This window comes from Peromyscus leucopus, chromosome 8b (genome assembly GCF_004664715.2).
Source record: "Peromyscus leucopus breed LL Stock chromosome 8b, UCI_PerLeu_2.1, whole genome shotgun sequence".
NCBI classification, from domain to species: Eukaryota; Metazoa; Chordata; class Mammalia; order Rodentia; family Cricetidae; genus Peromyscus; species Peromyscus leucopus.
This window is the reverse complement of record NC_051086.1, coordinates 97,493,188-97,636,495: the sequence shown is the minus strand read 5'-3', so window position 1 is coordinate 97,636,495 and position 143,308 is coordinate 97,493,188. Positions and strand designations below refer to the sequence as shown.

At 49.4% G+C, this 143,308-nt stretch overlaps 2 protein-coding genes across 3 annotated transcripts; one reads left to right on the top strand and one right to left on the bottom strand.

The window, feature by feature from the left end:
• Positions 1–73,070: 73,070 nt before the first annotated feature.
• On the top strand, positions 73,071–82,332 carry Tac4 (tachykinin precursor 4). The gene is made up of 4 exons (XM_028868989.2): positions 73,071–74,203; positions 77,594–77,687; positions 80,528–80,587; positions 81,565–82,332. The coding sequence occupies exons 1-4, from the start codon at positions 74,084–74,086 to the stop codon at positions 81,720–81,722; spliced, it is 432 nt and encodes a 143-aa protein (XP_028724822.1). The 5' UTR covers positions 73,071–74,083; the 3' UTR covers positions 81,723–82,332.
• A 5,831-nt stretch (positions 82,333–88,163) lies between these two features.
• Positions 88,164–125,700, bottom strand: Kat7 (lysine acetyltransferase 7). Of its 2 annotated transcripts, XM_028868990.2 has the most exons (15): positions 125,547–125,700; positions 121,181–121,328; positions 118,411–118,587; positions 115,182–115,421; positions 109,983–110,065; positions 106,260–106,349; positions 104,391–104,489; positions 101,017–101,127; positions 98,869–99,060; positions 96,759–96,848; positions 96,426–96,566; positions 93,949–94,042; positions 91,353–91,499; positions 90,401–90,507; positions 88,164–89,810 (listed from the first exon to the last, which is right to left on the bottom strand). In XM_028868990.2, the coding sequence occupies exons 1-15, from the start codon at positions 125,559–125,561 to the stop codon at positions 89,709–89,711; spliced, it is 1,836 nt and encodes a 611-aa protein (XP_028724823.1). In that variant the 5' UTR covers positions 125,562–125,700; the 3' UTR covers positions 88,164–89,708. The 2 variants fall into 2 exon arrangements, with proteins under 2 accessions (XP_028724823.1, XP_028724824.1); XM_028868991.2 differs by lacking the exon at positions 106,260–106,349.
• Between the last annotated feature and the right edge of the window lie 17,608 nt (positions 125,701–143,308).

The following is a 143,308-nucleotide window of genomic DNA, read 5'->3' as shown; positions in this document are numbered from 1 at the left end:
AGAGCTGGGCACCCAGAAACTAGAACACTTTCAGAATGGGGCTGGAGAAGGAGGAGGAGGAGGGTCCTTATATTGGTAAGTTAAGGGGTCCGGGTCTAGGTCAAGCCCTGTCAAGTTTTAAATGCCCAACCTACTGGGGACTTGGGATCATCCCTTTATGAGTGCTATCATCCATCCCATTCAGTGTCCACTCTTCATGTCCTTGTATTCCTGGATAGTTGTCAATGTTTTGTCTCTTCCTTTATATGAATCCCTATGATTCTCAGGGGCAAATCCTGTAAAAAGACCATATTAGGGGCTGTGAGAGGACTGAGTAGGTAAAGGCGCTTGCCATCCTGCAGTGCGAACTTTACAACTTCCCTGAGCTCAGTCCTGGAAATCAACTCCAAAGTGGTCCTCTAGTGTCTATGCATGTGACATGCAAACATCACACATCTCTCTCTCCCTCCCTCTCTCTCTCCTTCCCTCTTTCTCTCCCTCCTTCTCTGTCTCTTGTCTCTCTGTCATCTCTCTGTCTCTCTCTGTCTCTCTCTCTGTCTCTCTCTCACACACACACACACATACACACACACACACACACACACACACACACACACACAAAATAAAAAATCAAAATGTTAAAGCCCATAGGCCAGACGTAGTAGCACACGTCTGTAAAAGACAGAGAGTTCCAGGCCAGCCAGGGCTACATAGTGAGACCTTATCTAAAAAGAAACCAACCTGAGGCTGGAGACATGGCCCAGAGACGGTTAAGAGCACTTACTGCTCTTGCAGAGGACCAGAGTTTGGTTCCCAGCACCTATGTCAAGGGGCTTGCAAGTGCTGTAACTCCAGCTCTAGGAGAGCTGTGCCTCTGGCCTCCAAGGGCGCCTGTGCTCATGTACACATACCTACCTGCAGACATACACTCTCCATACATAAGTAAAGGAAGAGTAATCAGTCTTCAAAAACAAAACAAACAAACAAAAGACCATATTAGGCTAAGTAGCAAAACTAGGATATGGTTGTGAATAGCAGATTTGTCAAATGAAATACTGTTATTAAAGCAAAATGATGAAACGGATAGCTACACTTTGGCTACGGAAGAGAATAGCCCTGTTCCTGAGAAATACACACAGAAATGTTGAGAGTGCCCTTGAATTGTTCAGGAGAGGGTGAATGGCTGGGGATAGAGCAAAGTACCTGCTCTATCACCAGTGACACACACACAGTCACACACAGTCTCACACACACACACAGTCACACACACACAGTCACATACACACACAGTCACACACACACACACAGTCACACACACACACAGTCATACACACACACAGTCACACACAGTCACACACAGTCACACACAGTCACACACACACATAGTCACACACACACACAGAGTCACACATACACACACACAGTCACACATACACACACTCATGCACACACACACACTAATATTAAAATAAGAGTGAGGGAAAGAGAGAGAAAAAGCCAGGGGTGGTGATGGGCACCTGTCATCTCAGCACTTGGGAGGTGGAGGCCGGAGAATCAGAAGTTCAAGGCCAACCTGAGCTTAATGAGACCCTATCTCCAAACAACAACAAAAAGTAAATGGGAGTAGATACGGATTTTTTTTTTTTTTTCTGAGATAGGGTTTTTCTGTGTAGCCCCAGGTGTCCTGGAACTTTGTAGACCAGGCGGGCCTAGAACTCACAGAGATCCACCTGCCTCTGCCTCCTGAGTGTTGGGATTAAAGGTGTGCGCCCACCCAGTATAAATATGGATATTAAATCATGGATCATCTGGGCAGGGAAACAAGGCCGTTCTTTACTGTTTCACATCGGCAGCTTTTCAAATCATATCCTGGAGATAAAGGAACAGTGGATGGACTCTTGGTGGCTGCAGCTGACCACGGCCGCCACCGCCACCACCTTCATCATCACGATCACCATCATCATCACCATCATCACCATCACCATCCTGCATCTCAGCCTAGTACATACCTAGCTGTCATTCCCTGTGTCATTTCTTCATTCATTCATTCATCCATCTGGCGATGTGATATTTTCACACCATCTTCCTGTCTTTAATTTATGTCAACATCTCCATTCACTTGCTCGCTCATTCACTTACTCACTCACTCAATCATCCCCCCACACATGGGCAAGCACCCCTCATCACCCGTGGGCATCCATCTGAGAGACAAGAGGGTCCACTGGCAGAACCCTGGTGATATGAGAGACTCTCCCCCAGTGCCCCTGACTCCCTAACATTGACCTCAGGGGGGGCTTGCATTACTCTCTTCGGGTCCCTGTCTGGGCCTCTCTGTAGGGCAGAGGCTGGTCCTTTGTCACAAGCCTTGGACGACTTCTGCCTTTGCCCCGGGAGCATGTACATGTTCCTAAAACCACGGCTGCAGCCCTAACAGGGGCAGCTGGGCTGTGAGCCAAGCAGCCCCCCCTCCCTCCGCCCCGAGAACTGCCCCTCTCCTTTCTCACTTTCTGACCCCTTCTATTACCCCTGGGCCTGGCCAGGAGCCTATCATCCTTGGTCTGTAGAGGTGACATCACTAGGACTCCCCAACAAGTACACACACCCCAGAGAAGCAGGGGCTCCTCAGCATCTCACCATCTATCCTCTCCAACATCAAAGGCCCAGGCGGCAGCAGCGTGTCCCTCCTCCCGGCCCCCAGGGGTAATCAGAGCCTGGAATGTGTAAGCTGGACCCACAAATAAATAAATACCGAAGCACGCGGAGCCTCCCTCCCCTCACTGCCACCCAGCACCCTGGGCTGGGACCTAGGCACAGGGCCAGCTCCTGACAAGGTGGAGGGGACCGCCTGGAGCTGGAGGTGTGTGTGTGAAGAGTTTCGCGTGGGCTGAGGCCCGGCTTATCCTCTGCAACATCAAAAAGTCTGGGATGGGGATGTGTACAGGAGCCTTGTGTGTGTGTGTGTGTGTGTGTGTGTGTGTGTGTGTGTGTGTGTGTGTGTCGTCCTTCATCAGGTGTCCCATGCTAGGTACACGTTCTGTACCTGTCAGCCCAATGCCAGCCGGCCGGTTTCAGCAGGTGCGTGTTGCAAGACCCCCATGTTAGAGAAGATATCGGGGCAGCGTCTGGGGCTCCTGGGATGAACCTGGATGACTCCCTTAAAGGATGGCAATAAGTGAGGTCGGGGAAAAGGAGGAGAGGAGGGATAGAGAAGAGGGGGAGGAGGGAGATGAGTGGGAAGAAGAAGGAGAAAAGGGAGAAGAGGCAGAGGAGGGGAAGAAGAGGAGGAGGAAGAGCTAGTCTCACAAGAAGCAAGACAGCCCCAGGGAAGTGGCTTTCGTTTCTAGTCCCAGATTATCTGCTGTGGGACTTTGGGATAATCACTAGCATTTCTGGTCCTCAAGCTTACTGAAGCACCTCTTCTGAATTGTCTCTCCCAGGGGGGTAGAAAGGAGCAGAGAAGACAAGAGGAGGAGGTGCCCTTTGACCTGTGGAGGGCCACATTCCCACAGGCTTGCCCTCACCGAGTGGCAGGGAACAGCTTTTTTGTTCTGACAATTCTGGGTGTGGAACCTCAGGGCCCCACACATGCTAAGCAAACACTCTGCCAGGGAGCTACCCCCAGTCAAGGGGCACATCTTGTGGGCGTCCCCATGTGTCTTTGACTCCCTCGAAGGGCCTGACACAGAGAAAATACTAAGAGCATGCTAAACATGGAGAATCAGTTTTGAAATGTGAACCAATCAATGGAAAATTCTGGATCTCTTAGCCCTTTCTGTCTCACATCGTTCTGTGTTTCCACCCTCATCTTTTTGGAGAATCTGGAGGAACTCCAGATTCTCACTCCATACAAAAGTACACCTACACTTGATACTGTTTCTGAGGACTCTGCTCGCCTGCATCCCTGGGTCTGGAGCAGAGCACACACCTCAAAGAGGCAGCCTGCACCCCATCGCATCTCCTCACTGGCTGCCACAGCCTGAAAAGCACACTCCCGAGGGAGGGAGGTACCCCAAGAGGATGCCTAGCCCTCCATGTGCTTTCACCCTCTTTCACAGCTCAGAAGCTGAGGCCCAGGCACAGGAAGTGACTTAACAATCTACATCGAGGCCAGGCTAGAGCTAGGGCTTGCTCAATGTACCTCACTCTCCGGAGTCCTCAGGGCTTCAAAGCCTGGGATTTCTCCAGGTTTCGCCCCCTGGAAGTTTTCTCTGGGCTTTTGTCTCCTCAGTTCTCACAGCTCCAAATGGATGCCTGCCATTCTGCAGAGGGCACCGAGTGGGCAGCCCTAGCTGCCACACAGAGGCAAGATGACAAGTACGCAGAAGCCCAGAGAGAAAGTTCTACAGGGTGCTAACACCATAGTCTGAACTCAGAGCAAGTCTGGAGCAGCCTGGCAAAAAGTGGGGAAAGGCACCGGCAAGCTCTGACATCACAGTGCAGGGACACCCTTCTGGGAGGGCTCCCCAGAGAAATGAGCACAGGTCAGACGTCCTGCCTTGTGTGGAAGGGCCGAAATGGGGAGCACAGAAGCATGAGTCCACCAACATCTATGGAGCAGCTCTCTGCACTGTGTGCCCAGCACTGAAAAGGGACGCAAGGGCTGGACCTTGCTTAACCTTCACAAGTGTCCAAAGGAAGCAACAAAGGTAACTGGCCCCACTTGACAGATAAGGAGGACAAGTCACCTGCCCGAAGCCATCCCGCTAGTGAGTAGCCACCACCCTGAGCAGAGTGGGGCAAGGTATTTGTCAGGTGGATGGGTGGATGGATGGATGGATGGATGGATGGATGGATGGACGGACAGACAGACAGGCAGATGGATGGATCAGTTTATCTGATCCCCAAACTTAACTCTTGCTATATTTCTAGGCCTGGGAGGCAGTAAGGAAGAACAGATAGGTAGGCCTTCCGATTTCCCAAAGGATAGCACCAGTCTGTTTTCCTTACCTATCATTCATAATAAAATGAAAGTCATAACCACAGTCCACAAGGCCCTGTAAGATCTGAGTTCAGGCTCATCTCCTACATCCTCCCCTCCTCTCATTCCACTCATCCCCGGTGGACTCCTTGCCATCCTTAACACAGCAAACCCTCCCCAGGGCCACCTCCGGGCCACCCCAGGGCCTTTGCACTTTCCACTGCCTGAGAAGTCTTCCCCCAGCTCTCCACCTGGCTCTCTGCTCCTATCGCCTTCCAGGAGGAGGTCGGCTGAGTTCCTTATCACATGTATCTCTCAGCCACTTCCTGTCCCTTTACCCATCTTAATTTTGTGCCTCCGTTGTCATAACCGACCCCTATCCTTCTGTTGTTTTTGACCTGCCTCCTCCACTCGAGGGCACAGACGCTGCAAAGGCTGTGTCTTCCATACCTACAGCAGATCCCCTCCCCTAAAGAGTGTCCCTGTCAGTACATACTCCATGAATGAATGGATAAATGAGTAGATAGATGAATGGATGGATGGATGAATGAATAATAGATCTGATCAGTCCTGAAAGGAACAGCAAGGCCTGCTCACACACCCTCCATTGAGTTTATTTTTAAGAGAAGATTTGTCATATTTTTAACAGTGTGTATGTGGGGGGGTGAGTATTTGCACATGAATATGGGTGCCCACAGAGGCCAGAAGAGTGGAGTTCCAGACAGTTGTGAGCTGTCCCACATGGGTCCTGGGAACTCAGGGTTCTTAACTATCTATCCCTCTCTCAGCACCCTTTGTCAGCAAAAAACCCAGACCCCCCAGAACTGACCAACTGCCCTACGGAGTAGGAACCACAGTGTCTCCCTCCTGTGTCCCCATCTCCCTTTACTATGATCTTTCCAGATGAGAGGAAGCGACAGCAGAGCCCCCGGTGCCGCCTGGCCAGCCTGCGGCCGTCATCACAGGAGCACCCAGCCAGGAGGCGGGAGGCGGTGCCCGGCTTAAGGCATGAATGGAGCCCGAGAAGGATGAAAGCCATCCAGAGCTCCCAGCCTAACGAACAAAGGGGACCCAGCAGGTGTGAGGGGCCCGGGGGCCACGAGGGCAGAAACTGGATCTGGATCTGGAGATCAGTGTCACCTGCAGCGGGGCAGCTTCCATTAGCTCCCTTCGGTTGTCAGGAGGTAGGAGCAGGGTGGAGGGCTCTTTTTCTTTTTCTTTTTTTTTCTTTCTTTCTTTCCCTTTTTTTTTTTTTTTTTTTTTTTTTTTTTTTTATCTCCAGCCGGGTTTCCCCTTCCAGGCAGCAGCCACACAGACTCAGTGCTCACCAAGGTCAGAGCCCAGAAAGAACATAGAGAGGATGTCTGATGGGCACTTTTACACGGGAGACCAATGAGACCTCCTCCAGGGTACAGTAGCTTACCTGGGTCACATGACTAACCGCTGGCTGAGCCCACACCTGGCCCTAGGAGTTTCTGCTCTTGGGTCTGCTCATAGGAAGTGATCTTTTTGTTACTTTTGTGACGAGCCCAAGGTCTGGATAAATTACCCAGGCAGGCCTTAAACTCATAGGCTCAGGGGCTCCTCCTGCTTCAGTCTCCCCAGTACTGGGGAGGTCCAGGTACTTCACATGGTGGGAACTGATCTTTCTTTCTTTCTTTCTTTCTTTCTTTCTTTCTTTCTTTCTTTCTTTCTTTCTTTCTTTCTTTCTTTCTTTTTTGGTTTTTTGAGACAGGGTTTCTCTATGTAGCTTTGCTTGTGCCTTTCCTGGAACTCACTTGGTAGCCCAGGCTGGCCTCCAGCTCACAGAGATCCACCTGCCTCTGCCTCCCAAGTGCTGGGATTAAAGGCATGCGCCACCACCGCCCGGCTTGGGAACTGATCTTTCTCTTTAATCTGTCCCACCTCCTGACAGGCTATCCATGTGATGGTAACAGTGATGGTAACTGAGAAATCTCCATGAGGCAGCAGCCGGGATGGGACCAAGTCTGCACAGGGAATAAAGAGGATTGTGTAGGGCGGTCTCAGGGCAGAATACTTCTTTAGGCAGGGTCTCTTCAGACAGAGTGCTCCCCAGGGAGGATGCTGCCTAGCCATGATCTCCCCAGACATAGTGCTCTCCAGGCAAGGTCCTCCTCCCAGCCAAGGTGCCCCCTAAGTAAGGTGATCCCCAGCAGAGTGCTTCCTGAGGCAAGGTCTCCCAGGACATAGGGCTCCTGGGTCATTGGTGTCACGCAGGTAAGTTGGGCAGACGGGTATGGACGTAGCCAAGGAAAGGCTCAGCTCCCGAAGAGTATTGTGATGTGGTGGGAACACCTTGCTCCCACACAACTGCCCAGGGCCACCCTGAGCCCCACCCATGCAGCAGCTGAATAGCCCCAAGGTGTGAAGGAACCACTGGAGGAAGCCTGGGGTGGTGGGTGAAAGGGAGGGGGCTGGTCAGGTAGGAGGGCAGGGAGAGAGGGGGAGGAGGAGGACAAAGCAGGCCTGTGTGGTACCTGGGACATTCCCAGTCTCTGCCTTGTCCCTCCCTGATCCTACTCTGGAAGGGGAGGGAACAATGCCCCCATTGAGGCCCGTTTCCCCAGGGATAACATCTCTGTGTCCACCGGGACAGAAGCCAAGCAGGTGAACCCGGTGGGGCCTGAAAGCCTGATCTACTGCAGCAGGGACAAGACCTCAGGGACGAGGCCAGGGGTCCCCCGGGGAGACCTGGGGAAGACAGCCAAACTCCGCTCCTTGTTCTGGGGCCAGAGCAGGGGGCAAGGAGGAGGAGAGCTTCAGGGGTGGGAGTCAAGCTCTCCGGGACAGCAGGGGCCACTTCTCGGTTTTGATGGAGCCCTTCTCTGTTCTGGAAGGAATACAAGTATGCCAAAGGATGAATGACCTACCAATGTCAGGAGGTGGGTCCGCCCTCTCCCTGTACGACAGACGCGCAGAAGGAGCAGGTGCAAGACATCTGTGGCTGGCTTGCGTTCAAGTTGTTCAAGTGTCTGGGGATGCAGCTCAGTTGGGAGGATGCTTATCAAGCATACAAGAAGCCCGGAGTTGGGTCTCCAGCACCCTATTAAAAGGGTTACGGTTGTGAATGTCTACAATACAACTACTCAGGAAGCGGAGACTGGACGATCAGGACTTGAAGGTCGTCCTTGGTTGTGTAGGGAGTTCAAGACCAGCCTGGCCTAGAAGCCGTCTCAAAATAAAAGAAATAAAATGCTGTTTGTATCAGGGACAGCAACAGCTCAGGGCTTCTTCAAGCCTCATCTGAAGACTCCAACAAGGTGGGAAGCTTCACTGGCTGCGACGTCAGTTGCTTGTGGGCCGTTCTGTTTGAAACAGGATCTCACTGGCCTCGAACTCACAGAGGTCCGCCTGCCTCTGCCTCCCAAGTGCTGGGATTACAAGCACTTGAGAAGCTGAAACTGTGAATCTGTCCCTGAGCTGTGCCGGACACCCATCTAATCGGGTGATCCTGGACGAGCGTCAGTTTGGTATATAATGCAGGCTGGCCTTGTACTCAAAATTCTCCTGCCTCAGCCTCCTGAGGTCCAGAATTACAGGAATTCACCACCACTCCTGCCAATTTTAAAGCCTTGAGGTCACACCAACACTGAAAATAGCCCAGTAATGTAAAGGGAAACTCACTGAACTTTGGCCTCAAAAAGCCCGTGGGGCAATGGGAAGGTCACTGGGCCCAAGGGCGATGGGGATATTCCGTCACAGTGGCTTAACCTCACAGATGGGGCCTCAGGAAAGGGGTTAGGGTTGGGGTCGAGAGACACCAAGACTCCAGAGGACAGGTGAGACTTTAGCAAACAGTGACAAGAAGACAGTGTAGTCCTCCGAGCTAAAGGGCGGGGTCTGCTCACCACTGACTCATTCAACGGCTAGCTTCTGTTTATTGAGCAACTACTATGTACCAGCTACTGGGTGCTGGAGACACAAAAAACGTGGTACCCCAGTCATCCAAGAAGCTACCCATCACTCCGTCAGCGGGAGCAGCGGCCACTGCCTCCATCAATAAGGCAGTTGTTTCTAAGCCTACAACGGACGTCATAGTAGGGCTTAAGTCAGACGGTTGAGAGGGGGCGGAAAGGGAATTCAGGTTATCATGTATTAGCACGGGTAAGAGTTGGGGGCCCACTAGTAGAGATCATTGAGAGACAGATGAAGGGATATAGGTGTTTTCCTGTAGGCAGCAGGGAGCAAGAGACATCCATGTCTACAGCCAGGTGCTTGCGTGGACGGCAACCAGAGGTTCACTGCTCGTCTTTCAGGCCCATTTTGTGATGGAGCCAACTGGGGAAGGACTTCTGAAGCCCTCTTCAAAGAAACAGATATAAAACGGGCGAGTGGGTGGAAGGGGGGTGGGGAGGTGCAGAGAAATACACCGAGGCGGGAAGGATCAGGTGTCCCTAGTCCTTCCCTCCAGGCCATCTGTCTTTCCTCCCCCAAGAAGCCTGCGTTTCCCCTTCACTTCCAGCTTCTCTCCATTAGGCCAGAGGGCCATTGTCTCAGTAAGGCTTGCCTCTCTGGACAGACCATAGCTGCAGGGGCAGGGACAGGCTGGGGTTCAGGAGGTCTCCAGGAAGCCCGCCTCTGGGGCCTCAGGATGGGGACGGAGATATCAGCGAGCAAAACGATACGACTGTCTTCCCGGCGCCGAGTCAGGACATCTCAGGGGCTGGTAGTCCAGACAGACAGCTGCCACAAGCCGACCCCCACCCAGGCTTCTGCCCCTCAGCCTCACAGCCACTCCACTGAGCCACCTGTTTCTCACAGGTCCCAGTGGGACCTCAGAAACAGCCCCCTGAGGGGCTTCACGGGGTTCACAGGAATACATGGGCGCCCTTGGTCCCTCCAGCAGCCCTGACTCATAGGAGAGGTAGAAGCCTGTCCGGCTCCCAGGTGGGCTGGGCTCTCGTGCAGGCCAGGCTCCCAGGCATCTGGAAGTGCAGGGAGACCTGAGAGGAATGTTCTCCTCCCTGAGGTTGGGGGTGGGGATAGAGGACTGGCGTCTTAGCAGCCCATCCACCCATCCATCCTTCCTTCAAAATCTAGACACTTCCCCTGTCAATCATGTCCTTTTTAGAGACTTGCCCACATTTCCAGGCCTCTCTCTTTTCTAGATTCTCCAGCAAATAATAACAATAAGGCGCTGTTCCAGTGTCCTGACCATCCTTTCCGGCTCGGTCCTGTTCTTAGTCCAAAGCCTGATAGGCCTTACTTTATAGATCCCAACAATGAGGCTCAGAGAGGGGAGGTGATTTGCCCCAGGCCCTATAGTGAGCAAGTGACAGAATATAAACCTGTACTTGGTTCGCTTTCCAAACACCAGCTATCACAGAAGACACTTCCTTCTGACCGCGGAGGCAATGGAACCCCGGTGTGTGACAGGGTTTAGCACAGAGGACTCTGCATTCACTGCTTGACCTTTGATCTTTCCTTGGGCAGCCCCAACACCTGGCCTGGGCAAGCTGGGCTGGCCTAGGGGAGCAGTGCCCTGGGCTGATCCTTCTGGGATGAGACAAGAGGAGGTCAGGGGGCAGGCAGGTGAGGGTTTGCTCTTCCAGCCCAGCTGGACCCCGGCAGGGGTGATGGAGAACCACAGGAAAGCAATTGTTTCCACCAAAGGACGGATAGAGAGCTCCTTTTTTGATAGAAAGTTCTGGGTATCAACAGCACCTCTGTGTCTAGCTACGTAATGAGCAAGCCACATGACCTTCCTGAGCCCCAGTTTCCCCACCGTAAAACAGAGGGAGTCACAGGGCCTATCTCCCAGGCTGTTCCATGCCTCCTGGTGCCCATGTGATCACTACCTGGCTAGACGTCAGAAGCTAGGCAGGACCGCCCTGGGGTGGCTGCCAGACGCTAGGAGCCATGCTGTCTTACCCCTGCCTCCTGAGAGTGACCCCATGCCAGCTCCTACACGGACTCCCAATAGCTCCTGAAAGGCAGAAAAGAGCATTCAACCCTGTGACCTCCGTGGGGCCGTGGGGGCCTGCACCTGCAGGTGTCCCAGCTTCCCCCTCGGCAATCCGGCAAACCGTGCCTGGAGGCTGGGGCTTCACTGGTGTTTGCTCTCTGTGCAGACTCTGAGGAGGCCTGTGAAGGCCGGGCTGGCTCCTCAGCAGGGACAGGTCTCTGCTGACTTGTGGAACAAGGCCTGGCTTCCTCTAGGGGAAGAGCAGATGTTTGCTTCCAGCTGTTTGCTGTTAATCAGTCCTGAGAGAGGACTGCTGGGCCTCCCCAGGGTTCCGCCTGACCCGTAGCTGAAAGTGCCTTCCAGCCTGAGGCGGAGGGCTAAGGCCTAGAGAAGTGCGGCCCAGGAGGCAGTTTCTCTCTGAAAGCTACGCAAGAGCCCTATTTGGCCTTTGGGGTCTGAGCCAGGCTGGTGGAGGAGGGGAATGCAGCCACACCAGACTTCTTCCTCATTCTTTGTCTCCCGAGTCCCTCCAACCATCACCAACAATGCCATGTCCCTACCAGGGCACCCTAATGTCCTGGAATGGCCTGCCCCCACTAGCCAACTAACCAAGCCTTTTCCCACAGCTTCCTGCCCACCTTCCTCTCTCCTGCAGGCTTTTCAGGCCCAGATGGAGGCAGGGAGGGGGACTGTGGTCTCTTGCTCCTCTGTGAGGATCCAGCCTTCACCGGAGTCCAGTGCTGTGCTTGGCTTCCCACATCTTACCACCTTCAAGACAGGGCAGGCCGTGAGCTGGGTGGGTAGCCCAGCAGCCGAAGCTGTTACCATGCCAGTCACTGTCATCTTGGCACCCAGGGACCACATCCTATTTAGGATCTTAGATTCCGGGACTACACAGTTGTCAGGTTTGGGGTGAGGCAGTTGGTTCAAGAGGACACCGAGATGAATTGCTGGGGATTAAAGAGGTTATTAGAAGAATTACTGGGCGGTGGTGGCACATGCCTTTAATCCCAGCACTGGGGAGGCAGAGCCAGGCGGATCTCTGTGAGTTCGAGGCCAGCCTGGTCTACAGAGCAAGATCCAGGCCAGGCATCAAAGTTACACAGAGAAACCCTGTCTTGAAAAAAAAAGTATTAAAGCCATGGACAGACAGAGGGACAACATCATGGCAGAGGCTCCAAGAGGAGTTCAGGTCCCAGTGCAGAGACAAACCTGGCAGAAGTCTCTGAAGAGAAGCAGGGCTCTGACTCCAGGCAGGAATCCACGGGAAGCAGGACGCAAGGGGTGTCAATGACGCCACTCTGGCCACTGTCACCAATACCCCCTTTTGTGCAGAGGCTGGATGGTAACATTACATTCTTGCAGCCTAAAGCAGCCCTGAGTGGCCACCTGGAGCACCTGGCTTTCTCATCTGCAGGGGCCCTCCTCCTCCAGCCCGGCCTTTCCAGACAAATCAGGCTCGAGTTCCTGACAACAAGGACTCTCTGTGACTGTCGCTGCTCAAGGCACCTGCTCTGGGACATTTTGATAATGGGGATGGCCCCGGAGGGTGAATAGGCCTCACTCCAGTCCAATCCAGCTGTATTCCCTTCCCAGAATTCTATGGGATCCATGCAGGTGCTGAATCCAGAGAGTCATCCAGGGTCCAGCACCTGCAGAGGACTCAGCTTCAGGACTGTGCCCTCAGGAGGCAGGCTGGCAGGGTAGGCCATGACAGGACAGGTCACTAAAGTCCCAAATTGCGTGGTCTACACACTCCCTTCCCAGCTCAATCTGGTGTAGATGGAGAGGGGCAAGGAAACTATGTAAGAAGCCCGTGTGGAGTTCAGGAGACGGTTAGCCCAGTAGGTAAGGCTGCTTGTCAACTAGCGTCAACTTGAGCTCGACCCACATAAAGAGAAAAGGAGAGAAGTCAGCCCGCACATCTGTCTCCTGGCATCATCCACACAAGTGCCCCTGCACACACACAGTAAAAAAAAAATAAATGAGTAAATAAATAGTGAAAAGAAGCCTGCCTGGTCTTTGATGTTGTGAAGTATGAGATGGGTGTCAGGGGATGCAGGGAAGAAGGGAGGAAAAAAAAAGTATCTTACAGGATTTCTGGAGAGCCCTTGGCCTGAGTGTGGAGAGTCCCCAGAGCTACTGGCTCTGAATGTGGTATCTAGGGCATGTCCAGGCACTAAGAGCCTCAGTTTACCACTCCAACTCTTCTCTGCCCTACAGCAAAGGAATTATCCAGGCTTCGAGGGAGAATGCCCAGGAGGGGTGGGGGGCAGATACCCTGAGCCCTTCCCAAGAGAAAGATGGGGTATACGGGAATGATACCCTGGGGCTACTCAGCTGTGGGGATGGGGGATTTCCTATCCCTCCTGCCATTCCTATCCAACAGGAAGCTGGGCCCTAGCCCCCCCTGAGAAAAATGGCCTGGCCAGTGACCTGAACGGGGTGCCCCTGTGGTTACTATCTCTAGCCTGGATCCCTATTTCTTTTTCCATGGCCCCTCTTTCCTCAGCCCAACAAGGATGCCCATCAGCTGTCCAAGCCTCTTCCTCTGGACTCAGGCCAGGAGGAGGGATGAAAAAGGTCAGGCCACGTCCAGAACCCAGTCTCCAGTCTGGTCTTTAAAAACATGATCGGAGATCTTGCCTCATCTGCCAGATCCAAGACTTCTTGGAGGAAAGGATGTGGTCTCAGGGAGGGAGGGGTGTTCAGAGGTCAGGAGGGACAAAGAAAGAACTATGACAACCCCACACCTCTGAGGAGACCCTTGACCTGGTCTCTCTGTTTCCCTCATCAGTCTCCCCCTCCCAGGCTGTGTCTTAGTCTTCCTTGGAGCCCCCTCTTCCAAGCGGCAGGCCCCCCATCTCCTTGCAACCACATGTGAGTCTCGGGCTCCTTGTAACAGGGAACTGGTGCCACCATCTTTGATCCCATACCTGGTTACCCACTGGGGACCTCCAGAAGGCAGAGCAGAAACATGTGGGCTCTGCTAGATGGTCCCCGGGCACCAAGCCTGGCAAACAACTTCTGTGGCTGCCAGTCCAGGAAACAACAAACCCAGCTCCCCACACCTGGTGCCAGGAGCCCGGGGACAGCCTCTAGGTGCCCAATGCCCTATGAAAAAGAACTAGGAAGCCACACAAGGGAGCATTCTACAAACCCAGGAGACTGTACCGGGACCTGGCACCGCCTACCTTCGTTCTTCCAAATCGTGTTACTCCAGCAGGACCTGTTCATTTTACAGTGGCCTCGCTTCCTGGGCTCCACCTCACTTCCTGACCCTCTCTCCTTTGAACATTGTTCAGCCTCCAGGCTTCCCAGCTGGGCTCCACATTTCCCTCTTCCAGGAAGTTTACCAGGACTACCCAGCCTCTGCTCTGTTGGCCCACATTAGCACACCAGTATACCTCCTACATACCTACTGACAAGTAGAAGTGAGATCCCTTCTCCTCCTCCTCCTTCTTTTCCTCTTATTTTTTCTTTTTTCTTCCTTCCTTCCTTCCTCCCTCCCTCCCTTCCTTCCTTTCTTCCTTCCTTCCTTCTCTCTCTCTCTCTTTCTTTTTCTTTTTTTGAGTTTTGGGTTTCATGTAGCCCAGGTTGGCCTCGAACTTGCTGCCAAGGATGACCTTGACCTCCTGATCTTCCTGCCTCCACTCCCTAGGACTGTGATTACAAGCGTGTACCACCACATAGCAGGGCTGTTGCAGCTGGGCATTACCCTCAGATGCTGGCCGTGCCCTCCTGCTGGAATCCCATTCCATACATGTGTTCAAACTATCTTCAAATTGCCCAGAGAGGGGGGACATTTAGGGTGAGGTATTCTCCCTTTTATGGAAGACCTTGTGACCCAAAGAGTAGAGATAAATCCCAAGAAGGTGACCGAGCCTTGCAACGGATTCAGCCTAGGCCTCCTGACCCAAGGACACCTGATCAGATCGAAGCCTCTTCTGCCTCCTTGGAGGGGGAACCGAACCAGAGAGCGGAGTGGAGTGTAGGGCTGGTGCCAGGTGGGGGCCAGGTGGAGACTGAGTCACGGTCACAGCCCGCCAGGCCCTGGGCAGCGTGGGAACCGGCTGGGAGTGGCTCTGAGCCGCGCGCGGGGAGGGGGCGCCGCCTCGCTCACCGCAGGATTCCGCCCCTCCGAGGGCGCAGACAATGGGGTCGCTGTGCCCGGCGCCCCCTCCCCTGGCTCGCCGGCCCGCGCCCGCCCCCTCTTCCCAAAGCTGCTTTCAATTTAAACGCCTCCAACCAGCGGGTGCTGCCCCGGGGGGCGCGACCGCAGTGCCGAGCGCCCCTGTAATTTCCGCAGGGAGCTGACCGGCTCAAACGCGGCCCCGCTGTGCCCCGACCGCAGGCCCCGAGACCGGAGACGGCGCCCAGACGGCCTTGCCCGGGTCGTGGGAGCGCCGCCCGGACGGCATCCTCCGTGCCCAGCCCCAGTGCTTCCTCCTCCAGGCAGCCCTCTGCCACCAGAGAGCTATCACCTGGCCCGTGACGCCCTGCTCTGTTACCTATGAGGAGGCTGCCAGAGGTCAGGGTTGAGTAGATGCTCCACAAAAAGGCGTCCACTGGACTGCCACAGGGGCCCAAATGCGGCATGTATATTAAACATATAAGCCCATGCTCAGAGGTAGAAGCTCCCTATGTCGTTCAGACTAGCCTTGACTTTGTCATCCTTTCCCCTTGGCCTCGTGTGTTTGTGTGTGTGTGTGTGTGTGTGTGTGTGTGTGTGTGTGTGTACACGCGCGTGTGTGCGCACTCACGCACACACACTCATGAGCAAGCCATTGCACCTGGATACATAAGGTTTTTTTTGTTTTTGTTTTTGTTTTGAGATAGGATTTTATGTATCCCACACGGGGATCAACCTTTTTGTAGTAGAGAATGACCTTGATGGATCTTCTTGCTTCCACCTCTCAAGTACAGAGATTACAGGCATGCACCACCACACTTGGTTTACACTGTGCTGGGGATCGAACTCAGGGACTTGTGCATGCTACGTAAACATATAGTTGATCAATATCACCAGCCCTTTTTTTTTTTTTTTTAAAGACAAGGTCTCTCTGTGTATCCCTGGCTGTCCTGGAACTCACTATGTAAACCAGGCTGGCCTCGACTGCCTCTCCCTCTGGAGTGTTGTGATTAAAGGTGTGCACCACCGCACCCAGCAACATTTTGTTTTTCAGTGGCCAGCTAAACTGAGCATGGTGGCACACATTTGTAATCTCACTGAGATTACAGTGCTCAGGAGGCTGAGGCAGGAAGATTACAAGTTTGAGACAACCCGGAAGTATCTAGGGAGACTCTGACAGGACAAGGGTTTACCATGGAGCATGTGCCTAGCATGCTCAAGACCCTGGTTCGATCCCCAGCACCATGTACACCCAAAATATTTTTTAAAAAAAACAATAAAATGGCTAACCGATACGATTGATTGTATAGCAAGTTTCCCCCAAAAAAGGGTCTTGGCAGAAAGCAGACCTAGTCCTCCAACCTACTTCTAGTTCTAATGCTCAGCTCTCTCTCCCAACAGTCAGAAAATGAGTCTGGGAGACTGGAGTAGCCTGAGCTGGAGGCCTGCCGAGGAATGGGGAGGGAGATCCGACCATGAGTTAGGGGCCGAGAGACCCCAGCCTCTTGGCTTGCAGAGATGTCTGGCTCTACATGGAGTGCTCTGAGAAGAGCAGGTGGAAGACAGGGACTCTGTAGACTGAGGCACATCTGTCTGAAGGTCCTTCCACTCAGGAAGGCCCAAGCAGAAATGATAGCTAGACAGCAGGAAGAACTTTCTGAGTTGCTCGGGGGGAGTACATGCCAACCCCAGATCCCTTCTGGTCTGAAACAGTCATCATGTCCCCTCGCCCTCTGTCGGAAGTTCTGCCCTCTACCCTGCCTCCTTGGTGCTATGAAGGGGCATTTTAGGTTAATGCCATGGTTGAGTTGTCTAAAGGATCCGATCCCTTGGTTTACTGTAGTCCCCCAGCCTGTGTAGATGAGGCTCCTTCAGAATTTTCCAGTGTGCTCCCATCTATCCTCCCCCTCACTCTGAGTGTGTGTGTGTGTGTGTGTGTGTGTGTGTGTGTGTGCACTCAGCTGCTCCAGGGAGGGAGCTCAGCTGGGGGCCGGGGCTTGTCCTGAGTGTTCTGCTCAACCTTGTCCCCTCCCCCTCCCCCATGTCCCAAACAGCCCTCTCTTTTGCAGTCTGGCTGTTGCGGTAAAGCTAATCAGAAGTAATTATGGGGGAAGAAGGGATCCTGAGAGGGACCCCACAGAGACCACCTCATCCGCCTTGGACCAGCCCTGGTGGCCCCAGCCTCAAGGCCTCAGCCTGGCTCAGGCCCGCCTGGGTACGGGTGAACCCACGGGCACCAACTCCACTCTCCTACGCCTCCCTCGCAGCTCAGCCTCAGCCCAGGCTCTGCTCTCCTATCCATGCTTGCCTCAGTTTCTCCACAGTCATTCCAGGTGCATTCGACACTTCCTAAGCACCCTCTGAGCCAGGCCTGCGCTGGGCAATGCGTGGAGACTGGTCCCTGCCCTCTCTGAGCAGGGCCTTGGTCAGGGTAGCCGCTGCAGAGGGAGTTGTCTGAAGCCTTCCAAAAGGTGGTGGCACACGCCTTTAATCCCAGCACTCGGGAGGCAGAGACAGGAGGATCTCTGTGAGTTTGAGGTCAGCCTGGGCTACCAAGTGAGATCCAGGAAAGGCTCCAAAGTTACAGAGAAACCCTGTCTGGAAAAAAGAAACAAAAAACAAAACAAACAAACAAACCAAAAAACCAAACCAAACCAAAAAAAGGTGTCTTCTCTCCCACTATCTCGGATCCCAAGGAAGCAGAGCCCTGGGGGGCTTTTGACTTCTGCCACCCCATACACACATACATTCAACCCATCTCCCACCCCCATAGGGGAATATAAGGCCCGCCCTGCGCTGTCCACTGTCTCTGGCCCTTTGCCTTCTGTAGCCTCCACCTGGTCTACCCTGTTCTTTGCAAGGCGGCCCCTTACTATCAGTTGGCCTCTCTCAGGTACCCCTTTGGGCTTTAGGGCCCCCAGCTGGTAGAGTGCTTAGAGACCATGGGGGCCGGCTTTATCCCTTCCCACTTGGGGAGCTGGGCCCTAAAGGAACAGCACAAGTCAAAGTCTACCAGAGCAGTGCTTTTTAGTGTGTGCACCTGAGTGTGTGCACACGAGTGTGTGTGCCACACCTACAGGGCAGAACCAGAGTCTGGGCTTTCCTCTGTCCCCTCACCATGCCCAGAAGGCTGGACCAGCCAACACGAAGCCTCCTCCAGCATCATGCTTTCCTGATCAGCCCCGCCTCAGCAGCCTGGAACCAGGAACCAGGTGGTGGCATGTGGTCGGTTGGGACGAACCAACCGGAGAGGGTCCAGTTGAGGGTCTCTCTCTAATTTGCTTCTGTCCCTTGATGTCCAGAGGAAAACAAGCCTCCTCTGCCCTAGAGAATGCCAAGCATAAACAGAGGTCAGTGCCCCCCCTGCCCCTGCCCTGGAGGTGCCAAGGCAGTAATTAGGCGTGGGGGTACAGGCTGAGTGGGTGGGGGCAGGGAGGTCCTTATCCTGGGGAGCTGAGCTGGGCAGAGGAGCTGTGTGGTCTGGGCAAATGGGTGGTTTGTAGGTGGTCTGAGGGCTGAATGAGCGTTTGGGAGGAAAGCTAGCAGAAGCCGTGGGGTGGGGGCAGCAGGGAGCAGAAGTCTTAGGCTGCATCTTTCTGGATTTCTTAAGCTGGGCTGCTGCCCATGCATTAGAAGCATCCAACTCCAAGGAGGAGCCTGGGCCACCGGGCAGTCTCAAGACAGCGAGGCCTCTGAGCTGCCGTGGCTGGGCGCAGGCCCTCTGCCTAGGCTGAGGGATTCCAGGGAACCTCCATTTCCCACCTGCTTCCTCAGCTTGGGGAAGGGAGAGAAGAGGGGGTGCCTGGCTGGAAGGAGGCGCTGGGGAAAGCATGCCCAAGTTCACTGAGCCTGCGCCCCATCCCCTTGTTGTGCCCACTCTCAGCCCGGTCCCATCCCCCTCACTGCAGGGACAAATTCCTTCTTGAGCTGAAAGCGAACCCCTCTTGGAGCTGCGGGTCTGCTGTTGGCTCCTCCCCCAGCCCCCAGGAGCCCCATCCACAGCTTCCTCAGGACAGGCTGCCAAGGTTGTATCCCTACCCTAACTCCATCTCCCCAACTGTCCTCAGTGTCTCCACCTGTGAAATGAGGGTCATCCAGTATTTAACTGCCAGGATTAAATAAGACAGTACAAGGTCAGGGTTAATGAAGTGGCGGTTACAGCAGTGACTAACGCCCCACAAGATGCCCCTTGTGTCTAGAGGCCAGGGCTCCTCCTGGGAACGGCCACACACGGAAGCTGGGACCTAGTTATGACCCTTAGCCAAGGGACTGTGCTGGTGGCTGGCAGGAGGTAGGGTGAGCAGGTCATGGGGAGGAGGTGGAATGGCTGGGAAGGTCCAGTGGCATCCTGCCCAGGCCCCGGGCACATTCTTCCTCCTTGGATCTCACCACCTGCTGGCCACCTGGTACCTCCAGTCCTACCCCTGGCCTGGACTCTGCAGCAAGACAGTGTGGGGTGGTGACCAGACGTGGCACCCAGAGGAAAGGAAGAATCTCGGGGATGTGGCCACTCTGCTGGGCACCCCACTGGACTGATACAGTGGTGCTCAGGGTCTATGTCCTGGTTTGTCCTGTGTCTCATAGCCTGGAAGGTCCCCAAAACCAGAGCTGCCCCACAACCTCAGACTTAGAAGCTTCCTGAAGCCGGCATCCACGTCCCCTGGAGGCAGAGGTTGGGCACCCATTGTCAGACCAAAGGATCCCTGAAGGGGGAGCTTACATCAAGAACCTGGCCCAAAGGGGCTAGGCTGGCATCAGCTGGGGCAGCCTCCCATCTCCACGGCTTCAACAGTTTCTCCATCTTGGAAAACCTGGGAAATTGCCTGGTGGGGCAGGGGAGGCATGGGGCAAGAGACAGTCTCTAGTTCAGGGTCCTTCCCAGACAAACTTCCCCTCCTGTCTCTCTCCCAGCCCCCTCCTCTGTTCCTATGTGACATGTTTTGGAGGGTGCAGAACTTGAGGTACTTCACCGTGGAAAAGAGTCAAGGGGGAAGGGTCGCTTTCCTCTCTGGATCTGTAGTCAGCTGGCAGAGCAGCCTGTAGGGGGTACCCTGGTGGCTGGGGCATCAGATTACCAACCTGAGGACACCATGGTTCCCCAGAGTCCCTCTCCATCCCCACCCATAAGGATGACCTATGTGAAGGGAGAGCCATTGGATCCGTGTTCAGAAAGTCCTCCAAGGTACCTGGGAAGGAACAGGCTTGGCGGAGGGCACATTTGGATGGAGAAAGAACAGGCCTTCACCAAAAGGAATATCCAAGAGATTAACTCCTCATCCATCCTGTGCTTCTGTGCCAAGCCTTGTGGAACACCTCCTGGAAGACTACTTCCTGTCTAAAGGTCGTTCCGATGCGTATTCAACACAGGAGTCGGCGTACTTGCACTTCAGAAGTAAGAGATGGCTGTTAAAGGCCTACTGTGTGCCAAGGTGGCACTCTAATCAGTAAGTGACATTTCTCTCCTCAGATGTTCAGTCTTGGAGTCATGCTCCGAAAAGACTCAAGGATGAAAACCGGGCTAGGTAGGACATGTCAAGAGAACAGTGTGCAAATGGAGACATTCATTCTGAAGGGAAGACAAAAACTTACATCCCCACCGCTCAAGGGGTAACTTGAATCCCCTACCACCAGTGCCTCCCACACTTCAAAGCCTTCTCTGAGACCCCATCTGAAGCTGCCCTGTCCCTATTCTAGCCTCTCCATGAGCGAGTGCCTAAGGACGGCCTGAGCTTAGGAGAGTATGTAAAGACTTATTTATTTACGGGATTACGGGATGAACCCTCCTCCCCCACAACACCCTAAGAGCCAGGAACGAGCCCATCTGTGTGGTGTGCCAAGGTGGTCGGCCATGAAAACACACAGCAGGTCTGAGGTAAGGCGAGCCATAGGATGTGGCTAGGGTTGAAGGGAGTCAAGTACAAGATGGGGACCCAGGCTGGCAAGGTAAATTGGCACCAGATCAGGGCAGGCTGTAAATGCCAAGCAATGCTGGGACTTTATCCTGCCGGCAGTGGGGAGCCATCAAAGGTTTCTGGGTGTAAGAGTGCATGCTCCAACCTGTGTTCTAGGATGTCTCTTAGTGCAGTGCGGAGGAGGAGAGGGAGGATGGGGGGGGGTGCTCCCTGGAGCGAGGGGAAGTAGTCACTGTTGCAATAGTCTGGGGGAACTGGTGAGAACAGGCTGAAGTGGGCCAGGAGAGAGCCGGGGTGAGAGAGGAACGCTTCTCACCAGCAGCTAATGCGGCAGCTGCAGAGAAGATCCGACTTGACAGACAGAGATGGATCGGGGAACGGGGCACCGAGGAAACCTTGCAAGCCTGGCTTGGTCCCCCGTGCCCATAATCCCAGCACTCTAGAGGCAGGAGGATTGTGGATTTGGAACCAACCTAGGCCACATACTGAGTTTGAGGCCAGCCTGAACCTAACATATCTAATAAGTAAATAAATCCCTTACAAATTTCCGGGCCCCCGTCTTGGAGGTGGTAACCCCTTCAGGCTGACTAAGCTTATTGGAGGTGTCACAGTTGAACACACAGATCAGGAAGTTCTTTCTGGTGTCTGTCCTCCAGCTCTACTGTGGCCCAAACCCATGCCACCAGGCCTCATGGAAACCCCTCTTAGGGTGCCATAGCTCCCCCAGAGTGTGAGGTTCTTAGAGGCCCTGGCGAAGGAGCAGAGGCAGTGAGGACTGTGGACAGTCAGCCTCCCCCTTTGACAACCCATTTCCCGCCCCTCAGGTAGAGAGGCAAGAGGCCATGGAGCTCTCAGGCCGGGGCCCATTTCAGTGCTGGTTAACGAGGAGGAGGAGGAGGACGATTTGATCTGTGAAAGATTCACTGGTGGGTAGAGGGTGGAGCTTAGGGGGGACTGAACTTGAGGTTCAGCAGGTTTAGCCCCCAGAGTTTTGCTCTCCTCACCTGCCCACCACATACTCCAGTACAAGTTAGAACAAAAGGGTTCCCCTTGCCCCTGGATCCTTAGAACTCTTAACCGAACAGTAAGGAAGGAGGGTTCGGATGGGGTGTCCACCTGCCCATGTGCTGGCTCTAACAACAGGTGAAGTATGAGCATGACCTCCCCCCCCCCCCGGGCTTCAGGACATGGGCTAGGAATGAGGACCCCAAGATCAAAGGTATAGCCCTCCTCATAGAGCCTATCACCCAGACCCAGGAAGGGGGAGACAGCCCCAGGGCCCCAGAATACCCTCACCACCACCCCCACCACCCCCCCACACACACAGCCCACAACTCAGTAAATGCCCCAGTTTCTAAAGTTCTGACATTGTTGGCAAAGACAAGACACAGAAAGCCAGCAGTGCCTAAACCTATCTTACACCATTCCTAGCTCCCAAAACTGTCCTGGGTCCTGGGGGTGGGAGTGGGGTGTCTCTCAGGAGAGTGGCAGAGCGAGAATGCCAGGACCACCACCACCAACACAACACAAACCCGCCTCCGACCAGAATCTCTCCCTTTTAGTGTATATAATAGCCTAGGTATCTGCCCGAAGAGATTCCACTTGGGGTCAGAATGGAGGTTGCTAGAGCTGGCAGGCCCCGGTCCCCACCCTGGGGGGAAATTAAAAGCCCACTGTCCGTTCATCACAGCTGAGCTGAGTCCGCTCCTAAAATGAAGAGGGATGCATGGCTTTCTGGACTCTGCCCTGCGCTCCACAGCTGTGTCTGGTGGAGAGCCCTGCTTTAACTGGTAGGCCTGTTTCCAGAGAAGTGTGCACATGGGTGTGGAGGGTCTGCGGCCGCTGGGATCCCCCACCGGCAGCGCGCTGAAGCCTCTCCCTGCTTCCCGGCCTGCCCATTCAGGCCCCATGCCTAGTCTAGTGCACCTCCAGGTCAGCGACCACCCAGCAGCTGGCGGCAGTGAGGGGGTGCGGGCAAGAAAGGGTTAATCTGGCAGCGCCTTTCATCAGCAGCTTGGCGGTCTCCCAAGGCCCACAGGCTGGGTACCTGGGCGCCTACCTCGCCTGTGGGGCGGAGACGTGACCACAGGGCAGCCCTGCCGTCTGCATTCCTCCCAGTGAGTGACAGCCGTGCGGCCACGCCCGCCACGGAGGAGGGGCAGGGGGCTGGTCCACCTTGGAGTGGGGGGGGGTCGGGGCCGGGGCCGGGGGCGGTGGGGGTGCCCTGTTGCTGAGGCCTTGGGCCTGGATGGGCTCTGTGAAAAGAGAGGACATCGGAAAGCGCCAGGACACCGCGCCAGAGATCAAATAGGTGGTAGTGCTCTCTCCCAGATGGGGTAGAGACTAGGCATGGCCGGATGTTCAGGGCTTCCCAGAGATGTCGCCACAAGATCAGCCGAGCCAGGCCTAGGCCCAGGGCCCTGGGATGGGCTCTGTTCCCGATGTCCTTCCTTTGCTAACCACCCTCCCATGACACAGTGGCTGGATGGCCATCCTCAATTCCTGGCCCCTGAACTCACCAGCCCTGGCCTTTGATCTCTTCTGGACCTGCTGGTGCAAACAGGAAGTTGCCTTAGGCTTGAAGCAAACTTCAACAGGGTGTAAACAGGCAGGCACCCCACCTGAGGCTTCTCCTCCAGGAGAAGCTGGGTGAGACCGAATTCCAAGATGGAAGCCAAGGTGTCCTGCTGGAGGACTGTTCTTTAAGAGGATATACCCTATTTCAGCCTTGGGGCCAGGAAGCTTATCAAGATTGCAGAGGGGCCTTTGCAGAAGGGGACAGTTCCGAAGATGATCCTCTCCAGGATACAAGCTCAGCCCCAGGCCCAGCACCACCTCCTGAAGGAGAAGATTCCAGGCCCCTCCTTCGAGCCCCACCCCCACCCCACCCCACCCCCAGGTCCACTCAAGCACTCTAGAAAAGGGCAGCCTAGAAAAGGGGGCCCCAGTGACCCTGACCTAAATGCACAGCTTCTGGTCTCAGGGTAGAGAACTTGCTGAGCAGGCTTGAGGCTCTGGGTTCACATCTGAGTCCTCAGACCCACAGGGAACTAGAAGAAATGGATTCTCTGAAAACCCTGCTTCCAAACCCAGCTCCACTGAAAGGGCAAGCTCAGGCCAGCTTTCTCTGTGTAGGGTCTAAGGGCCCTATGTCCGTGTTCAGAGAAGCTGGGTCAGGGACATGTGGAGAGAGGCAGATGAGGCTGCAGAAACGGGGTTCTCTTTTCAAAACATTTTAAAGCCGTTCCCGGAGGCCACCATGAACAAAGGCTGGAGTCTAGTGTCTACATTTTTCTGAAGATCTCTCTGCCTTTGCTATTCTGCCGGGGTGACCTCCTCCCCCATTTTTCATTATGTCTGTGATGGCTGGGAAGTGGAGCCCAGAATACTTTTTCTGGAGGGACTAGCAGGTTGCCTGATTCTGAGGGCTGCACCTTACTCCTAGTCTCAAGAAAAGAGCCGTCCACCAGGCCTATGCGGCACATGCGTGTAATCTCAGCATTTGGGAGATGGAGGCAGGAGGATTGGGAACTTAAGGTCACTCACAGAGTGAGTTTGAAGCCAACTTGGGTTATATGGGACCCTGCCTCAAAAAATAGAAAGAAGAAAAGAAAGCAGTCTGTTTTTCCAGAGCAGAGGATTCGAAGGAAGGGGTCGGCAGTCAGGAGACCTTGCTTCTCTCTCCCCCAACTCAGCCCTGGGGCCTCTGACTCCACCTCCCTCCGTTATCCCATCTCTAAAATGGGATAATAACTCCAGCAGCCAAACAGTGGGTGTTCTGAAGGTGCATCTGCTAATTAGAAATGGGTGTTGGGTGGTCGGCGCCCTGGGAGGGCAGGGCAATCTGGTCACTAGGATCCACCCCAAGCTGTGGTTCTCAGCTTGAATGAGATAAACCACCAGCCCCAAGTAAGAACCTCCTCTCACCATCCCAGGCATTACCCTGAAAAAACAAAAACAGCCGTGGACTTAGGAATGATAACAGAGAATCAAGCTACATCCAAGTAAGGATTGAATAAGATCCAGGATGACACCCAGCGGGTAAAAATGCCTGCCACCAAGCCTAACAACCTGAGTTTGATTCCCCAGGCCCCACGGGGTAGAAGGAGAGAACTGAGTCCAGTAAGTTGTCCTCTGACTTCCACATGTGAGTGTGTGTGCGCGCGCGCGCGCGCGCGCGCGCACACACACACACACGAATGAATAAATAAATAAATAAATAAATAAATAAATGTAATTAAAAAATTTTTTGAAGCAGGCAGCAAGGTAGAAACTGGTTTCCCTTCCATTCCTCTGCCTGGCCTCTGAGGCTTGGGCTTAGGGCACAGCGGCCCAGCTTAGAGACTTGGAGATCGCTTAGGACTGTCCTAGATTTCATACTGAAATGCCCACATCCTAGGCAACTTTTCATTCTGGAGCAAACTGGCATGGATGGCTGCTGACTTCCTCTCGCCGGATTTGAAGACTGGAGATGGAAGAGGCTGCTGATGTCTCTCCACTTTGCCCTGTCTTCTGTAACACCACCCATGATCACTGCAAAATGTCGGAGGCCCAAAATGCTCGCACTGCCCACCCCCCCAAAGATGTGCCGTCACAACAAAGCTGCTCACCCACCACTGCACAGAAGTCTAGGACCTCTTCCTCAAATTATCCAGTGACATTTCTCATCCAGGGACCGACGTCCTAGGGCAATACACATGGGTACAAGCACATACATACACATGCGTGCACATATACATGAACACACATACATGAATGTATACATACCTTGCCACGGACACACTACACATACAGGCACACATATCTACATGGCACACATGTGCACGCGCACATACACACACACCCCAGAGCCTGGAGACACCTAGCCAACCAGGCAGTCAGTACCTTGGAGGAGACAAGCCCCAGGTTGCCATCTGGTGGTAATTCCTCAAGGAGGAGACTTGCCCAGGTGACCCCTAGGTCGGACTCCTTTAAACAGCCCCAAATTGCCTTTGACACAGGCAACCTGGGGTCACTGCTGGGGGAGGAAGACCCAAGACTTTGAAGGCCACACCCCCACTCTACCTTGAAGCCATTTCTGGGGTGAGCCCTCCAGCTGTGGAGCAGCCTTCCACAGGCATTCCCGAGGAGTGGCCGCATCAGAGGCGTTAGGGGAGGGGTGAGGTGCAGAAGGGGTTGAGGAAGTGGGGAGCGGGCAGGCCCTCCCTCTGCACCCCCGCCCAGCTGCTTTCTTTTAGAAAACACCAGACCCTTGCCTCTTTCACACACAAGTCTCTGTGGGGTGCAAAGAGAGAAACCAACTGTGGCCCAAGGGAGACCTGGGTGAGAAAGCTCAGTGACAGGACACCACAGGTTTGCTGGGGGGGGGGGGGGGCGGTGTGCTAACACACGGCAGAGGTGAGACAGACAGGTGTCTGGACCTGTAGGAAGTGTGGCATTGTACGGCATCAGGTCTCATGGTGGACCAGCAGCCTGGCCTTGGGCCTCTCACTCAGAGCCAGGCCCCCCAGGCTGGCCAGGGAGCTGTCAAATCCCCCACTCCAGAGACAAATGGAGCCGTCAGAGAAAATAGCTTGTAATGGGGAGCAGGAGCCAGGCTGGGCCGGGCTGGGGGAGGCCTCTGCTGGCCAGATGTGAATTCTTCGCTAATCACACCAAATTGGCCCAATTTGTTCACTGACACGTGGGGGACCAGCTTCGTCTTTCTCCCACTGAGCAGGGGGTGGGGGGCTCCCTCCTGCATGGAAGCCCTGTTGCTCCAGAGCTGGGGCTGGCCTTCCTCTCTGGAGACACAGGCGCTGGCTTGGGCTTTGCCTCTCCTCCGTCACTGCCGGGCCCCTAGCCCTGGGCGCTGAGTGTCCAACTGTTTAGGGATCCTAAGGAAAAGGAAGAGAGAGGGCGGAAGTATCTGCTTCCTGGAAGCAGGCAGCAGAGGTGGGGACTAGAGAAGAAGAACACTTTGGGGATGAGCAGAGAGGATTTTCCGGGGAGACAAGGGATACTTGAGGGCAAGATCATGTCACCTCTTAGGAGCGGGCAGTTTTTTTCAGGTCCCTTTAAGACACAAGCTCGCAGACTGGGGGAGCGAGCTCAAGGGCACCAGCCAACATTCACTGTACCCCTAGACTTCCTTCCTCACCCCTGGCCCCCCACCCCTTCATCCCCCAGCCTCCCGCCTCCCCATCCCCGCTAAGGGCTCACCCCAGACCTGCCTTGAACTCACAGCCCTTGTGCCTCAGCCTAGGGGTTATAAGAGAGTGCCACCATGCCTAGCTTACCCCTTGAATTCTTGCACCAGAAAGGCAAGCTGTGGCTGACAGCTTAGCACCCCGTTAGAGCACTTGTCTAGCATGTGTGAGGCCCTGGACCTGATCCCCATCACTGGGGGGGGGGGGGATACAAAGGACAAAATACACACTAATGGCTTAGACTGTGGTAGGAGGGCTGCTCTGGGCACAGAACACCCCCTTCATGGGGTTTCAGAAGACAGACTAAGAACACAGAGATCAGGGTCAGATAGACAGGGCATGAAGAGCCTTGACCCTTACAGCGTCTTCCTGTTTTACACCAGGAAGGGGTGCCCGGCTGGCCGAGGAGCTTAGTGCTGTGGTCCACCCTCTGGTTCCCTAACCTCCCCTTGTAGAAAGAGCCTGAGGCTTGGGCATGTGGGGGGGGAAGCTGGAGTACACAGAAAGCCAGCAGACCCAGCCAGTGTCACAAAAGTTTAAACAGGAATTCTGGGGTCCAGGGTCTAGAAAGGGGTACCGTGTGGGGCTGGAGAGATGGCTCAGGGGTTAAGAGCACCGACTGCTCTTCCAGAGGTCCTGAGTTCAGTTCCCAGCACCCACATGGTGGCTCACAGCCATCTGTAATGAGATCTGGCGCCCTCTTCTGTATACATAATAAATAAATAAATCTTATTACATAATAAATAAATAAATAAATAAATAAATAAATAAAAAAGAAAGGGGTACCGTGAGCCTCCTCTGGATGGATCAAGCCCTCTCCTGGTAGGGGGAGGGTCTTTCTGGGAAGTGGCCAGACTGGGGCTATTATTGACCCTTGAGGACAAAGTCAGGGACCCAGAGGCATTAAGGCCCAGGCTAAGGAGTGAGGCTGAGGGGCCCCAGTACCCGTCCGAGGACTAGGGGGAAGGTAAAGGCCTCGGGGCTCCAGGCAGGCTAGCTCTTGGGAAGAAAACATCTTTCATTTTTCTGGTCCCCTCCTGCATTCCTGCCCTCCCCTACCTCGGGGTGACGCCGTTCCTCCCTTCAGGAAGGCTCTTAAGGACTTTCCCAGCTCACCTTTCACCCCGGCCCAAACCTGCAGCAGGCTGACCCTGTCACCCTCTGCCCTCCTCTAGAGCATGCCATCCAGGTGGGCTGCTGGGAGTGGAGCAGAGGCTTCTGGGAAAGCGGGGCAGCACCTGATGTGGTGAGACCTTCTGACCAGGTGAGACTCACTGTTCCTGAGGGAAGAAAGAGCTGGAAGCTCAGCCCCCGGGGAAGAAGGAAGGGTCATGGGGGAGAAAAGGCACAAACCAGGAAGGCGTGCCTGACCATGCTCCCTCCTGCCCCGCCACTGCCTTGACTCCTCTAAAAGAGAAAAATCTCAGGCAGATGTTGTGGCACATTTGGGAGGTTGAGGCAAGACTACTGTCCGTTCAAGGTCATCCTCAGCTACGTCGTGAGCGCTAGGCTACAGAAGACTGTGTCTCAAACTAAAAAAATAAAAAAAAGAAACAAACAAATAAATAAATAAGAAGGAAAGAAAGAAGAAAAACAAATAAAAGCATTCTATGACAAACCCTATCCCATGCCCGCTGACCATGTCCCTGCTACCCTGAATCCAGGCACTTGTCCCCTGGGTAACAGAGCGCCCCCTCTGGGCAGGGCCGTGAACTGGATTTCAGAGGAATGCCTTGGAAGACTGGGCTTCTCTCTCTTCCCCCCTTCTTCCCTTCCTTCCTTCCTATTTTTATTTATTTATTTATATGTTTTGGGGTTTTGGAGACAGGGTCTCACTCTGTAGCCCAGGCTGGCCTCACGGCAATCCTCCTGCTTCAGTTTCATCTGGGTTTCTTTTATTGCCTGATTTTTTTTTTTTTTTTTTTTTTTTTCCTTAAGACCGGGTCTTACTATGTAGCTCTGGCTGGCCTAGAACTCACTCTGTAGCTCAGACTGGCCTTGAACTCACAGAGATCCACCTGCCTCCAGAGGGCTGGGATTACAGCTCCTCTGCATTTCTATTAGCAACACCTTCTCCCTAGGAGCTGCGTGCCAGGTTCCCAGCTGGTCTGTGGACCCACCTGCACTGACAGGTCTCTCTCGGGCTCAGAGTCACCTTGACCTGGGTCTGGAGCTAGCTCTGTCACTGCCTTGCTCTGTGACCACCACCTAGTCTCCTGTCACCGTGAGGTGTATAATCCATCTGGACAGCGGCTTCCTCGTGTGTGAAGTAGGAGATGATGTCCTTTGTATGACTATGAGAACTGCGGTCACTCATGTGGGCCAACCACAGAGGGGTCTACACACACACAGGAGCTCTGTTCAGTAGTAACAGGCCTGGTGCGTCCGCCTGGAGTCCCAGAGCTCGGGAGGCTTAAGGCAGAAGGGTGGCAAGTTCAAGACCAGCCTGGCTACTGTCAGAAGAAGAAAGCAGAGGAGGAGGAAGAAGAGGAGGAGGGAGAAGAGAAGGAGGGAGAAGAGAAGGGGGGGAGGGGGAGTGAAATAGCTGGCGTGGGGTGAAAGCCCATAATCCCAGCACTTGGGAGGTAGAGGCAGGAGGGTCGTGAGTTCAAGATCAGTCTTGAATCTTGGCTACCTAACAAGTTTAAGGCCTGTATGAGATCCTGTTTCAAACACACACACACACACACACACACACACACACACACACACACACACACGTGTCCGCAGACTTGAAGGAATTTCTATTCATGTTTTGTCTGCCTTTGTTACGGAGTCTCAGACACCACCACAAACAGGGAACCACCACAAACTTCCAGCAGTGCAGGGAACCTGAAGTTGTGTGTAGATGTTTGTACAAATGTGGAGGCCAGAGATAATGTTGGGAGTCTTCCCCTGTCAGTTTATACATTTTTTAAATTTATTTATTTCTATTGTTGTGTATGTGTGTGTTGGGGGGGGGAGCTGTAGGCCCCAATGTGCTTGCAGAGGTCAGGTGACAACTGTGTGGAGTAGTTTTCTCTTGCCACCTTTGTGTGGGCTCCAGGGACTGAACTCAGGGTGCCAGGATTGTGTGGCAAGTGCCTTTGCCTGCTGAATCAACGTGCCAGGCCTACCTACCACTTTGTTTTTTGTGACAGGGCCTCTCTCTCTCTCTCTTTCTCCCTCTCCCTCCTGAGTACTGAGGTTAAAGGTCTATACCACCACTTTTGTTTAGCACACTTATTTATTTGTTATTTTGGGGTATGCGCACATATGTATGCATCCCACGGCTCTACTGTCTATGGGAGTTGGTTTTCTTCTCACAGTGTGTAGGCTCTGGGGATGGAAATCGGGTTGTCAGGCTTGGTGACCGGTGACTTTTACTCCCTGAGACATCTTGTCTGAGACAGGGTCTCTCTCTGAACACTGAGCTGGCCATTTAGTCCAGGCTGGCCGGCTAGTAAGCACCCAGGATCCACTCACCTCCGCCTTTCAGTGCTGGGGTTACAGACAGGCACACCTAGCTTTTAAGTTCTGGAGACCAAGCTCAGGCTTTCCTGCTTGTGCAGCGCACACTATTCCCTGAGCCATCTCCCCAGCGCAAGAGGAACAATGGAACCTTCCCGTGCCTCTGTGCTTGCCTACAAGGTGAACGACAGTCAGAATCCCTGCCTCCTTGGTTATGGTGAGGCTGAAATGGGTCGGCCCCGTGAAGATCACGGAGCAGGGTCTTGTGCTTCCTAAGAGTTCCATGAGCACGTACTGTTCTGCTCAGCTTGCACAGCAGGACCCTCCCTTAGATACACCAGTTCATGGTCCCCAGGCTGGAACACTGTCCCACTGCCCCGGGTCCCTCCTCTCTCTCCAATCTGATTGCCCCACAGCCCCCAAGAGCCATCAGAAAAGCCATGTCTTCGGTAAGTTTCCCAGAACCATTCTCACCGAGACCCAGGATGGCAGACAGTCTGTCTGGTTCCACCCAGCAATGCTGGTGACAGCAACCGACTGTCTCCAGGACTGACCCTCCTGGTGTCCCTGCCCTGCTTGCAACCTGTGACCTCCTCCTCCTCCCTGTCTCTGTGTCTTCTTGCCACCCCTCTGGCACCCAGCCACCTCTCCCTAGGGTGGTACAGTGGTAGCGTGCAGACCGAGCCTGCACCGGGCCTTGGGCGGAGCATTGGGTGCCGGGGCCAACTGGTGCCAGCAGCTCAGGCCTCCTCTTGCAGAAACCTGCCGCCTCCCAAGCCTGTGGACACACACTCATCCTCTTCCGCTGCCTCTGGGGAAGTGCTGAGCTCCAAACAGCTTTCCCTAGAAACCAGCACTCCTTCTTGTTGTTCCTGTCCAAGGAGGGCGCTGCCAGCTTGATACCAGGGGTGGCGCCCAGAGCCTGCCTCCGCTCTGGCTCTGCCTCTGAGGCCAACATCCTCATTCTGGAGTGACCACTGTCTCAAGAAAATGAAACACAGTCGGTTGCTGGCAAACGAGAGTTCTCAGAGTTCAGCTGGGGGCACCTCCATGAACCGGCTTCGTTTATACATTTATTTATTTTTGCGACATGGTCTCGGGTATCCAGTCTGCCTCAGAGTCACTGGGAATGACCTTGAACAATTTCTGATTTCTTCTTTTTCTGCTTCTCCTCTTCCTCCTTTTGGTTTTTGAGACAGGGTCTCTCTACATAGCTCTGGCTGTCCTGGAACTCTATGTAGACTAGGATAGCCTCCAACTCACAAAGATCCTCCTGCCTCCTGAGTGCTAGGGTCAAAGGCATGTGCCACCACACCCAGTGACCTTGAACATCTAATCTTCCTGCCTCTATCTCCCTAATGCTGAGACTATGGGCATCTACCGCACTGTGCCCTATTTATTCATTACCAGAAATTGAATGCAGTGCTTCATGCCTAAGAGACCAGCACTCTACCAAGTGAGGTATATCCCCAGTCCTTACATCTTATCTTTATGACAAAAGTATATTTATGTAATACACCTTTTACTTTTATGCTGTTTCCAAATGTGCTTTAACAAAAAGAGAGTCTCTCTCTCTCTCTTTTTTTCCCCCAATCCAGATTTTTCAAGAAAGGGTCTCTCCATGTAGCCCTAGCTGTCCTGGAACTCCTTCTGTAGATCAGGTTGGCCTCAAACTCAGAGATCTACCTGCCTCTGTTTCCTGAGTGCTGGGATCAAAGGCGTGCACCACCACCACCACCACCACCACCACCACCTGGCAGAGTGTTCTAAAACATTTCTAGCTGACTTTGTTTTTCTTGAAAACTCTTTAGGTGCATCAGTATGTCAGAAAGATACGGCATGGCTTGCGAATCTCCTAGGAGATTAGTTATAAACGCCGTGTGTTTATAACTGAGACGCTTGGACTTAGAAATCAGGGAGAGTAAGGTCTGGATGGACAGACTGGACAGATGGGTAGGAGATACTGGGGGAAATTCTAGTATCTCTCCTTGGGACTGATCTGACCACCATTTCTTCCATCAATAATTGGACCTTTATCTAAGACCAAGTTTCCCACCTGATTCCCCAACTGGCCCCATTTATCTCAGGTTTTTCCACGGTGTAGATAAGATGGCTTCGCACACACCCCGGTGTTCCCATTTCCAGCTGATCCGAGCCTTGGTTCCTGCCCAGAGAAGAGCCCTTGGCAGTTCCAATCCTGAGAGTACTGAAAGAGAGGCTGGCACGCCTTATTTCCTCCCCCACAGCATCTGTCTTCATCCGCCATCACTCCGCACCTCAGTTTCCTCCTCTGTAGTTATGGGGTTCAGCTCAGGTCTGCAAAGATTCCTCCCACAGTGAGCAACCTAATCTCCTTCTGGAAACTGTGGGCTTTGGTAGAAAATCAGTCTCTCCACCTAGCTAACATCCTGCCGTTTGTTCTGCCAACATTTACTATGAAATTACTATATGCCCTGCCCCATGCCAGATGTCAGGGCTACCGGTAAGAAAGCACCCAAGACTCAAAGGGAAGACCTACCTCTCTTCCTATTTGATGGGCCGAAGGCCAAGATTAGGTTAGGGACTGGTTGCTGAAGCTCAGGATGTCATTCAGTGTGTAGAGCTTGCCCAGCAAGCACAAGGCACTGGGTTTGAGCTCCACACTATTTAAACTGAGTGTGGTGATACAAACCTGTAATCCTAGAGCTCAGAAGATAGGGGCAAGAGCATCAGAAGTTCAAGGTCATCTTTGACTACATATTGAGTTTGAGGGCAGGCTGGGATATACCTGAGACATGTCTAAAATAAAAAATACTAATAGCCAGGCAGTAGTGGCACACACCTTTAATTCCAGCACTCAGGAGACAGAGGCAGATCTCTGTGAGTGCAAAGCCAGCTTGGTCTACAGAGGAAGTTCCAGGACAGCCAAGACTACACAGAGAGACCTTGTATGAATAATAATAATAATAATAATAATAATAATAGCCTCATTTTGTAGTCTAAGAGGGCCTTGAACTTAGAATCTTCCTGCTTCGGCTATCCAAATGCTGAGATTATACATGTGTGCCTGGTTTAATGCTAGCACTAGGTAAAGTGAAGTGGATCTCTGTGAGCTCAAGGCCAGGCTGGTCTAAATAGTGAGTTCCAAGATAGCCAGAGTGACACAGTGAAACTCCCTCCCTCCCTCTTGTTTTTCTCTTTTTCTCACCAGAATATCTATTCAAGAGGACAGAGATCTTGATTGGTTTTGATGTTGGTACTGGATCCATAGCCCTAGCATCTAGAATAATGCCTGGCACATGGTAGATACTTGATAAACATCCCCTAAACGAACCTCTCTTCTTTTTCCAATGCTCTAGATGAATTCAGGATATTTTATGCCTAGACAGGGGCTCTGTCATTGGGCCACATCCCTCGCCCCTGGCTTTTTGAGGTGAGGGTCTTTCTCTGTAGCCCAGGGCCTCAAGATCTTCCTGCCCTCGGTGTATATTCCCATGCATGGTGGCCCTGAACTAATCCTGAAGAAACATATAGGTGAAGTATGGAAAGGAAGCTAGCTCGTGCCTGTCCAGTGCTTTTACATAGTCTTGGGCACAGGTTAGTGACAGCAATGAAAACTGTTATTATTATTAAACACACACCAATGGGCTTGACTGATAAAGACTGGAATTTCACAAGGAGAAAAGCAAGATTCAGCTAAATTACACACATTGCTTCATGCAATAGATATTTCTCTCGTGTCTGTCATCCATTCTGATTAGAAGATGATTTACTTGGCTATATTTGCTCCAAAAATTCAGCCTGCTCAGCAATTGTCAAGACTTAATCTTCTCCAAGCAGATCTCATCCAACCTGAGAAGGAGATGCTGGGATCATTAATGAGGTGTCCCTTTCCTGGTCATATGGGCTTGGAGGCCCCTCCCCACAGCTGCAGATTATCTGTAACTGCCAAGAGAAGAGGATGATGAGGGAGGCCCTACCCTTCTGAGGAGTCCTCCCCATTGATCCTCAAGCCTGAGTCCTCCCAACTGGGAGCTCTGGGAGCACCCCCCCTCACTCCCCAAGTCCCGTGGCCCGCTCTGGGAGTTTTACTTTTCCCTGGCAGGAGCAGATACCTTTGTCTCCTGTCCTCTGGAATCTTCGAGGCAGGGAGGTTACTGGTGGCTGTCTCTCCCTCCCCAGATTATGTGGACAAAGGTCACGGATGGTCCGAACTATTCCGACGGGAGATCTAGGTCTCTGACTTTGGCTACACTGTAAGATCCCATTCACTTATTAAGCCAACTTCATTCAATATATTAATTCACCAATTTACGGTTGGGTAAAGAGCTTCAGAGAGACAAAGTTATCTACCAACCTCTGGGAAATGGGTTGGTGGGTCATGCCAAGGTGAGCAGGGCTTCGGGACATTTCCATCAAGCTGGCCACTCCGGTTGGGGTAGCCGGATAAAGAATCTAGCTCAAAACTGGCAGGGTTAGGGCAGAAAGGGGCAGAAAGCCGAGACGTGGACACAACGCTCCTGGCCTCGCCGGACAGGCACAACAGGCACAGGCACGAGGCCCAGCCTTGCGGTCCCGGGTTCGAGCAGACAGCCGCCGCGGTAGAAATCTGGCGGTGGTGGAGCGCGACAGAGGGGCGGCGGGAGCGGGCGCCCAAATGGCCGGGTGGGGGCCCGCGGGGCGCGGCCCCGCCGCCTAATGGTTTTCCGAGGAGCCCCGGGGATTAGAGGTCGCTCCCCTCGGGGAGAGGCGGCGAGCCAGGACTAGGTTAGAGACCGGGACTCCGCACGTGCCAAGAGGGATGGGTGGAGTCAGGTGGCTTTTGTGCTAAGCCAACCCGCGGCGCACAGAGACGCGGGGCCAAGTTCCAGGGGCGGCGCTGGGACTCCTCCTAAAGCTGCGACGGCCCTTGGTGTCGCTTAAGACTCAAATCCAACTGCGGAGCCACGAAGGGGGACAGCGTGAGGGGCGCGCTGACCAAGACTGGGGTTGAAACATCGCAGACTGCGTGCACTGACTGCAAGCTGGCGGTGGGGTGCGGGGGGGGGGGGGGGGGGCGCTGTGATTCAGGAGAATCCGCCTCCTCAACAAAGGTTCATCACTCTGGCACCTAGGTGGCCGACTTTAAACCCTCTCTATTTCTTAGCCCCTCCTCCCTTGCTCATCTCCCCCCTACCCCCCACCCCGCCACCTTGGACTCCCCTCAATCCCGGTAGACCCTCGCACCAATCTCCAAAGGGACTGTGGTGTGGGGGAGGGATGGCCTTGCTCCAGCCAGGTCCAGGCCTGCCTTATCCCCCCCCCCCCCCGCCCCGCCCCAACTACAACAGCCCCTAGGCAACAGCAGCTTTCTCCTGAGAAGACCCCACAAGCCTTTTTGGGGAGGCGACCCAGAATTGGGGCTGGGCTTTGAGTGCAGCAGGGGATGACTTCAAAGGGCGGTGGGTGGGGTTGGCGCCTGGTCACAGGTGCCACTCAGGGTGGGCCAACCTGCCCAACCAGGTCAGGGCCTGTGCTGCACCCGCCCTCCCGCCCAGAACATCACAACAGAAGCCTGACAGCGACCCCACCCACTAGAGATGCCCCAAGGGTACCGGCAGAAGACCTCAGACAGGAATCCCAGAACCCAAGCACCGAGGGTCAGGTCTGCTTGCAGCCTCCCCACTTCCCAACCTGGGACACACCTGCCCCCACGTGTACCCACGGAGCCCCCCTATCTGGTGCGGAAACACTTGGGCTCCAGGGCCTCAGGGCTGTCTTGATGGGCCCGAACTTCCTCCTGTCCTTGACTCCACCTCTCGGAATCCTTAGGAAACAGACAGAGGGAAGCAAGCCTCCAGCCTGGCTCCACCCCTAGATTATGGAATCGCTGGCGCGCTGAGGGGAAGGCTTGGCCTCGGCGGCGTGGAGCCCAAAGCACATGCTGTGTTAAGAAAACATCGAGGGGTCCTTGGCAGCTTAGAGACCCAGATGTGTCCCTTCAAACTGGGAGCGGAAAGCCTGGTTTGCTCACCTGTGAAAGGGCGATACTATAATAGTACCTTCTGCGTGACGTCGTCCTAAGGCCTGAACGAAATTGCGCATGGAAGTCCTCAGGACCTGGCATACAGTAGGCACTCAGCATGTGGCAGGTCTCATGGCTGCTAAGGTTAATATTACATGACTGAAGCAACCGCATCTACCGACCCACATGCCCCGAGGGCAGCCTGACGGTCACAAACTGAGTGGGTCCCTGCCCTGCAGGAATCCAGCCTTTGCCTCTGGCCCCTTCCCGCTCCACCACCTGCTTGGCCTCCAGCATACTCCAAAGCGGCCATACGCAAGCCTCAGACTGAGCTCTCCTGGACCAGCAGGGACTCCAAAGCCCCCAGGGAAAGTCAGGAATGGGCTGCTCGTGAGCACTTGACTGAAGTTCCAGGGTCAAGGCCCACCCAGGGAGAAACGTTTCCAGAGAGAATCCTCCATGACGGCATTGGGGGGCGTTGGGGTGGGGGAGGCTAGCAACTTCTAGACGGAAGAGACTCTGTGTTTTGGTGTAGGATAAGGAATGAAGGGGCAAAAGGGCCCCCCACATGCTTTTCTGAGCCCTGGCTGGCAGGAACAGGCTGGGTCAGGTGAGCCATGACAGGCAGGTGGGTATTACTAGCCAGGTGCACTGTACCAAGCCCTGGGCCAGCCAGTTCTTATGTCAGAGATGGAGACAGACAGTGTCAGCACTGGGGACCTGAATCTGGAGGGAGCAATGACCCCACGCTCTCAATTAGAGAGGGCCTCCTGGAGGCAAGTAAGTGAACAGGAAGGATGGCCCGGGACTGGTTAGAGAAGCAACTATGTGTGGGAGGCAGAAGACCCCCACCCCACCCTCCAAAGAAAAGGGGACCAGGTGTGAAAAGTAGTTAATGCCTCTGAGTATGAACCAAACCTGGAATGAAGGATGGAGCTGAAATTCTGCTCTTTGGCTACCTCCAACATCCTCAGTCAGTCGGTGGCAGCAGGAGCCTGATCAGCCACATTCCGAGGAGGCCTGGGTTGCCTTTCGACTGAGCTCAGAAGAGCCCCTGGGGGCGGGCAGGTCTCTCCACTGTCTCAGAGCTAGCTGGAAAAACTGGTCTTCCTGCCCCCCCCACCCCCCCAGCCTGGAGTTGAGGAGAGGGTGTCGGCAGGAATAGGAGGTTCCTGACATTCCACTGGGTTGGGAAGAGGAGGAGGGTGGGGACCAGAGAAGGCCCAGAGAAGCACAGGATAAGTAAGCGAGAAGCTTCTCTACTCAGTAGAGAATATGGCTTGGCAGGGTTCAGAGAGTTGAGGGGTGTGTGTGTGTGTGTGTGTGTGTGTGTGTGTGTGTGTGTGTGTACACATTTTCGATCAGCTTCAGAAACAGGACAGATGTGAGTCAGGTCCCTCTCCTTCCCCCAGCCTAAGGGGGAAGATGTCTTTCTTGGCAGCAGGCAGATTTGAACTTAGACATTAAGAAAGACTTCTCTGATGGGCAAATTCAAATTCATCATTCCCATACAGCGCCACTGTGGGACGCTGTGCTCTGCCCCTCACAGCTCTTTTCTACTTCTCAGGGCCCTAGGAGAAAGCCCAGCCTTGAGCACTACCTGTCCAGGCAGAGATGGTGAGAACAGGAAGGGGCTCTGGGGACCTGAGCATGACCACAAGATCCCCAAACTGATCTAGTCACCTTCCCAGAATTTCCACTTTGTTTCCTGACCCCTCCCCCTGAGCAAGTGTTTCCCCACCCCCATTTCCTCCCCAGGCCACCGCGGATGCCTGGCCATGGAATGGGGGGTGGTAGTGGACCAGGCACATCCCTCAGGCCACTTCAGCTCCACCAGTGTCCCTCTCCAGGAACCAACCTAGTCCCTCCCAGACAGAAAAAGACCAGGTAAGCTCCCACAGAAGGGATGGAGTTAGCATTTTCCAAACACAGGCATGGGGGACCCCACTCCCTTAGACAGGGAGCATGCAATCAAAATGTGAACCCCACAGCTCCCCAAAACCTGCATGTTATCAGCATTCCCCAACAGATATTTCCTGCCAAGCCCAGCGTGCTTCTAAGATACATAGGAAGCTCTTCAGGGGACCAGGCCAGTGAGCTGCTGGCCTGGTATGTGTGGGGGGGCTCCTAGACACTATTTCCCAAGGCCAGCCGTCTAGACCAGGGGCAGAAGCCTTTGCAAGCTCTGATTGCAATCTGTGCTGTGAGAAGTGGGTGAAGGTCCCACCTCAAGTGGATGAGCATGAATACCCTTCCCTGTGTCTTTTTTTGTTTTTGTTTTTTAAACTTTTGTTTTGTTTTGAGACAGGGTTTCTTTGCGTAACAGTCTGTCCTGGAACTCTCTTTGGAGACCAGGCTGGCCTTAACTCAAAAGATCCACCTGCCTCTGCCTCCCAAGTGCTGGGATCAGAGAGACATGGTGCCTCACCACCACCCAGAAGTGTCTTTTTTTTTTTTTTTTTTTTTTTTTTTTTTTTTTTTTTTTTAAGGGCTGAAGCTGGGAACCGGGGCCCTCCCTGCACACTGCTAGGTAAATGTCTACCCACCAAACTCCATCTCCAGCCTCCTTCTCCGCTTTGCTCAGAGCAGAGTCTTGTTAAGTTGCCCAAACAGGCCTTGAACCCCGTCCTCCTTCCTCAGCCACTCCAGTAGCTAGATAACAGGTGTGCCCCACCAGGCCAGGCCAGCGCTTGTCATTTGGTACCCACCTGCTAACATCTCCTGTGGGTCACAGAGCGTCAGGCACTGGGTCAGAGGCTGCCGTCGAAGATTACAGGCATGAGCCTCCACAATGTGTTAATGGGGAAGTCAAGACCTCATGCTTGTTAGGCAAACACTCTACCAACTGAGCCCCAGTCTTGAATGTGTTTTTGTTTAAAACAAACAAAACAACAACAACAGCAGCAGACTTTTACATCTGAGCGTTTTGCCTACACGTATATATGTATATTGAGTGCATGCCTGGTGCCCACAGAAGCCAGAAGAGAGTGTTGGACCCTCTGGACTTAGAGTTATAAATGGATATGATCCACTGTGTGATGTTGGTAGCTGAATCCAGGTCTTCTGCAAAAGCAAGTGTTCTTAACCACTGAGCCATTTCTCCAGCTCCTTTGAATGTGCTTCTAATAGTGATTTTCCTCAGGCCGCCCTCCCATAGCCCATGGGATAGGCCCGCCGTCTGCCTCAAGACCACCACACTATGCAGCATGCATTCAGCAGGGCTTTGCTTCCAGGGCGTGGACAGTATTCCAAGGACAAAGACCAGGAGCAAAGCTACAGCCCTGGAGGAAGGGGATGGGCATTGTGCTGGAGCGCTGGGCTCACATCACAGGTATTGGGTTATGGGTTTTAACGGAGTAGCCCCAGTCCTTCTTACCCCCACGCTCCAACTCTTAGTTGCAAGCACCTTGGTGTTCTGAGATGCTTGGTGAGTGCAGAGACAGATGGGTATGCAGTGAGTGACATCCACTACCTAAAGCCTCTCATCACGGCAGGTGGTAGAACCAGCCAGTGACAAAGACCACGTGGAGGGTGGGACAGCTGGGTTCTTTCCCAAGCTCTGCCTGCACTCCCTCGGGCATGTGCAGAAGCCACTGCCCCCTCATACCTGAGAGAAATCTTTGTATAAATCTGATAAGTGCTTCAAAATATCCAGTCCTAGCTGAGAGGACTGGGTATCCTTCTCAAACCTTGGGACCTGGGAGGCAGGAAGTTCCCTTGGCTCCAGGACCCAGAGCTCTCAGAAAACAAGCCAGTACTCATTATGCTGAGTTTCCTGGGTCCTTTCCAGAACTTTCTCCCCTTTCTGCAAGAATTGTTCTATAAGGAGAGGAATGGTCCTCTATTCCCAACACACACAATACCAGTCTGTAGGGATAGAGGGTCTATCCCAGACCACAGACAGCTGTCACCTCAAAGATGAGGAACCAGATCTGGCGATCTGGGAAGAACATTGCTCAGCTTCCCTTCCATGGGCTTTGGGTTAGACTAAAGGAAGAACTTCCTGACCTTCCTGTCCTAGGGTTGAATCTCTAAGGGAGAAGACAGAGTGCCTCTTCTGGAGGAAGCTAGGAATCAAATGTACACCCTGCCTGTCCAGCTGGGCAGGGCATGCTCACACCAGGGTGAGGATTCCAGCAGACTTGCTGTCCCAGTGGCCCCTAGGAGGCTAGAACATGATGATGAGAGAGGCCAAACTAGTCAGAGTACAGCCACACAACAGCCAGCTCCCTGTGGCCCTGTGGGAGGGCTAGCATTGTGTGTACAGAGCCAGCTCAGGAGTTAGGAACCATTTGCCAAGATGACTACTAGGTCTGTAAGCGTTTTTTGTAATATTTAGAACGATCTGGAAGGAAGCACAACTGTTAATTCCTCCGGCAGGGGCAGGGCTTCGGGAATGCCTTGAACCCTGCTGACTTCTGTTTGGGGCTTGTGACAGGCACAGGGCACTAGTATAACTGTGTTTTCAGTGAAAGAAACACAGACATCCAGCCCCCCAAGCCCCTTCCCCAGGCCTCTAGACAAGCACTTACAGCCCTAGCTTTTCCCACTTCATTTTAACTTTTTTTTTTTGGTTTTTCGAGACAGGGTTTCTCTGTGTAGCTTTGCACCTTTCGTGGAGCTCACTTGGTAGCCCAGGCTGGCCTCGAACTCACAGAGATCCGCCTGCCTCTGCCTCCCAAGTGCTGGGATTAAAGGCATGCGCCACCAACGCCCGGCCCATTTTAACTTTTTAAAAAAGATTTTTTTTTTTGATCTTATGGATGAGTGTTTGACTGCATGTATTTAAGTGTACCATGTATATGCAGTGCACACAGAGATCAGAAGGGGGTATCAGATCCCCTAGAATTTGAGTTACAGATGGCTGTGAACCACCATATGGGTGCTGAGAACAGAACCTGGGTCTTCTTCAAGAGCAGTAAGTGCTCCTAACCACTGAGCCATCTCTCCAGCCCTTTAAAAAAAAAGTTTTTAATTAGCCGGGCCATGGCAGTGCATGCTTTTAATCCCAACACTCAGGAGGCAGAGACAGGCAGATGTCTGAGTTGGAGACCAGCCTGGTCTACAGAGCAAGTTCCAGAACAGCTAAGGCTACAAATAGTCTCAAAAATAAGACAACAAAAAAAATTATTGATTGAAAAATAAAGGGGCTTGAGAGATGGCTCAGCGGTTAAGAATACTGACTGCTCTTCCAGAGGACCCAGGTTCAATTCCCGGTACCCACATGGCAGCTCAAAACTGTTAACTCCTGTTCCAAGGGATTCGGCATCCTCACACAGACACACATGCAGGCAGAATACCAATGCACATAAATTAAAAATAAATATATTTTTTAAAAAAAGTATGTATATGGTTGTTTTGTCCACGTGTATCTCTAAGCACCATGTGTATAATGTGCCCATGAAGTCCAAAATGAGGTGTTGGGTCCCCTGGAACTGGCATAGAAGGCTGTGAGCCTCCATGTGGTTGCTGGGAATTGAACCCAGGTCCTCTGGAAAAGCAGCCATTTCTCCAGCCCCCTTTTAAATTTGTCTATCTCAGCCGGGCGGTGGTGGCGCACACCTTTAATCCCAGCACTCGGGAGGCAGAGCCAGGCAGATCTCTGTGAGTTCGAGGCCAGCCTGGGCTACCAAGTGAGTTCCAGGAAAGACGCAAAGCTACACAGAGAAACCCTGTCTCGAAAAACCAAAAAAAAAAAGTCTATCTCACTAACTTGTCCAGGCTGGCCTGGCACTCACTCTGAAGCCCAAGCAGGCCTTGAACTCATGATTCTCCCACCCCAGCTTCGGAGCAACTGAGTTTACAGGCCTGGCCTCTAGGCCCAGCTTGTAACTTCTTAAATGAAATCATCTCTTCCGTCTTCTCTTCGGGCCCTGGGGAACTGAACTCAAGGCCTACCACTGAGCTACACCCTATGTCCCAAAACATTTTGTTAAAACAAATATAATTTAGGGGTAGAGGGGAGGAGCTGAGGCAGGTCAGGGGAGATCTTGCCTGATTCTTAAAGCAACAGGAAGGAAGCAATGACTTCTGGGACATTCTTCTTGCCTCATGGATAGGGGAGTGTGTGTGTGTGTGTGTGTGTGTGTGTGTGTGTGTGTGTACACCCTTGTAGAGCTGCCCCAACCACTTGTTGGTCACTGCCACCTTCAATGGCAAACGGGCCTTACCCTCCTCCTCCCCTTTCTTTACTGCCCCAGGAAAGGGTCTGTGCGGGACCCTCAGGGACAGGAAGAGAACAGGGACCCTGAATCTCGGGAACTGTAGCAGGGGACAGGGTCCTTCACCTAACCTGGACTTAACTGCTCGGATATGCATGGTTTGCTTTTAGGATTTGTTTTCCAAATGAGATTTCCGTGGATAGCCCTCCGAAGGGGAAATCTAGCTGATAATTGGGAAAGAGTAAGGCCTCTTTTCCTTCTCCTTGGGACCCCTGTACAAGCCAGAGCAGGCATCGGAGCCTCCCCACCCCCGGGCCCAGCTCCAGAGACTCAATTCTCTCTTCCTAAGACGTTTCTCTCCCTCCTCTGCAGATCTGAGGCAGGCCACCTGGCCTCTCCGTGCCTCGTGTCTCAGAGAGGTACAGTATGGGACGACAGTCAGCGCACTAACAACAAAAGGATCAAATGAAGTGTTTGTGAAAATACTTCGTAGGGGTGGCTGTTTCTCTTTTCCTAAATGCAAGCAGCCGCTGCGGGGTGACCACACGGGAGGACCAGAAAAAGGTCGAGGGAAGGTGAGGATCCGCCGGGGTGGGGGGTGGGGTGCGAGGGAGGCGATGGACCAACAGCAGCCGTCGAGCGGCACCCAGAGGCCAGAGTGGGAACTGCCTGCGGCCCGCCGCGGGGCGGGACGGCCTCGGAGGGCAGGGCCGGGGTGGGGCGGGGCCCAGCCTTCACCTGCTTCTGGCTCCAAGTCTAGGCCTGGGCAGCCATAGCTGAGCGAGCCCCGCAGGACAGCGTGGCCCGAGGTGCCAAGGCTGGGCTAGCCCCAGGCTTCAAGGGACAGGGGTGAGGTTCACAGAACCATCCAAAACAGAGTACCCAGAGACTGAAGAGGCCGTTTGGCCCAGGCCCCTGCCTCCGAGCTCCTTCACGCAGAAGGCATTGTATTTGCTTTCTGTGAAAATCCACCTGGAACAGAGTGTCCAGCCTCACCCCTTCCTCACCTCCACCCGAGGTCACTTCCCCAGGTCTAGCCGTTTCTAAGGAGCATCCGCACTGCAGGCAGCCTCACACGTCCCTCCCTCGGCTCAGCTGGGGGAGGGAGACCACTGCCTTAGTCACGCCAGATAATCACCTCTGGTCACTCACTGTCTGGCCTCTTCCTCCAAGTCACTCAGAGTATCTCTTAGACATTATCTCACCAGGCAAGCTTGGTGGGCGGGTGGGTGGCAGGGAGGGAGGACGGGGGAAGCAGAATGCAGAACCAGCTCTAAGCTGGGGGAAACTGAGGCCAGAAGGGACCGACACATCCACCCACTCTGCTTCCTAATGTAAACCAAAAAGATGACATTGAGGTGAGGGGGGAGGGCAGACAGCAGAAAGAACTTTCTAGGGGACTGTGAATGCAGGGACAACTGGTGCCCACGGAACAGCATTTGTGGGCCATGCACTGTGCGAAGGCCTGAATTCAGCCTTAGGAAGGCAGACACTGTCATCCCGGGTTCATGGATGCGGAAGCTGAAGACACAATTGCCCGAGATCAGCAAGGGGAGATGCTGGGATCCAAGCCGAGGATCCTAACTCCAGGAGCTGCCTTCTGGTGAAGCAAAGGAGCGATGAATCTGAGGCAAGAGCATGCCTGGGTTGACCTCCTATACGACCCTTACGGGCTAACTGGGTGACCTTCGGGTGTCCATCAAAGCTACTGGAGTAGTCTACCCCGTGCCAGACAAGCCCCTCTCCCATCACCATGGAAGGGCCTCACTGTGAAGCTTTTCTCTACTCAGGGTCGTCTGCTGTTTATTTGTTTGAGACAGTGTCTCAGGTAGCTCAGGGTAGCCTTATATTCACTATGTAGCCCAGGATGTCCCAGAGCTCCTGATCTTCCTGCCTTTACCTTGTGACGGCTGGGTACGCACCACTGGGGCCAGGTCCTTCCCAGCGGTTTATGTGACCTGCAAATTTTGTCCTGTCCAGAAAGACCCTGCATCCACTGCCACGTGCCCCGCAGCAGGCTGACCCTGCAAAGCCTACAGAAACGAGTAGGCTGAATACACTCCCAGGTGGGATCTGCGTATTTAATTGGGGTTGTGCACTGCTGTGACCAGCGAAGTGCTTCCTGCTGCCTGACCCAAATCCTTTCTCCACCAGAGTAACCAGAGTTCTTCACAGAGTGAGAGAGGCTGCTACAACCCCCTACCCCCTGCACACGCCATTGGTAGAGGTACGAAGGACAGTCTGGATGCTTTCACAGGCAGACACTGTGGGACACTGGATGCCATGCCACACAGCTCTTCTCAGGCAGGATGGGAAAACAGATGCCCCATGTCTGGAACACAGTCATCACCCAGGGTTGGCCCTCACTACAGCTGCCAATGGGGAAGATGCCCAAGTTGTGTCTCTGCCGGGAGCCGGGCTTGCTCAGGTCCCTGGCCTGGGAAATCTTCCTCACCCAGCCCTTCTCCATCGCTGTCCTGCTGACGTGGTTAGAACAGCACTGTCCGGCGAGTCTTCAAAGGGAGCCCCGGGCTGCATGTAGGAGGGAGGGTGAGGGGATAGTCTGAGCTGAGGTGGTGGGCAGGGACTCTACAGGGTGGACCGGGAGGTGCACCAGGACCTCGGGGACCCCCAGAGTGTGGGAAAGACAGCTCTGTCCCAGGAGCTAGAGGGATGGAGACTTCTTCCTCTCTCCCAACACACATATAAATGCTTAGTGGAGACACACACACACACACACACACACACACACATCCCGCACACACACACACACACACACATCCCGCGCGCACACACACACACACACACACACACATCCCGCACACACACACACACACACACACATCACACACACACACACACACACACACCCCACACACACCCTCTTGGGATGTAGACATCAGGCTGTGAGCAGAGGACAACAGTCCTGCTGTTCCCTTTCCAGCTCTGCCATCTTGTCTTGAACCCATAGCAATGCCACTCTGCCCCCAGCCACCCCTAGAACGTCCCATCAGCCGCGGGTCTGGTAGGAAGTCTTCTCTGGTGTCTGCCCTTGACCCTGCCTGCCGCACTCCTTCTTCTTCTTCTTCTTCTTCTTCTTCTTCTTCTTCTTCTTCTTCTTCTTCTTCTTCTTCTTCTTCTTCTTGTGAAACCTTGCCTCCAGGCAGAGCCTTGTGGGCGCTGGGGTAGTGAGTATCGTGGTGTGCTGACATCCCACCAGGCTCTCTGGCGCCTCTCTTCCTCAGCTGCCTGCACCCTTCCAGCGGGGAGCTCTATGGAGGACCCTCTCACATCCTTGCTCCCATGAGGGTTTCTCAGCCTACCTGGTCACTCTGCCTGCAAATGGGGATTGGAACCAATCAAACAGCAGGATGATGGCAGGCAAGGTGTACAGGCCTGGGGTCTCCCAATCCTGCTCTCCGTCCCCTTTCTTCTTGGTTCACGTGGCATACAGGGTCTTTGTAGGATTGACCACCAAGTCAGGGTTAGTAGAGCAGCGGCCCCTGGGGGAGGTTGAAGATGCCACCAGCACAGATGTTTTGTCTAGAAAGTGATGCTAGCAGCAACGTTGACAACCACAGCAGACTTGCTACCGCGAAGCATGGTCACAGGGGACCAATAAACATAGACCTCGTATGGCGGTGCACGCCTGTAACTCCAGCACTCAGGAGGAGACTGTGGGAGGAAAATGGCCACCAGAGGTTCATCTGGGCCAGTTGCTGAAGGTGAGCAGTGTGGAACGTAGCTTTAGACCTAGTAATTGTTGATCGTTCTCTTTATATTTAAAAAAAAAAAATTTTTTTTTGAGACAGGGTCTCACATTGCCTAGGCTAGCCTCGATCTTCCTCTATAGATGGAAGATCAGACTTTGAACTTCTGATCTCTTGTCTCCATGTCCCGAGTCCTAGGGATGCTGGCATATTCCACCACACCCAGCTTATGTGGTGTGAGGGACGGAACCCAGGGCTTGGTGCAAGCTAGCAAGTGCTCTCCTGACAGAGTTCCATCCCCACCCTTAGTTCTCTGCTTTAATGTGTGTGTGCCAAACCATGATATCACAGACATTATTGCTCTGAAGTATCTATGTCCTTATCGTATGTCACAAACATCCACGAAGCAGTTTCTATGCACGGGCACCCTCTGGCCACTTTCCAAATAACGCTATGAGGCAAGTGCTATTAGCCCCATTTCACAGGTGAGGAAACAGAGGCCCGGGGACTTGGGGATGGGCCCATGTCACACCCCTGGTAAGTGGCGGAGCTTAGCCTTCCGTGTGGACTGACATCAAATCTGTTGGCACCAAAAAAGTCTCAGGTGCAAAAATGGTGAAGGGCGGTTCCCGCTGATGGTCCGTGGGAGGCGCTGAGTTTAAGGGGCGTCCCTGGGAGTCCCCGTGGGTCTCTTTCACTGTATAATTGTTAGTGAGGAGTCACTGAAAGGGAAAAGAACATTTCCCATGGCCCTAGGAAGTACTACCCCCTTGCCCTGGTCCAATCTCTGCTGATGTGAAAAGGCAGAGATGCATTGGTAAAATCACTTGTGTGGGCTCTAACTGGGCCCCTCCTCCATCTCCCCTGAGGACATTGCCCATAGCCTCCACGGGGTTCCTTCTGTCCTACCGCTATCACTAGGAACTGTACCCTGGAAGAAATCACAGACCATCTGGGTTTTTGGGGGGTGTTTGTTTGTTTGTTTGTTGTTTTTCAAGACAGGGTTTCTCTGTGTAGTTTTGGTGCCTGTCCTAATCTCGCTCTGTAGACCAGGCTGGCCTCGAACTCCCAGAGATCCGCCTGGCTCTGCCTCCCGAATGCTGGGATTAAAGGCGTGCACCACTGCCGCCCGGCCAGACCATCTGTCTTAAGCCCAGCTCGTGGGATGAGAGTTCCTCAGAGCCTCTGTGCCTGGGCACTGTGCTAGAAGAGTCAAAGGAAGACACACATGTGTATCTACAAGCCCATCACACACCCACAAGCCCATCATCACTCAGGAAGCTAAGGCGGGAGGATCATCTCGGGTACAAGGCCTGCCTGGGTTACCGCAGCAAAACCCTGTCTTGAAACAAACTGACAGGGCCAGGGAGATGGCACAGAGGGTACAGGTACTTGCTGCCAAGTCTGGCCACCTGAGTTTGATCCCTAGAACCCGGAAAGTGAGAGCCAGTTCCTGCAAGTGTCCTCTGACCTACACACACACACACACACACACACACACACACACACACACACACACACACACACACAGGCACGTGTGCCACAGCACCGTACAAGCCCCACCCTCAATCAATCAATCAATCAATGTAATGAAAATTTAAGAAATAAAAATGGTAAGAGGGGTGACGGGAAAAGGGGCTGGCAGAGACCTCCTATGACTTGGCTCCGGTCACGTCCCACCCCGCTGTCCCTTGACTCTCAGGCCTTGACTGGCCCCTCCAGGTCAAAAGACACAGCCCTCTGCTCTGTGGGCTCGGTGCCCCTGGCCTTCTGGTTGGCCCAAGAGCCCTTGCTGCCGATCCTCCATGGAGTTGGAAAGGATTCAGAGCTGAGGAGGAGCAGGCTCAAGTCAGCTGTCTTGCTAGGAGAGACCCCAGCCTCTCCTGAGCAAGCAAGATGAGGGCTCTCCAGACAGATGTCTTCATCCTCCGGGGCTAGGCCAGCTCCCTTGCTGTCTGCAGGGCCCTTTGCCTGCAGGCTCATCCATCAGCCCTGTGGGACTTACCTCGCCTCCCACCTTACCATCTCTGCTCCTCCCAGGCCGCCCCTCACCAGCCCTCTCCCTCCTAGCCCTAGGCTGCCCCATGTTAGCAGTCCCCAGGGGACTCTCTCCCCCAACACAGGCCTCCTTTAGGCTGAGTGTGAATCTCTCTGGCTGCATCCTCAGCCAGACCCAGGCATCAGGAAAGCAAGAAGATGCAGGGGTCCCACTGGGCCGCACTGCTTCTTCCGACTTCCCTGTGTGGTCTCCTTCAGACGGGTACCCCTTCTGCCCAGGAGACACCTGCAAACTCAAGCAAGAGTGACAGTCAGGAGGCAGCAGGGACCTTCGGGCAGCATGTGAGCAATGCAGGCCCCTGTGAGCTCAGGCCACAGGCCATGTCCTTACTCAAGGCAGGGTCACCTTGTTCCTCATGGAGGCTAGGGAGGGAGAGGCAGGGGTATCCAGCAGGTAGCAGGTAGCAGGTAGTTTAAACACATACAGTACTAGTGCCGTACATCACTAGCGTCTAAGCTCACGGACTCTCTCCTCCAAGCAAGCCTGTGAGGAAGACACTATTTCTGTTCTCTTTGTACAGAGCAGGAGAATGAGGCACAAAGAGGTTTAGTAACTTTCCGGAGGTCACACAGTCCAATATTGACGGCAAGACTTGAACTCGGTCAGCCTAGCTCTTAGCTCTCCCTGTGTAGTTTTTTTTCTGCTTAGAAGCTCTACGCCTGAGATCAAGCTGAGGCTTGCTCCTCCTCAGACAGTCAAAGCCCTTCCTGAGGCGCCGGCTCCCCCGACAGCACTTCTGTGCCCATTTCTTCTGCGCCCTACTGGGCACCCGACAGTTTGGATCTTGTCTCTGCTGGCTCCCTCGCAGAGAGACCTTGTGACCTCGGCTAAGTTACTCCACCCCCCTGAGTTTCAGCTCCTCATCCCCAAACTGGGGGAATTACTGATGCCTGCTAGTAAGCAGACTTAATGAGATCACTTGGGTGAAATGCCTACTACACACGCCTGGTACACAGTAACAGTGCCGTACAGAGCGGAAAGAGAGAAGGAGACTGAAGTTTAGGTTGTTGAGTGGGCCAGGAGAGGAAGGGGTCTCTAGTGGGGGATTGTAGTGGGGAGGAGCGTGCTCTGGAGTGGCTGGCCCATGACCAGGAGGGATCATGTTGACACATGAGTTCCTGGGGTGGCTGGAGCCAGATCAAAGGACTCCCACTTGCCCATGGAGAGGCATCTCTGTCTGGGGCCAGCTTCCAGAAACCCCTAGAAACAGGGTGCTGCCCATAAGCCACTGGCTGTTCCTGCTGGGCCCCATCTCTGGGAGAAAGAGGGCAGCAACCTGGTGGGACTCCTACCAGGAGTATTGAGCCTGAAGAGGTCTGGTGCTGAGGTATGAGTCTGGCTGAGTCTGGTTTCTACTGTCCATTCTTCACCGGCTCCAGCCCCTTGGTCTGAAGCAGACACCGTTGCCCTGGATGGGTCTGGGAGACCAAATTAATCCTGGGAGCTGGGTATGAAACCCAGGCTAAGGGGCAGACAGCCAGGTAATCCTTACCCTGAGCCTCAAGGGTGGCTACCCTGGTGTCGCTGGCTGCAGGCGGGGGAAATGCTGTCCCATCTCAGTGCCTGACTGAGAAACTCCAAATGGCGATGGTGTCTGACGTTCGTCCTTCAGTACAAACCGAAAAGCATTCCAAAACTCGAGCCCTCACCTGAGACACGACTGTGTCCGCCAGCTTCAAAGACAGTTTCCAGCGCCGCGGCTCGGCAGGATGGCTTGTATCATATTTGACAACTGCCTCCCCACACTCTTGAGGGAGGGAAACCAGTCTGCTTTGATCCTGCATCTCCTTGACCTTCCATCAAGGAGGGGGCAGGCGAGAATCTATCACCAGTTTTATTCTAGACCTGCCCGTGCTTGGTCATCCCATCATCTTCCTCCTCCTTGGAGCAGGAACCGAGTGATACATTGTCTGTAACCCTCTGAATAGATGAGGAGTGCATGCCAGGAGTCTGTCTCCATCCCCTAGCCTTCTTTTGGAGGCTACAGGCATCCTTGAAAGCACACTGGGGATGGGTGAGGACTGAAACCCCAAGTTTCCGTCCTCTGGGTCTCCCCCACAGCAGCATCCCTCTAGTGCTGGACCAGGGACAAGCTATGAGTTCTTTCCACTGGAATCCACCCCTCCCCCACCCAGTCCTATAATCCTCCCCCCTGAGGAAGCTGGGGTGCGTCTGTGATTTCTAGGGTCTAGGGAAGCCTAGAGTGGATTGTTGTTTGAATCAGAATCAGGAGACTATTTAGGAGGAGGGCCCTCGCTGGGGAAAGGAGGTCACTGGAGGCAGGCTTTGGAGGTCACACTCAGCTTCTCCTCGGTTGGCTTCTCTCTCTGCATCCTGATCCACCACTGTGTCAACGCTCAGCCACACACTCCCACTGCCATGAACGGAGCTCCGCCGCTTTGCCAAAAATCTTTCCTCCATTAAACTGTTCCTTATTTTTGTCACAGTGACGCAAAAATAATTAACACAGGACCAAGGAGGAGGTGGACCAGACATGGGGGCCCTAGCTGCACCCCCCTCAGCCTCTGTTCTGAGGACCATGCCTCCTTCTCAAAAGCTGAATGACAGACAGGTAGGGTGGCTCAGGCCCGCATCTTAGGACTCAGGAGCGGGAGGTTCACAAGTTCAAGGTCATCCTTGCTTACATCGGAATCGGGAATCAGGACTCTGAGGCCAGCCTGAGCTGTGCTGTGATACCCAGGTCAGCCAGAGGTACAGTGTGAGTGAGACCCAGGCTCACCCAATGAGACGGAGGCTTGGGGGGGGGGGGCTCACCAGAAAGACACCTGCTTGCCAACTCAGGTGACTTGAGTTCCTCCATCCCTCGGAGGGCCCACACGGTGGAAGGAGAGCACAGACTCTGTCTTCTCACTGCCGCATGTACGTTGAAGCACGCACTTGCCACCCTCACGAAATAAATTAATGTGAAAGAAAAAAAAAAAAAAAAAAAAGCAGGGCTGGAGAGATGGCTGAGCCTGCAAAGCACCCGCTCTGCAAGCCCTGACGACCTGAGTTCAATTCTCCCAAGCCCAGGCGGAAGAAGACAACCGGCTCCTGAAAGTTCTTCTCTGACAGCCGTGTGTTCTCCGTGGCTTGCACACTTACACTTGCACACAGGTAAACAAACAACGAACAAACAAATAAAAATAAGTGAATGAGTAAATAGATTAAAATAACTTTTGAAAAATACAGCAACAAAATAAAAGGCTGAGTGTTCTGGGGGAGCGCCGCAGATATCCCTTTCCATGTCCCCTGAGCTTCCAAGTAGCAAGTCTCCCCAAAACATCAGTGGGAGACCCAAGGCAGAAAGATAAAATTGTCAAGAAATGATGTCACAGGGCATGGGCTTCAGAGTCTGGAGAGGTCCCTTGGCTGAAATAAGTACCAGAGGTCCACAAGTCTGGTTTTAGGGGAACAGATCGGGTTGTTCTAATGCCCTGGTGGCCTTCAGGCAGCTGCTCAGGTCCTGGCTCAAGACTGTCCCCTCCCTCTCCTTCCCTCTTGCTAGTCTCTTTTCCTTTCATTTGTTGTTTTTCCTGGGAGACAAGGGGAAATCGGAAGGGGAAATCGGACCGGGGTTGGGGGGGGGGGTACTGAGACAGCGTTTGCTCTGTGTGTTCAGGCTGGCCCTGAATTCACAATCCTCCTGCCCCAGACTCCTGAGCACTTTAGGATTACAGGAGACCCAGCTCAGTACTTCGTTCTGTCTAACGCAGAAACACCTCTTTATTTCAAGGTGTGTGTGCCCAGCTCTCTGGAAGCCCAGGGTGCCTAATCCCTCCCATCATACTGAGGGGTTCCTAGGTCTGGTTCAGACCTCCACTGAGTAGGATTCTCCAGAGCAAGTGCTCCGTGTACCCACAAGCCAGCCACCCCCCAAGGGGTGGCAGGAGGAACAGGAGCTGGCCAGTGCTGGAGCCCATCCCACCCAGCAGCAGAGCTGTGCTTGGACAAGTCTGTCTGGAATGAGCAAGCCAACCTCAGCCCAAATCCCTGATTTCTAAAGGCAAAAAAACCTCCCTCACTCCTCCAGCCTCCTCCCCAGCCAAGAACCTCAGACCGCAGGCCGCTCCACGCTGGCAGAGTCAGGGAAACAGGCCAAAGTTGCCGAGGAGGGGAGAGGGTCGAGCCAGGTCTTAGAATGTAGACAGACCCTTGCAGGTAATTCCGGGGACCCAGGGCATCAGGAACTGCTGCAGGCCACAGGGAGGATGAGGACATCAACCCACAGAGTTCCACTCAGGTCCTGGATGACAGTTCTGGGCCCGGGGCTGGTGTGGGGAGAGGAAGGCAGAGGAAGTCGCTTCCTTTCACGCCTCTGCTTCCAGAGAGCCCGGAGGGACGCTGGGGCTCTCCTGAGTCTACACCCAACCTGGGCTGAGAGAGTGGGCTGTGCCCCTCACTTCAAAGAGAGAGCAAGAGTGGCCTCATGAATGGGGGGGGGGAGGGAGGGACAGAACTTCATACAGTGGGTGCAGAGAAGGAAGAAGAAAGGAATGGAGAGAGAAAGAAAGAGAGCAGTTCAGTGCTGAGGGGCTAGGGAGGGCGAGAAGGCGTGTGTACACATGTACTCATGTAGCTCACACTGAAACACACCATGCACACTACATTCCCAGCCACCTCTTACATGGTCTTTTTTTTTTTTTTTAAGATAAGGTCTCATGACGCTCTAGCTGGCCTCAGACTTTCTATATAACCAAAGATAACCTTGAATTTCTGGCCCTCCTGCCTCCACTTCCCAAATACGGTTGTGTGCCAGCTTGCCAGGTTTATATGACACTGGGAATTCAACTCAGAGCTTTGTCCGCCATAGCTGAGCATTCTACGACTGAGCTACATCCTCATCCCGTGCCGGCCCAACTCAGTCCTCTCGCCCTCGGGGGCAGAATCCAGAATCATAGCCACGGGCGGGACTGCTCAGGACTCAACCGTTGACACAATCACCCTCACAAACCCCCATCCACTCACACAACCACCCTCACGCACACATATCTAGTCATAAACCCTCCCTCCTGGACACACGGTGCACATGCAGAGCAAGCCCACAGTCACTCTGCTTATGGACACAGAGCCCACATACCTCACAATACACACATACACAATCACAAACACACGCACATATCTGTGGATGGCAGGTCTAGGCCTGTTTGCCCAGGTCTGGTCAATCCATCCTTGGTCTATCCAGCTCTTGGTCCCAAGCATCCCGTACACTTCCCAGGCAGGTCTTCTCTCGGAAGTCCCTGCTGTAACTCCTCATCTCTTCAGTTCCCATCCTCTCAATGCATGCCCATTATACCGCTTAGAACCTGCAAAAACTTCCTGGAACTGAAAACCAGTGAGCGAGGCCCAGTCAGAGACGTGTGTTTTGTCTTGAGTCTTGACTTCTGGGGGGCCCTGAGGTGAGGCTGCTTCCACCCCAGTGTACTCTTCCGTAACAAGGACATAGTCAATCATGCCACGCTCTTGTTGGACACACTGAGGTTCCCCTGTGACCAAGGAGAACACTGTCAACTGCAAAACATGGTATCTCTCCCCCCCTCCCCGCCGGCCCCTACCCTTAGTGTCCTGGGGAAAGCAGGACCTCGGGAACTCAAGGTACCCATCCAGAACTGGTCCCTGATCTAGACAGAAGACCAGGAACAGAGCTGGAGACAGAGGGGGATCCAGAGATGGAGAAAGCGGAGACTCGAGGAGAGAAAGGAGAACATTGCTGGTGGAGGGCCTGCTGAGCTCAGGGGAGTTCTAATTACAGCAGGCAAGTGGCTAGGGCAGCAGGGCTGTGAGCCCGTTTGAAGTCTGTGGCCAGGAAAGCATCAAAGGGCCAGGAGGCAGGCCAGAGGCAGGGGAGACGAAGGAGGGACCACACTCTCTGCCTGCACTCTTCTACCCAGATGTTCACACAGCCAGAGGCCTGCGGTCCTGAGCCCCTTGGTCACAGACAGGGCCCTGGGCTTCCAGGAGCCCGGCAAACTGCTGTTCAGGACAACCCTGGCCTGAGAAAGGCTCCTCTCTCCATCTCCCCATCTCCCAGGAAGTGTGTCCTTAGCATCTCTCAGCCCCATATCTGGGGACCTCAGGTGGGTTCTGATCCACTCTGATCCAATCAGCTTTGACACCCTGGAACCTGTCCCCATGGCCCTTTCCCTCAAATTCCAAACCACCAAGCTTTAGTGATTTCCAAAGAATGCCCAAGTGAGAATGCCACCAGTCTGGGTGGCAACAAGACATCCCAAGATGGCACCAAGCAGTCTCCTGCCACAGGTCAGCAAGTTGGCCTCAGTGCATGAATGCGACAGACGCTTTTCCGAGAATGTGGTCATCCCCCTGGACCCCCGACCCCACCCCACAGAGTTCCACATCCCTCAAGACCAGACATGGCTTCTAGGAGTCTCACTCCCAAATCATGTTGCCTCTGCCCAACACGCCAGTGTTGGAGGTCTCTCACTTGGCCCATGTCCTTGTTCCCAGGCCTTATCCTCTAGAGGTCTCTGGAACATCTTCCTGGTATGTTCTTCCAGGTCCCCAGCAGGAGCTGAGAAGGGATGGCTTCAGACATGACAGGCGGCATGAAGCAGGACTGTCAGGTGATATGGACAGGAACCCAGCCTCCTGGTCTACATGGGGACCACTGGGCACATCCTTAGCTTTAGCGACCATCTTCTCTTTCTCTACATTTTTTCTTTCTCCTCCTCTTCTATCTCCTCTCCCCTTCTTGCTCCTTTTCATCTTTCACTTCCTCTTCTTCTTCCTCTTCTTTTTTCCCTCATCCTCTTCTTTTGAGATGGAGTCTCACATAGTCCAGGTCAGCTCAAATGCACTATGTACCGAGGATGATCTTGAACGTCTGCCCTCTCCCAGTCACTGGGACCGCAGACATGCGCAACTACATGCAATACTCAGTCTGTGCCATGCTGGGGAGCAAGGCAAGAGCCTCACGCATGCTAAGCAGGCACACTACCGCCCGAGCTCTGCCCCAGCCACATTCCTTAGCTTCCTCCGTTTTCTCGTCTGTGAGGTGGGTAGGCACCCACTATCTCTACCTCAAAGGGACATTGTGAGAGTTCACTATGGTCATGCGTAGAAGGTGCCTGGCTTCCAGCAGGTCCTCAGGACATGCCGGTGTTTATTATATAGACAGAGGACCAACCGACTGCCGAGGGAGCCATTCCAGAAGAGACCCTTCCCTATGGATAGGCCCAGAACTCCAGCAGGTCAGGGAAGTGTTTACACAGCACAGTGCAAGCCTCCGGCCCTGGGCGCCACACTCCATCTCCAGCCCCTCCACGCCTTGCCTCGGCTTCCATTTGCCTTCCCCTCGTGTGAACCCTCAGCGGTCAGGCCATTTTGCCACCGCCCATAGCTCACAATTGTCCTGCCCCTCGGCAGGTGCTGGGCCAGCCCCTTTTCCTCCAGGCCACCGTGCTCATGGGGACAATTCCTTTTCCCTGCTCTGGAACGGCACCTGTTCTGCCTGGACTTTCACCCACTGAGGTCACATGCTGTCCTCACGGGGAAGGAAGGTGGGTCAGGATAAGGGGAGGAGAGTGAGTCAGAGCCGAACCCGGAGCAAGCCATTCCCGCCGGTACAACTCCACACCCTCGTGTTCAGGCCCCCATATATCACGGGGGTGGGGGGACTGAAGTCACCCCGAATGTGACCTTGGTTGGGATGGAACCAGCCATCGTATTTTTCCACACCCTCGTCTCTCTCCATCAGGCCAGATGATTGGGAGCTAGCAAAAACCAAGGCTGTAAATGAGGTATGGGGACACATGCCTGAAATCCCAGGACCTTGGGGGTGGAAACAGGAGGTTCAGGAATTCAAGGTCATCCTTAACTACACAGGCTGTTGGAAGTTAGAGATCACCCTGGGCTACTTGAGACACTGACTCAAAACACCAGAACCAAACAACAAAACCCAACCAAGGCCTCGAAACTTTCATACCCAATGTGTTATATGTGGCCTATCGTCTAAAGGCCCTGCCCCAAACCTGCCCAGAGGCCTATCTGCTTCTTCCCTCACCCATCCGTGTTTTCCCTTTTTCTGTCCATCCACCTAATGATCCATGCATTTTCTCATTCACTTCCATACCCATGACTTAATGACCCACCCAGACTTCACACACCCTGTTTGCCTCCCGCTTCACCTTACAGGCCCATCCACTGACCCACGTGCCTACCCCGACCAGCCTCCTCTCCACCCCAACTACTTCCATCTGGCCACCTGCCCACTCACCCCTCTGTGTTCATTTGCCTTCACAGATCACTTCCCACATCCCAGACGCTGGGCTGGATCCCCAACCTCTCTAGCCTCCCCACTTCATTGGGATATCCCAGCCTCCTTATTGGTAGCACACTGCCTGGGAAAAGATGGTCGTTTCCTCCACAGCTCCATGGAAGACCAAACAGACGGGGACAGGCTGCCCCTGGGACAGGGGCCAACCTTGCACCAGCATTTACTAGAAGAGAAGGATAGGAAGGACCTCTTTCTTAAACTTAAAATTGTTTTGATTTGTTTATTTTTAATGTGTGTATTTTGCCTGTGCGTATGTCTCTACACCACGTGACTCCTGGTGCCCTCAGAGGCCAGAAGGAGGCATGGGATCTCCTGGAACTAAAGTTACGGATGGTTGTGAGCCATCATGTGGGTGCTGAGAATCAAACCCGGGTCTTCTGGAAGAGCATCAAGTGCTCCAACCACTTAGCCATCTCTCCAGTCCCTGGAGATTGGTCTTAAGAAAAAAGGAGATCTCAGCCCACTAAGCAGGAGGGAAGGTTTCCATGGATACTCCTAAAGTATGGGATGGACAATGAGAACTGTCCATGGAATGGGCCTCAGTTATTTAAAGGTGAGGTGTGACTCAGGGAAGGGCAGGCGTCTCTCCCAGCTCCCCTTGGCTTGTCCCCATTCCAGTTTCCCAAGAACGCAGGAGTGGAGGGAACAGGGCCTCAGGAGGTAAGGGCCAGGTGACATGGATTATGAGGCATCTGAAGGAAGGTCCTAGGTCACAGGGCAGGTGCTGCTGCTCAGTCTCTCAAGTCAGTGACTTTGGGTAAATCTCTCTCTCTCTCTCTCTCTCTCTCTCTCTCTCTCTCTCTCTCTCTCTCTGTGTGTGTGTGTGTGTGTGTTTATTGTTTGTTTTCCAAGACAAGGTTTTTCCATATAACAGCCCTGGCCGTCCTGGATCTCACTCTGTAGACCAGGCTGGCCTTGAACTCACTGAGATCCCCCTGCCTCTGCCTCCTGAGTGCTGGGATTAAAAGCATGCACCACTGCCGCTGGGTAAATCTCTTAATGCTCAGAGCCTTGCTTTAAACAACTCTGAAATGGAGGCTTCTGCTGCAGAAATCTCACAGTACATAGAGAAGGGCTTGGAAGACCATCTCTAGGGTTTTGTTTTGTTTTGTTTTGTTTTTAATTCATGTATATGAGTGCTCTGTCTTCATGAACAACAGGAGGAACTTGATCCCATTACAGATGGTTGTGAGCCACCATGTGATCGCTGGGACTTGAACTCAGAACCTCTGGAAGAGCAGTCAAGTGCTCTTAACTGCTGAGCCATCTCTCCAGCCCCCACCATGTCTAGTTTTGCACAACACGAAGAAGGTGCTAATACTTAAGGTCTAAAAGTCATGGACGCTGTTACCCCAACCACCATCACCTTACATCCCCAGATGGAGGACAAATCACAAGGAGCACCCCAGAAAGCTCAGACATGATGCACCCCTAGTGCCAACCCCCTAAAATACCCAGTGTCACCCAATACTACCCCCAATGCAGCTCCCAGGGCCACTCGATGCGATTTCCAATGCCACCTCCAGTATGATCCCAAGCACCCTCTGGAGAGCTCCCTCTCTCCACTCACAGCCGATCCTGCCTTCCCCCCCAAAGACCAGGAAGTGAGGGAGCGGTCTGAGTGGCCATGAACAGCAGGGGAGGTGCACCAATGAGGTCATGGGAGGTTTGAAAACATATGGATATCAACTGGGGTGGCTGGGGATGTAGCCCATTTGGTTAGCCTGCCCAAAGCCCTGGCTGGCTTCGATCCCCAGTACTGCATACACTGGGTGTGCATATGCACACTCGTAATCCCAGCACTGGGAAGCTGAAGGCAAGGAGATCCGAAGTCCAAAATCGCTTTTGGCTACACAACAAAGTTTGAGGCCCGTCTTGGACTACATGAGACCCTCCCTGTCTCCAGACAAAAAGTGCATGCGTCCGGTGGGCAGCAGATACCAGCTGAGGCACCCCAAAACTGCCAAGCATCAAGGCTGGGAAAGCAGAGGAGAAACTAAGTGAGACCTAACCCAGGGCAGGCACGGAAGGTGAAGCCCCAGGACCCACCCCACAGCGGCCTGCAAAACACACCGCGCGCGCGCACACACACACACACACACACACACACACAGACACACAGAAGCTGTGGCAAGGGCACCACCCCTGGGCTTGAGGTGTTGGTGCCAGCTGGGTGGGCTGGCATGAGATGGGGAGAGGGCGGCGCGGGGAGCTAATCCCCCCAGCGTCTCCCAGACGCCCACAGAGACCAGGGTGAGCTCTTTGTCTGCTGGGGGAGACGGCAGAGGGCGGCGGGCAGGCGGGCAGGCGGGCAGGCAGCCGGCTCCTCTTTCTCTCCCAGCCTCCGCCCCAGGGCAGGTAGAAGCCTGCCTTGTGGAGGATGGGTTGGAGGGGGTGGGGGTGAAAGGATTAGAGGAGAGACAGCCGCTTCCAGCGAGCAGGGTTCCCTCACAGACCCGCGGGTCTGTGGCTTTCGGGTGGGGGTCCCCGGAAGGGCAATGGGGCATGACCCTCAGATGGGATCAGGCCTTGTGTGCAGTGGGAAGGTGTGGGGGGCTACTGGGACAGTGCTGTCACATATCCAGTCATACTCAGAGTCCACACACACACACACACACACACACACACACACACACCACACAGTCTAAACCAACCAGCATCCCCTGTGTTTACAGAGGCAAACTCACAGTGGTGCCGTTTAAAGCAGCTCAGTTGGCCTCAGCCACCACACTCCCAGGAACCCCTCGAAAACACACACTGGAGTCACCACCATCCTCGCTCCCCACATGGAGCAATGTCACGGTCACCGGCGGTCACAGTCGCCGGCGGTCACCTCACACCCCGCGACAGTCCTCCACAGGAACAGGGCTGCATAGGGCACCACGATGCCCAGAGGCCCAGGGAGGGTGTATAGGAAACGCCAGCACCTTCCACAGCGTCAACATAGGCTTCACACTATGACCTCTCTTTCTGCTGTCTATGGATACCTGCCCCCAACTCTCTCACCCTCTGCAAATATGAACATCAAACATGACAGTGAGTCTCTTAAAGAAAGAACGAAAAGGGCCTGGGATGTAGCTCAGGCAGTAGAGTGCTTGCTTAATATGGACTAAGTCTTGGGTTTGATCCCCCGCACTGCATAAACTGAGCACAGTGGCCCATGCCCATGACACTAGCATGCATGAAGTGGAGGCAGGAGGCCAGCCTGGGCTAATCAAAACTAATAAATAGGGCCTGGAAAGATGGCTCTGTTAGGAGCACTTCCTGCTCTTCCAGAGGACCTGAGTTCGATTCCCAGCACCCATGTTGGGCAGCTCTCAAACCCCTGTAACTCCAGCTCCACAGGATCCGATGCCCTCTTCTGGTCTCCTCAGGCAGTGCACTCGTGTGTGCACCTGCACACCTGTACACACACACACACACACACACACACACACACACACTTTAAAATAAAATCTTGAAAAATAAGTAAATCTTGCCGGGCGTTGGTGGCGCACGCCTTTAATCCCAGCACTCGGGAGGCAGAGCCAGGCGGATCTCTGTGAGTTCGAGGCCAGCCTGGGCTACCAAGTGAGCTCCAGGAAAGGCGCAAAGCTACGCAGAGAAACCCTGTCTCGAAAAAAACAAAACAAAAAAAAAAAAAAAAAAAAAAAAAAGAAAAGAAAAGAAAAATAAGTAAATCTTTAAAAAAATCTTTTTAAAAAAAAGAATGAAAAGGATATCCCTTCCTATGTCCCAAGCTCTTGTCGTCTGCCTACCTCTCCTCATGAAGGATGGACCCTGACACTTTGGCCAGGCCTAAATCCAGAGGGTAAGCTCTCCCCAGGGAAGAACTAAGCCAGGCTGTGCCCGGGCTGGAAGAACGTGTGGCAGGTGCCCTTGTGGCCTCCAGTGTCTTCAGTAGCCTCAACCTTCAGGGACACAGTCTCACCATCAAAGTCAAGCTCCGTTGTCCCTGTTGACACTGGCATCTGTCCCCTCCTCCTAGTGTCAGGGAGAGGCCAGTTCACACTGGACCCTTCCCTCCCTGCCCTGAAGCCTGCCCGCCCTGCAGCCCAGAGGCCCAGCTGTGGCAAGCCGAGTCCCACTGTGGCCGGCGTCTCCAAGGATGAAAGATCTCTGGCTCCTCAAGAAACCAGGGCTAAATATACCCCTTGCCTGCTTTCTGGAGCCTAACTGGAACCAGCTGGGTGAGACTCACCCTTTCCCCTGCGGGACAGGCCTGGGGCCATCCCTGGGCGGACAAGCAGGCCACGCTATGCCTAATAGCCCCAGACCCAAGGAGCTGAGTATGGAAGTAGACCAGGAAGGAACCAATGTCTAGATGCCATTCTTCTTCCAACCCCATCAAAGACAAGGATGAGAGAGTAGATCATGTGAGACCAAGCCCAGCCATGGTGATGAAATACTTGAGAATCTCAGTTTCCCTATCTATAAAATAAGGACAAAATAATCCTGACCTCAGAATGTGATCAACAGTAGATTAATAGAGGTAAGGGCTGGGACAGCACCCAGCACACAGTAAGTGCTCAATAAACCCTGGTTGTAGGGGCTGAGAGATAACTCAGAAATCAAAATGCTTGCTGCATCCACACGAGGGCCTGAGTTTAGGTCTCCAGCACCCACGCGCAAAGCTGTGTGGCAGCATGTTCTAGGATTTCCAACATCGGAAGGCTGAGACGGGAGGATCTTGGGGGCCAGTCTGAGCAATCTGTAAGTTAGGGAGATAGCTCCGTGGATAACAGTGTTAGCCTTGCAAGCCTGAGACCTGAGTTTGACCCCACGAACCCACTGTGGAACAAGAAAACTGATTCCAAAAGCTGTCCTGTGACCTACACACACACTGTGGCACAAATGTACCTGCACTCAGACACATACATCACACACACACACACACACACACACACACACACACACACACACACAAACAATAACAACAAAACAAAAAACAAACAAACAAAACCAAAACAGTAATAATGAACTTAAAAATATTTTTTAAAGGGCCACATAGGCCAGGCAGACATTGTGGTACTCATCTTTGATTCCAGCCTTCAGGAGACATAGGCTAGCAGACCTCTGTGAGTTGGAAGCCAGCCTGTCTACCCAGTGAATTCCAGGCCAGCCAGGGTTACATAGTGAGATTATGTGGGGGGGTTTTGTTGTTGTTGTTTTGTTTTGTTTTGAAAGGTGGAGATCAATAGAGGAAGATGTTGACCTCTGGCCTCCACATGGGCACACATCAGTATGCACGCCAACACAAACATACATACACACATATGAAACAGTGCTTGTTACTATGAACATTCTGTATCCTCCCTTGCAAGGCCACTGACCCAAAGATAAGGGGTACCCAATTTTAGACTCAAAGACTGAGGCCCAGGGCTAACTATTCAGACCAACAGGGTTGAGACCAGAGGGATGGGCCAGTATGGAGCAGATCAGTGAGGGGTCCATGAGCCAAGACACGCCTCCTCCCCCAACCCTGCTCTGGCCACGTCTCGAGTTCCCTGGACCAGGACTCCGCCCACCTGTGGTCGGCACTGTGGCTGGAGCTCCCACGCCTCAGCTTACTTTAGCGGCTCCAGGCCGCGGCCCCAGGACAGCCCACTCTCAAGCCCAGTCCAGAGGCCTGAAATAGGAAGGAAGAGGGACCTAAAAATAGCCCTAATTACAGAGGGACCCTGGATGGGGGGTGGCAGCTACTCTCTGGCTCCTCCTGGGCACTGCCACAGCCTGTTCAGGATACAGTTCAGGCCCAGGGAAGGACTCCACCCTTGCCCTCTGGCCCCCGGTCTACAGGGGCCTCCCAGTGGGACAAGGAGTGAGGGGGTGAAGTTGGGGTGAGCAGGGAGCCCAGGCTGACTCCAGGGCTGTAGCAGCCAGCCTCCCCGTTCCCCCATCACACCCGCATACCTGAAGGTCACTAAGCAATTCTCCTGCAGTTCTTCAGAGGATACTGCACTCACCTGGCCACATTGCTCTTGTCCTGATGCCTGCCTCCTCCAGGAAGCCTGCCTAGACATCTTCCCCTACCTCAGCAGTCACACCAGCAGAGACTCCTAGAGCATGCAGGAGGACATGGGAAATGCCAGCGGATACCCAGGTTTCTGAGTCCTGCGGCATCCAGTGCAGGATGATCACAGCCCTTCTTGAGGCAGATTTTTTTTTTAAATAATTTATTTATTTTTATTTTACTTGCATTGGTGTTATGCCTGCATGCATGTCTGTGTGAGGGTGTCAGATCTTGGAGTTACAGACAGTTATGGCCATGTGGTGCTGGGAATTGAACCCGGGCCCTCTGGAAGAACAGTTCGCGCTCTTAACCACTGAGCCATCTCTCCAGCCCCTTGACGCAGAGTTGAAGGAAACCCAACGGTCAGTGAAAGGGGTGCTGGCAGAGACTGCGTATGAGAGATGGTGACCTGACCTGGGGACCCCTGACACTCAGAAATCCCCAGGGTTTTGGAACCCACAAAGCGTAGATTTAAGTCCCTTCCACGACACAGGTGCGTCCCATCTGCATTTCTGAGTTTTGTTCCTTTAGTATACACCTGAGAAGGATGAGCTGTGAGGAGTAAGTCTTTGACCCATGGGCAGGAGTCTTCTGAAGGAGTTAGCAGAGCCCTTGGCCTGGGAGCTGGGAGCTCCCGTCTCCAGCTCTGTCCTGACCAGGTACCTGAAGTTTCAAAGAGGCACTGGGCAGGGTGGGGATGTTGTGAGGGGTTAAGAATGGTGTGTACTCAGGGCCAGCCTGGTCTACAGAGTGAGTTCCAGGACAGACAAGGCTACACAGAGAAACATTGTCTCAAAAAACCAGGGGAAAAAAAGCCAATGATGTCCTGCAAGTTGATATACCATGGCTCGGGGAGGCCTGCCCTTTTCTTAAGAGAAACAGAGGAGGAGGAGGGGGGTGGGTTGGGGAGAGAGACAGGCCCAGGAGGAGAGGAAGGAGGGGAAACATTGGTTGGGACGTAAAAACAAAACAAACAACAAATAAAAAAAAAATGTTGTGTATAGCCGGGTGGTGGTGGTGCACACCTTTACTCATAGTACTCTAGAGGGTAGAGTCAGGCAGATCGCTGAGTTCAAGGCCAGCCTGGTCTACAGAGCTAATTAGAGGACAGCTGGAGCTACACAGAGAAACCCTGTCTCGGGAATGGGGGGGGGGGGGCGGCGGAGTGTAGTGTGTTCTCCAGGGGTCAGGTGCTCAGGTGTCGGCAATGGGGAAACATGTGGTGTCCTGGTGCCATCTGGTGGTTACAAATGGCAATAACAGTCATCTAGACGGCGGGAGAGCGAGGGATCTGAAAAGTGGAAGCCCCCAGAAAAGCAGAAAGGAGCCAGGAAAGGGGGGAGAGGAAAGGAGAGAAAGACCCCAAGCCTCAGCGAGAGAGGGCTGGCATTGCAGAGGATAATGGTCCCTGCCATGTTGCTGTGAGCCAGGCAAGCTAGAGCAATAGACCAGGAATATTTTCCTGACATTGCAAGGACTCCGGGAGGCCAGAAGGGGCCCATAGCTTTCAGGTGCAGGCACATCCAGGTGAAAGAAGGTGTCACTCCGTGGTGACCGCCAGTCCTAGACTGGGCTTCATATATTTTCAGCCGTCGAGTTCTAGCCTTTCCAGGAGCCCTGTTCATCTTCCAGTCCTCAAAAGTTTGGCTGTGGGCAACCCTATGGATAATGTGAAATCAAGGGTTCACCCACAGCAAGCGCCCAGTACATGCCAGCTAGTCCCGGGGGTACCCACAGCATGCGCCTGGGTGGTGCAAGGGTCTAGGGGGGGACCTCATTTCATGCTGTCTCTGCTTCTTCACAGGGGTGGAAGGTGGACTTGTTTACCACTTCTGCTCCGGGCAGTGGAGATGAGCTCAGACTGGCCCTGTGCCTTCCACGGGCAGGGCCAGGCCTGAGTCATGGGGGTCAAATGACTGCCGAGGCTAAATGGGTCCCTGTCCTACAGCCCCCGGGAGCCACGCACACCCCGCCCTTGCAAAGCAGTCAGACACCTCCGGGCCAGAGAGAGAGAGAGGGTGGAGATGGTACAGGGTTCAGGCCACCACTGCTCCTCCTCTGGCCAGAGGACCCCAGGGAAGTCCGTACTGCTCCATCTTTCTCCAGCCAGGCTCGTTCCCCTGAGTGTCCTTCTCTGGACTGTTCTTAGCACCAAGGGACAGCCTGGATTAAGCCAGCACCCTCTAGAATGCCACAAACCCCTGCAGTCACAGGCCCCACACACACTTCTGACAAACTTCTGGGTTGTGTGGCTTCTACCTGGGCCTTAGTCTGCTATCCTGTACATCAGGCAGGGGCTTCCAAGCCCTCCAAGGGGTACATCCCAACTGATCTCCGCCTTTGACCTCCAGTTCCTGCTCCTGGGGCCACAGCGGGGGACGAGGGGGGGGACCTGAGAGCAGCCCTTAGCTCTGTCCCCAGGCAGGTACAGGGGCCTCAGGGATCTCTGCTTCTCAGAGACCCAAGTCCTGGCTCACTTGGGACAGGCTGACAAGGTCAGCCTCAGACACTTAGCAACGTCATCTTCTCAATGTGTTTTGCCTTTCTTTTCTTTTCTTTTTTTCCAGAGCTGAGGACCGAACCCAGGGCCTTGCGCTTGCTAGGCAAGCGCTCTACCACTGAGCTAAATCCCCAACCCCATGTGTTTTGCCTTCCAAAGTCTGTCCAGGCATCATGGAGCATTTGGTTTCCTTTAAAAACCAGCCTTCCGGGGCTAGAGAGATGGCCCAGTGGTTAAGAGCACTGTTGCCCTTCCAGAGGACCCAAGTTCAATTCCCACAGCAATCCTCAGGTTTCTGGGGGCTGAGATTAACACTCAGCTCTGAAAATAAATTCTTTTCTTTTTTTTTTTAAAGATTTTTAAAAATGTTATGTGTATTGGTGTTTTGCCTGCATATGTGTCTTTGTGAGGGAGTCAGATCCCCTGGAACAGGAGTCACAGACAGTTGTGAGCTGCCATGTGGGTGCTGGAAATTGAACCCAGGTCCTCTGGAAGAACAGCCAGTGCTCTTAACCACTGAGCCATCTCTCCAGCTCCTGAAAACAAATTCTTAAGGTGGTGTGGTGGCACACACCTTTAATCCCAGCACTTGGGAAGCAGAGCCAGGCAGATCTCTGTGAGTTCGAGGCCAGCCTGGTCTACAGAGTGAGTTCCAGGACGGGCAGGGCTATAGATGGAGACCCTGTCTCAAAAACAAACAAACAAACAAACAAACAAACAAATTCTTATTGGATATAAAGTTTCTCACTTTTTGCTGCTCTGTGAAAGCTGGAGATTCTGTGGAACCCCCTTCTCCTAGGCCCAGCATCACAGGGTCCACTCCACTGCTGATCTCAAACATGCGCCCAGTAGTGTTCCTGGCCTTCCGCCTGCCCTGTTTGGGCCTCATTGCTTGACAGAGGGGCTTTTGGCCCCAGTCAGCATGGAGCCCTTCCTCATACCCCTCTCATATATCCCCTCCTTCCCACCACGCAACCCACAGGGCTGGCACACATCCAAACACAGAGCGCCCTCCGGTTCAGGTCTTGTCACTAGACTCACAGGGTGGCCTTGCCTAGGCCAGTCTCCCCACCCCTGGGCATGGCTGTCCTTTTCTGTACAGAGGGGCCCCAAAGGTCCTCTGACCCTGAAACTCCAGGATACTACAATATGGTAACCGCAAAACTGTGTATGTTACAAAACTGAACAGCTGAAGGAGACCTGAGGAGACTAGGCCCAGAGTACCCATCCATGCCCTCTGCCCCCCAGCCCCAAGCTGGCACCAACTGCTTCCCACCACATGCTTGGCAATACCCACTTCCTCTTGGCCTCCTCCCCCGAGCTTTGCTGATCCCCCACACTCCACCCCCATCAGCCTCCTGCTTCAAGCCCTGACAATGCCCCAGCACCCCCATCCGCTCCTCTGATCTTCCACCCTGGCAGCCCCTCTGCCCAGCTTGGCACTGCATCCTTCACCCTGCTGCCTGCCAAGATGGGGCATCACCCACTCTCCATGCCCAGGCACTGGGGCTTGGCTTTAGTCTCCCCAGAGCTTCAAGCCTCAACACTGTTCTTGCCCACCAGCCCCTGGGCGCTGGAGACTCAAGGACTCCTGTGGAATTCAACATGGTCATCCCCCTGCCTCGGGGTTAACTACCCCTCCAGCTGCACTGGCTAATAAGGTCACTGAAATGAATCATCCCCTCCCATCCCTGCTCATTGCCGGGGACTGAACCCACGGCCTCAGACATGCCAGGCAAGCACTCTGCCCCAGCCACATTTGAGGCTGTCCTCCATGGTTTCCGACTTCCACTGGAGTCTTCTTTTCCAGAACTTACTCATTGTATAAGGCACATCAATGTGTGCAAAACCAGAATCACACCTGAGCTTTACACACCAGAACCGGGGCCAGTAAAATGACTCTGCTTGCTGTCAACTGTGATGATGTCCCGCGTTCAGTCTCCGGGACCCCCACGATGGAGGGGGAGCACCAACTCCCGTGGCTGTCCTCTGACTACACACGCTGTGGCGTGGACATGCCTCTGCCCCATGAACACACATACAAATAATAAGTGTACAAATTTTTAAAAAATTAAAATTAAAAAATTAAAAACCGGGGCTGGAGAGATGGCTCAGAGGTTAAGAGCACTGACTTCTTTTCCAGAGGTCCTAAGTTCAATTCCCAGCAACCACATGGTGGTTCACAACCATCTGTAATGAGATCTGGTGCCTTCTTCTGACATGCAGGCAGAACACTGTATACATAATAAATAAATGGTTTTTTTTTTAATTAAAAAACAACCCTTTGCAGAAAAAAATGGAGCCAACCTTTGTCTCTTTCAGATCCCTCCTCTTTCCCACTCTCCTTCCCCATAGGTAATTTGCTTCCCAGATGGATCCACTATCCTCAGAGTGTCGGCTACTTCCATGGCATCTGCGTGTATCCATTTATAAACGGGCATGTTTTCCATGGTATTAAACAGATGCAATCACATTAGAGACACCCTACTATGCTAGCCCCGCCCCCCCATTAGTTTTATCCAGCTGCTGTACTGACTCTAATTGACCCATTTCACAGTCTACATCTTCAGTTCATTCACGTTTCTTTGGGCCTCCCCTGCCCCCATCCCCAACCATGTGTTCGTCTCAGAGCTCAGAGGACAGCCTCAGGGGTCAGCTCTTGCCTTCCACCCTGACAGGGCAAGCCAGGCTGTCTGTCCTTGAAATTCTGTAGTAATTCTCCTGTCCCCGACTCAAACCTCATGTGGGATTGCAGACTCACTTTACCCGGTCTGGCTTTTATGTGAGTTCTTGGTATTTGCACTCAGGTCTTCAAACTGAGCCATCTCCCCAGGCTTTGGGGGATTTCTTGGTGTTCCCTAACAGCCCTGTGTACGGCCTCACTTTACTCCATGCCTTGCTCTTTGAGCCCCATGCACCTCCCCCTGGACAGTCACAGGCATTTCCAGAAGAACACTCAGGCATCCTATTTCCTTGAGACATATTTCCTTTCATCATCCCAGGACCTCTCATTTCCTGTCCTCCAGACCTCAAACCCAGGACACCCTCTGCTGTCACTGAGCTCAGCCCTCTCTTCTGGAGCTCAAGGCTCAAGATTGGCCTCACCCAGCCCCACCCCAGGTCATCCCTGAGCTATTCCAGTGACCTGTCTCCACCCCTCCTCATATGGCACACACATGCTCTGGACAAAACTTCACTACACCTGCTGAAGAGCCATGCAGGAAGACCCAGAGCCTTGTTTGTGAACTTTTTTTTTTTTTTTTTTTTTTTTCCTGAGACAGGGTTTCTCTGTGTAGTTTTGGGACCTGTTCTGGATCTCGCTCTGTAGACCAGGCTGGCCTCGAACTCACAGATATCCGCCTGGCTCTGCCTCCCAAGTGCTGGGATTACCGTCGCCGCCGCCGCCGCCGCCGGCGGATGTGAACTTTTTTTAAAGAGAGGCTCAGCTGGGCATGGTACAACATGCCTATAATCCTAGTACTAGAGGGACAGAAAGAGAAAGATTGAGTTCAAGACCAGCCTGGTCTACAAAATGAAACTGTCTCAAAAATCAAACAGGGATCTGCAAAGATCTCTTAGCAGTTAAGAGCACAGGCTGCTCTTCCAGAGGACAGTGGTTGGATTCCCAGGAGCCACATGGTGGCTCACAACCCTCTTTAACTTCAGTCCCAGGGCGTCTGATGCCTGTTCCGGCCTCCATGGGCACCAGGCACACAAGTGCTGCATAGACATACACAGACTAAACACCTGTATGGGTAAAATAAAATATTTTAAAAAATGTTTAAGAAAAGAAATTTTGTAGTCCCTAAGGGCTGAGCAGAGATGGGATGTGAACTAAACCTTGGTTGTCTGCATCGGCAGGGTCAGAACTGCAGGAACAGGGATCAGGCACACCAAGAAGAGCCTAGATCCCAGCTCCAGGCCTAGTAGACCCAGGGAACCCAGAGCATCTTGACCTTAACTTCCACAGCCGCCTGTTCCAGTCCTAAATGCTTGCACAACCGGCCCAGAAACGGCTGGGAATTCTCTCCCAACCCACAGCTCTCCCCATCTGCTCCATGTTCGCCTCAGACCATAGTAGGGTTGGGCAGATCCAGGAAGGACCCAGGAGAGCATGGAAGCCCCTCATCTCCAGCTGCCCCCCCCCCCAGTTGTGGTAGCTTGGGTGTCCAGGCAGTGGTTAGGAAAAGCAGGACAAAGAACGTCCTGCAAAGATAGCCCAGGTCCCCCTCGAGTCCAGCTACCCAGGCTCCCACCCCAAGACACTGTTTCCACGCCAGTCTTTCCAGACGAGGGTAACAAGCTGCTCTGCAGACCTCGGGAGCTGGAGGCTCCGCTCAGCAGACCGGGGCAACGCGTTATAGACATTTTCAATTAGCAGTTCACTCTCCTCCAGCACTCAGACCAGGCTCCAGGAAGAGAGGGCGGGTTTTCAACAGAGCTTCTCTCCCTTCACTAATGGGGTCAGATTAGAGGGCTTAAGGCTTGCAGGCACTGGGAGAGATGAGCACTTCAGAAAGGTTCCTTGGGTCCCCTTGAGGCAAGGGGCAGTGCTAGAACCCAGAACTCCTGCAGGACACAGGGCTTCACCAGCTTCCCTGGGCCCACCTTTAAGATCTAGGGTGCTGAACTTTATCTGAGGAAGAGACCTCACACAGGAGGGTGGCGGGCACCTTGTTGGCCATCTTTAAGAAGCAACTGGATGGCGAAACATCAGGGAATGCCCCGGTGACTTTCTTTAATCTGGGCTTTCCCAGGGAATGTAGATGGATGTTGTCGTTTAATTATATTATTAACGGCTGTAATTGCTGCCATTTATTACATGCTGACAGTGAGCTAAACAAATGCTGTGCAACGTTCTTGTGTTATCTTCTTAGCCCCCATAACCTCCCTCCCTCCCTCCCTCCCTCCCTCCCTCCCTCCCTCCCTCCCTCCCTCCCTCTCTCTCTCTCTCTCTCTCTCTCTCTGCTACAGTAAGGGAAGTTCAAAACAGTTAAGCAGCTTATCTAAGGTTGCCACCCATGGTTAAGTGACCAGGTCATAATTTGAACCTTAGCACTCTACTCTGGCTCTCTTGGTTTACACCCACCCTGGCGTCTGACTTTAAAGAGACGTGTGTGAGGAGGCCCTGCAGGGGTGAGAGAAAAGGAGAGGAGCCGAGAGAAGGCCCCAGGCTCTGCACCCCTGAGCCTGTGGGGAAGGGCTGGTGATGGGGGTGGTGGAGAACAGGGGTTCACCCCTCGTGATCATTCTCAAAATTCTGATCCGGGGGCTGGAGAGATGGCTCCGCGGTTAAGAACGAACACAGCGATTTTCTTCCAAAGGATCCTGGTTCCATTTCCAGAATTCGCATTGTGGTTCACAACGCCCTCTTCTGGCCTCCACAGGCAGAGAACACGTGTAGTGCACATACACGGAGACAAAACACCCATGCACATAAAAGAAAGGTTAAAAGAACCAAAAGTAAAACCACCACCAAACTTTGATCTGCTGGCAGTGGACTTGGCAACACATCAGGCACTTTCTAGACCCTTCCAGAGATGGGGGAAGCGGAGGCCAATGGCCTAACAGGATTAAAGATGCCAAGAGCATGAGAGCTTTGGGTTAAATCCTCCAAATGTGAGCAAATATCTGCCCACCCCAGTTCTGGGCTCCATCTCCCAGTGTGGATAGAGACAGAGAGTTCTGCCCCGTGTGCCTGATCTTCTGCAGATGCCCTGCTGTGTCAAGAAAACCCATCGTCAATGAAGGGGAACAGTAAGGTAACGGGGTGAAGGAGAGAGGCGTGTCCAAGCTGTTGCAATGGAGGTCCAAGCACAGGGTTTATATTTGATGTTCCCCGGGTCTGGACTCCGGGGTGACCTGAGCCACATTACTCCTCCGCCAATGGAAGGAACCCATTGTCCCTCTATGCAAAGAACAGGTCCTCAGAGGCCAGCACGCAGCTCCGCCCCGCCTGCACAAGGTGGTCTAGGAGGGGCGGTGAGTCGGTCGGAAGCTTCCACGTGGGGGCGCTGGAAGGGCGTAGGAAGGACGGAAGCAGGGTCCGCGAGTGTCCCCAGATTGTCCTCTAACAACGCTCCTTCTCCGCAGCGAGACCTCTCATCCGAGCTCCCCAACCCCGCCCTCCCCTACTCCAGTTCCTTGGTCCAGGAAATGAACGAACACTCGAGCCAAATGCAGATCCAGGTTCGAATCCCGACTCTGCCACCCATGGCGCCTGGCCTCCTGGAGCAACGGGCCCACGACCCCCCTCCTCTGGCCGAGTGGGCGCTTGGAAGCGTCGGCTTCCTGCCCGCAGCTCGCCCGCGGGATCTAGTGTTTCCCTTTTCTCCCTCGTCTTTTTTTTTTTTTTCATTCCCTCCTCGCTTGCATCTTTTTCTTCTCGGCTCCGTAATCCTAGCCAAACCGCAGCCTTTAGTAATCCTTCGCGCCCACCCGGCGCCCAGAGAGCCTCACCGCTGCCGCGACCCGCCCCGCGGCCGGAGCGCCTCCCCGGACCGGGCCGCCCACACGCGGTTGTTCCGGACCTGAACCTGCGGGCATCGGTCGGTGAGGGCTGCTGCCGGCCTCAGCCGATAGGGGGCGCTGGCCAGCTCGGCCCGTCTTAGGCGCTGCGTCGTTTGGCAGGTGGAGGGCGCTGCCCGCCCGAGCAGTACGGGAGTCCCAACCTGCCGGGCCCCGCCCACCCCAACCTGCCGGGCCCCGCCCACCCCAACCTGCCGGGCCCCGCCCACCCAACCTGCCGGGGCCCCGCCCACACTGCGTTTTCCCCAGAATCTTACCCTTCCAGGCCCGCACACGTTTCTCCTCCGGTGGCCTTGTCCTCCTTCTGGCTTCGGCGCCCCAACCTAGCAGCCTCCCGAGCCTCAACGTCGCCGCGAAAGGGACTCATCGGCCAGGGCCTCGCCCCGGGTGGCCGAGGACACCGGGCGGGGCTGCGAACCCGGTCGCCGGGCCTTCCAGCCCCAGCCTGACCGCAAACCTAGGGCGACTCTGCAAATAGCCGCGGTTTCCAGCTGGTGCCCTGCTTCCCTCTCGGCCTTCCGGACCTTTGGGGTTTTCTCTCTCTTCTCCCCGCCCTCTCATCTGCCCGATGCCTCCCGCCTCGTCCACACAGTGCGCCCACCACATCCTGCCGCAGGCACAGTGGCTCCTTGGCCAGCGAAGTGGGGAGCCTCAAGACCAGTGCTGAGGCCCAGGCTTCCTCTGGGCCTGTGAGCCCTTTACCCAGTCATTCATGAACTACTCGCCCCACCCTCGGAGGTTTGCAGTCAGGGAAACTGAGGCTCATAAACTCCTCGCGGGCTAAATCTGTCTGTGCCTGCAGTGGTAAGGCCATCTTCCACATGCAGGCCATCCTGCAATCCCTAATGGCACCCGAATCCAGAATACTCCTTTAGATCGAGCCTGACCTGCCTGTTGCCGCATGTGTATAAGGAAGATGGCAAAAGTGGAATATGGGTTCAGGAAGATGATGGAAAGCCCCAAACGAGAGGGTGGAGGTATTGGGTGTCTTGCCCATGGGGGCACTGAGTGATGGGCTGAACCAGGAAATCTGCATTTTAGCATGTGCTGGCATTCCGAAACAATTCCTATTGCAACCCACCCACCAGAGATTTCTGGTGACGAGGTCAGGCAGAGTGTCTTCATCATCTTCTCATGCAGTCAATAATAGTAATAATAATAGCCAGGCATGGTGACAGGTGCCTTTAATCTCAGCACTCAGGAGGCAGAGGCAGGAGGATCCCTGATTTCAAAGCCAGCCTGGTCTACAGAGCGAGTTCCAGGGCAGCCAGGGCTGCACAGAGAAACTCTTATCTCAAAAAGAAACAATAGTTAACAGACATTAAATATTTACCTTTCCACACTCTGCTGGAAGCTCCACATGCATTGTGTTGCTTCATCCTCAGCCTTGTGTTACCCAGGAGGGTCCTGTGGTTTACAGGGGTTAAGTTATAGCCAGAGGTCACAAAGCTATCCAACAATGATGCTCCAAGTGGACCCTGGGTCTCTGACCACAGGGCCCTGGTTCCAGATTGACAGATGACAGACGGATGGCTGGCCAGGCAGAGGGAGGAGCTGAACAGACAGGGACTGAGCATACATACTCGGAGAAAGAAGAGGGACAGGGAGGCACACGGGCTACAAGCATGGGGGACCAGTGTGGTGCAGGAGTAGAAGGCCGTTTTGGCAATAGTGGGACATTGCTGAGGGTCATGGCTGATGTTTGGACTCAGAGGGCATTTTCTGGCAAATCTCAGTTCCCACTTGCAAGAAGCCTCGCTTCTTTAACGACTGGCACCTCCCAGGGCAAGCAGTGTGCTCTACACTCACGTGGGGGCTGTGGATGGGCAGAGTGCAGAGAGAGAAGAGATGGAGAGGGCGTGGTTGATGGGCAGTGACATATTGGCCAACCTTGAGAGCGCAGGAAGGGAAGCGCCATACAGCTCTCTTCCCATTTCCGGCGACAGAGATACTGCCCTGGGGGTTGCCCCTGGCAAGCTGTAATCTCCAGGCCCCACATACGCCGCCGCCATTGTGCACCTGTCACGGGAGGGAACTCCGCCAAAGGTGAGGCTGGCATTGCATCAGCGCTAAGCCTTGGGATCAAATGTTGGGGGTGGCTATGGGGAGGTCTAGGCTCTTGATGGGATTGGCTCAAGCCGCCAGGAAGAGAGGCTGTCAGTGAAGCAGACCAAAGATGGGATTAGCCCCAGGAAGGAAGCCGAGGGGCCGGGAAGCCTGGAGAACCCGGGAAGATTTCCACCCACACCGGAGTGACCGCTGCTGAAGGAGGTGGCATCAGGCGGAGGGGCTTCCTGGACTCCCCGGACAGAGCAGCACTTGCTCACCATGCTGCCCCTCCTGGCCCTGTGTCTCCTGATCGGGCCGTCAGTGTGCAGGACAGCAGGGGACAGAGAGGAACGGACGCTCGGCACAGAAGCAGAGTCCTGGGTGACCGTGAACCTGAAGGTACCTTTCTGAGCTGATGAGCCATGGTGGAGGGCTGGGAGATTCCTTCTGAGGCTGCCAGGATAGCAGAGTGTACCCCAAACCCTGAAAGGCAGGCTGCTCAACTCCCCTGACTGGGGAGGGTCAAGGCCACGAGCCCTGATCTGTCCAGCCATCGGCTTGTACTTGTGAGAGCAACAATGTGTGCCGTGTGTATAGAAACAGTTAACACCTACAATGTCCCTCATATTGTCCCGACTGTCTATATCATAAACAGTAACTTGTTTCAACTTCATAGGGAAACTACCATTGTTATCCCCATTTCGCAGATGAGAAAACTGAGGTACAGAGGTCAAGGAGCTTGTCTAAGATGTACTGCTTCAAAAGTACAGCTTCCACCTTAGCTAGGTTCTGACTCTGTATCTGAGCATCAGAGAACTTATTTTCAAGGGACTAACTAGAGCAGGATTACTACTCTGTCTCACACAAAAGAAACACCTTGGTTCCCCGACAAGCACCAGTGTTTGACTATGGTAGTGACTACCAAACTCCCAAGTACTGCCACTGGAAAGAAATCTAAAAGTTGGAGCCCCAACCTACTCTGAGATTCAATACCTCTGACCTAGGCGAAGGCCCTGGCCTTGGAGCTCCCATCCCTGACCTAGGAACCAGGAGGGCATCTGGAGCCCGTCTCCCCACAGTCCCAGGATGGAAAGGACACTCAGCTGATGTTGGTGTGTGTTGCTGGGCCATGTAAGGTCCCCGGAAGCTGTTAGGAGTGGGAGGTTAGGGATGTGGCTCAGTTGGTAAAGGGCTTGTTTAGTATACACAATGTCCTGGGTTTCATCCACATAAACACCACGTAAAACCGCATGGTGGTGCATGCCTGCAGTCTCAGCACTCAGGAGGTCGAGGCAGAAGGGTCAGTTCAGGGTCATTCTTCGATCCATAGAGAGTTCAAGGCCAGCCTAAGGAGAAGAGAAAGATTCAAGATGGGCCCCAGAAAAAAAAACTATGCACAGACAGCCCTGCTGAGGTGGTCCTCTCTAGTTTGACTAGGGAAATGTGGGCAATGGGAGAGGACAGCAGGTCTGGGAGACCTGGGTTCAAGTCTCAGCTTCTCCACTGACTCCTGCTACTCTCAGCCTCAGTTTCCTTACCTGCAAGAAGGAGGGAGAGAGAAACTAACCCCCAGCTCATTTGGAGCTATGACTTTTTTTTTTTAGTCAGTAACAGACTTGCAATGTGTGAAAGTCCTGTTGGATCGTAGAGAACACTGGCTACGGCCATATGGAAGTGTCATCCATTTCACACGGCATTGGCCGCTCTGGTTCCCACCCGCGGTCAATTAGCTCATCCAGCAGGAGTGAGGAGAGGCTAGATGACCAGAAGTCCTGCAGACTGACGCTGTGGGTTGCTAAGTGTCACTAAAAATGGGATGATCTGATGGTTCCCAGTTCCCAGGGTACCCTGCCTGCAGCCACCCCTGGGCTTTCTGGGTAAAACAGAATGGTCCTCCTAATGCTTCCCCTCCCCTCTCAGAAACCTGGTGGATAGAAGGGTCTGCTCTATTTAATTCGTAAAAGACCACTCTTTCAAGTTCCTGCTGGAAGGATGGCCTTTATTAAGGCAAAGTGGTTTTCGGGAGCTTTTCAAAGATGGGCCTAAATCTCCAAAGAGACTTTTCTCTGGTTTCTGGCTAGGCTGGGCGACTCCAGCTGGCGACTGCTGCCCCAGCCACCGCCATCTCAGGGAGGAGACAGATTGGGAGACTGAATTAGGCCAACACTTAGAAAACAATCAATCATGAAAACAGGGTGTGACAAGTCCCAAACAGCCCATGGGTCTTCCCTGACTCCCAGCTGGATCCCTGGAGCCACTGAGCTGTCCCAGCTTCCAGCCTAGAGCCTCGAGGCTGTGGCCTGTCTTCAGCCTTGTTGGAAAAGGCGCTTCTTACCTGTCTCAGTTCAGAGATGGTCATAAAAAAGGTGCTCCCTCAGAGAGTCAAGGTCACTGGGGCGGGGGGGAGGGAAGACTTAGATTTACAGCCATTGGAAAGGATATTTGCCAACTGGGCTAGACTAGAGCATTAAAATGGCTTTTTCCAGGGCAATAGCTCCACCCAGATCCCATTGGGACTCCTCCCAGGATGCCCAGCTCTGTCTGGGAAGGGTAAATCTGGGACAATGGGAAGGAGAACAGCCATTAGCCCTGGTTGGCCTGCCACTTCTGGTCTTTGTTGACATTTCTCAAGACCTTTGAATCCTGCTTCAGCTGCTTCTGTTACCCTGATCAGGGTTAGTTGGCTACCTCAATTTCCACATATGTAAAATGGACAGGAGTCACATGTTTTGTTTTATTTTTTCTTTTCTGAGACAGGATTTCTCTGTGTAGCCCTGACTGTCCTGGAACTCACTCTGTAGACCATCCAGGCTGGCCTCGAACTCAAAGAGCTCCACCTACCTTTGCCTACCGAGTGCTGGGATCAAAGGTGTGCACCACCACTGCCAGGCACACGTTCTTTTTGAGACAGTCTTACTATTTATCCCTAGCTGACCTGGAACTACAATAGACTAGTTTAACCTCCAGTTTGGGGCAATCCTCCTGCTTCTGCCTTTGTGTGTGGATGTATGTGGTGGTGGTGATAGTGTTTTGTTTTTTGTTTTTTTTTTTGGTTTTTCGAGACAGGGTTTCTCTGTGTAGCTTTGCGCCTTTCCTGGAACTCACTTGGTAGCCCAGGCTGGCCTTGAACTCACAGAGATCCACCTGGCTCTGCTGGGATTAAAGGCATGCGCTGTCACCACCGCCCGGCTCCATAGTCTTTTTTTTTTTTTTTTTAAATAATTTTTATTTTATTTGCATTGGTGCTTTGCCTGCATGTATGTCTATGTGAAGGTGTCAGATCTTGGAGTTAGAGACAGTTGTCAGCTGCCATGTGGGTGCTGGGAATTGAACCTGTCCTCTGGAAGAGCAGTCAGTGCTCTTAACCGCTGAGCCATCTCTCCAGCCCCCTCAGTCTTAATGGTAGTTATAGTTATATTGAAAATTTGACTGAGTGTTTGAGAGCCTGCCCTTTGGTCCAGATGGCTTTGGTTCAAGTTCTGACTCCACTTCTCAATTATTTTTGGACATACTATTTCATCTCTGTTACCTGTATGTCTTCATCTATAAAATGCTGACAGCAATAACACTGGGCTATTGTCGTGAGGTTTGGGTGAGAATTAGTGAGTTACGAAATGAAAGTGCTTGGGACGGTACCAGGAACACAGCAGGTGCAATTTTACATCATCATTAACACAATGTTTGGGGTAAAATATGCAAAAGACCCTCGTGCCAAGCTGTTGCTGAAATGGTTATGGCTCCGCTGTCTCAACAGCTCCACACTCTAATGCTAACTCTCGGCTTCTCTAGGGAATCCCTGTTGCCAGCCTTGAACTCCAGCTTCAGGAGACGAAGAGAAGCAGAACTCGCCAGTTCTATGGCCTGATGGGGAAGCGGGTGGAGGGTAAGTGGCAAAGGCAGTGGGCGTGGTTCTGAGTGGCTTCTGCAACACCATGTAGAGGGTGTTCACGGGATGCTGAGGTGCACTGTCCCTACTGGTCATCATCCAAGCAGGATGCTTTAGGGACGGCCAATGGCAACAGCTATATAGGGGCTGTCAGCACACGAGCAGGGCTGATGCTTTACACCCTGGTGCCATACCTGGGTGATGGGGAGTGTTGGGAAATGGACAGCAGCATCTAGATGTAAGGCAGGCTTTCCAGCCAGTTCTGTGCCGTTCAAGCACAGTTATTGTGTACCTGAGGGTCCTGGAAACAAGAAAGCTGTCCCAGAGACAGAGAGAAGTCACACTGGACAGAGCCCGAGTTCTCTTGGCTTGTGTTTTCTTCAACACTGTTGTCCTGAGTAGACATGCTCGACTTGCGCTGTCCATTTGGCTGTATCCATCAAAGTAGGAAATGTGTACTTTTTTTTTCCCCCAGACAGGGTTTCTCTGTGTAGCCCTGGCTGTCCTGGAACTCACTCTGTAGACCAGGCTGGCCTGGAACTTATAGAGTTCAGGCTGTCTTTGCCTCCTGAGTGCTGCAATTAAAGGATGTACACTTTTGACCAATAGTTTCACATCAGAGAATCTTAAATTTGTATGAGAATGTCACGTGAGCCCTGAGATGTTTGCACCACAGGAGGGTTCATTGCCAAGTTGTTCATAACAGCAAGAATTTGCAAAACACAAGACAACCAGTGGGGGAAAGGTCAAAATATGGAACATAAGTGGGACATGGTGGCATATGTCTGTGATCCCAGCACTTGGTGGGTGGACACAAGAGTATTAGAAATTCAAGGTCATTTTTGGCTATATAGTGAGTTTGAGGACAGCCTCGGCTACATGAGACCCTGTCTCCCCCCCACCAAAAAAAAAGAGGTGGGGGGAATCAGGGAGATGGCCCGATTAGTAAAGTGCTTGCCACACACGCATGAGAACCTGAATTTAGCACTCAACACCACATGAAAATCTAGGCAGCACACCTGTAATCCTAGCACCGGGAAGGTAAAGACAGGATGATACTAGGGACTTGCTGGCCAGCCAGTCAAACCAAATTGCTGAGTGTCAGGCTCAGTGAGAGGCCCTGACTCAAAAAACAGAGTGGACATTCATTCTGGAAGACAATGTTCACCTCTGGCTTCCATTTATGTACATACACACACACACACACACACACACACACACACACACACACACACACACACACCTTGTGACCAGACATTAAAAAAGATGAAGCATTAGCTAGGCATGGATTTCAATGGTAAAAGGGGTGTGTTTGCCATTTGTAAGGCCTTAGGTTTAATCCCCAGCACAAGCAAAACAAACAAAATACTTAAGCAGGCTGGGTATGACACATGCCAGTAATCCTAGCACTAAGGAGGCAGAACAGGAAGCTCACTACAAGTCCCAGGCCAGCCTAGACTACATGGTGAGACCTTGTCTCAAAAACTTGTGTGTGTGTGTGTGTGTGCCCTTGAGCACAGCAGAACCTCACCATGGCCCGATCTCTGTCAACAACACCCCATATGCTCAGTAGGTGACTGAGGTTCTGATAAGAACTTTCCCAAGGATGCCTCCTGGCTGATGCCAAGTCCCAGTGATGTCAATCTACGCTCTACTGCCTCCTATGGGCACATTCCCACTGTGACACAAGGACAATGGGGTTCCTAGAGTCCCTGTGAAAAACCCCTCACACCTCTCACTAAGCCTCCAGGGAAGCGGTTCAGTCTTCATCCCCTTTCTCCTTCCAGGGATACGTCCGACTGAGCCAAGGGAAAGAATGGGTGAGTGCTACCCTGGTCTACCCCCAGCATGCTCCTGGGGCGGGGCACACTGTGCTGGCCATTAGCTACCCTGGAACAAGCAGTGAAGCTCTCTGGGGGCATGCCTGGCTGGGGGCATGCCTGGCTGGCACTGCGGTACCATCCGAGGGCTGCTGTGACTTGACCAGAAGATGAATTTTCTGGTTATTTCCCCCAAGGGTGGGATATGCTTGCCCAGGGAATGCCTGCAGGAGTGGGAGACAGGGCCAGAGCTTCAGAATTACCAGAGTTAAGAAAATGAATCAACCAGGAAGAGCTCAGAGATTCAAGCCCTAGCCCCTTGAGGATGTTAGAACTGCAAATCCAGGTAGGCTTTATTCTACTTAAGCCCTTCAGCAGAAAGGGAATCACAAGAGGGGTCAGATTACACCTGTAATCCCAGCACTTGGAAGGCTGAGGCAGAGGGATTACAAGTTATAGGCCAACCTGGACTACAAAGCATGAACCTGTCTCTAATGAAACAAAATAGCACAGCAAACACCAACTTGTTCCCACAACTCCTGAATGCTGTGCGCAACAGGCCTAGCCCCTCATGCCCTCTGGGGCCATTACTGATTTCACTGCTCCATCCTTAGCAGTTAACGTGGGCCTGCCCCTCCTGAGCAGACAGCTTGTCTCCATGTTCTGGTAGTGACGGTCTTCTTGGCACACTGCATTGTGCGGTCCTACAGTGTCACATGGCTGTTGTTGCCGGCCTGGAAACTCCACACAGAAGACCCAGGGCTTCGGTCACTCTGCATCCTTAATACTCAGCCTAGTTTCTGAGCATGGAAATATTGGTGAAAGGTCTAGCAAGAGGGAGGATTTGATGAGTAAAGGCATGGATGAATAGAGGGGTCCAGAGCATTCCTTCACCTCCCGAGTGAGAAAGGCTGCAATTGGAAGGCCCAGCTCTACCCTGCCTGTCCTTACTCCACGTCCAAGGCAGCCTTCCTTTACTGTTCCTCTCTTCTTTACCTCTTTTTCCTCCCTCACCAGGGTATCAGCTGGGAAGAATAGTGCAGGACCTCCTTGGCGCGAGAGGTCCGTCCATAGAAGGTAGGAGAGGGCATCTAACGGGTGACAAGAGCATCATGGGAAAACAGCCAGGCGTCTGCTGCCATCAGACAGAATGGGCTGCTCTACCACTCTATCCAGCAGAAGGGTCCATGGGAGGCAGGAACTGAGTTACAGGAGATGGGAGAGGCTCCTGCTGGTCTGTTGAGCATTTGTGTTTGTGTGTGCCACAGCATGTGTACGGAGGTCAGAGGTGAACTTGCAAGAGTTGGTTTTTTTCTTTCATCATATGCCAGAGACCCAACTCAGGTGGCCGGGCATGGTGATGAGCACCTTTACAGGCTGAGCCATTTTGCCAGCCCTGAGGAAGTTGTATCTTGCCCAGCCCATGTCCACTAGGTTCAGTGGAACCCATCTCCTATCTTTGTCTGTCTGTAAAGTCCTAGTTGTTGATCCCTAGGTCAGGAATTTAAAGAAATTCTTAGTCAACAACGGTCATTAAGTGGTCCCTGAAGCCAGGCATGCAAATAAACAATTCAGGCTGGGGGAGGAGCCAGTGAGCCATCGTAAGAAGGGCAGCGGATCAACAGTAGTCGGATGCAGGTCATACCGAGCTAGCTTGTTTCCATGTCCTGCCTGACTTCTGGCTCCACCCCATCTTTCCGGATAGAACATTGGCTACTGGGAAGACAGACAGGAATGAACTCTCTTTCCCCTGAGATTTTCTCAGGGTATGAGTCTTCCAGAGTCTCTGGAACTCACCCCGATATTAAGTTGAAATAAATGTTCTACATGCATGGGGTGAGGTGGTTGCTTACAGACACCATTTTCCAGGGATAGAAAGTAATCTGTCCTAGGCCACACAGTGAGCTAGTAACAAAACAGGTTTCCTGGTCAGTGGTAGTTCCGTGTCCTCAGGAAAATCTTTCGGGCTTTAGAATACCATTCTCCTTTCTGTGGGTGATGAGCGAGGGTTGGCTGGAGATGTGGCAGATAAACCTGTGATTTCATTGCTCTAGGAACCTGCGGACAGGAGACACACCACCAGAGTGCAGGGGCTGGAGCAGTGGCCACAGACGGCCTCCAGAGTCAAAGAGGAAGGCCAGACGCTCTCAGTCACCAGCCACGTGTAGCATTTTCCCTGGGCACAGAAGAGGATGACCAGGGTTCAGAGTGAGCCCCAAAGGACGCTTCCCCAATGATGCCATGCCCATCTTTCCCAGAACATTACAGCTGAAGAACCTCTGGCCAACAGTCCAGTGTCTTCTGTCCTCAGCTTGGGCATTTCACGGCAGGCCTGCACTGAACCCCCCATTTCCTCAAGGACTCTTGACATCAGGTGGCAATGGCGCACAAAGCAGTGTGGCCTCACAGACTGGAGTGACCCAGCTCTCCCTTGCGCCCAAGTTCTCGTGCCTATGTACTACAGGGTAAGCGTCACACCCTGTATCCCATGCCCAACATACAGTGGGGCTCAATAAACGAGTGAGCAGTAACGAGCAGCTTCCTCGGCCGTATAAGGCAGAGGGCAGGATGTCAGACCAGCAGATAAAGATCACACAGCCCAGGTCCATCCGCGGGTGGGAAAAGATGCTGATGGGGAAGGCACTGCCCGTGCATCTGGGGGTGGGGTCAGGGGCCTCTTCTCCTTAGATTCCTGATGACCTGTCTAGAGGTCACCATCTGGGCTGATGATATGGCTCAATGGGTTAAGGCACTTGTTGCCAAGACCAACAACTTGAGTTCAATCCCCAGGGCTCACAAGGTGGAAGAAAAGAGCAAACATTTCCAAATTGTCCTTTGACCTCTACATGTATGTCATGGTATGTGTGTGCCAACACACACACACACAAAATAAAGCTAAAAAAAAAAATTTTTTTTAAAGAAGTCACCCTCTATTCCTGATTACAATTTGGTCCTAGGTCACTCATCAATCTTCTTGTATAAAATGGCCCCTTCAACTGCTTGTTCCCATTCAGGGTAGAGCTCCAGACAAACAGAACTCCAACCTCAGAGAGCCCCAAACTAGTGGGGGACACTCTCTGCCTGTGACAGAGGATCCTGAGATGTCTAGAGACATCAGAAGCTAGGTATGATGGCATTTATCTGTAGTTTCAGCTCTAGGAGGCTGAGGCTTGAGCCCAGGAATTCAGCCTGGACAACATGCTGAGACTATCTGAGAGGGGAAAAGATGCTGTTCCAGTGAGACGGCTCACAGTAAAGCGCTTGCTGCCAAACCTGGTGCCATCCCTAAGACCCACTCGGTGGGTGGAGGAGAGAGCCGATTCTCAGCCCTTATCCTCTGATCACCACACCTGTGCTGTGGTTTTCATACATGTATGTACACACACACACACACACACACACACACACACACACACACACATGAGTAAATGTAATTTTTTTTCTTTTTGGTTTTTTAAGACAGGGTTTTTTTCTGTGTAGTCTTGGCTGTCCAGGAACTCACTTTGTAGATCAGGATAACCTTGAACTCAGAGATCCACCTGCCTCTGCCTCCCAAGGGCTGGGATTAAAGGTGCGCACCACCACACCCAGTTAGTAAGTGTAATTTTTTTAAAAAGTCCCTTAGTCACAATGAAATCCAAGGGGAAACAATGGAAATGAGATTGATAAGGGGATGGGGAACAGCTCAGCCAGCAAAGTACTTGCCATGTAAGCATGAAGACCTCAAGAGTTTGATGCCCAGAATTTATAAAAGATTAAAAAAAAAAATGCAGGGCGGCGGCGGCGGCGGCGGCGGCGGCGGCGGTGGTGGTGGTGGTGGTGGTGGCGCACACCTTTAATCCCAGCCCTTGGGAGGCAGAGGCAGGCCGATCTCTGTGAGTTCAAGGTCATCATGGTCTACAAAGTGGGTTCCTGGACAGCCAAGGCTACACAGAGAAACCATGTCTTGAAAAACCAAAAACCAACCAACCAACCAACCAAAAATAACAAATAAGACAAAGAAACCGGGCACGGTAGTGTGTTTGTAATCCTGGTGCTGGGGGCAGGGGGCAGAGACAGTGAGATCCATGCCAACCAGAGACCCAGCCTCAAAACAAGTGTTTGCACCTGAGAGACAACACCCAAGATTGTTCTCTGGCCTTCACATGCTGTGCATACACACACATGTACCCAAGTACACACATGAACACACGTGATAGAGGCTGAACCAGAGACAGACTGGAATTACGTGGGCAGAGTTAACAGCAAACGAAGTTCATTCACTCATTCACTGGACCACAAAAAAATGTTTCTCTTCTGTGTCCCTCATTCCAAAGAGGAAATGGTTATTTTTTTCCGGGGGGAACTTGATCCCCTGTATGTGTGACCAGGTGGAGGTAGGGTATATTAAACAGGAAGGAAAGGTGGGCGTCTGAAAGCTTGGGTGGTGACAGCAGAGGTTACTGAAGAGAGGTGACCAAATCAATCAAGACGACCACTAAGGTAGTCTTCACTTTTTTTTTTTTTTTTTTTTTGAGACACGGTAGCCTAGGATGGCTCTGAACTTTCAACCCTCCTGCAAGTTCAGCCTCCTGAGTGCTAGGATTACAAGGCTGTACACCATGCCCAGCCAGCCAGCCAGCCTGCTTTCACTAGACCTATAATAAATCTGTTCTAAGACTTCCTTTTACCGTGAAGGCCCGTCAAGCCGACTTCAAGCCTTTCTTCCTTCTCACACATGGAGATGAATATGGGAGATGAGTATGACAGTGTGGACTTCTTCCTTGGAGTCTGTCCTTCCGGCAGAATTTCCCAGTTGATACCTTCATCTGCTCACCTCCCAGGTGCACACTCCAACCATAGCGGCACACCCACCCAGGTGACCCCAGAATGGTCCCTACAGTCACTCCACTTGAGACTCAACAAGGGAGAGGACTTTTATTCTGATGCTTCAAGTTTGGGAGGTTTAAGAAAAATAAAATTCCCTGAGTAGGCTAGTAGGCTCAGACACCACAGGGAATGTGAAAGCCTTGGAAGACTTGACAGCTTCTGGGCGAGAGCCGAGATGTAACCTATTTTGAGAGCCCACCTCTGGGTACCTGTCCTCTTTCAAACCTGGCATGTTACCCCAAGCTCCCGATCTCTGTCTGCATACCACACTGTCTCCATCAGGGTGATTTCTAGTGTGTGGCCGAGCCAGTCTTTGTAAAGGTTTCTAGTCAGGAACTATCCGTTCAGCTGCCTCTCAGAGTTCTCCATTCCCACTCTGCCAAGGTTAAAGATAATGTTGATGATCTAAGCACTGAGCTCGTCTCTCAGTAAGGAGGGGTTTCTCAAAGTCAATCTAACTCCAGCTCAATGGCAGTGCTGGCGAAGGCTTTGGAGAGTAACTGGAAGGACTCACATCCCTTGCTCCCAAGGGGTCTGTCCCCAGAGAGCGACACAGCACAGGTAACTGAAACAGTAGCTACCCCGAGTAGACATTATAGTTCTCAAGTGAGTGTGGTAACACACACCTGAAATCCCAGCATTGAAGGTGGAGGCAGGAGGATCAGGAGTTCAAGGCCAGCCTGCGAATTCCTGAGTAGGTTGGGGGTGACATCTTCCGGAAGCCCGAGTGTGGGGGTTGGTGCTGCCAGCAGGAGTATCTCAGTTCTGTCTGGTCTCTCTACGCTGCAGATCAGCTTCTGCTTCTGGTCTAAAGCACCAAAGCACCACCCCAAATCCCAATTCTGACACACTCTGTCAGAAAGTGAACCACTCACAAGGGGCCTCTCTCCACACACACAGGGATGCAGCGGTACCTAACACACTCTACACTGTGAGGTAAGAGAACAAGTCTCATCAGGCCGTGGTGGCGCATGCCTTTAATCCCAGCACTCGGGAGGCAGAGGATCTCTGTGAGTTTGAGGCCAGCATGGGCTACCAAGTGAGTCCCAGGAAAGGCGCAAAGTTACACAGAGAAACCCTGTCTCGAAAAACCAAAAAAAAAAAAAGAGAACAAGTCTCCAGCAGAGTAAGTCCAGGGTAAACCGTTTTCAGAAACAACCCCTACTGGAACATGACTTGTAGAGAACAGATGTTTACCTCTCACATGGAACGCTTGGGAGGCACCGGGGAGCCAAAGTGGTCAACAGCCCAGGTTATTTTTTTCTCTACTCCAAGGCTCAAGTAAACAAAGCCGAGCGTCCAAACATATACCTGAAGGCAGGCACTGAAGGCACAGGAGGGGAGGGACAAACTGATGATTCGTGCCCCCAGCCAGCCTTGTTTCTGGCTCAGTGACATTCACTGGCATTGCTAAGTACCACAAAGGAAGTGAGCAATTTACACTGCCACCATCAGTCTGGGAGAGGCAGCCATTTGCAAGCTTGTGGCCAAAAAGACCTGAAAGTAAAACCAGTTGAGATCCAGTTCCTAGCACACATCACATCCTATTCTTTAGCAAAGGTGTTCTCATCTTCTGTTCTCAAGACACACAGCGTGAGGCCCATCAGCCAGAGCCAGACCTCCCTCTACACTTCACCGCTGACCAGAATCGGTTGTGTTCAAGGACAACCCAAACTAGTTCAGAGTCCCGAGTAAGAGTAAAGCGGCCAGAACACGTTTCCTGCTTTACCACAGAGGCTTCTCAAAAAGACTTCATTAAGCCCATGTGTGGGAAGGGACTTCAAAGGCAATTTCCTGAACTGTAAACAAATGTGTGCATATTTGCATAGGTGTACACACAAACGAATTCGTTTATCAGCTTCCCAGAGGCCAGAAACAAACAGAAAAGATGACCGTGGCTCAGAGCCCTGCTGCTTGACCATGCTGGAAGAACAGCCAGCCACTCTAATCATCTGACTTGGTACCCCTCTCCCTCTGGAGAGTGGGAAGGTCTAGGACTGCCCTTGGAAGGCAACCAAAATGCTCATTTCCATTGGTTTCATGTTCCAGAATTGATGTGTGCTGCAAGCCAACTGTGTTCTATTTCTGTCTATAGGTTTCAGATGCTCCAGAGCCTCAACTACATCTACACCAGCAGTTTGCAACCTGTGGATCACGACCCTTTTGGGGGTCAAACGACCCTTTCACAGGGGTTGCATATTAGATATCCTGCATCAGATACTGACATTACAATTCACAACAATAGCAAAATTACACTTATGAAGTAGCAACGAAAATAGTTTTATGGTTGGGGTCACAACATGAGGAATTATATTAAAGGGTCACAGCATTAGGAAGGTTGAGAACCACTGATCCAGACCAACCAGCCTAATAGATAACTCCATCCAGCAGTACCTAATCCCAGCCACACTACCTGTCTAGAACTACAGGGACTAATGACAGCCAAGTCCAAGTAGGAAGCACGACCGTGCTCTACAAAGTGTATACTACACTGCTAAAAATGCCCCAGCAGGACTTATTATTCCTATAAGAAATGGGAAAACAGAGGCATCAGGTGACCAGACCTCACCACAGCACAGCTTTCGGAGGCAAGAGAAGCAAGGCTCTCTCTCATTCAGCATCTGAAAGTTCTCTGATGAGTGAGGATTCTTTCCAAAGCAGCCTCTAGACACATGGCTGTTTCTAATGAGTATATGTATGTACCTAGCAGAGGAAGGAGGATTAAACACTAGGGAACTGAGGCTGGCTGAAGAAGACAACGGCAGAGGTAGTACAGCTTCTCACGGGGACAGTACAATGGCCCATGGCTCCTGTGTCGCAGCAGGCTCCAGGTTTCCTTCTGTGTAGCCAGTGTGGGCAAACTCCATGGAGCTAATACAAGGGTCTAGGAAGCAGTGCTGAGCACACAGACTGGCACCCCTCACAGGCCCCTGCTGAGTGGCTATCAGGAATCAGACCCAGGAACAACTAACTGCAGACTATGGCTCCAGATTTCTTCTACAGGTAGGAAAGTCAAGTGGGTTGTCAAGGGAGGTGAACACTTGCATACTGGTTAGTGCCAGACTTCAGTGGTGATGACCCATCTAGAGACAGGACCAGGACCGTGTATCTTTCTCCCTCAGCATTCAATTCCCATGGACCATGTTAACTACCTTCAATCTTCAAACCTCAAAAGAACAAAATTCCCCTCTGTCTGCTGCAAATGTTTACAACACAGAGACCTGAACAAACCCTGTTCTACGATGAGTAGAAGGAGAAGCTGGTTTTCTCCACTGCATTTCCCAACTGCAGGGGGAGGGCCTGCCAGTGAGCAAAACCACCCCAGTAAACACTCCCCTTCCACCATACAGACGGCGGTGCCCAACCTCCTATTCCTGCCCGAGCAAACAGCAAACTACAATTATTTCCAGAAGCACAATCTGAGTTGGGTAATGATTAGAGATGGCAGAGCTCACTACTGGTGGACATACTTGGAGAAAAAGGCACACAATTGTTTCTGCCTCCTACGAGCATCCATGGCACCCCTCCCTACCTTAACTTTCCACTGGTTCCAATTCCAAACCAGAGGCAGAAGAGTCCAAGAATGTTATACCAGCTAGCCACTGTTGTACATAACTAGTTCCCGGAGCCAAGGGAGGCAGATTCAATTTGTTCTACCAATTATGAGTTCAGAGTAAACACTGACTCTGTCAACAATCTGTTTCACAGGGGAAAACAATCCACAGCTACAAACCCCACTCCTAACACTTCACTGAGCATTAACCACAGATCAATCACACTCAGATTAATCAGACATGAGCAGAGAACATGCTTTATTGAGTAGATATAGAAGAGCACATTCTACCACACGTGGGGAAGGGTTCAGCATCTGTAAAAGGCCTTTACCCCTTAAGAAAAGCCCCAGTGAAGCGGCATTTGGATAAATTTTAACAGTGACACTGAACCTGGAGGGCTGCCACTGACCATGCTTCAGCTCAGCTCCCTCCAACCCACAGTGAGGATTAGTAGTGTAGAGATGACAAGAGAAAGGCACAAATGACCAGAGTTAGGGTTGTGGTGAGGGTGCCACGTGAAGACAGCAGTGCTGGAGGAGACCAAGTTGGGAAGGGTGACATGTCAGACATCAAAAGCTGCCCCAAGATAGCAGGTTATATAACGGGACAGGGAGAAATTAGAGGGAACACTTCTTCCTTCACTTAACACCACTAAAAATAGAACCAGAGAAGAGGAGGATGGTGAAGTCCCAAAAGGGAAATGAAGTTCTTGGAGGGACAGAAGCACTTCAGCCTGCTGGGGGAGGCACTGGAGAAGGGAAGCAAACTGGAGTGGTGTGGCCACTCTGTCTTGCTGAGTCACGGGCTGAGAAACACACGTCATTTTCAACCACCTTCCACTTCTCCCAGGAAGCTCTGGACAAAATCAGTGCAACGTATGTGGAAGTACAGCTGCCCTAGACCAGACTGGCAAAGGCAGGTGGGAATATCTGCAGTGTGATAAATCAATTAACATGTGGCATGAAACTGTTAAAATACTTGGCAATTGCCAACATAAAAGGGGCAGGAAATGAAGAGAGGGGCACTTTCTGCTGTGGACAAAAGAATATCCATTTCTTTCCAGCAAGATACTGCCCCAGTGCCCACAAGTGAATACAAAGGAGAACATGAAGTCACCACCTCTTCCTCTCCCCTCATCTCATTGGACCAGGGGCTGTGGTTCCCTGGGAATGCTTCAGGAGAACCTAGCTCGGGCCAGCCTGATCCTGACCAAAGGCAAGTCATTGGACAAACAATGGAGAAAAATAAGTGATTGTGAGATGAAATCAAGGTGAATGGACCCCTCCCAGTAGACACACATATACTCACAAGTGCTGCCTCTTCCCCGCCCCTTCACGAAGACTATGTTTAAGGAATAACTGGAAAGGGCCCTTCGGTGGCAACCATGTTTGGAGGTCTGGTGACCAGGCAGGAAAAAGCACTAGCACAAAGTTCAGGACACAACAGACCTCATGGGGATAAAGAGCATGAGGCGGGAACAACCAGTGACTGGACAGGTACAGTACCATAACACAACTCCTTGGGTCAGTGCTATGAGGATCTGCACTGGAGCCTGATACAGATCCGTCCAGGCAACCTCACTGAGGCCGAAACAACAGTTCCTCAGAACTAGTGTCTGCAGAGTACACGAAGGTCGGAGCCAGGACAGTCCTGAGGGGTGGCCTTCCCAAAGGATACTGTACTTGCCAATCACAAGAGCAACAGAAATGACAGACAGATCCCTAGGGTACGGATTCCTACTGCTGGGGCTCGCTGGCTCAGAATGACAGGTCACTTTAAGTGCCCTTGGGAGGGGTCCATTTTAAGCAGCTTGGATCCATGGTTTTATTGGAGTTGGACCTTTTGGCCTCTTTGGCTATCCACTCATCTATCAGGTCCTGTGAAGAATAAGGGAGCAATTATTACATACATGGAACTAACACACTTGAAAACAGATTCCAAAATGACTAGCAATAGATTCACCCAGGTTCCAATAATATATTAAAGGAAAAACATTATATCATCTTTGGATTTGCAAACTGCTTTCCTTCCTAATCTATTTCTTCCTGTTCTGCCTTCAGTGAGAAGTGAAAACTATTAGTTCATGTATGCTTATTACATGTAAGTAACTAAAAATGGAAAATGGGCATGAGCTGAGGTGGCATTTGACAAAATCGTCTCAACCCACTTCTGAGGATCCTAGAACTTCTGAGAACTCGCATGGACGGGCAGAAGTGTTATGCCACACAAAGCTGCTTAGCTTGTGTCACACAGATCTGACAGAGCTTACCAAAAGCTCCGATAAGGACAAGAAGGAAGGAAGTTTAGCAACAAAGGCCACGTGGAGCTCGCTGCCAGCTGGTCCTGGTTCCACAGGCTAGAAGGAGCTTCCAGTCATACCCTCTAAGGGAAGTAAACTGTAGGTAGTGCCACTCAATGAACTCTGCTAAGCTCTAAGGACACCACAGGCAGCTGAGGGAACTCTCACCTGTCTCTTTAAAACTAGGTGCTTGCCTTTCCAATACTTGAGCATCTGAAGGGCTTGCAGAGTGCTGACAATGTCCACGGGATTCACAGCTGTTTCCTGGCTGATTTCTGTAACAGAGGAACTACTGAGATCCCAGCTGAAGCACAGACTCCCACACCCATGTCTCCAAAGGTTCCCTTTCATAGTTTTCCAGAGCCCAAATCTGTGGTACTTAGGCTACCTGATTAGAATGTTTGACCAGCCCAAGTAACTAACAAAAACAGATTTAATGGTAAGAAGTTACTCTGGCCGGGTGGTGGTGGCGCATGCCTTTAATCCCAGCACTTGGTAGGCCGAGGCAGGTGGATCTCTGTGAGTTTGAGGCCAGCCTGGGCTATAGATTGAGTTCCAGGACAGTCAAGGCTACACAGAGAAACCCTGTGTTGAAAAAAAACAAAACAAAAAAAGCTACTCTGAGCCCCTCAGAAATCAAGGTCAAACTGGAACCCTAAATTCTTCCTGTATAAGGGCCAGATGTCTTTCCTAAAATTCCAATGTTTCAAAATCCTTAAAGTCTTTCTTCTTGATTGTTAAAAGAAATGATATATATTCACATGTGTATGTTATGTATTTTATGTATATGGGTGTTTTACCTGGATGTATGTCTGTGCACATGTGTGCAAAGAACTGGAGTTACATACGGTTGTGGGCTACAATATGGGTGCTGTGAATTGAACCCATGTCCTTCAGAAGAGCAGCCAGTGCTCTTAACCACTGAGCCATCTCTCCAGGTCTTCCTCTTGGTTTTTACAAGAACTGAGTGTTAACAACTCGAGATGGGAGAACCACTTGATAGCCATTCCCAGGACCCAAAGTTCTGGGATCCTGAGCCCTGCGGTGAGGTCTCTGCAATGCTCTCTAGTCACAGTCAGATTAAACAGAATAGGGGCCATTGTCATCAAGTGCACCCTACCTTTGATGGAAATCTCCTTGCCCTGGAAGTTGTGCAGGTACCGGAGCAGCACTTCCTTCCAGTAGCTTCGGTAGCTTATGAGGCCCAAGTCCGACAGGGGGCGCTCTGGAGAGCCAACCTTCTCTTCCACTTTGGAAAGTAAATAACCTGCCAAGAAAAAACACAGACTTGGTTATTTATTTATTTTTTATTTGGAGAGAGGGCCTTAAAAAATTATGTTTACTTATTTTGTGTGCATACTGGTGGGGAAATCAAAGAACAACTTGCAGAACCAGTTCTCTCCTTGTACTATGTAGGTACCTGGGAATCGAACTCAGAATCAGGTCTACAGCGTGAGATCCAGGACAGGCACCAAAACTATACAGCGAAACCCTGTCTGGGGGGGGACGGGACGGACGGACGGACACAAAAACGAAACAAAACAAAACAACCATTTCTTTTTCTTTTCTTTTTTTTTTTTTTTTTTTTTTGGTTTTTCGAGACAGGGTTTCTCTGTGTAGCTTTGCGCCTTTCCTGGAGCTCACTTGGTAGCCCAGGCTGGCCTCGAACTCACAGAGATCCGCCTGGCTCTGCCTCCCGAGTGCTGGGATTAAAGGCGTGCGCCACCAACGCCCGGCTACTCTTTTTCTTTTCTTAAAGTTAAACCAAGCTGGCCAGAAAGTGTGGCAATCCTCTGGAGACAGGAATGTTAGCATTATATGTTCGATCCACCATGTCTAGTTTAAATTTTTTTTTACTTGGGGCTGGAGAGATGGCTTTGTGGTTCAGAGCACTGACCGCTCTTCCAGACAACTCGGATTCAATTCCCAGCACCCACATGGCAGCTCACAACTGTCTGTAACTCCACTTCCAGGGCACCTGAAGCTCTCACACAGACACGTATGCAGGCAAAACACCAATGTACATAAAATAAAAATAAATATGGCCGGGCGGTAGTGGTGCACACCTTTAATCCCAGAACCTGGAGGGCAGAGCCAGGTGGATCTTGTGAGTTTGAGGCTAGCCTGGTCTACAGAGTGAGTTCCAGAACAGCCAGAACTGTTATACATAGAAATCCTGCCTCCAAAAAAACCAAAATAAATAAATAAATATTAATTAAAAAAATTGTTTTTAGGGGTTAGATAACTGGCTCAACAGATAAAGTACTTTCCATGCAAGCATAAAAACCAGAGTTTGGATCCTCAGAACCCTCATAAAAGTAGGCCAGGCATGGTGGCTACCAGTCACCTCAGCTTTCTGGAGGCATAGGTGGGATCTCTGGGACATGCAGACTAGCTTAGACTAGTCAAAGTGAGTTCTCAGTTTAGTGAGAGATGGTGTCAATAAGGAAATAAAAAATAGAGGAAGACACCATCAACTTCTAGTTATCACAGGTGAACATAACACATGCACATCACACATACCCATGACAAAAAAAAAAGACTTAAAAACATTTATTTGTATTTTATGTGTATGGGTGTCTGCCTACATGTATGAATTTATGTATGTGCACAATGTGTGGAGGCCAGAAGAGAGCATTTGATCCCCTGGAGTGACAGCTGGTTGTGAGCTGCTGTCTGGGTGCTGGAAACTGAACCTGGGTCCTCTGCAAGGGCAGCCAGTGCTCTCACTCCCTGCGCCAGCTCTCCAGCCCCACCTCCATTCTTCCTGACTACAACTCAACGACACAGATGCTGGCAGCACACAGCTGACTCTTGTCGGCCACAGTGGTTATGCTCCACAGGCACTGGGAATGCTGACTCGGGAATCCTGGACCACTGCTCACAGGAGAGTGAAGTTTGCTTCTTGAGAGCCTCTGATCAGAGCCATCAAACTTTCTATGTATAATGTTCTCTTCTGTTTACAAACATCTTACAACACATTCTGTTGATTCAGAGGTACTGCCCTCGTATCTCATAATTCACGTCTGCAGAGAGCTTATCTAGTCCCTGCAGTTATCAGTCTTCCCGTGCTAAAGACCATCACTTCAGCACAATGCTCACAACCATTTTAAATAACAGTTTCATTAAGGCACTTTGTCATCAAGCTGATGATCTTAGTTCAAACCCAGAACCCACATGGAGGAGGAAGACTCCTGCAAGTTGTCTTCTGATCTCCACATATACCCACCAAACCAACAAACAAATGTAATGAGACCCTTCCCCCCATTAATCTGGGAGGTACACATTAGTGGGTAGACAAATTCAAACCCAATGCCCATGATTAATGAAGAGTGAGTATAATACCCACAGCACGCATCAGGTACATGGATTACCTCCGTAAGTGCTTACATAAGTGAAATCCCAGGCATCAAAGGACAGCTTTAAGCCTTAGGCACGCATCTGTGCTGTCTCTGTCTCAAATGGGATAATCCTGCAGAGCTCACTTTATTATTCTCTGCATCTCCTACGGATTCAGTAGCAACTCCTGGTTCTGTATTCATTGGTAAACGTTCGTGTCATCGTCGTCCCCGTCCTCCTCCCTTTGTTCATTCAGTAACTAGCTGTCAGGGTACTTTCACTACATGTTCCAAACTACCAAGAGCACATATCAAAAGTGGCCAACAACATCCCAGGGTCCCAGCCTTGAGGAGCTGATGCTGAGCAACATCACTTACTAAAATCAATGAGCATTTTGCCATAGCCCTGTCTCATATACTGAGGCATGGTAAGGATACAGGATACATTGTAGTTGAGAAATGAATTCTTCTCCTAAAATCAAGAACAGACAAGCAGATCATGAGGCACTGAAAACAAAAATTTCACCACCACAATCACCCCCATCCTAGATAAAAATAAATAAATAAATAAATAAATAAATAAATAAATAAATAAGGCTATAAGGCCTTGCAAAATTAAATTATTGTTAGACCTAGGAAGTGACTATGACACCCACAGCTGTTACCACATCATGATGGTCAAGGCTATTAACCTAAGGATGTCTCCAGTTCAGACCTCCAGTGTCAATTTAGGGAGACAACTCCAAGAGCATGCCAACACTGAGATTGCTGGGACAACCTACTAGAGCCCTCTTTAAGAAGCACTGTTCAGAGACAGCTTGCCCATTGGGAAGACAGGAAACCAAACAGAATTCCCCTGAAGATCAAAATATAACCAAATCACACAATAGCTGATTCCATTTATCAATATCCAGAATAAGCCGATTTGTAGGAGGGAACAGACTGCGGTGTTTCTTCTTGAGACACAGGAAAGTGAGGACTGCACCAGTCACACAACTTGTCATCACATTAGGAGCCACTGCCCTGTACAGTTTAAGGGGTGACTTGTATGCTGTATTGTTTTTTACTTTAATTAAGTTGTTACATTACTTTAAAACTGTTAAATTGCATTAAAGCCCACAACCACAGCTGTGATGGCCTTTAATCCCAGCACCGAGGCGGCAAAGCAGGTGGATCTCTGTGAGTTCTAGGCCAGTCAGGACTACACAGGGAGACTGCCTCAGCAAAATGAAGACCTTAAGTTGGATCTGGTCTTACATATTTTTTTAAATATATAATAATGGTAGTTATCAGTTTATTACACAGATTAATCATTCTCAAATGTACAAGTTCCAAAGGAGCAACTGGGTCTTTACACAAGTATTTCCATCAAATGAATTTTCACCCTTACATTGAAATAGGCCTACAGCAGTTAAAAACATAAGACAAATAGAAGCTATTAGCTACGTATGAACTGAGAAACCACATACAAACCAAAGGTTATGGAAAGGAGCTAAAGAGAGGAAGGCTGAAAGAAGAGCAGGGAGACGAGACTGCTGGAAGAAAGCCCTACATTCTATGTACTAACAGCTCCAGTCCATCGAAATGGTCATCAGTTAAACTCAGACGTTAAAATACAGCATGCGGGCAGAGTTTAATCTGTCTGGTCATAGCCCTCACCTTAGCTGTAGGTCCTTTAGGGTGAAATGAATACAGAAACAGCTTCTTGCTCTTCTTCACCCTGCTTTGTATGGCTGTTTGAGATTAGATGGATTCCTCGTAACGATCCCCTGCGGTCACTGGAGCTTCTCCCTCACACCCAAGCATACAACTGGATCCAGCACCCCTCTCATCTCCCCATCATCCAACTTTAGGTCAACAAGAAAAGCTTTTAGTCTCACACCTAGGTTACGCCTGGAGAACTGGCTTCTCTCACACACACTTCCCTGCTGGGAGGCAGTGTTGGTACAGAAGTTCGGTATTTCCAGTTTCTCGTTTCAAGTGTGTACAACACACAGCATGGCTGTGTCAGGTAAACATGTGCACAAGAAGATGAGGTGTGGGCTCACAGAAAGCAGTCAGATCAAAAGGCCTTCCTCCTTCAGAGTTCCCTAGCTTTATTCTTAGAGGTTAGCCAGCCATTTCTTTAATTAAATCGCATACTTCTGAGTCCATTCCTGGACTATTCTGTTATACTTTTCTCTATCTGTCTTGTAGATCCCAGCAATCTCGGGTACTAAAACATCTAGATTGGGACCACACAACAGAGAACAGATGGACAAAAGTACTTCTGAAGTAGTGCTGGAGACCACTGTGATGGTCCTGTACCTTTTAAAGATGAAGAGGTATTACCATTAGAGGGACTAGTCATGCTACAATGACCCAGCTGGAGAACAAGCAACTAGAATATGTTCCTGGTTTTAACCTTAAAACAAGGAGGAAGGCAAAGCCAGCAGAGTTGGCTCAACTACAAGACGTGTTTTAAATTCACAGGTAGGTACAGGCCAGTGGTAGCTCCAATCCACAAGTACAGAAACTGATTAAACTAGAACCTTCTAATAACAGTATCAGTCAAGAATCAGATTCATGTCTGTAATCCCTGCCCTTTGGAGATTGAGGCAGGAGGATATCCTGGGTTTCATGCCAGTTTAGGCTGCAAAGTAATTCCAGGCCCATTGGATAACAGAAGAAGAACCTAGACAGAATATGCTCATGAAGCTATCTGTCATACGTGTGCTGGCCGCCTTCTTCTTCTTTGGCTTACGGGAAGCCTATCACCATTGTCTACTTCCCCATCAGAGGTCTGAGCCCTCTAATGCCAATACCCATAATGCTGCTGTGGTTGTTAAGCTTCTAAATCACCAGATCCTGCTGACCTTAGAAAAATATCCAATCAGGTGACAGCCAGTATTGTCCGCTTCTGTCATAACGTAGAACAGGAAAGGTTCTACATCATAGTATAATGTCTTATGGTCCAGAAAAAGCTTCGCCAAAAGGCACAGGTTTTGGCAGTAGATCTGGAAGCAGAGAAAGAGTTTATGTGGGGGATCAGAGACTAGAAGAGTTTAGAAAACACCCAAAGCAAAGAACGGCCAAACCAGCACTATCCTGAAACAGAACGAATCCCGAGTCCATCCACACAAATGTTTTGTGAAGACAAAACAAACTTGGGAACCCATCCATGCTTGACCCAAGTCACCACTTTTTACCTTGTTTTTCTTGCCATCTACTTCAAACACAGAGATGGAGCCTTTGCGGTATATCTCATCACCAGGGGGGTGTTTCCATACACACTTGGCCTACAAGAGAATGGAGTCCACATGAAGCAATCAGATTTTTCTACAACCCTGTTCCTTAAGAGGGAAAAGGTTAAAACTGGTTAACTGAGTTAATGGACAGTTGAACACACTTGAGGACAGTGAAATCAATTGTGTTCAGAAAAGTTAAAGCCTTCTTAAGCTGTTGCACTATATCTATGGCATTTCTATGGCTGTTTGGCTCACATTGTCTGGATTATTTTTGGCATTATCTCAGCCCAAGATATTAAATCACCTATAACGTAAAAGCCAGATAAGTAAGAATATCCTTGCTTACAATAAAATGTCTCATGCCAACAGGAAATTCTTAAGCAGCTTATTCTGGCAGCTTAGTGTTGCTAAGTATGTTATGCTCACCTTTCCCAGTCATTTCCCATTACCATCCTGCCTCAGCATCTGTTTTGAGACTGGAAAACAGATCCACAATGATGAAGAGCATGAGCCACTCGTTATCTGCCCACCTCCTGCCATATGTTAGAAAGAGAAAGCCCTTCTATGGCTTATTTTAAAAGGCAGGAGGCCTGGCTAAGCAGTAGGAAGCTGGAAGGCACTTGGTTCCAAAGTAAACCCATTTTCTTAGTCTCAAAATGTTCGATTCATGGTGAAGATAGTACGCAGCATCTTAGGCAGCAAGCCAAGTTCTCTTACCCTGCCAGTGAAAAGTTCCAAGCAGGTAAAGGTGTTTGCTGCCAAGCCTGATGACTCAAATTCAATTCTGGGATTTACATAGCAAGAGAGAACTGACTCCCACAAGTTGTTCTCTCATTTTTCACATGTATGCCATGGTGTGTATGCACATGTGCACACATCTGCATGCATCCACACACACACACAATCTCACACATATAGAAATTTTCTTATTAAACAATTTACTACATTTTTTTGACAACTCAAGAATAAAGTTCCGGGCTGGAGAGATGGCTCAGCGATTAAGAGCACTGGCTGCTCTTCCAGAGGTCCTGAGTTCAATTCCCAGCATACACATGGTGGTTCACAACCATCTATAACGAGATCTGGCATGCAGGCAGAACACTGTATACATAATACACAATAAATAAATCTTTTTTTTTTTTTTTAAGATTTATTTATTTATTATGCATACAATGTTCTGCCTGCATGTGTCCCTGCAGGCTGGAAGAGGGCACCAGAACTCATTACAGATGGTTCTTTCATGATAACCAAACCCACGAAACAGCTATTTGTTTAAAACATTAGTCCAGCCGGGCAGTGGTGGCGCACGCCTTTAGCCCCAGCACTTGGGAGGCAGAGCCAGGCGGATCTCTGTGAGTTCGAGGCCAGCCTGGGCTACCAAGTGAATCCCAGGAAAGGCGCAAAGCTACACAGAGAAACCCTGTCTCAAAAAACCAAAAAAAAAAAAAAAAAAAAAAAAAAATTAGCCCAGCCAAAGAAGTCATTTCAGTGGTTACACCTGTGGCAATGAGAACACAAGCAAGCTTGCATTTCCTGAAATCTGACTTTTATACTCATAATTCACTAGACCAAGGTGTGCACATCTTTCTAATTTTAATATGAAAAATGTTCAGAAATACAAACTATCAATCAATTCTGTTACTTTCATCATCCATTACAAGTGGATATATGCATTCATTCAACACACATTTCATGGACACCCACCACCTAAAAATATAAGCCACACTGTCCTGTCATATCTAATGAAATAAATGTATTTTCTTGGAGTTTGGGACAAACACAAACTGTAGGGAGGGGAAATTAATATTCTGAGGAAGATACAAAAAAGAAAGAAAAAAGAAAAAAGATGTTTGTAAATAGGATGAAGTGAAGGTGCCCATACAGCACTGGTCCTGGTGGATAGTCACCCTGAAATGTAACTTTCAATTCCTTCAGTCTCCACTCCATTGCTATGGACACTTGGGAGATGTCATCTCTTAGACACTTATGTCATCTCTAGGACACAACTGGAAAATCACGTAACAGTCCCCTCAGGACCATGCTCACAAGAGTGGAACTCAAGAGAACATACCATGTGTCGGCGGAGTATTGTTTGGCTCTTCATGTATTTTAAACAGAATTCACACATGTAGAGACGCCCCAGCCGTGCATATTCTTCAGGATAGGGAGAATGGTACCAAGTATCCAGCTCATAGCGGCCAAAAGCAATTGTTTTAATCATGTTGCTTCCCTCTGTTATTTGGCCTTGAAGCCTTAACTTCTCCTATTGCCAAGAAGAAACCAAAACAAATAAGGATTTAACCAAAACAAATAAGGATTCCTTATCTTTGATTTTAAAATTAGTGTGGGTTTGTTGTTGTTGTTGTTGTTGTTGTTGTTTTTCAAGAAAGGGTTTCTCTATTTAGTCCTTGCTGTTCTGGAACTCACTTTGTAGACCAGGCTGGCCTTGAACTCAGCGATCCGCCTGCCTCTGCCTCCCGAGTGCTGGGATTAAAGGCATGTGCCACCACTGCCCAGCCTTAAAATTAGATTTTTAATCTATATGCAAACAAATCTATATGTTTTGTAGGCATACATATATGTACAAGATATGTATGCCTAGTGCCTACACAGGGCAAGAAAAGGCATCAGATGCCTGAAATTGGGAGTTATAGGTGACTGTCAGCCACCAGGAGGGGACTGGGAACTGAACGTGGTTCTCTGCAAAAACAGCAAGTGTTCTTAACTGCTGAGCCATCTCTAGGCCCTATTATCCTTGTTCTTAAAAGCCTCTGCCAGGCCAGCAGCCAATCTATAAAAATCAGCTAGATTTGGCCTCTAGCCATGAGATGGCCACTAATGAGGGTTACTGAACATGGAAAATCAGGTGGCTCGGCTCACACAGAAAACTTGTCAGCTATACTGCCCAGGAATCTTTAAAAAAAAAAAAAAGAAATGTACTCCATAATGAAGATGACCTTGAACTCCTGATTCTTCTGCCTTCATTTCCAGATGCTGCAATTACAGATGTGTACCATCACATCAAGTTATGTGGTGCTGGAGATGGAACCCAGGGTTTCTTGGATCCCAGCAAGCACCCTACCAAAAGAGCTACAATCTTAGCCCATTCCTGGTTCTGTTTGTTTTTAATTTTTTTTAGTTAATTTTTATATTGTATGTATGCAAATGCAAGTAGAGGTCAGAGGTCATCTTGTAGGGAGTCAGTCTTCTCCTTACAAGAGGATCTTGAGGATCAATTCAGGCTTGAACTCAGGTTAGGCCTGTTTGTCAGCAGCTGCCCTCCTGGTCTTCCTTCCTCCACCTCACAAGTGCTAGCATTACAAGTGCACACTAGGCAATTACTTGTAGTAACCATCGGGAGAACCAGGAAAGGCTGGCCTTAGGCTTTATTTTCATGATGGAAAAGAAAAGCAGGAGGTGGCGACCAATAAATATTCCAGCCCAGAGCAGTCACCAAACTCTGCCTCCTACAACTGATATAATAAAAGGAAGGAGTGGAGGAAATCAACACTACAAACTAAATTTCCTTGAGCACATTTAATTTGTTTTATCATGGGTAGTCTGTCTGGTGATGGGCATGGTTGAACATGACTGCAATCTTAGTAGTAGAGACAGTGACCAGCCATTAGTGAGTTCTAGGCCAGCCACAGGTACGTAACAAGACCATATCAAAAGTAGACAAAAAGGGGCATTTCTGCAAAGATATGGAGTGCATCTATGATCAGTGGGAGGATGGCATGAACCCAGAAGTTTCAATTTTGCTTGAACAACAAGATGAGAGCGTCCCGTCCCGTCCCCTCGTCAAATCAATAATTCTTCACTGTTATTTTCATGCTTTAAGGGTAAATGTATTTATTAAAATGAAAAGAAACCCTATAAAAGGATGGTGCTGCAGCCCCCAAGTCCTGAGGTTCTCAGAACTGTAAATTTTATCCAAGACAAAAGGACACCCAGAGTTTTAACCAGCCTCACTACCTCAAGCCAAACTGGATCTTCCAGTTGAGGGAGATAGAGAAAAACTTCAAGGGGAAGGGATGAGAAGAGGGTGATGTGTTTTACGGAAATGGGAAGACTGTCTCTAAAGACAGCTGGGGAAGGAAAGAGATCTCAGCAGTAAAGCACCCAACTCCCATCAGACTGGTTGCTAATCACTTTTCTTGGTAGTTCTAAGGGCTTTTCATAAGGGTCTTCCCCTCAGTGTGGGGTTTTTGATACTCACCAAATCCTCAGAAGCCCGAGCTTGTGCTCTTCGGAAAAGATCTAAGTCATATTCACTCGTCAGGTTTTCCAAGAGAGGCTCCCGAGTGTTCCCATAGGTCTGTCTGTGTTCCTAGGAAAAACAACCAGGGGTGATACTGTCTGTAGACCTTGTTTTATTTCAGTCCCATGAATACCAAGCTGAACTAGAAGCTATTTACAAAGTACTTACACACTGGGTGTGGGGAACTGAGCTCAGGCAAACTGGTAACAGGTCAGTGTCAGAGGCTACTCCTATATGGATCTAAACAATGTAAACGACAGCAGCCCCCAGGAGGCACCACAGATCCTGGAATCGGGCTGGTGACACTCCCTGACAAGTAAGCAGATTCTCTGAGCCGCCTTAGTGCTTGAAGACACTGCCTGGAAGGGAGCCTGCAGCAAGGAGAGCCGCTGGACGTGGTCCTTGGGAAACTGCTCCTGACATGACTTCATGACTGCAAACGTGCAAGGCTCCCACATTACAACCCCAGCCCAAGTGCACAGTTGGAATCTCTAACAATGTCTTGCTAAACATCAAGAAAAATTAAAGATAAGAATATAAAAGGAGCCGGGCCATGGTGGCACATCCCTTTAATCCCAGCACTCAGGAGGCAGAGCCAGGTGGATTTCTGTGAGCTCCTGATCTACAGAATGAGATCCAGGACAGGCACCAAAACTACACAGAGAAACCCTGTCTCAAGAAAAACCAAAAAGATCATAAAAGGAATTCTGTTTTAAATAACTTTCAAACCTGATCAAGCTGGTCACTACAAGTATCCTTTCTTGGAAGGACAGTGGAGGAAAAGGGAGGGTTCTCTTTTAATCCAGGTTCTAGCCCTTCTCTCTCTGCTCTAGGCTCCACCCCCCCCCAGAAAAGAAACAATGGGAGTTACTAGGAGTGGAAGACTCATCCCAGGAAGAACATTCCACATTTCTCTCTTTCTCTTTCTCTCTCTCTCTCTCTCTCTCTCTCTCTCTCTCTCTCTCTCTCTCTCTCTCTCTCTCTCTCACACACACACACACACACACACACACACACACACACACACACACACACTAGCATCTGAAGAAAGCACTCACTTTATGAACATTTCCTTCGGCTAACCTGATTCAATCTGTTGTAGCTCTTTTTGAAATTTGGTCTTGTGACTTCAAGTTTAGGCTCTAAGTATTACTGATTTCTTCTAGTTTTCTTCTAGTTTCAATGCACCTTCCCCGTTTCCTTACTTTTTGAGAAAGGAGCTCATGTAGCCCCTTGCCTTCACTTCTCAAGTGCTGGAATTACAAGCAGGCCCCAACCCACAGCGCTGAGGAAGCAAACTCGGCATGTCCTACACACTAGTTCAACACTCATCAACTGAGCCACTTCTCCAGACCAAAAAACCAAAGCAAACTAGTCAGGGGCAGTGTCACAGGCCTGTAATCCCAGCACTCGGGAAGTGTAGAATCAGTTTAAGGCTAGCCTTGGCCACATATTAGCAAGTTCAAGGCCAGCCTGAGCCACACCAGACCCTATTTCAAAAAGCAAAAAATAAGCAACAAAAAAAAGTTCTTTTTTGGTGTTTTGAAACAGGGTTTCTCGGTGTAGCTCTGAGTGTTCTGGAACTCACTCTGTAGACCAGGCTGGCATCAAACTCACAGAGATCCACCGGCCTCTGCTCCCAAGTGCTGGGATTAAAGGGATGTGCCACCACCACTCAGTAACAAGAAAAATTTCTACTCAGCATTTTTTTTTTGGGGGGGGGGTTTCGAGACAGGGTTTCTCTGTGTAGCTTTGCGCCTTTCCTGGGACTCACTTGGTAGTCCAGGCTGGCCTCGAACTCATAGAGATCCGCCTGCCTCTGCCTCCCAAGTGCTGGGATTAAAGGCATGCGCCACCACCGCCCGGCCTCTACCCAGCATTTTTAAATCAGGAAGGATCCAAATAACATATCTCAAGCTAGTGAAAAGCAGTTGTCTGTAAGGTTAAACAGCTCAATAGCTTTTATATCATCTGCTCTTTCCACCTGTATTAATTTGAAGGTTCATGACCTTTTTTAAGCCCTTTCCCATCCTATAGGATTGTGTCCTGGGTGAAGAGGAATGTATCATAGCCTTCCAGTGAATGGCATCACTGGGTTTCCACAACTGCTTAACTTGCAAGCAAGCAGGGTCAAACATGCATCCTGACCTGATGATGGCCCACCTTGTCCATAAAACTACATGCGTTCAGTTACAGTCTCTTAGTAAGTTCAGTTACAACTTACAAATTGTACATTTATTACTTAGTCTAGTGACAAAGCAGAATAGCATTCTAATTCTATGAAGAAAAAAAATACTCAGAAGATATATACACACACACACACATACATATACATATATATATAGCTATATAGATATATACACACACACACAGGGTTTCTCTGTGTAGCCCTGGCTGTCCTGGAACTCACTCTGTAGACCAGGCTAGAACCAAATTCAGAGATCTGCCTGCCTCTGTACCTCAAGTGCTGGGATTAAAAAAGTGTGCACCATCACAGCCTGACTACAAAGCTATACTTTATGCAGAAAAGGTTTGAAGACTTTAACATGAGGACATTAGTTCAAGATCTTTAAGTGAAAAGACAGACAACTAGGAGCTGGGGCATAATGATGAAAATGACAAATTACACAGTTACAATACAGAAAGCCAGAAATTTCATAAAATGCTAATTATGACTATTTTTAGGTAGATTAATCTCCTGTATGCTATTCCTAATTTTTCTTTATATAAAATGCATATTATATTCAAAGTTAGTGCTCTGGTGCTCAGCTGTATCTCTAGTCTGTGAATATTTTATTGTATACAGACATTTCTAATGTCATCAGTACTTGTTCTAGTAGGCAAATTTGCTCTCCTTCCCCAGTACTGTAGATTGAACTGAGGTCCTTTGCACATGCTACCACTTTGACATATATGACCAGCCCTTCATTTTTCACTTGGGCACAGGGTCTTGCTAGATTGCTGAGGCTGGCCCAGAACTCACTTGGTGGCCAGGTAGGCCTGGAGCTCATCATCTTCTTGCCTCAGCCTTCATAGCAGCTGGGATTACAGAGCTGCACCTCCTTAAATGTAATTACTTAAAACTCGTGAAAAGATTATGCCAACTGAGCTGTATCCCAGGCCTAGAGTATGGAATTTTCAAAAACATAAACTGTTTCCCCTGTATAAATCCCTTTGTCTCCACTCAACAGCTCCAACTTGAGGGAGGGTACTAGGTGACAGAAAGAGCCCCGGAAGTCGTCTTATAGGAAACAACCAAATAATGTGAAAGGCAGAAGCTTAGACTCAAGTGTGATGGTTCAGGTTAAGTAAGGACTGGATTTTCTCCTCACCATATATTTCTCTTTCTGCTCTTTGCTCAGCCCAGAATTTCTTTTCTTCCTGAGTTCAGCCACCTTTTCCTTATACCGCAGCTGCCTCTCTGTTGGTGCCTAAAAGAAAAACAAAACAGAGATGCTCACTAGAAAACTCATTATGAATTTGATTTTAAGGTTTTCTTCTTTTTTCTTTAGGATCTTATGTAACCCAAGCTGGCCTCAAACCTGTAACTTCTGTTCTTGCTTCTATCGCCCAAGTGTTGGAATTACAAATCCAATCTATTATGTCAGGCTTTTTTTTTTTTTTTTAAAAGAGAAAATGGTCTTCTCTACATCGTCCTGGCTGGCAATCCTTCTCTCTCAGTCTCTAGAGTGCTGGAATTATAGGCCTGGGCCACCATATTGAGCTTTAAAGGAAAAAAAAATTTTTTTTCCCAATGAAAAAAACAGTTGCCAGAAACAGTACAGCCACACAGTTAATAATATGCTAATTTTACAATTCTAAGTCAGTAGGTTCTTTTATTATCCAAACCGCTGTTCTTACTGCCCTTTCAGGAATGCAAATTTATTTTAATTAATATGAAGAGTGAAGTCACAAAGGAGGAAGGAGGAACATGTGATTCATGTTTATAATCCCAGCAGAAGCAGAATGATAGCTGTTAAGTTCCAGGCCAGTCTGGTCTACATAGCCAGTTCCAGGCCTGTAAGGGCTATACAGCAAGATTCCCAGTAAAAAACTAAAATAAAATGGAAATATCTACCAAAATAGAAATAAAGATTATTTTAACTATATAAATACTGATTTCTAAGTATCATTACTTAATATTCCATCAATGATGGTATTCAAAGAAATCCAGCAAACATAAAACCTATGACAGAATAATAAAAGTATAAGGACTTATTACAGATTGCTTTTGCCTGTCAATTACTGAGGTTAGGTACTATACACTCTGGATGACTACCCCAACAGGTTGGCATTATTCATGCCTTCATATTAACAAAGAAATGAAGTTTTCCAGCTGGGCTGTCCAGGACAACACAGTAATGAGAGAATCAGAGTATTCAGATCCAGATGTCTCTCCAAAAGCACACGTCTTTCTTACCACTGTGCCTCCTTTGCTAGTCACCTACAATCTAACTGCAGAAACAGATACTTAGATGACAGCTATGACTAATACTTTAAAAAGGCTGACATTTGGGGGAAAGTACATGAGAAGAATATGTGAGAAAGATTTACTAATTGCAAGAGAAGGTCTTGGAAGAATTCCTATAAGAGCTAAGACCTGCTCAAAGCCTTGAAGGATACATATGTAATCTCTTCTTGGTAATGATACAGAGTTCTCAGAAAGATCAAAGTCATTTAGGAAGAAGCAAGGCATTAAGTGCAATCTACGCAGCCTGAATGCTCAGAGAAGATTAGGACAGAACAAGGATGCTTTCTGCAAATCACAGAAAGAGAGAAGTAAAAACTGGGACAACTGACAAGTGTCAAATACTGAGAAAATGAAACAGGTGATGCTGAAAATATGCCAGCAAAGTCAAAGGTGTTTAAGAGTCAACCACAATGGGTTAAAATAAGGATGAAAAATGAAGAAATGGAAATGCAATGTAGCCTTTCAAATAACCAAAATATTTTTATACTATTACTACTACTATTATTACTATAAATAGCTTGATTCCTCCACTTATGAGAAAGAAGTGTTTGCATTATGAAAAATTACTAGTTGAAAACCAAGCATGATTTCAAGCTGGAAGACCAGTGATTTTGATGTTCCATGGGAAACAAGAGGCATGGATTTGCCTACAAAGACAGTTACGGGGCAAAGGAGACCCAAAAGACAGACCTCAGACTGTGGCTGGCCAGAGCTTTCACAAGGCCCATACCTGGTGCCTGGTCGCATGCCTGTTGTTGTCATCTTGCCTGTGGGACAGCATCCTTTCTTCTATCTGCTTATCCCGGCTCTGTGCTCTCACCTGCAACCATCAACAATGTCAATAAATTCACCTGCTTCTAAGACTACATATACTTAAAGCATAAGAATCTGTGATAATCGCCGGGCCGCACGCCTTTGATCCCAGCACTGGGGAGGCAGAGGCAGAGCCAGAGCCAGGTGGATCTCTGTGAGTTCAAGGCCAGCCTGGTCTACAGAGTGAGATCTAGGACAGGCACCAAAACTACACAGAGAAAAACCCTGTCTCAAAAAAACCAAAAAAAAAGAATTTGTGATAATCCCTTGTATTTGCACTATTCTTTGAAAGTAAAAGTATTCTTATTACTAATTATTGCTATCTCTATTAGAAAGATATGAAGGCAAGGCTCACACGGTGCTTTCTCAGCCACTAAATATCAAAGAAAAGACAAGATCCCAGCTACATGTTGTACAGTTGAGGCTTGCTGTAAGAAGGATGATTCTGGCCTGACTTCTTTCACTATGCTGACAGGAAACTGTGAAGAAGTACAAGGGAGTGACCACGTATGAAGAAAACATCAGAAAAATCTGGGCTCAGGATGAGCATGGTGACATCTGCCCATGGCCTTAGTTAACAGACAGGTTGAGACAGCTTAGGAGTTCAAGACCAGCCTATGCAGCATAAAGAGACAAGCCCCTGTCTGGAGGACTGGGAAAGGGAATGGGGACTGAAGAAAAGGAAAGAGGGGAAACCTGAATTCAAGTCTACAGGCAAACAACTCTGTAGATACAACACCCCAGAGAAATCACATCAGCTTTCATTGGCTTCCATTTTACCCTTTGAGGACTGATACCTCACATCTGCTTATTGAGTTGAATCACTTAGCAGGCTCGAATCAGACAACCAGTGTTTCCCACATCTGCAGTATCAACATATGGTACCATCTCAACAGCTGATCAATTCAAAACTTGTATGTAATCCTTTGATCCTTGTAGCACGAATCTTAAAAGATCTTACTAATAAAAACAAACCTGGAGCTAGGTATTGGGGTGAACGTTGAAAGATCAGAGAAACAGAACAAGCCACAGCTAACCTCACCTCGCCAATTCCTCAGCTGATCTTGTTTCCTTAAACTGGAAGCCTCTGTATCCTCATCCAAATGGATCTCAGCTGAACTGCTACTAAAAATCTAAAAGCTTAACAGGGACTCTATCTAGTTCCTGGTCCTCATGCCTTATATTTACCTTTCTGCTTCCTGCCATCACTTCCTGGGATTAAAGGTGTGTGTCACCACGCCTGGCTGTTTCCAGTGTGGCTTTGAACTCACAGAGATTCAGACAGCCTCTGGGATGCTAGGATTAAAGGCATGTGCTACCACTGCCTAAACCTATGTTTAATATAGTAAGTGTTCTGTCTCTGACCCCCAGATAAGTTTATTGGGGTGCACAATGTATCAACCAGTTTCTTTTTCTCTACACTGAGCCCTTCAAAACACATCTTGAATTCAATCTTTGTTAAGACATTTTACCAACATCACACTAGTCCAAGCTACCATTTACTGGAAGAACTAAGCAGGCTTTCAACCCATCTATCCTGTGTCATCTCTTTCTTCCCCAGTCATTTTCCACATGCTCAACAGTTCTTTCAATGACATACGCTTCCTCTGCAGGACCCTCCAAATGCTTCCACTGCCATCAGAATAAAAACAGAGTTTTTATGTTAAGGCCTATAGGCCTTTATGATCTCAATCCTGCTTCTTCATTTCCTTCCATGGCACACAATCTACTCTCCAGCCCAGCAGTTTGTCTCCAGTGCATGGCCACTGCACTTACTATTCCTTCTTAGTTATCTCTACTCCTGGGGTTTTACATATTGTTACTCTGACACCATCCATGGTCTCTACTGCATGCCAATCTCAGGGAGGGCTTCCTTGACCTCCTCTAGCAAAAGCAATATGTTACTTCCACCTTAGAAAAGTCTCTCTTTCTCTTTTTGTTTCTCATGGTATTTATAATTACATAAACTTATATTTATTTATTAATTTACAGGTTTCCTCATGAGAATGCAAACTCCTTGATCACAGGTGTTTTAATTTTTTATTTTTATCATAGTCAACTGAATCCTTGGTTATCCATAAAGTTACATGCAGCCATAAAAAAATGTAAGACAATAAAGAGGTTTACTGCAATCATGTATATGCAGGCCATTTAAAATTTAAGAGCTTTCATCAGGCTATGGAAGTAGCTCAATATGGCGCACTTGCCCAGCATGTACAAAGGCTTTGATTTCTAGTGCTCTCCTCCAAGCACACGGTCCAGAAGTAAAAAGGATGATGCTCGTCTCACTTCCCCTGTACAGGACATACAGGAAAAATTTACAACAGAAATGTTTCCCTTTATTCAGGATTTTCTTCCCTAGTTTGAAATTCTCCTCAAATTTCTAAAATAAACTGCTTAAGGTACTTTGTAGATATTGCTTCAAGCCAAGCTCTTCAAAGTTATGTTTCAGGAAGACTGGTGTAAAACAAAGCACTATCAGATTGATATATGTGAAGATAAGCAGTAGAGGAACATTATGAAACACCATCACAGTTATTTTCAGAGAAAGAAGTACAAGTGTTTGGTCAGCTTCCGAATCAGGTGCTGACACCGCCCGCCATGTTTGCTCTCAGCCAGCTGAAGGAAGACAACAGCAAGAGCCAACACAGAAGCTGTCTCAGACAGACAGATTTGGAATGAAAACAAAGAGCAGGGTCTTTGACAACATGAAAAATACATGCTGTAAGCATTTCAAGTTTTATTTGGTGAAAATTTAAACGTGTGAAGAAACACGTTCCCATCCCCACCCTGAGACCTTGTAAATACGAGCAAGTTTCCGAGGAAAGGAGAACAGGAAATTGAATTCTTTTCCAAATGAGACCTGCTCACACAAGCATAAACCTGTGACCAGGCCTTGTGAACAAAGAACAAAAAAGCAACGAACACTTTGGTGCAGTATAAGTACTTAGTTTGGATAACTTGTCCAAAGACTACCTGAGCCCTCTATTTAATTACTATTTGCAGTTCTTGCTTCCCCATAATTAATACGATTCCATTCTGGTAGCAGGAACCCACACAGGAATGCACAAAAGAGACCTTAGGCTCAAGTATCAAACACATCAACCCCAAGTCCCGAAAGTTATTTAGGAACTGTATTTTGAAGACTATAAAAGAACTAGCCAAGAATAGATGTGACTGATAGGAACAGAGAGGAACAGTATTCTGCAGAAATGAACAGAGAGGGACACTTGAAAATGGTTGAAAAAGCAAAACAGCTTCACGGATTTGTAGAAACCTAAAGGGGAACAGTGGGATCAACTATGCAAACTCTGCCTGAGAAGAAAAGGTTTGTCCCTGGCAGAATATGAAGTCAGTTACCAAGGGAATGAACGTGCTAGTGGTGAAGTTCTCAATATTCTGAAGATATTTAAATCTCCCTATTAACTTCTCCCCTAACACTCATTACATATGACAATTCTTTTATTTATTTATGTAGCTAGCGTTTGTTAAAAAACAACTTTTATTCATTGCTCTTCCACTGACATGGAAGAACAAGACCTTGTCCCCGTGTTACTGCTGTACCCCGGGAGCTTAGCAAAGTGCAGGTCAAGCAGCAAGCATTCAAGGGCACACCCTGAATAAAGGAGCACACGGTTACCTTGCATTCATCAGCTGAGAGGTTATGATAGAGCGGGCATCCTGAGATGGAGAAATGTCTCTCGTGTTTTCCTGTAAGATGTCCTGTTAAAGGAGGGAAAACTTAATTTCCAGGAAGAACATACACACTTACGAAATCAGATTTTTTTTTTCTTGACAACAAAATCTGCTATTTTACTTTGCGTTTTAACAAATTAATGTTACCAAAAGGAAGTGCTGTCAAGATCATGACTTGCAGCTGGGTGGTGGTGTGCATATCTTTAATCCCAGCACTCAGGAGGCAAATGCTGGTGGATCTGAGTTCAGAGCCAGCCTGGTCTACAGAGTGAGTTCTAAGACAGCCAGGGCTACACAGAGAAACCCTGTCTCAAAAAAACAAACAAACAAAAAACCAACCAACCAAACAAACGAATAAAACCTTTGTTAAGTTAATCTGGTTTAATGAATTTAAAAGAAGTATACTGTTCTTTCTACTATGCAAAACTATCCTAATCTACATTTAACCTTTCAATAATCAAAAGAAATTCATTAAAAATGAAGAAAATGGCCAGGTGGTGGCGCACACCTTTAATCCCAGCATTCGGGAGGCAGAGGCAGGCGGATCTCTGTGAGTTCCAGGCCAGCCTGGGCTACCAAGTGAGTTCCAGGAAAGGCACAAAGCTACACAGAAAAACCCTGTCTCAAAGAACAAACAAACAAATAAACAAACAAACAAACAAATAGAAGAAGAAAATGGCCATTTCTACAATATGGAAACTTTTTTTTTTTAAAATGTATACTGTGTTCTGCCTGCATGTATCCTTGCAGGCCAGAGGAGGGCACCATATCTCATTATGGGTGGTTGTGAGCCACCATGTGGTTGCTGGGAATTGAACTCAGGACCTCTGGAAGAACAGCAGGTGCTCTTAACAGCTGAGCCATCTCTCCAGCCCGATGGAAACATTTGGATAATCTCGAACAAGATTCAACATGCTTTTTTTTTTTTTGAACAATGAATATTTAAAGCTTTGGACTTCTATAACTAAACTCTAAGATAGGGCAGTTAGCATAAGGCCTTCTTGGGGAAAACACTAGGGATGACTAACTAAAAGGCAGTCAGTCTTCCTGTCTTCCCTCTCTCCTTCCTGGGGTGAACGGGAACAGAACCCAGGCCTACGCCATGCTAGACGAGCACTCTATCACAGAACTATATTTCTACTAATTCTTCTATTTTTCAGACAGGTTTTTGTTTTGTTTTGTTCTTGTTTTTTTCTGAGACAGGGTTTTACTGTGTAGCCCTGGCTGTCCTGAAACTCACTCCATAGACTACGTTGGCCTCGAACTTAGAGAGATCCCCCTGCCTCTGGCTCCTGAGTGTTGGGATTAAAGGTATGTGCCACTGCTATCAAGCTAGACAAGTGTTATTATTACTGTTGTTGTTATTATTACTATTATTAGTGTGTGTGTGTGTGCTGAGGAGGACAACTTTTGGAAAATGGTTCTTACCTTCACCTTGGTTTTGTTGTTGTTGTTTATAATTTATTAAAACTTAATATTACAAAGAGCCTACATACAAACAAACAAAAAACCTCACACAAACACAGGGAATAACCAGAGATTTCAATGAATTTCTGTACAGTTAAGATAACCAATCTAAAGCTGTGGAGTTTTACAATGGATTTCATACTTCACTATTAAATATATGCACCTCTCTCCAACCAACAAACCCAAAACAACCCATGACAGAGTTAAAACTAGAATATTAACTTTATACTCTCTTTCATGACTTAAGTGTCCATTACTTGCATTCAGTCCTATTCAGCTATTATTTTCCCTTTCTTGTTCTTTTACATGTTATTTTGTACCCATATGTACATGTACAGTGCGTGTATAAAAAGATCTGCAGATGAAGGAGAACATGTGGTGTTTGTTTCTTTTGCCTTCCACCTTGTTGAGGCAGGATCTTTTTTGTTTTGGGTGCTATACTCCTGGCTCTCCAGCTTCCAATAATAATTCTACCTCTGCCTCCTATTTCAGAGTAGTAGGAATGCTGGGCTTAACAGATACACTTTATGAGGGTTCCATTGTCAGGCTTGCTTCTAAGGGAAGAACTTTTACCCACAGAACCATCTTCCTTGGTCTCCTTAGGCAGTGTCTGTCTGTTTGTCTGTGTCTGTGTCTCTATCTCTCTCTCTGTTTTGAGACAGGATCTAACTATGTAGCTCTGGCTGTCCTGGAACTCAAGCTCAGCAATATGAGTTCAATCCCTGGAACCCACATAAAGGCGAAGGAGAGAAGAGTCTCTATTCTCCACACCCATGCTGTGACAAGTGCACCCACCTCTATACACATAATATAATAAACTTTAAAAACACAGAAAACTGAACATTATTTCTTTGCTACACTCTTCCAAGAGGATTATAAAGCACCAATGATTCAAAGAGCAGAGAGATAATGCTAATAACGGAAAAAGATAAACTAGTCAAGCTAAACTGTAAGCCTACAAAAACCTTCACCTTTCTAAGAACACCCAACACCCTCATCTACCTGCCATAGGCGTGCACCTGGCTCATGCACCTGCACACAGCACACAATTTTCTTTCAAAAAGTTCACTATTCTTTCATGGTGAAAAGTTGTAATTTTTGGGTTAAGGAGACATTGGGATTTTAAAATTATACAGCAGGGAGGTGGGGTTGAATCTAGGAGTTAGGGGAAAGGATATGATCAAAACATACAGTATGAAATTCTCAAAAATAAATAAAAACAAAAACTCACAGCATAATCCATAGAGTAAGCTCTGAAGGGTGAAAATAATCCAACTATGAAGGAATGGTATTTACGACATTCATGTGGTCAGTTCTCTGGGATTGTACTTTTAGTAAGGCATGGTGGAACATGCCTGTAATGCTAGCACTTAGGAGGCTGAAACAATTTCTCTAGGGGCTGATTCAGCCCTAGGAGAGATTCATCTCTAGGAGATGATGATTCAGAAGTTTTGAGTACTTGTTGCTCTTCCAGAGAACCAAGGTTCAGATCCGAGCACCCACAACCACCTGTAAATCCAATTTGGATCCTACAACCTTTTTGACCTCTTCAGGCACCAGGCACAAATGCAGTATACATACATACATGCAGGCAAAATTCTCATATACATACAATAAATCTCAAAGTAACAACAAAAAAAATCTTAAAGCCGGGCGGTGGTGGCGCACGCCTTTAATCCCAGCACTCGGGAGGCAGAGCCAGGCGGATCTCTGTGAGTTCGAGGCCAGCCTGGTCTACCAAGTGAGTCCCAGGAAAGGCGCAAAGCTACACAGAGAAACCCTGTCTCGAAAAAAAACAAACAAAAAAAAAATCTTAAAAATTTTTAAAGAGAATTTCTATAAATTTGAGGCCAGTGTAGGCTACACAGTGACCACCAAGCCAGTCAGGGTCAGCAAGAACCTGTCTCAAAAAAATTAAGGTAAGAGGAAACAGATTACAACTTTAGAGAGCCACACACACAGTCATACGCTGACTAATGGTTCAGTAAACAGGGGACCTCTAAAAACAAAAACAGCACCACACAAATAAGGGTTTCATAATATTACAGTGGGGCTGAAAAGTTCCTATCAGTTTGTGATATTGCAGTTGCCACAACGGGTAAAGTGGGACGCACAACTCATGTATTCGTGGTCACACTGATATAACAAACCTACTAGGCTGATGATAGAAAAATACGACACATACAATTAATTCTATACAGCACATAATGACTGACAATATAAGCAACTATGTTATTAGTTTAGGGCATTATATTTTCATCCTTTTCTTATTTACCTAGAGATAGTCTCACTAGACAGCCCAGAGCAGCCTTGAACTCAACTGCCTTCTCCCTAGGTCTCGCCAGTGCTGAAGTTAAGGCACTTGCCACATACCCAGCTCATCTTTATTGCAGTGTAGTCCTTCTGATTAATAGAAAAGCTCACAGTAAAGCAGCATCCAGGTTACATCGTAAGCATCCCAGACATTTTGAGTTTACTGAGTCTCTAAACCGTACCATGTTCTTCTGTCTGACTTACTTTAGGCCGCTTGGTTCACTAGGGTGAAGGAGGAATAGGCTGTGCTATATACAAATACATGCGCATACCCCACAGCCTAAGTGTATAGTAGGCTAAATCATCTAAGTTTGTCAAAGTACATGCTCTCAAAATATATCCTTGCCATTAAGCAACATGAGGCCATTTCTTAGACAGAGAAAACTATTCCCTGATCAAATACCATGTATAAAGTGCAGCATCACTACTTGGCAAGCTTGCTTTCAAAAACTGCACATTTTACAAAAAATTAAAGGCTGTGGCACTTCTGTTTGGCAAGTGTAGTGACACCAATTTACCAACTGCTTCTAATCACTAGCATCTTTAACAAAGCATGTTGAGGCCCTGGGTTTGGTCCTCAGCTCTGTTAAAAAAAAAAAAAAAAAACAGAAAAAAAACACATAACACTGCTGGCATACATCATAGACCACAGTACAAGCATAAAGATAAATCCATACTGAAAGGCACCTTATCTATCAGCCAGCACCTTCCAACTTCAGGCAAAGGCTTACTCGCAACAGCTACACCCCAGCTCACTCAAGCAGTACAACTAAGCTTCAAATCACTGCCAGAAACCCTAATGTGATTCACTAGAAGTTAAAAGTCTTGAGAAAACAAAAGACAGTTATCAAAGAAGTTTCTTCCATCTATACCAACTCAATACACAAAGCCATAGGAATTTGAAACTCCTGGTCATAAAAGGCCAGGTCTCATGCATATGCTCTTAGATGTATGGCCTCTTAGGAATTCTGTTTTCCTCATTTCCTTATCATCTATAGCTGTGCATCCACTATTAGACATTATCTTATACTTGATATTATGTGTCTTATATATGTGTTAGTCCTCATAAGCATCAACCCTGTGCCACATGATGAGGCATTTCAAGAGAACTTGTTTTCCATTTTTGTTTCTCTCTGCTGAGGAAAGGAGGGAATTTTTCACTGGGAAAAGCACATAGTGAAGTGAACGGTTCATCACAGTTATATTTCCCTGCAACTAGATCTGTTATTATGCATGGACAACAGGTCAAGAACAGTTTTCATTCATGACTGCTCTGAGTTCAAAACCACTGAAGGGTCTGAAAAGCTGGATCACAATGGGCTCCTTGTACCATCCAACAGTCACAAAGCTGGGGCACACTCACCTAGAGAGTTGCAGCCTGGTGTAGGACACTTCATATTGAAATTGTAGCTTTCATGAAATCGACGGCGCTTGGGACGGTGAGAGAGGTCACTGCCTGAGTCCTTCAGGGACATGTCCTTGGCAATGCTCTCATCATGAGACACGTTGGGGCTAGAGATGTCTATGTCAGACTCAGAAGAAGGTGCATTTCCAGTTGGAGTTCGAGGTGGTGACTCATCATGATCAGCTGTATTTTTAGTTTCTAAAGAAAAAGCAATTAGTAGAACTGGCGAGTGGGTCCCTTAATTGAAGATTCACTCAACTGAAGAGTTTATGGACTCTGCGGTTCTCTTTCTACAAGCTTTTTGAAAAGACAGGGTGTCACATAGCCCAAACTCTCTAGGTAGCTAAGAATGACCTCAAATATGTGATCCTCCTGACTCTACTTCCCTAGTTCTGAGCTTGTAGGCATGTACCACCATGCCTAGCATTTTGTCAAGTGCTAGGAACAGAATCAGGGCCTCACACATGCTCTGCCAGCAGTCTACAAGTGAGCTACGTCTACGGCCTCCAAGACCATAACCAGTCATTTTTAGCTACTTATCAGCTATAAGACATCGAAATCATCACTTTGGAGTAACTTTAAATTCTGATTCGATGTAAATTGGGGTTCACCTACTTCTCTGTTTCTCCTAAGCTTTTAATCCAGGGTAATCAAAAATTGAATATAAATGAAGTCCTTGAAATATTATCAAAAGCACTCAAGTATGATAACTATGTTCTCACCATTCCCAGTGTTGTTCAGTAGTGAAACTTAAAACTATTTACTGTCATTTAAAACTATGTTTACCAAAATGTATTATGTTCTTTATTAGAAAAGTAAGTAAATAAATAATCAACCCATTTCCCTTCCTGGAGATACACAAGACAGAAAATAAATGAGCTGGGTGTGGTGGTATGTTCCTTTAATCCTGCCTTAGGAGGCAGAAGCAGGCATTCTCTATGATGAGTTCAAGGCCAGTCTGGACTACATAGCAAGACTACATAGATGGCCTTGAGGTTAAGAGCACTGGTTGCTCTTCCAGAGGTTCTGAGTTCAATTCCCAGCAACCACATGGTGGCTCACAACCATGTGTAATAAAATCTGGTGCCCTCTTCTGGTGTGTAGGCATATATGCAGGCAGAACAGTGTATACATAATAAACAAATCTTCAAAACAAAAAAGACCCTGTCTCAAAACCAAGCCCCCACTTAAAAAAAAAGGAAAGAAATGAAACTGACTTAAAAATTTCAATACTTATTTTATGTGTATGAATGTTTTGTCTGCACGTATGTATGTACACTATCAACATGCCTGGTGCCTGAAGTTACTGGGGTCTCATAATCTTGAAATTCACACTTTGTCTTTAAAACAACAACAACAACAAAACAAGACTCTCATTATTTATTATTTATTATTATTCCTGGCCGGCCTGGAACTTTCTATGTAGGGCAGGTTGGCCCTAAACACATAGGGATCCACCTGCCTCTACCTCCCAAATGCTTGGATTAAAAATTCTATACTCCTGTTTTTTCTTTTACAGATTTTATTTTTAATTATGTGGATGGGCACAAATGCAGGTGCTGGCAGAAGCCAGCACAGGGTGTCAGACCTCCTAGAGTTGGAGTTACAGGCAGTTGTAAGACACCAGACATGTGTGCCCGGAACCTAACTCAGGTCTCTACAAGAGCAAGCAGGGTATATGCCTTTTAATTCCAGCACTTGGGAGGCAAAGGCATTCAGATCTCTCTGAGGTTGAGGCCAGCCTGGTCTACGGAGTGAGTTCCAGGACATGCAGGGATATGTAGAGAATCTGCCCCCTACCCCTGCAAAGACAGAGCAGCACTTGTCCTCTTCACCACTGAGCCATCTCTCCGGCACCAGAGACTGCACCCTCTGGTTTGTCGACACAGGGTTTCTCTGTGTAACAGTCCTGGCTGTCCTGGAACTAGCTCTATAGACCAGGCTGGCCTCCAACTCAGAAATCTACCTGCCTCTGCCTCCCAAGTGCTGAGATTAAAGGTGTGCACCACCACACCTGGTCAACTCTTAAATCAATGATTACAAACCAGATACCTACAGGGTTAGACATGGTCGAATAATCTCATTGTCTATCAAAAGATGATAACATTATTCAGCTCCAGTTAATAATTACTGTGGATAGATGGCCATCCAATATTCCCAGATCTTCCTGTTTTAAAAATTAACTATTGATCTATAAATTCAAAGCCAGTCTGATCTAGACAGTGAGCTGCAGGATAGCCAGGGCTACATAGAGATCCTGTCTCAAACAAAACAAAAACAAATAAACAACCAAAAAATTAAGTATTGGGGCTAGAGAGACAACTCATTGGTTATGAGCACTGCTATTCTTTCAGAGGACCTGGGTTTCATTCCCAGCACTCACACAGCAGCTCACAATTTTAATTCCCATCCCAGAGGTTCTTAGGCCCTGCCCTCTCCTGTCCTTTATGGGTACCAGGCGCAAACGTGGTTCACAGACTTACATATGCAGACCAAACACCAATACATAAAATAAATAAATGAAAATTTAAAAATTAGTACAGATTTTTATATGAAAATCTTTGTACTTCCAAGTACTACCAAAAAAAGTAAAAAAAAAAAAAACTGTAACTGGGCAAACCATATGAAACTGTGCAAATCAATCAACCACAATACCTGGCTGAAGAATCTTAGCAGCTTGTAAGATCTATTCTATCACCTCTTGCTCTAAGGCTCTTGAACTACTAGGTCACAACCTCAGTAACTTACCACTGTCTATTACCAAAGGTTTCTTCTAGTCAACAGTCTGGAGGGAAAATGGACTAGTAATCACGGTTCACACCTTCTTCATGTAGAGGTTCAGAAAGTTCTACCTCCTTTTCCCTATTACAAAGCCAATCTAATACACTCCAGCAATCAAAATAAGACTGTGCAAGACAGGAAGAAATTAGATAAATTGAGCATAGTGGCACACATCTGTAGTCCCAACACTCTGAAGGTTGAGGTAGGAGAATCACAGGTTTGAGGCTATATGCTGCGAGCCCTATTTCATAAACCACAAAGCCATAAACCCTAAACAAACAAACAAACAAACAGGAATCAGGTAAACAATGTTTGCCTACCTAAACTCTGACAGTATCTCTCTGCAGTGCCAAAGCAGAAAGACGACTGACCAGATCCTCTGTACACAAACAACTCATACACTTACCTCTATCTGAAAAATCAACCACCTGTTCCGTTTCAGAGCCAGATGAACGAGTCTGCCGAAGAGGGTACTTTTTTGGAGTCACTGGGGTGGGCTGCTGCTGACTACGGGTCACTCTTCTGGTAGAATAGGCAGGCTCCTCAGTGCCGAAAGATGGTAAATTTCGAACAGGGCTGGAATCTGATCCCAGTTTTAAAAGGCCATAAAATGAAGGAAAAAAGAAAACCCTTTTTATTCCATCCACACCATTAGTAAGAACGCAGTTCCTTCTCTTCACATTTCACCAAACCCAACAAGTCCTGAGACTCTATCGTCTCACTAAATGACACATGACGGAGGAGTTAGCTCAGGTGTAATAATATCACGACAGCAGAACATGAGAGTTCAGCTCTGTAGTGAAGACTGGACGCCATTCGATCCCACTCCACACAGCAGCCACATGCGGCAGCTCGGGGAAGTTAATGTCGCCAAGCTGGCTTCTTTCCCATAAAAAAGAAAAATACTCACCTCAGTTTGGGAGAAAAAAGAGAGAGAGAGGGTGGGAGGGAGGGGAGAGAGGGAGGGAAGGAGAGGGGAGGGAGGGAGGGAGAGAGCGAGAGAGAGACTAGCAGCATACTCCTCAACATTACGGAGAGTTCTTTACCAGTACTAACTGCACTGCCCGTTTCTTCCCTGGCTACAGGGCATCATAATACAGATGTCCTAAAGCTGACAGACAGAGCAATACATAAATACTACTGTATTAGGGGATTACTTATTCTTTCTGATTATCCTTGTTTTTTTATGTGAAGTCATAATAGATTCAAAAAGTACAAAAATTTTTAAGACAGACCCAGTGATATAAGCATTCTTAGTACTTGGGAGTCTGAGGCAAAATGATAGTAATGTATAGTCCAGCCTGGGCTACATAAGAATAAACTGGCTCGGGCTGGAGAGATGGCTCAGCCGTTAAAGGCTAGGCTCACAACCAAAAATATAAGAATAAACTGGCTCAAAACAAACAAATGAAAATTATGTTTTAGGTTTGGGTTTTTTTTTTTTGTTTTTTTTTTTTTTTTTTTTGGTTTTTCGAGACAGGGTTTCTTGTGTAGCTTTGCGCCTTTCCTGGAACTCACTTGGTAGCCCAGGCTGGCCTTGAACTCACAGAGATCCGCCTGCCTCTGCCTCCCGAGTGCTGGGATTAAAGGCGTGCGCCACCAACGCCCGGCTAGGTTTGGGTTTTTTTTAAGCTGTATTTTATTTTATGTGTATGAGCAGAAAAGGGCATTGGATCCCCTGGAGTTACTAATGGCGTGAGCCACCACGTGGGTGCTGGGAACTGAACCCAGGTATTCTGAAAGAGCAACTAAGCGCTCTTACTGCTCAGCCATCACTTCAGCCCTGTAAATTCTTCCCATAAACTTATTGTGAAGCCTTCCCAGACCTTCACATCTCCAACAAGGGAAGGGAGTCAAAGTTGAAATTGAAGAATATTTTATACAACAACATCCTATGACAATGTGTGAAACACAAGTTGAAATTCTCCAGCTGTCAGGAGAGGTAAGTTTGTATAAAGCCAGGTCCCCAAGTCCATATACTTTCAGGGGCTCTTTTCACAAGGCTGTCTATATTTCACACAAGGGAGGGTAGTCTTACCCTGTGCTGATGCTCAAGAATTGTGCAGTTCTGTGGCCAGGAAATAAAATAACCGCAGAGACCCCAAGTTCATGTGTCTAGCTGTTTTGAATATCCATCACCTTTTGGGCATTGCTAATTACAGTTTCTAAGAACCCCTAGGACTCTTTGCATATATGATTCCCTCTGCCTCAAACATTTTTCTCATCTTTCAATTTGTAAAATCCTAGTAGACTCCTACTAGACAACAATGTGGTTGCCCCACCTCTGGGCCTCCACAGGATTCTTTAACAAATCACATTTATTTATATATGTGTGCACATACACACATCCATATATTTCTATCTGTAACTATCTATCTATCTATCTATCTATCTATCTATCTATCTATCATAAATAGGTAATACATACATAAATACACTTTTTGGAGGGGCAGGGGGAGAACCAGAGTCTCAGTATGTAGCTCTCTATACAGACCAAGCTGGCCTTGTTCAGAGATCCACACACCTCTGCTTCCCAAGTACTGGGATTCAAGGCATGCACTACTATACCCAGCCACTTTTCCATTTACTCCATCACCTGTGTGTATTATCTGAAACCTCTCTTCCACACTGAACAGAACTATAAGGGGCAAAGGCTACCCACCAAATAAGCCCAAATGGCTAAGTACACTAACGAGCCTTCCAACTACCTTCCACGCACAAGCCTTTGTTTTTTCACTACCAAAGCAAAATTCCGGGGATTTATTCACACACTGTTATATCTAACAAATGTGACTCTACATTCCATAATTAAACATGCTTTTAGAAGCATTAAGCCTCACTACCATATTCAATAGGCATTTTAAGCCCCTAAGCCATTTTACAAAGAGATAACATTCCCAATTTACCATTTTATGATGACTGATAACACCATGAAGTCTTTAAAAAAAAAAAAAAAGTGACGAGACACCTGTGTCTTAAATCTATGCAAACCACAGTCTATAAACAGGACATGGTATCTGACAGGAATCACTTTGATGAATCACCGGCTGTTTCTGCATTTGCCTTACACTCTGACACAGTCTATCCTCTACACTAAGCCAAAGGACTAGTCTCCTTATGAACTAGCACATACAATGATCCCAATCTGTCCACTGTGAGGAACATCTGACTCTTACCTTGAGAACTCTGGCTTAGCCTGGCTGAAGAGCGGGTGACTCGGGCAGACCGTCGTGACGTGCCGTCACTCTCTGAACTGTCTGTATGCTCAAGATCTGTAGAAAAATCGGAATCTTCGGTTCCATCTGAACTACTGCCTGCATTTCTCTGTAATACCATAGATCCAGACATTAGCATGGAAGCATTTACTGTGGGTTTCTAGTAGCACTGGAAGTAAAATGAACCACGATGCTGAAGTACCAAGTCTCAATGTAAGAAAGGACTCCACCACAACTTCCCCTCCCTGCTCAGAGAACTGTCCTTCATTTCATACATTTCAGCTGAATACCCTACAAATAAGACACACTTGGAAAGAGAGGTAATTCTTATTGTATTATCACTAATTCTGAAACAATTTGGACTGAATCATTAGAACTCTCATAAAAGATTAGCACAAATTGGAAATAAAAGCACCTAACCCAACAACAAAACACCCTAATCAAAATGGTCTGGCTAGCATACCATGTCAGAAAAAAAAAGAAAGAGCAAAGATAGCCCAGTGGCTAAGAGCATAGACAGCTCAGGCAGAGGCCCAGAGTGCAATTCCCAGCACCTACATGGTGGCTCACAACTGCCTGTAACTCCAGCTCCAGGGGAACCAATGCCTCGGGCCTCCTGGGGCACCTGTACTCATACATACATACACATAGTTAGAACAATATAACTAAATCTTTCTTTAAAAAAAGAAAAAGTCGGGACTGGAGAGATGGCTCAGAGGTTAAGAGCACCGACTGCTCTTCCAGAGGTCCTGAGTTCAATTCCCAGCACCCACATGGTGACTCACACCCATCTGTAATGAGATCTGGCATCCTCTCCTGTATACATAATAAATAAATAAATCTTTAAAAAAAAAAAGAAAAAGAAAAAGAAAAAGTCCAAGATAGTGTATAAAATGTTAATGTTAGGCCCCATTTAACTTCAGGGTAAATTGTGTTCACACTCCATCAACAAAAATCATATTAGCTGGGCATGCTGGCACACATGCCTCTAACTCCAGCAGAGGTAGGAAGATCTATGTGAATTCCAGGACACCTAGAGCTACATACAGAGAGACCCTGACTCCAAAAAACAAACAAACAAACAAACAGCCCCACATTAAAAAAATACATCATTTCAAAATATGGAGCAGGGGATGGCTCATTGGTTAAGAACACATGCTGTTCTTGTAGAGGTCCTGGGTTCTATTCCCAACACACACACAGGGACTCACAACTGCCTGTAATTTCAGTTCTAGGAGCGTCAATAAGCTCTTTTGAACTCTCCAGGTACCTACCTACATATATATGGTAAATCTATATTACATACATGCATATACACACACTATACATGCAAAAAAAATCTTTCAAAAAACACAATCATGTTGTGGTCTATAACTCTAATCCCAAAAGAATTTAAGAAAAAGATACAAATTATTTTCTTAGCCATCTGTCCTTAAAGTTTCACCACATAGATGTTATAAGTGCTAGAAAAGGAATTTTATACTAAAGACTCATAGTTGGTCAAACCAGATTTTTTTAAAATTATTCTATTCTATATGTATGACCGTTTTGCCTGCATGTCTGTGATCTCAGAGGTCAAGGGAAGTTGTCAAACCTCCTGGAACTGGAGTCACAAATGGCTGTGAGCCACCCTGTGGGTGCTTGGAACAGAACCCAGGTCCTCTGCAAGAGCAACAGGTGCTCTGAACCACTGAGCCATCTCTCCAGTCTCATATGCCAGGTTTTTTAAAACTCACCTCACATCCTAGTCATAATTGTCAGTTGGCCTCCTAAGGAGTGATTAGCCATGAAGATAACTTTTATCATTTAAGCACTTACACTATGCCCTTTTCTAGGCCAGAAATAGGAGAAAACTTGCTGAAATCACTACAACACTTCAAACTTAAGTCCTAATATACTGGGCAGGGCAGGGAGTGGGATGCATTAGGGACTGAACTTGGGGCTTCAAGGTGCTAACCACACACTACTGAGCTACACCTGAGCTCCAAGTCAAAGTTGGTTATTCAAAGAATAAGCTGCCGAGTATGTTTGGAGTTAATAATTCTTTAGATTTTTTAGAAAGAACACATATATTCTGCAAATAACCCCCACACTAAACACATTAATATTTCCACAGCAAACAGAAATGTAGTATTACACTAAATGAGATATATAAAAAAGCAAATAGCCTAAGAATAGTTCAGGACAGATTTGCCATCAAACAAGTTACTAACATATTTACATTTGAGGTTTTCTTGGGTTTTTTTTTTTGTTGTTGTTGTTGTTGTTGTTGTTTTTGTGTGTGTGGTTTGTCGAGACAGGGTTTCTCTGTGTAGCTTTGCGCCTTTCCTGGAACTCGCTCTGTAGACCAGGCCTGCCTCTGCCTCCCAAGTGCTGGGATTAAAGGCGTGTGCCACCACTGCCTGGTGGTTTTCTTGTTTTTGAGACAGGATCTTCCTACACAGCACAGGCTAGCCTGGAATTTACCATATAGCCCAGGTCTACCTTGAGCTCATGGTGATCTTCCTGCCTCAGCCTCCAGAGTGCTAGGACTACAGATGTGTAGGTGTGTACCACTACACCAGCAAGAGCTTACAAGTAGACCAGGTGTACCTTGAACTATAGAGATCCACCTCACAGGCGCTGGGATTAAAGGTTTGTGCCATAACACCCAGTAAGAATTTACATTTTCCAGGACTCTGGTTATTTGGAAAATGCTAAAAGGACACCGGACCTATTCCAACATACCAGTATATATGTCTCTTACATTTGATCTACCTGGACATAAATACAACCTGTCAATTCCAGTCATTTTAAGAGACACTAATGTAAATATTCAACCTGGAAATACTCTGTAAAGAATAATTTCTGCAGAAATCTTAATACCAACCATCTATCCATCCATATATTTCATTCATAATCTGACCATAAAGGCTCCAGAGTCACAGAATCACTAAAATAAAAGGCAATCTTTAAAGTCACCTCAATGACCCAAATGGGAATCCATTACCTTCTACCAATTCTTCCTGGCTTAACCCTGAAAGTCAGCTCTTCACCATTTATTTGAGTTAACTGCTTCTTTACAGTCTACATAATTTCAAGCAGAGACCGTACTGCAGCCTTCTGTGGTTACGTCTTTACCTGTGTTCCCCCCTTAAACCAGTGATCATTCATCATTTTTGAACCCCTATCGACTAGGATGTAGCAAGTGGTCAGTAAACATTTGTGGAACGGCATTACACTTGTTCAGTAGTTCTGGCTTGCCTTTGCTTGACAAGTGGCCTAGACACAGTTCAGCTGTCCTCCACATGTTCAGTTGTAGAATGCAAAGAGCAGGGTCAGGGCTGGAGAGATGGCTTAGCAGGCAAGAGCACTCGCTCTGCTGGAAGCAGAAAAGCCTCAGTACAGATCTCCAGCATGCATTAAAAAAAAAAAAAAAAAAAAAATTTGCACGAGCCTAGAATCCTAGCACTGAGGAGACAAGACAGGTGGATCTGGAGAGCCTTCTGGTCCAGTAAGAAAGCCATAGAGAAAGCTAGATGTCCTGCTCAGGCCTTAGCATACACCGTCAATCGCCCGCACCCTCCAGTGCATGCATCACATATAGCATCATATATTTCCTTGTGTGGTTTCAAAATTCAAAGGACCCTTCTAATTCCAACAAGTTTTGTGTTATTTTTCCAAAATGCACTTCCTAGGCAATGTCAAACTGAACAAATAAGTGGAAGACGATGTCAGAGTTGCAACAGGCCTGCAAGGTATCCCTTGGGAGTGGGCGCTGGCTTTCCCACCACCCATTCCTCCGCTTTGTTGTGCCCCCCACCTGGAAAGGAAAGTGGTCTCCCCAACTCCTCTTTGCACCTATCGCCATCTCTATCCGGAAGGGCGGGGCCTCGGGCGACCCAATCCAGGCCTTGCTAAACCGCACCCGCCACAAGAACAGACTGCGACGCTAGGCCAATGAGGAGAAGAGATAGCATTTTCCACAGCCAGTCGCAGGGCACCGGGGCCAGACCCAGACACCGCCCACGCACGCGGGGAGGTGACCGTTGAGCCCAAATAGGCGGCGTCCCCATCCAATCAATACGCTTCCAGACGCTTCAGCGACCAATTGACAAGAGCGCCTCCGATCCAGGCAAGCAGAGGGCGGGAATAGTTACTAGCATAGGCCGAGGCCAGGGTCGGGCCCACATTTTTCTGCCTGGTACCGAGAGGAGGCAGGGTGGCTAGGCTAGGTGTGGGGGAGCGGGAAGTTGGAACGCAACCACTGCGAGGCGTGGCCAGCTGCGTCACGGTACTCAATCGACTCGCCTTAGAAACCCGCCATCCCTCCGCTGCTATTTCTCACCTTCCTCCGCGGCATTGCCGGCGGCTGCAGCCCGACGGTTCCGATTCGGGCGGCGGCGGCAGCAGCAGGAACGGTGGCTCCGGCGGGCTCCGTGGCGGCCTCTGTAGCAGTCCCAAACCCTGCGGACGATCCCAAGTGCCTCCTGCCTCTCGGCGTCTAGAGCCTTCTGCGCAGGCGCCGCGGGCTGAAGCGCTTTTTCCTTCACTTCCGGCTGAGGCTCGCGTCACCTGACGTTTAGGCCAGAGAGGATACTGGGAAGTTTGCAACTTCTAAGAGGCCCGTGAGCGCCATTTTGGAGTCGGGCAGGAACCACCGCCGATAATGAAACCTCGGACCAGCCATGTTTAGTTAGGTGTGTGGCCTCCTTTGTGGGACTAGGTCGCCATGATTGTTGGGGGCAGACGTCTGACAGTGGAAGTTAACAGGTTTCATCTTTATCTTGGGCAAAAAAAAATCTCCCTTCCTGGTCGTTTTAATTTCTGGCGTGGAGGAAGGGAAACCCCAGAATCCATCAGGTTGTCGAGCTTTAACCCTTTCGTTTCCTAATCGGCCAAAGGACGTTTCCGTTTACCGTGTAAACTCCGAGTCGGGAAGAAATATTTTGCCGAAGAAACTGTTCTAAGACCTATTCTTGTTCCGGAGTGGTGTGAATGGGGCTTGAATAAAGGATTGGCAGGGTTCTGTCGGTCATGAAGGTTCCTGTCTGGTAGAGGAGACATTGTCCTTGCATTAAGAGAACAGCGAGTAAGTTACGTTCACGACACAGGATGATGCAGAGCTGTTCTCCGAATGCCGTAGCGCCAAAGAATTCCCAATTTAGCTCTGCGGTGAGACGCCCCTGGCCCAGCAGTTTTCTGCTTTGGTTTGCGAGTTTTGGGTGGCTGGAGAGGGGGCGATGAGGTGATGTCAATATAAGGGTGCTAGGTGCTGTACCAAAGTCGGAGAAGCGTTGAACTCCATTCAGCCCATGTGACCTCGGGAGCCCAACTGCCAGAGCCAAGAATTGGGGGTGGGAGGTGGAGAAAGAAGTATTTTTAAAGACACTGGAGCCCCCCAAAAAAGGAATGGGTGTTTAAGTAATAATAAAAGGGCATAGGAAAGAGAAGTTGGTTAAGGCTGGAGGAAGAGCTATAAGAAAAGCCTGGAACTGGGCGTGGCGATGCATGCTTTTTGAGGCAGACAAATCTCTGAGTTAAAGGCTAGCTGTTCTACACAGGCCAGGCCCTCTCTCAAAAAAGAAAAGGCAGGAAAGTGATTAGCAGGTTTTGAAGTTTTAACCTGAGGGGACTTGAGAGAACCAAGGCTTGGCGAGGAGCGACTTGGTGGGATCAAAGCAAGCTCAGTTATCAAGTTAGGATTCTGGTTCCAAATTTATTTGTCTGCTTGAGTATTTGTGTGTGTGTGTGTGTGTGTGTGTGTGTGTGTGTGTGTGTACACACATGACTGAGTGTGCTCAGAGAACGACTTTGTGGAGTAGGTTCTCTCCTTCCACCTTTACGGGAGGTGGCGGGTGGGGGGGGGGGTCTCTGGGATCAAACTCAGGTCACCAGGCTTGCTGAAGGAGTAAGTGCCTTTATCCAATGAGTGGGTTCACAGGCCCCTATCAGAATTTCAATGTGAGACCTAACCTCTGGAGAGAGGCTTAAAGAACAGACTACAAACACCTGATTGATATGCTAAACAGAGGACTCTTCAGAGTTAAAAGTACCTGACCCTTAGCTCACACTCCTGGGGGATAGCTTGAGCCATTGTTGACACAGGCAGCATTTAGTATTTCATTTTTAGTACTTGGCGTAAATACCTTTGAACAGACTATGTGGGTTGAACTTCACATAAAAACACACTTGAAAATGGCTCAGCCAGGTGGTGGCGGCAGCGGTAGCGGTGGCGGTGCACGCCTTTAGTCCCAGCACTCGGGAGGCAGAGGCAGGCGGATCTCTGTGAGTTCGAGGCCGGCCTAGTTAGTCTGCAAAGTGAGTTCCAGGACTGGCTCCAAAGCTACGCTGAGAAACTCTGTCTTGGGGGGGTGGGGGTGGGGGGAAGAAAATGGCTCACATTTTTTCCTCTATTATTTTAGCGCTCATGTGTTTAATTTCATTCTATTACTGTTCTTTTACACTCATGGATGTGTTCCTGGGGTTACTCTGGAATGTTATAACTCCCTAACTATGTTTGAATAATATCATTTAAGTTGGCTGCAGTGGCACACATCTGTAATCCCAGTACTTGGAGCAGGAGGCAGAAGATTCCATTTAAGGTTATGAGCTCCATGGTTCTAGGACAGCCTGGGCTATAGAAGACACTGTCTCAAAAAACAACACCCCCTCCTGCCAAAAAAGAAGAGAAATATATGTATGGCTTTATATTTAGTTTTTCTGTACAGACTTTCTAGAGTACCCAGTCCATGTTCAATCCACAGTGAATACTTGCTACTCAGTCAGATTATTCTTAGCATTTACATCATTACAGATGTTCAATATTTTTGTTAGTTTACAGTCTTTTTAGATAGGGTTCTTATCTTTTGAAAATGCATTCTGGAAAAGATGAAAAACTAACACTAGGATCTTTGATCTTTGGCAAAAATATGTATGCTTTAAGTGAGAGTGGATGTTTGGAACAGGGAAAGTAGAATCCTAACGGCATCTTCTCTTGGGTTCGCTCTCATTCTCTCTCCTTTTTTCTCCCCTTCTCCCTCTCTCACTGGCTTACCTCTCCCCAGTTATTTGTTTCCTGATTTTCTTTTTTTAATCTTGTTTACTTTCTCTCTCTCTCCAATTATAATCTTTATGCTGAGAATTATTTTCGTTATGGCAAAAACAGGAACTGTTGGCTTCAAGTCCTTCACCTAGATGCCTCTACTTACCCTTATCTGGCAGACCACCTAAGCACTGCCCACTGTTTTGCCAGCCAGTATTCCTTATATACGGTTTTCCTGCCTGGACGCATCTTCCAGCCCTCTGTAATTGCTTTTCTTTCTTCAGAAAGTCTATCCTGATTTACTGTTTGTAAGACAGTAGAGCACAGTCACGTACTATTTTGCAGTGACTGTTGTATGTTCTCCTAAAGTTTAGTAGATATTTTGTTCCTCATTCTGTTTCCCAGCCTAGAGGAACATAGTTCCTATCCCCCTCATGCATCAGCTTTACTAGCATCGAGTAAGAGGCTTTGATGTCAGTCCTAGATTCGAATCGGCTCTGTCATTTTTCTCTCTGTGTTGCTCTTGGACAAGTTTTTAAGTTGATGTGAGTCTTCTCATCTTGAAGTGTTCGTGCTGATGACCAGCTTACTAAGTGGTTCTGAGCAATAAAGGAAACGAGTGTTTGGAATACTCAGCAAGTTCCTGAGATAGAAAAGTAGAAAAGGCTTTTTTTTTTTTTTTTTTGAGTCAGGGTTTCTCTGTGTAGCTTTGGTGCCTGTCCTAGATCTCCCTCTATAGACCATGCTGGCCTCGAATTCACAGAGACCTGCCTGGCTCTGCCTCCCAGATGCTGGAATTAAAGGCGTGTGCCACCACTGCACAGCTTAGAAAAGGCTTTTGTGTTTGTGGTCTCCCTAATTGTGACTATAACATCCTAATGTTGGGTATTTTTACATGATATCAGTGATCACATTTACCTGTTTAACCTTGCTTCAGCTTTAGGAACCCAGCAATTAACACAGATATTATGTTACACCTAGATGAAGAAAACACTATCTTCCCTCAGTGGAGCTGAGTCTGGTGAGGGAAACTGGCCAGTAAGCTCATAGTTCTAAAATGCTATGGAGTATGAAAAAACAGCCGGGCGACGGTGGCGCACGCCTTTAATCCCAGCACTCGGGAGGCAGAGCCAGGCAGGTCTCTGAGTTCGAGGCCAGCCTGGTCTACAGAGCGAGATCCAGGACAGGCACCAAAACTACACAGAGAAACCCTGTCTCGATAAACAGAAAGAAAATAGAAGTATAGGGAAGGTCCACTGGGTACAGAGAAGGAGGTGGAATATTTTCATCTGGAGAGTTTAGGAGAAAATTCATAAGAGAGGTGAATGAAAAATGGAATTTAATAGGATGACACAGAAAATAGGGGCTTTCCATGCAAAGAGTACGGCATGTTGAGAAACATGGTGTCTGGGGTGACTTACTTGGCAAGCAGGAGTGAAATGATTGCCACAGTGGTGCTGGGAACCGGTTCATGCGGAGTCTTCTGTGCTGTGATAGAGACTGGATCAGAGGTGGTGGGCTGATCCTGAACTACTTCAGCAGAGCAATCCCATGATCAGACTTGCATCTTAGAGATTTATTTCTGGCAGCTTTTAGAGGGATGATCAGAGTGGCAGGGGAACCCGAAGTAGATTAGTTCAACGGCTGCTGCAGTCTCCTTCGCCAAAGGTGAGGGTCGCCGAAGTGGGCCGGAGAGCGGGGCAATCGCCTGTGTCTTTTATATTGTCCTCACTTGTATCTGTGTCCTGTCTCCTCACTAACGTTGCTGAGGGCCCTATACGTTCCTCAGTTACCAAGAAAGAGTAACATTAGGTGATGAGGAAGGACAGAGTGTAGGGAAAAGGACACATGAGTCATGAAAGAGGATATAAGGCTAGCTTTTCCCCTTGGTTTCAATTCTGTCACAGTTTTTCTTTTTTTCTTTTCCAGTGGATAAGTGAATAAAGACGAATCTGATAGTCGAGGTGTAAAATTCTGAGCCCGGTTCCAGTGCTTGAGAACAGCCATTGCAGCTGCGGAGGACCACTGAGCTTGGGATAGAGTTCGAGACTCAGCAAGTGTTAGCAGCTCCCTTAATCTAGCTGTGTCATGTTTTATTTGTGAGTTCATTACAATACAGTGATTTTATTAAAAGAAAGTAATCAAAGAGTTAAAAGAAATAGTCCTTTGCCAGTAAAATGATAGGTACCATATTTCAAATACAAGTGTGATTGCTCATTGCCTGCTTCAGAAGCCTGAGGGCTCCTGAAAGCCGGGACCTTTGGCTTGTTACAGTCTCCAGCTTCATTCTTGCTGCTTGCCTTCTAAAGGACTCAGGAGTGACCGGAGTAGTACCAAATTAAATGTTCCTGACCCCAGGGCCAGGTGATGACTAGCTAGGAAAGACTTGCAAAGATCCTGTCGTCCTCTTTTCTCTGACCAGGTGTGATTCCTGGCAGGATTAGGGAGAAGACATTCCCTCTGTTCAGGTGCTCTCTTGTAAAGTGAGAGAAGCCTGCCTGAACCTTTTCAAGACAATGCTACTGTAACTAGACCTATCTCATCTCTAACTTCCAGCCAAAAGTGTCGATCCTTTAGGAGACTCTCAGAGATTGCTGATGTCACCATAATTCATGTTAAAATCTTTTTTCTTTACATCTGCCTTAAGAATAGAGTCAGAGCCAGGTGGTGGTGGCACACACCTTTAGTCCCAACACTTGGGAGGCAGAGGCAGGCAAATCTCTGTGAGTTCAAGGCCAGCCTGAGCTACAGAGTGAGTTTCAGGAAAGGTGAAAAGCTACACGGAGAAACCCTGTCTCAAACAACAACCACAACAAAAAGAATAGAGTCAGTCTGGCCTGGTGGAGCACACCTCTAATGGCAGCAACCTCAAAGCAGAGGCAAGTTCAGATCACTGCAAATTCAAGGCCAGCCTGATCTACATAGCGAGTTCTAGGTTTGCCAGAATTACATAGCAAGACACAGTTGAAAGGGGGTGGTGGTGGTGGATGGTGGCAGCTAGTTGTTGTAGCTCATACCTCTAATACCAACACTGGGAGGCAGATGCAAGCAGCTGGAGGCCAGCCTTGTCTACACAGAGTTACAGGTCATCAAGAGCTACATACACAGATTCTGTCTTAACAACAACAACAAAAAAAAAAAGTCAGAGTGGACCTTTCTTTCTCTCCCCTGCTGGATATGGCCTGGAGCTTCTCTTAATGTTCCTGCCACTGGTTAAGTTGGTTCTTGTGTCCTCCCTAGCCCCACCCTCAGCCCACCCTGGGGGAAGTTATTGGATAGATCTCAGCAGGCGCCAGCTCAGCTTCCCGCCTCTGCAGCTGGGGTTATAAATAACCACCAAAGCTAAACAGTCAAATAACCACATTTTGAAAATTGCTTTAAAAAAAAAATCATTATGCTGCTTTGGTAGCAGTTCTTCCCTCCTGACCTTCATCCCCCCCTTTTCTTCCACTTAATTTATCTCCCTTCCCTGATCCAAACCCTCCAGGGAAGTCTATCCGAGCACAAAGCTGTCTTATGATGAAGACATCCTTTTCCATATTTGACGGGGCCAGGGCCCTCCAGGGCTGTAGTTATAGTTACATGATGTTGTTATGGCAGCAGAAGCCTCAGGGCAACATATGTTCCTCAGTGTAATTGGGTTTTCTCTAACAGACTGTCTCTCCTTGGGTTCTCTGCGCCCAAATTCACTTATCAAGAAGACCAGGGAATTGTCATTATGGATGGCCCTTCATGTTTTGGATTCCAGGAAAACCGAATTCCTTTTGATACTCCAAGGTGGAATGTACATAGTGAGCATGGATTGAGACTTCCACATTGCAGGCATTTTCATTTATTCGTCAATCAGATATTTAGCATATGATATATGGTAGGTATTGAGCTGGGAGCTGAGTGAACACAGCAAATAAGTCATGAACTTGGGCCAACTGCTTGCAGGAGGGGGCTGTGGAGCATGACTTCACCTGCCTGCAGTCCCCCTCTGCCTTCCAAATTATTAACCCAGACAAGCCGATAAGGAAAGGGAGACTTTCTGAAATGTACTGCTACTTTAAAGCTACACACACACACACACACACACACACACAGACACACACACACACACAAGATTTTATGTATATGAATACTTTGCTTACATGTATGTGCACCATGTTTCATGCCTGGTGCTCTCGGAAGTCAGAAGAAGGTATTGGATCCTTTGGAACTCGAGTTACAGATGATTGTAAGCCACCATGGAGATGCAAGGAATTGAACCCAGATCCTCTGGGTGAGCAGCCAGTGAGTGCTCTTAACCACTCAGCCATCTCTCCAGCCCATTTTTTTTTGGGGGGGAGGGGGGGTTCGAGATAGGGTCTCTTTTTGTAGCTTTGTGCCTTTCCTGGAACTCGCTTTGTAGACCAGGCTGGCCTCGAACTCACAGAGATCCGCCTGGCTCTGCTTCCCCCCCCCCCCTCAGTGCTGGGATTAAAGGCATATGCCACCACCACCTAGCCTCTCCAGCTCTCTTAAGGGGCATGATTGATGTGGGAGGGCCCAAGCCAAAGTGAGTGATGTCACCCATGGGCAGGTATGGAAAAGGTGGCTGCGGGAGCGGGGCTTCAGTTCCTGCTCTGGCTTCCCTAGAACTGTAACCTGGAAGCCAGATGAACCTTTTCCTTCCCCAATCGCATTTGGTCTTGGAGTTTACCACAGCCACAAGGAAGCAAACTAGAACATTCATCATTGTCTATGTATCTCTGTGGTTTTCCTAACTGAAGCTACAACTACCATGCGACATTGCACTACGGTTCTGATGTATAATGTGTTCTCATTTCCCTGGTATTCAGGGTCTTGTGTATCAGAACATTGCAGTGTCTGCTTGCACCTATGGCTCCCTCCTGCTTTTCTGTCTCCCTCAAATGTGTTCTTTTTTTCTTCCCTCCAAGAGTTGTGCATAGTCACTAGTGTAAGAATGCCAATCAAGATAGTTCCAGAATTAAAATTTTGAACTATAGCTCAAATAATGTTTGGGTGTTGGTTTGTTTGTTTAATGAGGTAGGGCCTCATGTAGCCCAGGCTGATCTCAAACTCATCCATTTCCCAAGTGATGGAATTACCGGCATAGGCCACCACACCTTTTTTATACTGTACTAGGAATCAAACCGAGCACTTTGTGCATGTTAGGCAAGCACTCTCTACCAACTGAGCCACATTTCTAGTCCCTCATACTTTTGATTTTGATTTTGTTTTTTAGGAGGATGGCGCTCTAGGTGTGTGTGTGTGTGTGTGTGTGTGTGTGTGTGTGTGTGTGTGTGTGTGTGTTTCATTTCTGTGAAATTCTGTTCATTTCCTACTTCTCTAATGGACTCTTGATTTTTAAGTTTGAATGAGAAGTAGAGATTGGGGGTGGAGTGGCCTTTATCTGAGTAGCATTCAATTACAGAGGAATTGTTATTAAGAAGACGGAATATTTGCTTCATCATTCTTTCTCTAGTATTATCTGCTCTCTCCTCTTTGGCTTCCCAGTCACACCATTGGTGAACTCTGTCAAGTGCACACGATAATAACAAAGAGGGAAACTGAACAGAATGCATACATAAAGTGCATGAAAGCAGGGAGGCAGGTTATATCTTACCCCACAGAGTATTAAGGGTTCACCTTAAACGCTCTGATCATATCTCAGTGATGAAGTGTTTGCCTGGCAGTTGTGAGGTGCTATCCCTAGGACAGAAAGTCTTCTACCCATTGTAAAACCATGAGAATGTTTCTGTTGACAGCATTTTCTTGGTAACCTGAAAGAACCTTTAAAAAAGTTCTCTCAAACCGGCCAACCTCAAGGAGATTAAAAAAAAAAAAAAAAAAAAAGACTGGATGGGCATGGTGGCACAGGCCTTTAATCCCAGTGCTTGGGAGGCAGAGGCAGGTGGATCTCTGTGAATTGGAGGCCAGCCTGGTCTACAGAGTGAGTTCCAGGACAGCCAGAGCTGTTTAGAGAGACCCCATTTCAGTAAATATAAATAAATTCATTAATTAAAAATAGAAAAACAAGACTTTGCCATCTCCTATTTTTAAACTATGAGTCTTTTTATTTGTGGAAATAAACTTTCCCAGAAATGAGGACTAGGAATGGATCTGCCTGAGTCATTTACATGTGTTTACCCAAACTTCCTCCGTGACTAACTGTACCTAAATGAGAATCAACCGGCCAACATGGGAGTTGCGAGCCACCACTAGAAAAAGCATTTTCAGTACTTAGCACAAACTAGCCTAGGGGTCAGAACTACAGCTTTAGACTATTCTGCCCTTTTTAAGCTTTATTTTAAGGTGTTGTTTTGTTCCTTTCTTCTTTTCTTATTTTTTAAAAAATTCGTTTATGTGAGTATTGTGTGAGTATGTGTCTGTGTGAATATATGTCACCTGTTTGTGGGTACAGGCAGAGGCTGGAAGAGGACATTACATCTTAAAACTGGAGTTTTAAGCAAGTTCTGAACTGCCCAGCGTGGGTGCTGAGAACTGAACTGAGGTCCTGCCAAAGGGTGGCAAGTGTTCTTAACAGCGGAACCATCTCTCCAGCCTGATCTTCCAGCTTTATACCAACCAACTGGCTCCAGTCCAATCTCAGAAGTATATGTGGTACTGGGAATTGAACCCAGGACCTCACAAATGTTAGGCAAAGTACCCTACTACTGAGCAATATATATCCTTAGCCCCTTTTATTTATTTATTTATTTTTGCTTTTTTTTTTTTTTTTTTTTTGAGACAAGGTCTTACTTAAATTGCCCATGGCATCCTTGAATTCACTCCATAGCTCCAGCTGGCCTTTGAACTTGCCCTCCTGCCTGTGAGTGGCTGGGATTATAGGCCTATATTACCAGGTCTACTATGATGATATACTTATTACTCTGGAAATGAAGATGAGTGGGCATCTGGTCATTTTATTACCTGCCCAGCCTTGCCAGCAGATGTCACTGCACCAAGCCACATTCTCCGGAGATGAGTCTAGATGAAAGGAAGGATGGGCTTCTGAAAGGACAAGTCCGACCATTATGACCCCCCCACCCCCCATGGCTTCCATAGCACCTCTGGGAAATGATTTAGGATATGTATATATCCACACTTCCCAACAAAACTGTGGCCTGAGAGCCTCAGAACAAGACTCAAGGAGCTGGGCAGAGTCAGAATTCTACTCTAGAGACCTTCCCCAGTTTGGGTCGGGGAGCAGAGCTGTTGTAGGAGGCAAGGCAGGTGGAGCATTTCAGTGGGGGTGGGAAGCCACGTGTGATAGAGTTATCTGGGAACAAGGACTATAGTCTTGGGGCTGTTCCAAACGTCACTGTGGAGCTGATACCTCAGGCAAAGCACTCCACCCACCCTCTGCCCTGCCCTTCTGTCCATATTGACAGAGGCTGACCCAGTAGTTTGGGGGCATCTTCTGCCACCCAGGCATAACCACACTGTGCCAGGACACTGGGAAAGAAAGTTCTTTGAAGTTCAAACCATCATTATTGCTCCTAAGGGAGGAAAGAGGAGAGCAACAATAACCTGAGAAAAGGAGGCACTTTGTACAAACCTTCATTGCATGTGCCTTCCCACAGTGGGAGAGGCCTGCAGCGTGCTCATGGTCAGGCCTCTGGCTGACTTTCCATGTCCTTCACATACAGCCCTCTGGCCATGCTCTGTGCTACAGCATCATGGGCCTTCCTGCAGTTCTTTTTTTTTTTTTTTTTTTTGGTTTTTCAAGACAGGGTTTCTCTTGTGTAGCTTTGCGCCTCTCCTGGAACTCACTTGGTAGCCCAGGCTGGCCTCGAACTCACAGAGATCCGCCTGCCTCTGCCTCCCGAGTGCTGGGATTAAAGGCGTGCGCCACCACCGCCCGGTTTCTTCCTGCAGTTCTTGAGGGACACTGCTTCCCCTTCTCACGGGCCCTTTGTATGTGCTCTTTACTTCGCCTGGAACATTCTTCCCCGGACTCTGCTTCATCTATGTCCACTAATCTTTCAGATCTCAGCTCAAATGTCATTTCCTCAAGAGAACCTTCTCTAAGCCTTCTAGACTATACCACAATACCACTTTTACACTGATAGCACCCTGTACTTTCTTCATAACATTTGTCTCAGTTTGTAGTTACATATTTATCTGTGTGGTGTTTGGAGTCTTCACCTTCTGTTTCCCAAACACATACCCAAATGGTGGCTTCCATGAGGGCAGTGTCTACTCTATTCACTTAATAGAATGCATGAACCCAGTAGGCATTCAATAACTACTGGGTATATAAACAAATAACAGGTGGATAAAGGAAGTTAATTAACTTAGCAGTGTCCACATTCGTATAGTATTTGCATTTAAAGGACAGAGCCTAATTCTGCTTATCCTGTCTGCTAAGGAAGACCTATTAGAGTACAGAGAAAGCCATCCAAATTGATCAAAGTGAAGGTTACCACATGAGGTCAAGTTAAAAGATTGCAAGAAGGGACAATGGTTCAGCTGTGAAGAGCATCTGCTACTCTTGTGGGGGACCTGGGTTTGGGTCCCAGCACCTACTACCTATATTGGGCATCTCATAATGGCCTGTAATTCCAGTTCCATAGGATCTAGCACCCTGTCTAGCCTCTGTGGGCACCTGCACAAACGTGCACACAAACTCATGCACACATATACACATACACCACAAATAAGAGTTTTAGAAAAGATTGCAGGAAGATGGAGACTGAGTTTGTAATCCATGTGTATGAAATAGAAAGGGACAGATGCAGGTTTGCTTACTAAATTCCAAAGGTCATTGGGAAATATTTTGAAAACCAGGGTTCAGACTCCCTCTAAAGGTGACCATGTATATGTATATTCATCTATATGTCCCCCAACCTAGCATAATATCTGATACATAGTAGGAGCTCAAGAAATGTGTATTGAACTTTTTGTTGTTGTTGTTGTTGTTGAAAAGAGATGGACTTTGCTCTAGAATAAGGTAGTATGTAATTATTCACTTGGGAAACCCTGGGGGCCAAAAGAGAAAAGTCTGAATAGGGTCAAGAAGAGTTCCTTTACATGTATAGACAATAGCTACACAATGGACTGTTTCAGGGACATTAGGGCTATTCAAGACCCATCCCTTGACCTTTTGAGATCATCCTTATGAAGGGCAATTACCATGCAGCACTCACAAAATGCATCTTCTTTCCACCAGCAGGAACCAAATCCTGAACTACATAAATCACCCTACCCTGGGCGCTCATGTGAGCTCCTTCCCAGCCTGGACACTTTGGGTACAGGCCCTGTTGATCCTTTGGGTATCTGCTGCTCTGTTTCCCACCGCAGAAGGGGAAATCCCAGAAGGTGGTGTCCTTCAGTTAGAAGTAAAAATGGCTGCATCTCTCTGGGCAACCAGTGCCCGGGCCTGGTATTCCTGAGCCCGCAGCAGGGATGCCATTAGCCTTGCTCCCAAGAGCCATGCAACCAGCATCCCTGGCACTTAGCCTACCGTCCCTGGCACTTAACCCCATGGCCCCATAAGAAGGGACATTTCAAATAGATTTTCTTGGAGCCATGGAGGGTTCAAAAGAATTCTTTCATGTTAAAAAAATAAATAAATAAATCCTACAAAACTAGCATTACTGAGCTGCTCACTTTGCTTCTTTCAAGGTTAAGGATTTGCATAGACGTCCATTAGTCTTATTCCAACCAGTTCCACTGGTCTTATTCAACACAGAGCCAGAGTCTTGGGCCCCAGGAAAAGTGAAGGCTATACCCTGTCCCAAAGTTGGCCTGATCGCAGACATCAAGAAGATGAGTACCTTGACTCTTGTCAGTGGGGTGCTGAAGCCTCATAGAAACTAGTCTGGGGTCCTCTCCGCTTTCCCACCCAGGCCCTTCTAGGAGCTCATAAATCACTGTGTTTTAAGTACTGTCCAGAGGGCCCCACTCTACAAGCCCTACTTGGAGGCTCCCTGCCAGGCCGAGGCTGCACACTAGGCAGGAAGCAAAGAGAAAGGCAGCACACAGGGGTACCCTTCACTCATCAACCGGAGTGGTGGCCAGTCCCTGTGCCTGGCAGCATTTTGGCAGGCTGGGCAGGTGTTGCAGCCAGGGTTTTCCGGCCCTGGAGTAAGCACAGTCCAATCAGGCGTGAGTTCCCCTTACTTTGCTATCCAGGATTGGGAGACAGAAGGAAGGGGCAAATCCTTTTCTCTTTTGATTTATAGTGGTTTCAGAATTAAAACACACTTCCATCCCTGAATAGGTTATTTTTGTTTATTTTATTTTTTTTTTTTTTGAGACAAGGTTTCTCTGTGTAGCTCTGGCTGTCCTGGAACTCACTGTGTAGACCAGGCTGGCCTCGAACTCAGAGATCCACCTGCCTCTGGATAGATTCTTCTCTTCACTCTCGCTCCTTCCGTCCAAGCCTTTCCCTAGGCTTCCTCTAACAGTTTCTCTTTTGACCCCACAATGAGCTCTCTCACGTGTCCTGGCACACTACCTATGCTTCTTACAGAGTTCTGGCAGGCCTTGAAGAGTAGCACCACCCTACCCCCTCCCTTGATCTCTTCTGGTTTCTCTTTAGTGTAAAACCCGACCCCCATTCTTCTCTCCTTTTCCAAGATAGGAAACTCAGAGAAAAAAACAGATTTGACCCTAACCTAGCCACCAAAGCACACATGGCAAGATTTTAGTGGAGAAATTAAACTCCTATGCCGGGGGGCAGATAGATTCTATCAGACTCACCCCCATAATTTCTAAGGAGCATAAACAAGATCAGAGTTTCAGAGTCTAGGTGTGTGGGAGACAGAGGGAGCTGTACTACGTCGTGAGCAGTGTGGCCTGTATGGCCCAGTGTTGACCCTTACCTCTGGGTCAGGAGTACACATGTGGGACTGGTGCCTCTGTCCCAGTGCACTGCCTCCTTGAGTAGTGACTGTGCGGCCATCTTTAAAAACAGGTGGAGCTGTGACTTCGTGTGTCCCTTGGTATGGTATGTCTCCTAACTTCTCTGAGTTGAGGGTCACAGTGCCCGCTATAGAGAGTAATAGTGAAGACGGCAGGATAATTAAATATGATAACGTGCAGGATGCTTACTGTCTTCTGTTCTGTGTGGTAGGGGCACACAGCCCATGGCATTATGGTTACATTGCGTCTAGAGCCTCGATACTAATGTCCCTGTAGGTAAAGGGGCTCCCTGGGCTTTCACAGATGCCCTCGCTGATTCAGAAAGCCCAGGATTTCTAATGTGTTTGGGAAATTTCAGAATTGGGTGTTTAGAGCCGTGAAATCAACGAGAGTTGGTATTTGTACTCTGACTCAACATTCTAGGCCAGCTCAGGAGGCCAGAGAATTGGACAGAACATTTGGGTGGGACCTCCAGGAAAGGTGCCAGCGTGTGTGATATTATCAAAGTGGCATGGGAAAAGCAAAGCTAAGCTGCTTCCTCCCCAAACAGAATACAAGCTACTCCTCCGTAAGCTGTGAGGCTTTTGCCAAAGGTAAATGGAAGCAGGTCCCCTCGGAGACCACTGGTGGAATAGACAATCTCAGACCTTCTGTATATAGCAGGAGAAACCACCTGCTTAAAGGACATTGTTCTAAGTGCCACCAGGTAACCTCAGTAGGAGGAGCGGTAACCCAGCCCATTGGGATTTTTCATTAGCTAGAGACTTGGCTGTCAAGGCCATTTAGTTGCGCCAGTGCCGTTTTGTGGAATAAATGTGTTAGGTACAGGAAATCCACAGGAAAAGCCAGGAATAGGCACTGAATTCAGCCCGATCTGAGGAGTTGGCTGGGATGTAAGCAGGCTTTATTCCTTCAGTCAGAACAGATTTACCAAGATGCTAATAATGAAACAGTGTCAAAGGTCCCTTCCGAGACTCTCCACCTAACTCTACATTTATAGCTTTGTAAAAAAAATTTTTTTCTAAGAGGAACACCAAAATGATTCTTTAAAAAAAGAATTGGGCTGAGCAGTGGTGGCGCACGCCTTTAATCCCAGCACTCAGGAGGCAGGGACAGGCAGATCTCTGTGAGTTCAAGGTCAGCCTGGTCTACAGAGCAAGTTCCAGGACAGCCAGATCTACACAGAGAAACCCTGTCTTGGAAAAAACAAACAAACAAAACCACAAGACCTGGGATTAGGACTGGGGAGATGGGGACTCTCACCGCTCTGTGGTTAGTATCCATCTGACAAGGTCAGCCGGGGGACATGTGGAGACGGGACTGGAGATGGAAGTGGAAACCAACAGTGATGAAGAGGATGGAGTCACAGGACAGGGGAAAGGCCCATTGATCAAGCCTCAAAAGATAAAGCTGACACTTGGGAGGCAGTTTGAGGCCAGCCTGGTCTACATCATAAGTTCCAGGACAGCCAAGGCTACATAGTGAGATCCTGTCTCAAAAATACAGAGTGAGGGGGGCTGGAGAGATGGCTCAGAGGTTAAGAGCACTGACTGTTCTTCCAGAGGTCCTGAGTTCAATTCCCAGCCCCCACATGGTGGCTCACAACCATCTGTAATGAGATCTGGCACCCTCTCCTGCATACATAATAAATAAATAAATCTTAAAAAAAAAAAAAATATAGAGTGAGTTCCAGGACAGCCAGGGCTGTTACACAGAGAAACCCTGTCTTGAAAAACTAATCAATCAATCAAATAAAGCAAGGTCTCATTGTGTAGCCCTGCCTAGCCTACAACTTGCTATGTAGACCAGGGTGGTCTCGATGTCAGGGGATCCGCCTGCCTCCTCCTCTCAAGTGCTGGGATTAAAGGTGTGTGCCACACGACTAACGACTAAAGCCTATGGAGAAAGTAATTTTGATTCAGAAAGCAGGCTCTGGAGCCTAAGCTCTGGGTATGAAGGATCAGAGCAAAGACAAACTTGCAAACCGTTACTCCTCCCTAGTGTTACATTTACGGTGTCTCTGACAGGATTTGGCAAATGGTGTGAGAGGACTGCCTGTGAAGTCAGATGGAGGATTCAAAAGGACTGTAGCATTTTCCCCGGGGGCAATTACATTTTTGAGGCAGACATACAGGATACAAAAGAGAGCAGCGGTGAAGCAGACAGACCTCTACAGTGGGAATGGAGCAAGTGTGGCATTCGGTTATACACAGTCCCCTGGGAGGGCACCGAACTAACATGACCTCCCCAGAGACTTTCACCCTTGAGGCAGGACTTAGGTGTGGGGTGCAAACGGCTTCCTTCAAGACGATGCCATGATGGACCTGTAGTGGTTTTTGTTTGTTTGGTTTGTTTTCTGTGCAGCATTGGCTGCCCTCGCTGACATCCTGTCTTGTCCTGGCTAGACCAGGCTGGCCTTGAACTCACAGAGATCCACCTGCTTCTGTCTCCCAAGTGCTGGGATTAAAGGCATGAACCACCACACCCAGCTTTAAAGTGTGTTTATAAGAAGGATTTTTTTTTTAATTTATGTGTATTTGAGGATATGCATGTGATTGCGGGTGCCCACTGAGGCCAGAAGAAGGCATCAAATTCCCTGGAGTTGGAGTCACAGGAGTTTGTGAGTCACCTGATGTGGGTGCTGGGAACTGAATGCAGATCCTCTGTAAGAACAAGCTTTCATACTGCTGAGCAATCTCTTCAGCCCCCCTAAAGTGTATTTTTATTTATTTAGGCACACGTCGGGGAAGGGCATGAGCAAGCCACATCATGCTTATGGAGGTCTAAGGACAACATGCCGAACTGGTTTTATTCTTCTACCATGTGGGTCCCAAGAATTGAACTTAGGTTTTTAAGCTTGGCTACAAGCGTCTTTACCCTGAGCCGTATCACCTGCCCTAATGTGTGTTTTCATTTCTTTTGCTCTGAATCGCCATCTATCTGCATGCTGGTCACAGTGCCAGGCATGGTCTACTTACATGCATTAAAAACATTTATACACAGCCGGGCGGTGGTGGTGCACGCCTTTAATCCCAGCACTCGGGAGGCAGAGCCAGGCGGATCTCTGTGAGTTCGAGGCCAACCTGGGCTACCAAGTGAGTTCCAGGAAAGGCGCAAAGCTACACAGAGAAACCCTGTCTCGAAAAACCAAAAAAAAAAAAAAAAAAAAAAAAAAAAAAAAAAACATTTATACACATAAAACAAAAGCAAGATAACCTTAGTTTTCTTAGGAAGCTTGTCTATTTTCTTTTTCTTTCTCTCTCCTTTCCCCCCCCTCCCCCAAGAAACTCCTGGATCTCACTCTGTAGACCAGACTGGCCTCGAACTCACAGAGATCCACCTGCCTCTGCCTCCTGAGTGCTGAGATTAAAGGTGTGCACCACCACCGCCCAGCTGCACATTTTTTTTTTTTTGGTTGTGCTTATGTATTTTCAAAAATGAGAAATGCTGGAGCTGGAAAGATGCTCCGAAGTTAAAAGCACTTGCTACTCTTCCAGAGGACCCGAGTTGAGTTCCTAGAGCCCATGTCATGTGAGCGGTTCACACCCTCCCGTAATCCCAGCTTTGGGGAATCTGATGCCTTTTAGGCTCTGCTGGAACCTGCACACACACACACATACACACACACACACACACACACACACACACACACACACACACACGAAGTAAATTATTAGAGGGAGACAGAGAGGGGCCATCCTAGTTATTCTGTGTTTGAAAGTTCAGGTTTTGTATCTCTCAAAGTGACCTGCCAATGCCAAGAGGAACTTGCAGTTGTAGCTGAAGGGAGTACACTTTTAAAAGGTGAGCCCGACGATCAAAAACACCAATGACAACCAATGTTGGAGAGGATGTGGAGCAAAGGGAACACTCCTCCACTGTTGGTGGGAATGTAAACTTGTACAACCACTGTGGAAATCAGTATGGCAGTTTCTCAGAAAATTAAGAATCGAACTACCTCAAGACCCAGCCATCCCACTCTTGGGCATATACCCAAGGAATGCTGATTCATACCACAAAGATACATGCTCAGCTATGTTCATAGCAGCACTATTTGTAATAGCCAGAACCTGGAAACAACCTAGATGCCCATCAACGGAAGAATGGATGGAAAAAATGTGGTACATACACACAATGGAGTACTACTCAGCAGAGAAAAACAATGAAAGCATGAAATTTGCAGGCAAATGGATGGAACTAGAAAAAAT

Coding starts and splice junctions, on each gene's coding strand:
- Tac4 (XM_028868989.2), top strand. CDS start 74,084: ATGCTGCCCCTCCTGGCCCTGTGTCTCCTGATCGGGCCGTCAGTGTGC. Junction 77,688..80,527: donor GATGGGGAAGCGGGTGGAGG/GTAAGTGGCAAA, acceptor CTCCCTCACCAG/GGTATCAGCTGGGAAGAATA. Junction 80,588..81,564: donor GAGAGGTCCGTCCATAGAAG/GTAGGAGAGGGC, acceptor TCATTGCTCTAG/GAACCTGCGGACAGGAGACA.
- Kat7 (XM_028868990.2), bottom strand. Junction 110,066..115,181: donor ACCAGGCTGCAACTCTCTAG/GTGAGTGTGCCC, acceptor CTCCTTTAACAG/GACATCTTACAGGAAAACAC. Junction 89,811..90,400: donor ACCTAGTTTTAAAGAGACAG/GTGAGAGTTCCC, acceptor TATTCTTCACAG/GACCTGATAGATGAGTGGAT.